Consider the following 144,179-nt stretch of genomic DNA (forward strand, 5'->3'; position numbering starts at 1 on the left):
TACTCAACCTGTATATATATAGCTATGTAGTCAATAGATATAACACTGCACAGTAAGAACTGGATGTATATCACAGGGTAATTGTACTAGAAAACCCTGACTAAATGCACTCTTTCTTAACTAACACTGTCTAAAAAGGCAGGTAGAATACTTAAGTGTCATGTAAAGTCACAGCACTGACAACCAGGCGGCTTTACACAGGAGGATTTGCCCAAGCAGTCCCAGGAACAGTGAAGCTGAGAGAAATGGCGCCCAGACACTGACAGGGAGTGAGGGAGACACAGATATGCAGCTCCAGGGCGGGAACATTTGTGAGAAATGGCACCCTGGGGCTGGGGGAGGGGCTTCAGGTCCAGTGGCGTAAGTTCGTCCCAGTCGCCCGGAGGCATGATACATTTTGGTGCCCCCCTACACATACACACACATACCATATGTAGCTATCCCGCACCCAGGGTGAACAGTAGAAGGGTGCTCAGGTACCTTTCCCAATAGTAATATAGATACACATAGAAAGTGGACGCACTCCAAGTCAGTCATTACAATAAAACAGACACCAGCATACCATTATAGTACACCTACAGTGCTCCCTCACCCACCAGGTCTCCATGGAGATGCTTTGGCGCAGCGGTGTGCCAATATAATTAGTGTTCACTGTAGTATTTTTTTTTTAGGGCAGGGTGCTGATCACGGGGAGGGCACATTTTTCATTCGTGAGGGTAAATTTTTAAGTTAAATGGGCAAACTTAGGTACATACTATAATGCTTGGTGCTCCCATTCCTATGGGCAAAACATCTAGGGGCGTTGTTTCGTGGGGAAGGGGCGTGGCCACATAATAGTGTCAATTCACATTACACCACACGGTAGTGCCCCTAATACACATTGCACCAGTTAGAACCTCCTATACACACTGCGCCAGGTAGAGGCTAGAGCACATTATACATATTGCGCCAGATAGAGCACATTATACACATTGCGCCAGATAGAGCACATTATACACATTGCGCCAGATAGAGCACATTATACACATTGCGCCAGATAGAGCACATTATACACATTGCGTCAGGTAGGGAGCACTGAGGCACATTGCACCAGGTAGAGAGCACTGAGCAACATTGCACCAGGTAGAGAGCACTGAGGCACACTGTACCAGGTAGAGAGCACTGAGGCACACTGCACCAGGTAGAGAGCACTGAGGCACACTGCACCAGGTAGAGAGCACTGAGGCACACTGCACCAGGTAGAGAGCACTGAGGCACACTGCACCAGGTAGAGAGCACTGAGGCACACTGCACCAGGTAGAGAGCACTGAGGCACACTGCACCAGGTAGAGAGCACTGAGGCACACTGCACCAGGTAGAGAGCACTGAGGCACACTGCACCAGGTAGAGAGCACTGAGGCACACTGCACCAGGTAGGGAGCACTGAGGCACACTGCACCAGGTAGGGAGCACTCAGGCACACTGCACCAGGTAGGGAGCACTCAGGCACACTGCACCAGGTAGGGAGCACTAATGGCACACTGCACCAGGTAGGGAGCACTGAGGCACACTGCACCAGGTAGAGCACTGAGGCACACTGCACCAGGTAGAGAGCACTGAGGCACACTGCACCAGGTAGAAAGCACTGAGATTAATGTTTACAGCTGCAAAATACTTACAAGGTTAATTTAGCCCAGGGGGACTCTCATGTACGTACCGGGTCCGGCGGCGCACGGCTGGATCCGGCGACGTGGCGGGGTCCGGCAGGCAGCAAACGGCGGGGCGGCAGGGCGCACAAAAACGGGCAGGGCGGGATTCAGCTGTCTAAAAAAGGGGCAGACACCTAGCGTGAACACTAGATATATATTAAAAAAAAGACAAACGCCTCATTCACTTAAACACACGTCTCACTTAAACACACACGCCTCTCACTTACATACACCTCTCACTTACACACACCTCTCACACACGTGCCTCTCACTTACACACACCTCTCACATACACACGCCTCTCACATACACATGCCTCTCACATACACATGCCTCTCACATACACATGCCTCTCACTTACATACACATGCCTCTCACTTATAGGCCCTACACACATAGCGATTTCACTGCACGATATGAACGATCTTGTTCATTAATGAACGAGATATCGTTCATATCGTGCAGTGTGGAGTCCCCAGTGATGAACGATGCGCGACCCCGCGCTCGTTCATCGCTGGGGCCATGTCGGCTGTGCATGCCGGCCAATATGGACGAGATCGTCCATATTTGCCTGCAAGTCTACGGAGCCGGGTGACGGGGGGAGTGAAGAAACTTCACTCCCCCCCCGCCGCTGGGTCGCTCGTCGGCCGTCGGGCACCTCGGCGGCGCATCGCCGAGTGTGTAGGGCCCCTTACATACACATGCCTCTCACACACACACGCATGCCTCTCACTTACATACACATGCCTCCCACTTACATACACATGCCTCTCACACACACACACACACACACACACACACACACACACACACACACACACACACGCCTCTCACTTACATACACATGCCTCCCACTTACATACACATACATGCCTCTCACACACATGCCACTCTCACACACATCACACACACACATGCCTCTTTTACTTGAATGTACAACTTTCCTTAAAAACACACACACCTCACTTAAAAACAAGCACACACAAAACACAGTACTTCCCCCCAAATACACCTCTCCCCCACCCCCCACACAGTGCCTACCTTTGGCTATCATCCAGAGCATGGAGGAGCAGAGAGTTCTGAGCTTCCCTCGGCTGGCTTACTAAGGGCCCGGGAGGAGCTGTGCTCTGGAGCTCCCCCTAGCTGCAGCCAGTGCCATCTCTCTCTACAGGAGGCAGCTTCCGTGTCATTGACACAGCTCCTCCATCTGCAATAGCAGCGCAGTCCTCAGGCTGCGGGAGACAGTGGAGGAGATGCGCCCCCTTGTGGCCAGGAGCCCGGCGGCAGCCGACTCCACTGCCTCCCACAGTTCCGCCCCTGCACACACACACACACACACACACACACACACACACACACACACACACACACACACACACGCCTCTCACTTACATACACATGCCTCCCACTTACATACACATACATGCCTCTCACACACATGCCACTCTCACACACATCACACACACACATGCCTCTTTTACTTGAATGTACAACTTTCCTTAAAAACACACACACCTCACTTAAAAACAAGCACACACAAAACACAGTACTTCCCCCCAAATACACCTCTCCCCCACCCCCCACACAGTGCCTACCTTTGGCTATCATCCAGAGCATGGAGGAGCAGAGAGTTCTGAGCTTCCCTCGGCTGGCTTACTAAGGGCCCGGGAGGAGCTGTGCTCTGGAGCTCCCCCTAGCTGCAGCCAGTGCCATCTCTCTCTACAGGAGGCAGCTTCCGTGTCATTGACACAGCTCCTCCATCTGCAATAGCAGCGCAGTCCTCAGGCTGCGGGAGACAGTGGAGGAGATGCGCCCCCTTGTGGCCAGGAGCCCGGCGGCAGCCGACTCCACTGCCTCCCACAGTTCCGCCCCTGTTCAGGTCTAAGCCTTATCCCCCTGCTGGCAAAACCACCGGGTACTGTGGGCTACTATTAAAATGGTTTAGAGAGAAAACCTGACCTGCGCCCATGCCCTGGTGATCTAGTGGGATCGCAGGGAGGCGGGGTTATAGAGGAGGCGGTGCTATGCATTCTGGGAACAGTCAAAGCTTTTCAGCCTGTTGGTGCCTCGGATCAAGATCCTACTCTACGCCCCAATGTCTATCCTTGTGGAGCCCAGTGTACCCCGCAGCAGAAATGTGACAGTTGGTCATACACCTGTGCACCTGCTGGGTGGTCTGGAAAATGTGAACACTTAGGGCCTAATTCATCTGTAGTTGCAGTTGCATGCTAAAGGCCACCTAGTATGCTAACTGCTGCTCTGCGATGCGATTGCAATCTAATAGCGATCGCATCATAAGAATCACAGCAATTGCAGCAGTTAGGGTAGACCTCTGACTGCACAGCCTGGCTGCAAAAAGGCAGGCACACCGCAGCCATGATTTCCCCTGGAACGGTTTCGTGTGACATCACGTAGCCACCACTAAAATGGTCTGGACAAGCCTGCATTGTCTGGACCGCTCCCCCCTAACACCGCTTCTCTGCCCCGCGCTACCCGCCGCTGTCAATCACAGTGCGATCACATCCCTCCAGGATACGATCACACTGTGAAAGTCCAAGCATGCGCTGTGCTTTAGATAGGGGTATTTACTTTTAAATATAATATCTTGGTAGAGTCGGTGTGCTGTTGCAAAGGGTAGGGTCAGGGCCGGCGCTACCATTAGGCAGCTTTAGGCAGCTGCCTATGAGCGCCGGCCACTAGAGGGCGGCATGCTCCCTTTAAATCCATTTAAAAAAAAATATATATTTTTCAATAATAGGTTAGCCTACGGGCGGCCGCGGCGAGGGTCTTGTACTAGCGCTCACATGCAGGGATGGATGGGCCTATGAGGTTACCCGGAAGGATCCCGGGAGGCCGACCGTACTGTGGGGCCGATTGCCGCACGTGGCTCCGCCCCCTGCATAGCGCGTCCCTCAGCACTATATCTGGCAGCCGCCAGAACCGGCCGCAGCTTGGAGGAGCTCTGTCACTGGATAGTCTGTCATCTCACGTGACAGAGCTTCTCCAGTCACCAGTAACAGTTCCCGGCAGCCCCACAGCAGTGCACGCAGGGTGAGTCTGTCTCCTCTCCTGCTCTCTCTGCAACACTCCAGTCCTGACCCCTTCTCACACACACTCCACACCCATCTGTTCCCTCCCCCACTCGCGGCACCCCCCATCCCCCACTTGTGGCACCCCTCCCCCACTCGTGGCACTCACCCTCCCCCACTCACGGCACCCCCTCCCCCACCTGCAGTATAATATGAGTAACGTTTGCATGCCTTCCAACATTTTCCACACAAAAATCGGTACACATTGGAAAAAAGGGGCGTGGTCACGGGTAAAGGGAGCGTGGTCACGCCCCATCTCCTATACTTTCAATGGAAGTTTGGAGAGCCAAAAATAGGTACAGACCATTAAAAAAAAAAGGTACTGTACCCATTAAAAAGGTACAGTTGGAGGGTATGCGTATGTTGATGTGTGCTGTAACGTGTCGCCGCTGTGTGCTGTAATGTGAGTAACGGTTGTCTCTGTGCGATGTAACGTGACGTTGCTGTACGCTGTAATGTGACGCCACTGTGCGCTGTAATGTGATGCCACTGTGCGCTGTAATGTGAGTAACGGTTGTCGCTGTGTGCTGTAACGTGCCGCTGCTGTGCGCTGTAATGTGATGCCACTGTGCGCTGTAATGTGAGTAACGGTTGTCGCTGTGTGCTGTAACATGCCGCTGCTGTGCGCTGTAATGTGATGCCACTGTGCGCTGTAATGTGCGTAACGGTTGTCGCTGTGTGCTGTAACGTGCCGCTGCTGTGCGCTGTAATGTGATGCCACTGTGCGCTGTAATGTGAGTAACAGTTGTCGCTGTGCGCTGTAATGTGACGCCGCTGTGCGCTGTAATATGAGTAACGGTTGTCGCTGTGCACTGTAATGTGACGCTGCTGTGCACTGTAATGTGAGTAACGTATGTGGATGTGCACTGTAATGTGACGCCGCTGTGTGCTCTAATGTGACACTTCTGTGCGCTGTAATGTGACGCCACTGTGTGCTGTAATGTGAGTAACGGTTGTTCCTGTGCGCTGTAATGTGAGTAACGGTTGTTCCTGTGCGCTGTAATGTGAGTAAAGTTTGTCGCTGTGCGCTTTACTGTGATGCACTGTGTTCTGTAATGTGAACAACGGACATCGCTGTGTGCTGTAATGTGATGCCGCTGTGCGCTGTAATGTGAGTAACGGTTGTCGCTGTGCGCAGTAATGTGAATAACGTATGTGGATATGCACTGTAATGTGAGTAACGGTTGTTTCTGTGCGCTCTAATGTGAAGCCTGCTGTGCGCTGTAATGTGAGTAACATTTGTCACTGTGCGCTTTAATGTGACGCCCGCTGTGCGCTGTAATGTGAGTAACGGTTGTCGCTGTGCACTTTAATGTGATGCACTGTGTTCTGTAATGTGAACAACGGACATCGCTGTGCGCTGTAATGTGATGCCGCTGTGCACTGTAATGTGATGCCGCTGTGTGCTGTAATGTGATGCCGCTGTGCGCTGTAATGTGAGTAACGGACATTGCTGTGTGCTGTAATGTGACGCCACTGTGCACTGTAATGTGACGTCACTGTGCACTGTAATATGAGCAATGCACGTCGCTGGGCGTTGTATTGTGAGTACCGGATGCTGCTGGGCGGTGTAATGTGATGACGCTGTACGCTGTAATGTGAATAACAGACGCTGCTGTGCGGTGTATTGTGAATTGGAACTATTCTGTGGCCACAACCCCATATTTTTTGCCACGCACCTTTGGTGCGCCCTGTCAATATTTTGGTTATGTGGTTACCCTGAGGCTGCAACATATGCGTTACTGGATAGGATATCCTATTCATTACAGCACAGTGAATTACAGGTCATCGGTGCAGAAGAATGCTGGCCATACACCAGGTACGAATACACAATATTGACGCGTGGATCGACCCATTGCATGTTTTGGGTGCGATTACGGGTGGTCATTCCGAGTTGTTCGCTCGTTATTTTTTTATCGCAACGGAGCGATTAGTCGCTAGTACACATGCGCAATGTCCGCACTGCGGCTGCGCCAAGTAAATTTGCTATGAAGTTAGGTATTTTACTCACGGCATTACGAGGATTTTTCTTCGTTCTAGTGATCTTAATGTGATTGATAGGAAGTGGGTGTTTCTGGGCGGAAACTGACCGTTTTATGGGTATGTGTGAAAAAACGCTGGGGTTTCTGGGAAAACGCGGGAGTGGCTGAAGAAACGGAGGAGTGTCTGGGCGAACGCTGGGTGTGTTTGTGACATCAAACAAGGAACGAAACTGACTGAACTGATCGCAATGGCAGAGTAAGTCTCGAGCTACTCAGAAAATGCTAAGAGAGGTCTAATCGCAATAATGCAAATACGTCGTTCGCAATTTTGAGAAGCTAAGATTCACTCCCAGTAGGCGGCGGCTTAGCGTGTGCAAAGCTGCTAAAAGCAGCTTGCGAGCGAACAACTCGGAATGACCTCCACGATGCGATGCGTGTCCCCGTAGTATAAACTTAATGGGATTCTTCTAGTTTACTTAAAGCAAATCACAAATGAGTACACAATTTGAATTTCCTGCATAGGTGCAGGTCTGGAGGCACATGAAAAAAAAAGTTTAAATTCTAAGGCACAGTAGCAGTGCTGCCCCCAGGGCCCTTTTGTGACAGCATTGCTCGCAACCCATATTTATGGCCCTGTGTACTGATCCCGTCTACTTTAGTGTTGGTTCCACCTACCATTGATTTGGTGTCGCCCACATGGGGCCACTTCTAGAAATTTTTCCAGGGACACTTTTAGTTCCCAATCCGCCCCTGCTTACATGCCATGCACTTCAAGGAATCATCGTGCATGGTGCCCTCCCCCTGGCCTATCAGACACTTTCCGCTTCACAAAACTCAGCAGCACTGGGACCTGGGACATCCTCCTTGTGTCCTCCTAGCCGGCAGTTCCCTGTCCCTCCCCCTTGTTGTTCCTGCAGTGGCCGATCCTGACAAGCGCAGCTATTCTACCAATTACGTGTTTCCTGTGTAGCGCTGAACATTACCCCTGCGGATGATAGGGAGCTGCTGCCCGGGCTCATCGCAGCCAGCTGCGCAGTGAGAGGTGAGCACTACTGTGTTAGTGTGTGTGACAGTGGATGACTGCTGAGTGCGAGTGTGTGTGACAGTGGGTGACTGGTTAGTGTGAGTGACTGGTGAGTGTGTGTGACAGCGGGTGACTGCTGAGTGTGAGTGTGTGTGACAGTGAGTGACTGCTGAGTGACAGTGGATGACTGCTGAGTGTGAGTGTGTGTGACAGTGGGTGACTGCTGAGTGTGAGTGTGTATGCCACTGCATCTGCCCTGGTGCTGGGACCTGATTTGAGATGTCAGTGTCCCTGCTTGGGAAGGAGCTGCAGTGGGTGATAAATGGAACTGGGGAGAGGGGCTAGGGGCTAAATAGGAGAGGTTAGTTATACCCCTTTCACACCGTCTGGGGTGGGTCGCACCAAAGAGCATGACACCCAGGGTGCGACCCGCCTCAATAACCTTTCACACCGCAGCCAGCAGCCTGGCATATTGACGTCAGCGGTGGCGCGGCGGGAGCAGTGCTTGGAGATGACATGATCTCAAAGCGCTGCCCGTACATAGAGAGTGAACAGGACAGTGAGCCAGATTGAAGACATGTTCAACCCTGCTCACGACCAGGGTTGAAATACCGGGTCGCTCGACCCGGTATTTCAACCCTTGCTCCTTTCAGACCGCAGATGAACACGGGTTATGTTCATAGGTGGCGGTCTGAAAAGGGTATTAGAGGTGCCGGAGTGTGAGAAGGAAGTAGGTAGGAAGTGAAACAAGGTGCAGGGAATGAGGGCGGTGGTGAGGGGAGCAGTAAGAAGTGCAGGGGTTGAAAGGATAGCCGGCAGTTGCAGTTGCAGGGGGTAAGTAAAGGTGACAGACGCAGGCGATCAGACGCAGCAAAGAAGAGCATGTGGGGAGTAGGAGGATTACCTAAAATGATGGGGGTGTTCAATTTATATTTCCATATTCCCACTTTGCGCATTGACAGTATGTGTATTTAGGACTGGGTGCATTTTAACATGTGTGCATTTAATGTAATATGACATAAGGTTTTCTTTTTCTGTTATTTTGCCGTTTCAGAATGATCACAAACATTATTTACACAGCCTCTAGAACGTGATCACTCCTCACATTTTGTCTTTCCTGTATATATGTATATATTTATGATGTAGTTTCTGATGCAGTCTCTTCACTCCAAAAACATCGCAGGTGGTCTAATCGCACACAAATAGGTATATCGCCCGTTCTATTGAACGGGCGATGTATGTCTGTAGTGCATCAGTGGGTGTGTACACTTGTTATGTCTGTGAAGGCACCGTTCATAGACATATTGCATCAACTCTGCAGCACAGCTGATGCTGATATATCTTGCAGATATATCGGCCTGTCTGGCTGTGTGAATGGGCGACCGTCAGGGGTTAAAGTTGGGGGGGAATGAGGTGGAACTGAGTTCCACCACCTGTAATGGCAGGGGTCCGTGTGCACCGCACACATTGCACCCATTATAGAAACGCCAATGGTTGTGTGTGTAGATATTTTTATACAATTGCACAACAAGACTAATATACCAGCAGAGGGATCTGCAGATGTATGCATCAACACGGAACAGAAAATAATAAATAAAAGTCTTTGTAACTTTTACAACTAATCAATACTGTAGCTGCCAGCTTACTTAGAGGTCGGGGGTGGGGGGAGGCTGAAGTTTTGCCTAGGGTACCAAGAAACCTTGCACCGGCCCTGGGTAGGGTGATGATGCGTGTCCTGCATGCCACCAATGCAATTTGCAGGAAAAGTGGAGGGGGAGCCCTGGGGATCCTTCCTCCCCTGTAGTCCCCTGTGTGGTCACAATGGGGACTGAAATGTGGCTGGACAATTCACATAAGAGCATTTCTGTTGCATGCTGCACCCTCTACTGGTTTGCTCTCTATTAGCCAGCATAGTCAAAGTATTGGTAGGGACTGTCATAAAAAGGGGGTGGGTGGGTGTTTACACTGGCCTCTTACCCCTAAAAGCATCCCTGTAATTAAAAGGACACCTACTGATGGTACATAGGGCCTAATTCAGACCTGATCACTGTTGCAATTTCGCATGACAGACGATTATCAAACGACTGTGCAAGCGTATGGATCGCAATGCGCAGTTGCAAGGCCAAACTGCGAAAGAATGGTGTGAAAATTTCGATCGGTAGGCTTACGCAAGTTGACAGGAAGTGGATGTTTGGGGGTGGTAACTGGCATTTTTTGGGAGTGTCAGGAAAAACGCAGGCATTACCAAGCGTTTTCTAGGAGGGTGTGAGGCGTCAGCTCCGGACCCGATCAGCCTGTTCTGATCGCACTGTAGGAGTAAGTCCTGGGCTACAGACAGACTGCAAAAATCATTAGATGGTGAGTGAGTTGCCGATGGATATGCAGATGTCCGCTGTCTGGCAAAGTTTTCGCACGGCGCATGCATGCATTCATACACTTGCATGGGGCGGGTTTTCACTCTCTATGGGCAGCGGCATGCTGATCTCACCTCTGCAAAAATGCAGAGGGGCGATCAGGTCTGAATTAGGCCCATACTGCATTGGAAGGAAATACAGGTACATGTTCTATCAGTTTTGAATACGGGACAGAGGTCCTGTTCCGCATGTTGGTTCTGTCAAATTGGTTGGTAAGTGTGCTAAACCTAAGTGAAAAATAAAGCTACCCAGTATGTATTTGCTACATGCAGAAGCAGGCAGTACAGCATTTTCCCTGTAAAAAAAATGCATTTGCATCCGCTGTTAAGTGACGGTTCTAGACGTACCTGTAGTTATTGCATCAGCCCATAGTTGCCTACCCTCCCTCATTCTGCAGGAGACTCCCTGAAATAGCAGCAATTTCCCTGACTCCCTGAATAGACCAGCAATCTCCCTGATTGCGCCTTACCCCCATTATGTAGCTGTAACATTCTTGCGGGGGAAGGGGGGGGGGAATAAATCACCGATACATACATTCAAATGGGATCATCAGTGCCATTTCCCTGCATTAGTGATAAAGCACCATGATCCCTATGGCTACATGCTTTTTAAATAAGGTTTCTCTTGGCCACTTACAGTATATGGAACCACTTGTAAAACACAAAACACAAACAAGTCCTGTAAAATAACAGTGTCTTTTCTTCAATAAGTAGATCTTACTAACTTTGGGGCTCATTCACATTTTGATGTAAGTCATTTGTATGACACGCCTCTCCGATGTAGCAGTACACGTCCGCGCTGATAGGTGTTACTTTCACATTCTCCCTGAAATACTTTTCAAAAGTAGGCAAGTATGCATCATCCTATACTGTAGAGTGTTAAAATGAATTGGGAAAGCCTTTGTAAGTAGCACAGGTTCCTTAGCTGCAGTTTTTAGCCACTTTTGAATGAGAGTGCTTGGCTGTACATCATTATCGTGGTGCCTTAATCGAGGGCCAGTGCAACATGACAGTGAATGTCCTCTCCAGAAGCAACACAAGACAGAGCTTCAGTTAATATAAAGCAGCTGACAGATTTATACAATGACTACTGTACTGTAGTTCATTTTTCATGCCTCCACCTTTCACTATCTTTCTTTATTACACTGTATCACACCACTGGGCTGCACTGAATGCCAATCACCATAATCTGCTTTAGTGTTGGTACTGATAATATTTCTGCTTAGCAGTAGCCACACACTTTCCCCACCACCAGCTACAATTGTTACCCAGTAACCTTATGCACCACCTCGAAGATTGTAATCTCATGTGGGCAGGACCATCATTACCTTCTGTATCTGCATGTTCTTTCTTTGTACCAGTTCTCCTCGATGTACAGCACTGCATAATATTTCATGCTATAATAAAATGATAATGTATTTCCTGAAGTTCCCTCACTGGGAGGATAAAATGAAGACTGCTGCTCAGCGCTTTGGTTGCCATAGCAACAAGTAATACCAGCCCAACACGAACTCAGATTAGTCTGCACCTTGTTTGTGTTACTTTACTTTAATGCTTTACATGTCAGCTCTTTGTACTACAGCATTCTAGCATTAGATAACCAAATAAAAAAGAATGATGTCTGTTTTACGAGAGGACAATAAGATGTATGTTAATTATGTATACATGCAAATGTAATTACCAACCTGAGGAATAAAGAACAGAATTCACCTTGGAGTGATAAGGTTACCCTGATCTTCATATGGACAATACAATAGAATTCTAAATCTCACCCTTGTAATTACTGGTAAAATAAATTCTCTTCTAACGTAAAGATTAATAAACTGCGAGAATTTAGTAATTTATTAGAGAGCTTTTTTTATTTTTCAAAGCTGAATCATGTAAATCTGGTTTTCAAGGCTGTAAAAGCAGAAATTTAGTCAAGATAGCTATTTTCTTTCTTTTAAGGGTTAAAGGGGGTCATTCCGAGTTGATTGTAGCTGTGCTAAATTTTGCACAGCTACGATCATCTTCCCTGACATGCGGGGTGACGCCCAGCACAGGGCTAGTCCGCCCCCCATGTCAGTTCCCCCCCCCGTACAAATACAAAAGCATCGCACAGCGGTGATGCTTTTGTGTTTCTGGAGTAACTCCCGGCCAGCGCAGCTCCTGCGTCTGGCCGGGAGTTGTTCGTCGCTGCCGCTGGCTGCAGCGGCTGCGTGAGACGTCATGCAGCCGCCACGGCCCACGCCACCAATGGTCTGACCACGCCTGCGTTGGCCGGACCGCTCCCCCTAAACGGCGGCTTGATGCCGCCGTCCAGCCCCCTTACGCCCAGCGACCGCCTCTGTCTCAGAGGCAATCACTAGGCAACAATGACTGCCATGTGCAAGCGCATTGCGGCGCATGCGCAGTTCCGACCCGATCGCTGCGCTGCTATAAACTGCAGCGAGCGTTCGGGTTGGAATGCCCCCAAAGTTACTTCCTACAGTGTCAGTCTGAGCATTAAACAACCTCTGGTATTTAACATACTGGGATCAGTACGAAATCCCGCCGGACGGGATCCCGGCGGTCGGAAAACTGACACCGTGATCCCGACTGGCACAATCCCGACAGGGGGGCAACCGCAACCCAGCCCCTTGCGGGCATGGTGCCTCGCTATGCTCGGCACACTAATTTATTCTCCCTCTATGGGTGTCGTGGACACCCACAGAGGGAGAATATGTTATGATTGTGCCGGTCGGGATCCCGGTGTCGGTAATTTCGAACGCCGGGATTCCGTCCGGCGGGATCTTGACCGCATCCCAACATATTAACTAACTGACTAGGGCCCTAATTCAGACCTGATTGTAGCAGCAAAATTTGTAAAGGTGTTTTAAATAAATCCAGTAATTGGGAAATAGTTTCATTTTAACAGAATTATGCTTCAGAGCTTTTTTTATTCATTTATTTAAAGTTTTATAGATAGCAGAATATGTAAAACCTAAGCATGAGATAGAGCTGTAGAAATAATTTTAGTGTTCCTTAAAAAATGTAAATTGAAAATGTTGTGCTTGTAAGCTCTTGAGATGCATTCTTTTATCTGCAATTTTGATTTTAAAAATGACTTGTCCAAAGGGAACCCCTTCACGGGAGGAGATTTCTAATAGTCACAGAAGCTTCATTTGTCTGTAAAAAGAAACAGTGAGTCAGTGATTTCTTTCTCCGTCTGGACTTAGATGCCCAGGAGATTCAGCCTAAGAGCATCCTGCCAATATAAGAGAGAATATTTCATGGCTTGGCTATTATACATAATTTATTGACATAAGTTATTGATGAACTGTTAGCTTTTAATGCAGCGTACTATGGGAGAATCCACAGGTAAGAAGAAATTTGGATCCTGAACAATGTGCCTTGTGATAAATCCTTATACCACTGGTAAGAAAGTTTTTCTCACACAATATACTGAATTATTTGCTACAATAAATACTATGGGGGAATAAATGAATCATGGTACAGGAACACTAACAATACTGTAAATGGTGGACACTGGACATCTGCCAATCACATTCTCATTGCCTGTTTCTCTCTATAGCAAGGGAAATCAGAATTAGGGTGACAACTCAGAATGTTTTATTTACAGAAACAGACCACAAATTTAAACATAAGAATAGTTGAAGAAACAGTAAAGATTACAGTTGACATTTACTAAACTGTTGTTTGTATGCGCCGAACCATGTAACTTACTGAAGACCAAACCACACATCTACTGTAACCGCATGGAAACTAGAATACCTCACAATGCATATGCGTTTTTTGGACCCTGATGAGATACAATCCATTTGGCAAACCGCTATAAATGAAAAGAAATAAATGATATTCTATAAGCACAAGCATGAAAGAGTACGCATCGACTGCTGGGGCATGCTAGCATTGGCAGTGTAGTTTGGCAGCAGGATGGGCACAGTTCTACTCAGCATTAGACCACTACACTCTAGGTGTCAGTGGCCAATGGTTTTTTGGGCTCCTCAGATATGAATACATCTTACGCTAAGAAGATGAATTACAATTGTTATCTGATAATGTAGACAAAAGTTGAGTTGAGGTGAGTATTATCTCTGTTTGTTATTTGTTTGCTTTCTACTTTTTATTTTTATAATAAAGTGTAAGTGTTGATTTATACAGCATGCATCAGTGGGGAATTTTCCGTTAGGCACGTGCCTAGGGGCGGCACTTGTCAGGGGGGAGGCACTTGGATGCTTGTTTAATACTGTCAGACTGAAATTTTCCAGTAACCTCAAAATATTCCACTCTACAGTACCATACGGCAACTTGAGTGGAGTGTAAATGGACAGGACTGCCCTTGTAAGCTGTCCTACTTAGTAAATATGTATACATAATTAAAAATAAAATGAAATGTCATAGTTCATGTCTTTTTTATTATTAGATTAAATTGGCAATCATCAAATGAGGGCTTATACCGAATCAATGAGAATAATAACATTAGGCAGAGGGGGGCAGTCATTACGTTTGTGCATAGGGACACCATGCATTCGCTACATTCCCCTACATTTGCTACTGGCATGCACATACATATATATATATATATATATATATATATATATATACTAGCTGTTCTACCCATTCTTCGCACAGTAGTTTCTGATTTTCATGGTTGTAAATATAGATGAGTGTTAAAATTTGGTAAATCTATAGAGATGTAAATTTGAGACGTCTTAATGTAAATTAATATTAATCCATGGTTCTTGGCGTTACCCGAGGAGCACCCGTAGCAGATACAGTAAAAAGTGACAGGACCATTTTTGTAGTTTATTAGATTCCACCCACTGGAGGTGCAATCCAAATTTTGGTCCGATTTTCCGTTTGGGTGTTATCGTTCACGCAACTCATGCCGTGCATCGGTAATGATGTCATTATGTCAACACCCTGTTCAACCCCTTAGGGGAGGTTTATTAAAATTCTGACTATGTAGTTTTCCTATTTCCCATCGGAAGAATACCTATGGTGCATCCGGAAAGTATTCACAGCCCTTCACTTTTTCCACATTTTGATATGTTGCAGCCTTATTCCAAAATGGAATTAATTTTTCCCTCAAAATTCTACACATAATACCCCATAATGACAAACTGCAAATTTATTAAAAATAAAAAACTAATAGGCCCTACACACTGGCCGACATCACTGCACGATATGAACGATCTCGTTCATGAATGAACGAGATAACGTTCATATCGTGCAGTGTAGAGGCACCAGCGATGAACGATGCGCGGCCCCGCGCTCGTTCATCACTGGTGACCCATCGGCTGTGCATGCAGGCCAATATGGACGATCTCGTCCATATTTACCTGCAGGCCTATGGAGCCGTGTGACAGGGGGAGTGATGTAACTTCACTCCCCCCGTCACTGCCCCCCCGCTGCCGGGTTGTCCGTCGGCTGTATCCGCCGTCATGCAGCTCGGCGGCGGATCGGCCAATGTGTAGGGCCCATAAGAAATCACATGTACATAAGTATTCATAGCCTTTACCATGAAGCTCAAAATTGAGCTCAGGTGCATCTTGTTTCCACTGATCATCCTTGAGATGTTCCTACAGCTTAACTGGAGTCCACCTGTGGTAAATTCAGTTGATTGGACATGATTTGGAAAGGCACACACCTGTCTATATAAGGTCCCACACTTGACAGTGTATGACTGAGCACAAACCAAGCATGAAGTCAAAGGAATTGTCTGTAGACCTCTGAGACAGGATTGTCTCGAGGCACAAATCTGGGGAAGGGTACAGGAAAATATCTGCTGCTTTGAAAGTCCCAATGAGTACAGTGGCCTCCATCATCCGTAAATGGAAGAAGTTCGGAACCACCAGGACTCTTCCTAGAGCTGGCCGGCCGTCTAAACTGAGCGATCAGGGGAGAAGGGCCCTAGTCAGGGAGGTGACCAAGAACCCGATGGTCACTTTGTCAGAACTACAGCATTCCTCTGTGGAGAGAGGAGAACCTTCCAGAAGGACAACCATCTCTGCAGCAATCCACCTATCAGGCCTGTATGGTAGAGTGGCCAGAGGGAAGCCACTCCGTAGTAAAAAGCCCATGGCAGCCCATCTGGAGTTTGCCAAAATTCACCTGAAGGACTCAGACCATGAGAAACAAAATTCTCTGGTATCATGTTTGGAGGAAACCATGCAATTCTCATCACCAGGCCAATACCATCCCTACAGTGAAGCATGGTGGTGGCAGCATCATGCTGTGGGATGTTATTCAGTGGCAGGAACTGGGAGACTAGTCAGGATAGAGGGAAAGATGAATGCAGCAATCTACAGAGACATCCTGGATGAAAACCTGCTCCAGTGCGCTCTTGACCTCAGACTGGGGTGACAGTTCATCTTTCAGCAGGACAACGACCATAAGCACACAGCCAAGATATCAAAGGAGTGGCTTCAGGACAACTCTGTAATGTCCTTGAGTGGCCCAGCCAGAGCCCAGACTTGAATCAGATTGAACATCTCTGGATAGATCTGAAAATGGCTGTGCACCGACGCTTCCCATCCATGATAATGGAGCTTGAGAGGTGCTGCAAAGAGAAATGGGCGAAAACTGCCCAAAGATAGGTGTGACAAGCTTGTGGCATCATATTCAAAATGACTTGAGGCTGTAATTGCTGCCAAAGGTGCATCAACAAAGTATTGAGCAAAGGTTGTGAATACTTATGTACATGTGATGTCTTAGTATTTTAATAGTATAAAAATCTCAAAAACAAAACAAACCATTTTTCACATTGTCATTATGGGGTATTGTGTGTAGATGGAAAAAATGAAGTGCTATGAAAACTTTCCAGATGCACTGTATGTTAAGTTTCAGCTTCCTAACATATTGGAAAGTAAGAGAATTAGTGATCTATTTACTAAACCTTGGATTAAGATAACGTAAACGTATCGGCAATCATCTCCTAGCTGTCATTTTTCAAACACAGCCTGTAACATGGCAGTTGGGGGCTGATTGGCTGGTACTTTATCTCCGTCCACTTTATCTCCATCCAAAGCTTAGTAAATACACCCTTTAGTTATGAGTCAGTGAGTGAGTGGAGTGAGTGAGTGAGTGAGTGAGTGAGTGAGTGAGAGATATGGTAAAAAGTGACAGGACCATACAGTATTTGTAGTTTATTAAATGGTACCCACTGGAGGTGCAATCCACCTTTTGATCCGATTGTCCGTTTGGGCATTATCGTTCACGCAATGCAAGCCACACATCGGTAATGCTGTCATTATGTCAACCCACTTTTCATGCCCTTATGGGAGGTTTATTAAAATTATAATTATGTAGTTTTCCTATTTCCCACTTGAAGAATACCTACGTTACATTTCAGCTTCCTAACATATTGGAAGGTAAGAGAATTAGTGATGAGCCAGTGAGTGAGTGAGTGAGTGAGAGATATGGTAAAAAGGAACAGGACCATTTTTGTAGTTTATTAAATACTACACACTGGAGGTGCAATCCAAATTTTGAGCCAATTGTCCGTTTGGGTTTTATCGTTCACGCAACGCAAGCCACGCATCGATAATAATGTAATTATGCCAACCAGGGCCATATTAACAATGGGGCAGATTGAGCTGCAGCTCCAGGCCCCCCATTGAAAATAGGCCCACAGCCCACAGCATTGAAACCCCATAACTGCCGGCATTACAATGCCTGTGTGAACAGACACACAGCAGCATGGCCACAGGGGGTGGGGTTTTGGTCAGTGGAAGAGCCATCCGGATCACAGGCAGCAAATCTGTATATTGCCTTATGCTATTGCCACTACAGCTGCTGCTGCTGATGGCAATAGGGCTGTGCAGAGGTTACAGCTGTGGCTGGAAGGATACTAAGAGAAAAAGCTGTACACTGCGTGTGTTTATGGTGATAGTACCGTTTTGTAGCTGTAGCCTCTCACTGTTGTCACTAATACTACACAGTAGCTGTCCACTCCCCTGGGACCAGCAACCAATGCTATGAGCTCCTTTCCAGGATAGTCCCTCCTATCGGGTCTCCCATAGAGATGAGCGGGTTCGGTTTCTTTGAATCCGAACCCGCACGAACTTCACTTTTTTTTCCACGGGTCCGAGCGACTCGGATCTTCCCGCCTTGCTCGGTTAACCCGAGCGCGCCCGAACGTCATCATGACGCTGTCGGATTCTCGCGAGGCTCGGATTCTATCGCGAGACTCGGATTCTATATAAGGAGCCGCGCGTCGCCGCCATTTTCACTCGTGCATTGAGATTGATAGGGAGAGGACGTGTCTGGCGTCCTCTCCATTAGAATAGAGATAGATAGATTAGATAGAGAGAGATTGTGCAGAGTCGCAGACAGAGTTAGTTTACCACAGTCAGTGACCAGTGCAGCAGCTAGTTAACTTTTATTTAATATAATATATCCGTTCACTTCTCTCTGCTATATCCGTTCTCTGCCTGAAAAAAAAAACGATACACAGCACAGTCAGTCACACAGTGTGACTCAGTCTGTGTGCACTCAGCTCAGCCCAGTGTGCTGCACAGTCATCAATGTATAAATTAAAAGCTTATAATTAATTGTGGGGGAGACTGGGGAGCACTGCAGGTTGTTAGCAGGAGCCAGGAGTACAATTATATTAATTAACAGTGCACACTTTTGCTGCAGGAGTGGTGACCAGTGCCTGACCACCAGTATAGTATTGTTGTATACTACTAATATCTCTTTAAATATCAACCAGTCTATATTAGCAGCAGACACAGTACAGTGCGGTAGTTCACGGCTGTGGCTACCTCTGTGTCGGCACACGGCAGGCAGTCCGTCCGACCAGAATTGTATTATTTATTATTATATACCTACCACCTAACCGTGGTTTTTTTTTCATTCTTTATACCGTCATAGTGTCATCCTAATTGTTACGAGTATACTACTATCTCTTTATCAACCAGTGTACAGTGCGGTAGTTCACGGCTGTGGCTACCTCTGTGTCGGCACACGGCAGGCAGTCCGTCCGACCAGAATTGTATTATTTATTATTATATACCTACCACCTAACCGTGGTTTTTTTTTCATTCTTTATACCGTCATAGTGTCATCCTAATTGTTACGAGTATACTACTATCTCTTTATCAACCAGTGTACAGTGCGGTAGTTCACGGCTGTGGCTACCTCTGTGTCGGCACACGGCAGGCAGTCCGTCCGACCAGAATTGTATTATTTATTATTATATACCTACCACCTAACCGTGGTTTTTTTTTCATTCTTTATACCGTCATAGTGTCATCCTAATTGTTACGAGTATACTACTATCTCTTTATCAACCAGTGTACAGTGCGGTAGTTCACGGCTGTGGCTACCTCTGTGTCGGCACACGGCAGGCAGTCCGTCCGACCAGAATTGTATTATTTATTATTATATACCTACCACCTAACCGTGGTTTTTTTTTCATTCTTTATACCGTCATAGTGTCATCCTAATTGTTACGAGTATACTACTATCTCTTTATCAACCAGTGTACAGTGCGGTAGTTCACGGCTGTGGCTACCTCTGTGTCGGCACACGGCAGGCAGTCCGTCCGATCAGAATTGTATTATTTATTATTATATACCTACCACCTAACCGTGGTTTTTTTTTCATTCTTTATACCGTCATAGTGTCATCCTAATTGTTACGAGTATACTACTATCTCTTTATCAACCAGTGTACAGTGCGGTAGTTCACGGCTGTGGCTACCTCTGTGTCGGCAGTCGGCAGGCAGTCCGTCCATCCATAATTGTATTATTATTATAATATATACCACCTAACCGTGGTTTTTTTTTCATTCTTTATACCGTCATAGTGTCATACTAGTTGTTACGAGTATACTACTATCTCTTTATCAACCAGTGTACAGTGCGGTAGTTCACGGCTGTGGCTACCTCTGTGTCGGCAGTCGGCAGGCAGTCCGTCCATCCATAATTGTATTATTATTATAATATATACCACCTAACCGTGGTTTTTTTTTCATTCTTTATACCGTCGTCATAGTGTCATACTAGTTGTTACGAGTATACTACTATCTCTTTATCAACCAGTGTACAGTGCGGTAGTTCACGGCTGTGGCTACCTCTGTGTCGGCAGTCGGCAGGCAGTCCGTCCATCCATAATTGTATTATTATTATAATATATACCACCTAACCGTGGTTTTTTTTTCATTCTTTATACCGTCGTCATAGTGTCATACTAGTTGTTACGAGTATACTACTATCTCTTTATCAACCAGTGTACAGTGCGGTAGTTCACGGCTGTGGCTACCTCTGTGTCGGCAGTCGGCAGGCAGTCCGTCCATCCATAATTGTATTATTATTATAATATATACCACCTAACCGTGGTTTTTTTATACCACCTAACCGTGGCAGTCCGTCCATAATTGTATACTAGTATCCAATCCATCCATCTCCATTGTTTACCTGAGGTGCCTTTTAGTTCTGCCTATAAAATATGGAGAACAAAAAAGTTGAGGTTCCAAAATTAGGGAAAGATCAAGATCCACTTCCACCTCGTGCTGAAGCTGCTGCCACTAGTCATGGCCGAGACGATGAAATGCCAGCAACGTCGTCTGCCAAGGCCGATGCCCAATGTCATAGTACAGAGCATGTCAAATCCAAAACACCAAATATCAGAAAAAAAAGGACTCCAAAACCTAAAATAAAATTGTCGGAGGAGAAGCGTAAACTTGCCAATATGCCATTTACCACACGGAGTGGCAAGGAACGGCTGAGGCCCTGGCCTATGTTCATGGCTAGTGGTTCAGCTTCACATGAGGATGGAAGCACTCAGCCTCTCGCTAGAAAACTGAAAAGACTCAAGCTGGCAAAAGCACCGCAAAGAACTGTGCGTTCTTTGAAATCCCAAATCCACAAGGAGAGTCCAATTGTGTCGTTTGCGATGCCTGACCTTCCCAACACTGGACGTGAAGAGCATGCGCCTTCCACTATTTGCATGCCCCCTGCAAGTGCTGGAAGGAGCACCCGCAGTCCAGTTCCTGATAGTCAGATTGAAGATGTCAGTGTTGAAGTACACCAGGATGAGGAGGATATGGGTGTTGCTGGCGCTGGGGAGGAAATTGACCAGGAGGATTCTGATGGTGAGGTGGTTTGTTTAAGTCAGGCACCCGGGGAGACACCTGTTGTCCGTGGGAGGAATATGGCCGTTGACATGCCAGGTGAAAATACCAAAAAAATCAGCTCTTCGGTGTGGAGGTATTTCACCAGAAATGCGGACAACAGGTGTCAAGCCGTGTGTTCCCTTTGTCAAGCTGTAATAAGTAGGGGTAAGGACGTTAACCACCTCGGAACATCCTCCCTTATACGTCACCTGCAGCGCATTCATAATAAGTCAGTGACAAGTTCAAAAACTTTGGGTGACAGCGGAAGCAGTCCACTGACCAGTAAATCCCTTCCTCTTGTAACCAAGCTCACGCAAACCACCCCACCAACTCCCTCAGTGTCAATTTCCTCCTTCCCCAGGAATGCCAATAGTCCTGCAGGCCATGTCACTGGCAAGTCTGACGAGTCCTCTCCTGCCTGGGATTCCTCCGATGCATCCTTGCGTGTAACGCCTACTGCTGCTGGCGCTGCTGTTGTTGCCGCTGGGAGTCGATGGTCATCCCAGAGGGGAAGTCGTAAGCCCACTTGTACTACTTCCAGTAAGCAATTGACTGTTCAACAGTCCTTTGCGAGGAAGATGAAATATCACAGCAGTCATCCTACTGCAAAGCGGATAACTGAGGCCTTGGCATCCTGGGTGGTGAGAAACGTGGTTCCGGTATCCATCATTACTGCAGAGCCAACTAGAGACTTGTTGGAGGTACTGTGTCCCCGGTACCAAATACCATCTAGGTTCCATTTCTCTAGGCAGGCGATACCGAAAATGTACACAGACCTCAGAAAAAGAGTCACCAGTGTCCTAAAAAATGCAGCTGTACCCAATGTCCACTTAACCACGGACATGTGGACAAGTGGAGCAGGGCAGGGTCAGGACTATATGACTGTGACAGCCCACTGGGTAGATGTATGGACTCCCGCCGCAAGAACAGCAGCGGCGGCACCAGTAGCAGCATCTCGCAAACGCCAACTCTTTCCTAGGCAGGCTACGCTTTGTATCACCGCTTTCCAGAATACGCACACAGCTGAAAACCTCTTACGGCAACTGAGGAAGATCATCGCGGAATGGCTTACCCCAATTGGACTCTCCTGTGGATTTGTGGCATCGGACAACGCCAGCAATATTGTGTGTGCATTAAATCTGGGCCAATTCCAGCACGTCCCATGTTTTGCACATACCTTGAATTTGGTGGTGCAGAATTTTTTAAAAAACGACAGGGGCGTGCAAGAGATGCTGTCGGTGGCCAGAAGAATTGCGGGACACTTTCGGCGTACAGGCACCACGTACAGAAAACTGGAGCACCACCAAAAACTACTGAACCTGCCCTGCCATCATCTGAAGCAAGAAGTGGTAACGAGGTGGAATTCAACCCTCTATATGCTTCAGAGGTTGGAGGAGCAGCAAAAGGCCATTCAAGCCTATACAATTGAGCACGATATAGTAGGTGGAATGCACCTGTCTCAAGTGCAGTGGAGAATAATTTCAACGTTGTGCAAGGTTCTGATGCCCTTTGAACTTGCCACACGTGAAGTCAGTTCAGACACTGCCAGCCTGAGTCAGGTCATTCCCCTCATCAGGCTTTTGCAGAAGAAGCTGGAGGCATTGAAGAAGGAGCTAACACGGAGCGATTCCGCTAGGCATGTGGGACTTGTGGATGCAGCCCTTAATTCGCTTAACAAGGATTCACGGGTGGTCAATCTGTTGAAATCAGAGCACTACATTTTGGCCACCGTGCTCGATCCTAGATTTAAAGCCTACCTTGGATCTCTCTTTCCGGCAGACACAGGTCTGCTGGGGTTGAAAGACCTGCTGGTGACAAAATTGTCAAGTCAAGCGGAACGCGACCTGTCAACATCTCCTCCTTCACATTCTCCCGCAACTGGGGGTGCGAGGAAAAGGCTCAGAATTCCGAGCCCACCCGCTGGCGGTGATGCAGGGCAGTCTGGAGCGACTGCTGATGCTGACATCTGGTCCGGACTGAAGGACCTGACAACGATTACGGACATGTCGTCTACTGTCACTGCATATGATTCTCTCAACATTGATAGAATGGTGGAGGATTATATGAGTGACCGCATCCAAGTAGGCACGTCACACAGTCCGTACTTATACTGGCAGGAAAAAGAGGCAATTTGGAGGCCCTTGCACAAACTGGCTTTATTCTACCTAAGTTGCCCTCCCACAAGTGTGTACTCCGAAAGAGTGTTTAGTGCCGCCGCTCACCTTGTCAGCAATCGGCGTACGAGGTTACATCCAGAAAATGTGGAGAAGATGATGTTCATTAAAATGAATTATAATCAATTCCTCCGCGGAGACATTGACCAGCAGCAATTGCCTCCACAAAGTACACAGGGAGCTGAGATGGTGGATTCCAGTGGGGACGAATTGATAATCTGTGAGGAGGGGGATGTACACGGTGATATATCGGAGGGTGAAGATGAGGTGGACATCTTGCCTCTGTAGAGCCAGTTTGTGCAAGGAGAGATTAATTGCTTCTTTTTTGGGGGGGGTCCAAACCAACCCGTCATATCAGTCACAGTCGTGTGGCAGACCCTGTCACTGAAATGATGGGTTGGTTAAAGTGTGCATGTCCTGTTTTGTTTATACAACATAAGGGTGGGTGGGAGGGCCCAAGGATAATTCCATCTTGCACCTCTTTTTTCTTTTCTTTTTCTTTGCATCATGTGCTGATTGGGGAGGGTTTTTTGGAAGGGACATCCTGCGTGACACTGCAGTGCCACTCCTAGATGGGCCCGGTGTTTGTGTCGGCCACTAGGGTCGCTAATCTTACTCACACAGCTACCTCATTGCGCCTCTTTTTTTCTTTGCGTCATGTGCTGTTTGGGGAGGGTTTTTTGGAAGGGACATCCTGCGTGACACTGCAGTGCCACTCCTAGATGTGCCCGGTGTTTGTGTCGGCCACTAGGGTCGCTAATCTTACTCACACAGTCAGCTACCTCATTGCGCCTCTTTTTTTCTTTGCGTCATGTGCTGTTTGGGGAGGGTTTTTTGGAAGGGCCATCCTGCGTGACACTGCAGTGCCACTCCTAGATGGGCCCGGTGTTTGTGTCGGCCACTAGGGTCGCTTATCTTACTCACACAGCGACCTCGGTGCAAATTTTAGGACTAAAAATAATATTGTGAGGTGTGATGTGTTCAGAATAGGCTGAAAATGAGTGTAAATTATGTTTTTTGAGGTTAATAATACTTTGGGATCAAAATTACCCCCAAATTCTATGATTTAAGCTGTTTTTTAGGGTTTTTTTAAAAAAACACCCGAATCCAAAACACACCCGAATCCGACAAAAAAAATTCGGTGAGGTTTTGCCAAAACGCGGTCGAACCCAAAACACGGCCGCGGAACCGAACCCAAAACCAAAACACAAAACCCGAAAAATTTCCGGCGCTCATCTCTAGTCTCCCATCCTCTAGTCTCCTCCCTATTCTGTGCCCACCCAGTGCTTCCTGACTTCTTCTCCCTCCACTATGTAATCTTGACTGCTTCTATAAGGTGCAGTAAGTGGATTGTGGTGGGAGATAAAGGTTAATAGCAAAAATAAATCTGTTTGTTATGTTTGTATGTACAGAAATATAAAATCCCTTCCTCTCCCACTCCATCCCATCCCACACTCTGTTGTTCAACTCCCCGGGAGTGATCAGAACCCCGACAGTCGAAATACCGATGCCGGGATCCCAACACTGCTTAGAATGCTTGGGCCAGCATCCCAACTGGGATCACAATCCCGGTGCCAACATCTGTACAGCCAGGATCCCAAATGACTAACAGCCAAACTGCCGGAAAGGTAAGCCGCGGGGGGAAGGGGGGCATTTTGGGGATGTTGGGGAGGTTAGGTTTAGGCTGTAAGGGTTAGTGTTAGGGTTAGGCTGCATGAAGGGGTGGTTAGGTTTAGGGTGCGGGAAGGGGGGGTTAAGTTTAGGCATCACCAGGGAGGGTTAGGGTCCGGGCTGGGGAGGGTTAGGTTTAGACTGAGGAACAGAAGGTGAGGGGGGCATTGGGGGATGATGATTATACTTACCTTGCCCCTGTCAGGATTCTCACCATTGGGATGCAGCGGTCGGTGTTCTGATCGCCAGCATTTCAAACCCATATTTTCACAATAGATACTATCGCATCGAGGGGGTTAAATGAGAACATTAATTATAGATGCTTTTTGTGATGAGATTTTTATGTGAATCCTGACCAAGTAGCTTGTTATTTATGTAATATTTATTGTTTATTTTTTAGGTTGTGTCATTTTGTATTAGTGACATATAGTAGGGCAGTAGATTGGGATTCGGTATGATATACCGTTGGACGAGATGCCGGCGGTCAGAATACCGACAGCAGCATCCCGAGCATCAGAATGCCTTCAGCCCCCCAGAAAGTACTGTAACCCTTCCCTAGCCCAAACCCTAACCCTAACTCTCCCTTGTGGGTGCCTAACCCTAACCCTACCTTCCCGCTGGCTAACCTAACCCTCCCCGCTGGTGCTTTTTGCTAGCCCTGCCTTCCCTGCTGCCTAACCTAACTCTCCCAGTTGCCCAGAGGCAAGATAAATAATGGTGCTCCCCCCCTATATTTAGATAAATATATGTATGCATGCATATATATGTGTGTGTGTGTGTGTGTGTGTGTGTGTGTGTGTGGAGTGTTCTGAATTTTTTTTATATGCTGTATATATACATTTCATTGTCTTTTATTTTAAATCACACATTTCTTAGCAGTCATACCTAGGATTAGAACCCATGACCTGTTACACTGACAGCAGACACCTTACTGATGGAGCTATTTGCTCCTGTATAGTAAGCATGAGAATTTTAACTATATGAAGTTATGTGTAATTGTCAGAGAAGTAACCTCATATACTTAGAATTCTCATATTTCCTATACAGGAGCAAACAGTACTTCCAGTGTAATAGGTCGTGGATTCTAATCCTGGGTATGACACTTGTAAAATATGTATCTACAGTATAATAAAAAGGGTGTGATTTGTAAGGTGCGGGGACCAGTGAGGAAGTTGGCCACTGAAGAGATAATGGCAGCTATCAATTAACTTAATTCAATGGTGTCACAGAATGGGAGGAGAGGTGCCCCCCTTCAGACCAGGAGCCCGGCGGCAGGTGACTCCGTTGCCTCCCAGAGTTACGCCTCTGTGCCTAACCCTAACCTCTCATTCTAAGTGCCTAAACCTAACCCTCCCTCCCTGGTACCTAACCATACCCTTCCCGTCCATGAACCCGAACCCTAACCCTCACAACCCTTCTAATGACTTAACCTAACCTCCCCCCAATGGCAGGACGTGATCATGCCCCTGTTGTGCGCCAACAAAAGGTTCTTTCTTTCTTGTCTCTAGCCTATTGACTATTCAGTAGTGTTCAGCGGTGCAAGTGGGTGGGTATGGCGTACCCTTAAGAATTTAGCTGTGGGTACGCCGTACAAATCGCAGACGGGCCGCCGCTCCTCGCCGCTCCCTCCCTCCCTCCCTCCACTGCTCACTGCTGCTGCTGCATGAGGGGACGATAGCGCAGCGTTCGCCTCTCCTGCCCATCAGTGTCTTCCTTCAATTCAGCGCCGCCCCCATAAGCCAATCAGAGCTCGCGGACCAGCAGCCTAGGCAGCCGGACCACGAGCTTTGAATCGCTCATGGATCGGCGCTGAATTGAAGGAAGACACCCACACCACCGCGCTCTCATCCCCTCACACACACACAGGACAGCAGCAGTGGTGAGCAGCAGGGGAAGGGGGGGAGGCATGTGTTCCTGGCACTGGGGGCATATCTGGCACTGGGGGGGACATGTGTACCTGGCACTGGGGGCATATGTGGCACCGGTGGCATATCTGGCACTGGGGGGACATGTGTATCTGGCACTGGGGGCATATCTGGCACTGGGGGGACATGTGTATCTGGCACTGGGGGCATACTGTATCTGACACTGAGGGCATATCTGGCACTGGGGGCATATCTGGCACTGGGGGTGACGTGTATCTGGCACTGCGGGGACATGTGTATCTGGCACTGCGGGGGACATGTGTATCTGACACTGGGGGCATATCTGGTACTGGGGGTGACATGTGTATCTGGCACTGTGGGCATATCTGGCACTGCAGGGACATGTGTATCTGGCACTGGGGTCATATCTGGCACTGGGAGGACATGTGTATCTGGCACTGTGGCCATATCTGGCACTGCGGGGACATGTGTATCTGGCACTGGGGGCATATCTGGCACTGGAGGCATATCTGTGGCACTGGGGGGACATGTGTATCTGGCACTGGGGGCATATCTGGCACTGGGGGACAGGTGTATCTGGCACTGTGGTCATATCTGACACTGCGGGGACATGTGTATTTGGCACTGGGGGCATATCTGGCACTGGGGGCATATCTGTGGCACTGGGGGGACATGTGTATCTGGCACTGGGGCATATCTGGCACTGGGGGGACATGTGTATCTGGCACTGTGGCCATATCTGGCATTGGGGGGACATGTGTTTCTGGCACTGGGGACATATATGACACTGGGGAGACATGTGTATCTGGCACTGGGGGCATTTCTGTATCTCGCTGTCTTTGAAAAAAATCATCTGGTATTCTGCTATCAATATTAAAGATACCCTTACGTGAATGCGAGACTGAATTTCTATGTGAGTGTCTCTCCAATTACGTGGATTCATACTGATCATCATGTTCAGTTCAAGTACATGAAGCATTTCAGGCAGACGCTTTCATTAACGTTTTAGATTGTTTTAATTTGTTAAAACATCAGCAGCGCTAGTTTGTATCTTCTTTTGTATCCGTGTAGTGTAATGTGACTAGGGGGCACTACTTTGTTATGTAACATGAATAAGGGGTACTACTGTGTAAAGTGAGTAAGGGACACTGTTATGTAGTGTAATATGAATCGGGGGCACTATGTGCAGTGTATTGTGAATAAGATTGTGCTACTGTGTGGCGTAATTTGAATTGGGGGTACTGTTGTGTGGCTATGCTCCTTCCTTGAGAGACCGCACAACAAGCAACTGCGTACAAACATGCAGCAGTGGTAGCAGACACCCAGGGCTGGCTGGCCCATTAGGCATGGTACACAGCTGTGTATGGCGCCAAGCTCTAAGACTGTCATCATGGTCTACATCACCCGTGATAACTCCAGCTACCTCTGCCATGGACTGGTCACCAACTGCTGCCGCCGTCTGCCTGTGCTTCACATCCACCTCCCAGCCCATGATAGTCAGGCTCTCCTTACAGTCACTGGTAGCACTGTGACTGCCTGTGCCTGCCTGCTGCTATGACAGATACGGGAAGCTGCCAGTCCCCACTGTACAATCTATGTGTGTCAGTGTGCCCCTGGTCCCTGTACAATGTGTGTGTGTGTGTGTGTGTGTGTGTGTGTGTGTGTGTGTGTGTGTGTGGCAGTATACCCCTAGTCCCTGTAAAATGTTTGTGTGTGTGTGTGTGTGTGTGTGTGTATACCCCTGGTCCCTGTACAATGTGTTTGTGTGTGTGTGTGTGTGTGTGTGTGTGTGTGTCAGTATGCCGCTGGTCCCTGTACAATGTCACATGTCACTATCTCCCTGTCACCCTTGTCTCAGTAACCCACTTTCTCTATCGTCCTAGTGGATGCTGGGGTTCCTGAAAGGACCATGGGGAATAGCGGCTCCGCAGGAGACAGGGCACAAAAGTAAAGCTTTCCGATCAGGTGGTGTGCACTGGCTCCTCCCCCTATGACCCTCCTCCAGACTCCAGTTAGATTTTTGTGCCCGGCCGAGAAGGGTGCAATTCTAGGTGGCTCTCCTAAAGAGCTGCTTAGAGAAAGTTTAGCTTAGGTTTTTTATTTTACAGTGAGTCCTGCTGGCAACAGGATCACTGCAACGAGGGACAGAGGGGAGAAGAAGTGAACTCACCTGCGTGCAGGATGGATTGGCTTCTTGGCTACTGGACATCAGCTCCAGAGGGACGATCACAGGTACAGCCTGGATGGTCACCGGAGCCGCGCCGCCGGCCCCCTTGCAGATGCTGAAGTAAGAAGAGGTCCAGAATCGGCGGCTGAAGACCCTTGCAGTCTTCTAAAGGTAGCGCACAGCACTGCAGCTGTGCGCCATTTTCCTCTCAGCACACTTCACACGCAGTCACTGAGGGTGCAGGGCGCTGGGGGGGGGCGCCCTGGGAGGCAAATGTAAACCTATATACTGGCTAAAAATACCTCACATATAGCCCCCAGAGGCTATATGGAGATATTTAACCCCTGCCAAACTTCACTAAAGAGCGGGAGACGAGCCCGCCGGAAAAGGGGCGGGGCCTATCTCCTCAGCACACAGCGCCATTTTCTCTCACAGAAAGGCTGGAGAGAAGGCTCCCAGGCTCTCCCCTGCACTGCACTACAGAAACAGGGTTTAAACAGAGAGGGGGGGCACTAATTGGCGATATAAATATATATATAAAGATGCTATTAGGGAGAAACACTTATATAAGGTTGTCCCTATGTAATTATAGCGTTTTTTTGGTGTGTGCTGGCAAACTCTCCCTCTGTCTCTCCAAAGGGCTAGTGGGTCCTGTCCTCTGTCAGAGCATTCCAGGTGTGTGTGCTGTGTGTCGGTACGTGTGTGTCGACATGTATGAGGACGATGTTGGAGGAGGCGGAGAAATTGCCTGTAAGGGTGATGTCACTCTCTAGGGAGTCGACACCGGAATGGATGGCTTATTTAGGGAATTACGTGAGAATGTCAACACGCTGCAAGGTCGGTTGACGACATGAGACGGCCGACAAACAATTAGTACCGGTCCAGGCGTCTCAGAAACACCGTCAGGGGTTTTTTAAAAAAAAACAAAAAAAAAAAAAAACGCCCATTTACCTCAGTCGGTCGACACAGACACAGACACGGACACTGAATCCAGTGTCGACGGTGAATAAACAAACGTATTCCTCATTAGGGCCACACGTTAAGGGCAATGAAGGAGGTGTTACATATTTCTGATACTACAAGTACCACAAAAGATGGGTATTATGTGGAAGTGAAAAAACTACCTGTAGTTTTTCCTGAATCAGATAAAATAAAATGAAGTGTGTGATGATGCGTGGGTTTACCCCGATAGCAAATATTGGCGTTATACCCTTTCCCGCCAGAAGTTAGGGCGCGTTGGGAAACACCCCTTAGGGTGGATAAGGCGCTCACACGCTTATCAAGTGGCGTTACCGTCTCCAGATACGGCCGCCCTCAAGGAGCCAGCTGATAGGCAGCTGGAAAAATATCCTAAAAAGTATATACACACATACGGTGGTTATACTGCGACCAGCGATCGCCATCAGCCTGGAGATGCAGTGCTGGGTTGGCTTGGTCGAATTCCCTGACTAAAAATATTTTATTGATATAGAGCATTTAATAGGATGCATTCTATATATATACTGTATGCGAGATGCACAGAGGGATATTTGCACTCTGGCATCAAGATAAGTGCGTTGTCCATATCTCCCAGAAGATGTCATGGACACGACAGTGGTCAGGTGATACAGATCCCATACGGCACATGGAAGTATTGCCGTATAAAGGGAAGGAGTTATTTGGGGTCGGTCCATCGGACCTGGGGGCCACGGCTACAGCTGGGAAATCCAACCTTTTTACCCCAAGTTACATCTCAGCAGAAAAAGACACTGTCTTTTCAGCCTCAATCCTTCCGTTCCCGTGTGGGCAAGCGGGCAAAAGGCCAGTCATATCTGCCCAGACATAGAGGAAAGGGAAGTAGACTGCAGCAGGCAGCCCCTTCCCAGGAAAAGAAGCCCTCCACCAGTGGGGGGGTAGTCTCAAGAGTCTCAGCGCGCAGTGGGATCACTCGCAAGTTGACCCCTAGATCGTACAAGTATTATCCCAGGGGTACAGATTGGAGAGTCGAGACATTTTTTCCTCGCAGGTTCCTGAAGCCTGCTTTACCAACGGCTCCCTCCGACAGGGAGGCAGTATTGGAAAAAAATTCACAAGCTGTATTTCCAGCAGGTGATAATCAAAGTACCCCTCCTACAACAAGGAAAAGGGTATTAGTCTTCCACACTATATTGTGGTACTGAAGCCAGAAGGCTTGGTGAGACATAGTCTAAATCTGAAATCTTTGAACACTTACATAAAAAGGTTCAAATCAAGATGGAGTCACTCAAAGCAGTGATAGAGAACCGGAAAAAAGGGGACTATATGGTGTCCCTGGACATCAAGGATTACCTCCATGTCCAAATTTGCCCTTCTCAACAAGGGTACCTCTGGTTCGTGATACAGAACTGTCAATATCAGTTTCAGACGCTGCCGTTGAATTATCCACGGCACCCCGGGCCTTTACCAAGGTAATGGCCGAAAAGATGATTCTTAAAAGAAGAAAGGCATCTTAATTATCCCTTACTTGGACGATATCCTGAAAGGGGCAAGTTTTCAGAGAACAGTTGGAGGTCGGAAAAGAACTATCTAAAGTAGTTCTACGACAGCACGAGTGGATTCTAAATATTCCAAAAATCACAGCTGTTTTCCGATGATACGTCTGCTGTTCCTAGGAATGATTCTGGGCATAGTCCAGAAAGAGGTATTTCTCCTGGAGGAGAAAGCCAGGGAGTTATCCGACCTAGTCAGAAACCTCCTAAAACCAGGCCAAGTATCAGTGCATCAATGCACAGGAGTCCTGGGAAAAATGGTCGCTTCTTACGAAGCGATTCCATTCGGCAGATCTCACGCAAAAACTTTTCAGGGGGATTTGCTGGACGAATGGTCCGGATCGCATCTTCAGATGCATCAGCGGATAACCCTGTCTCCAAGGACAAGGGTGTCTCTTCTGTGGGGGCTGCAGAGTGCTCATCTTCTAGAGGACAGCACATTCAGCATTCAGGACTGTGTTCTGGTGACCACGGATGCCAGCCTGAGAGGCTGGGGAACAGTCACACAGGGAAGAAATTTCCAAGGAAGTGTGGTCAAGTCTGGAGATTTCTCTCCACATGAATATACTGGAGCTAAGGGCAATGTACGATGCTCTGAGCCTAGGAAGAACTCTGCTTCAAAGTCAACCGGTGCTGATCCAGTAGGACATCATCATGGCAGTCGCCCACGTAAACAGACGGGGCGGCACAAGAAGCAGGAGGGCAATGACAGCAAGGATTCTTCGCTGGGCGAAAGATCATGTGATAACACTGTCAGCAGTGTTCATTCCGGGAGTGGACAACTAGGAAGATTTCCTCAGCATGAATGAATTCCACCCGGAAAAGTGGGAACTTCATCTGGAAGTTTCCACATGTTTGTAAACCGTTGGGAAAGACCAAAGGTGGTTATGATGGCGTCTCACATGAAGCGCCAGGTCTAGAGACCCTCAGGCAATAGCTGGGACGCTCTGGTAACACCGTGGGTGTACCAGTCGGTGTATGTGTTCCCTCCTCTGCCTTTCATACCCAGTGTATGGAGAATGATAGGAAGGAGAGGAGTAAGAACTATACTCGTGGCTCCGGTTTGGCCAAGAAGAACTTGGTACCCGGAACTTCAAGAGATACTAGAAAGGATCTTGATTCAGCAAGAATCATGTCTGTTCCATGACTTACCGCAGCTGCGTTGACGCCAGGGCGGGTGAACGCCGGATCCTAAGGGAAAAAGGCATTCCAGAAGAGGTCATCCCTACCCTGGTCAGAACCAGGAAGGAGGTGACCGCACAACATTATCACCGCTTAGGTGAAAATATGTTCCATGGTGTGAGGCCAGGAAGGCTCCACGGAAGAATTTCAACTAGGTTAATTCCTACATTTCCTGCAAACAGGAGTGTATATGGGTCTCAAATTGGGGTCCATTAAGGTTCAAATTTCGACCGGTCGATTTTCTTCCAGAAAGAAATTGGCTTCAGTTCCTGAAGTCCAGAAGTTGTTAAGGGAGTACTGCATATACAACCCCCTTTTGATGTCTCCAGTGGCACTGGGCGATCTCAACGTAGTTTGGGATTCCTAAAATCACATTGGTTTAAACAACTCAAATCTGTGGATTTGATATATCTCACATGGAAAGTGACCATGCTGTTGGTCCTGGCCTCGGCCAGGCGAGTGTCAGAATTGGCGGCTTTATCTCATAAAGCCATATCTGATTGTCCATTCGGACAGAGCAAAGCTGTCGACTCGTCCCCAGTTTCTCCCTAAGGTGGTGTCAGCGTTTCACCTGAACCAGCTTATTGTGGTACCTGCGGCTACTAGGGAATTGGAGGACTCCAAGTTGCTGGATGTTGTCAGGGCCTTGAAAATATAGTTTCCAGGTCGGCTGGAGTCAGGAAATCTGACTTGCTGTTTATCCTGTGTGCACCCAACAAGCTGGGTGCTCCTGCTTCTAAGCAGACTATTGCTCGTTGGATTTGTAGTACAATTCAGCTTGCACATTCTGTGGCAGGCTTGCCACAGCAAAAAATATGTAAATGCCCATTCCACAAGGAAGGTGGGCTCATCTTGGGCGGCTGCCCGAGGGGTCTCGGCATTACAACTCTGCCGAGCAGCTACGTGGTCAGGGGAGAACACGTTTGTAAAATTCTACAAATTTGATACCCTGGCAAAAGAGGACCTGGAGTTCTCTCATTCGGTGCTGCAGAGTCATCCGCACTCTCCCGCCCGTTTGGGAGCTTTGGTATAATCCCCATGGTCCTTTCAGGAACCCCAGCATCCACTAGGACGATAGAGAAAATAAGAATTTACTTACCGATAATTCTATTTCTCGGAGTCCGTAGTGGATGCTGGGCGCCCATCCCAAGTGCGGATTATCTGCAATACTTGTACATAGTTATTGCTAACTAAATCGGGTTAGTGTTATTGTGAGCCATCTTTTCAGAGGCTCCCCTGTTATCATACTGTTAACTGGGTTCAGATCACAGGTTGTACAGTGTGATTGGTGTGGCTGGTATGAGTCTTACCCGGGATTCAAAATTCCTCCCTTATTGTGTACGCTCGTCCGGGCACAGTATCTAACTGGAGTCTGGAGGAGGGTCATAGGGGGAGGAGCCAGTGCACACCACCTGATCGGAAAGCTTTACTTTTGTGCCCTGTCTCCTGCGGAGCCGCTATTCCCCATGGTCCTTTCAGGAACCCCAGCATCCACTACGGACTCCGAGAAATAGAATTATCGGTAAGTAAATTCTTATTATCTCCCTTTCACTCCTGCCTTAGTCACCCACTATCTACATGTTACCTCTGCTTCAGTCGCCCACTATCTCCCTGTCACGCCTGCCTCAGTCACCCACTATCTCCCTATGTCCCCTGCCTCAGTCACCCACTATCTACCTGTCACCCCTACCTCAGTCACCCACTATTTCCCTGTCAGCCCTGCCTCCGCAGTTACCTTCTATCTCCCTGTCACCCACTATCGCCATGTACCCTTGGTTGTACAATTGTGTGGCCACCCCTCCTTCTTGTGAGGCCACACCCCTTTTTGTGGTATGTGCTGTCCCTTTAATAAATGTATCCCTTCAAGGGAGCACTTTTTTTATTTGTTTTGGCGCCAAAATTTATATTTGCTTACCAAGCAAAATAAGTTTGGTCCAGCACTGCAGAAACTACAAATATCAACCATCTGAGACACAGGCACCATGTATTCTGCATTTGGAATTATAGTTGTAGGCACAGAAACACCCTGAAAATAGTTGTGTCATGTCTACCTTTTTGCCTTTACTCCCCGTAACCACCCCCAACCAGTACCTGATTGTCAATAAGTTTGCAAAGAAATTCTTACTGTGAGCAGCATTCCTTGAAGTGTGCATAGTATGACCTTGATGCATCTGCAAGGCCACTAATCTCTGGGCTCCGTCAATATCAGTATTGCATACTTCAGGTGCTATACATATGTAAACACTGTGTTAATTTGTTTCATTATTTACAAATCCTTTAAAATTACCTATGGGTAACTTGGCAGCTTAACACATGCAATAAGTAGATTTCTCATCTGGTTAATTAATTACTAATTATATCATGTTGCAGCTGTGCAATTTCTACATATGAAAGTACTCAAAGTACTATGTGAGGTGGACTATTAACTGCATATAAGATTATAAGTGCTTGCGTTTCAGTTGAGGATACTGTACATATGCATGTTTGCACTATACAGATTGTGGTAAATGATCATTGCTATTGTTTTTATTGTGTGCTCGTTACATGCTTTTTATACATCCTTCATGGGCTGCTGACAATCACTCTAAAATCACACAGTTGGAAACCCCCCTCCAGAAAAACTACATTTGCCCCTATCAATCCAATTAGGGCCCTCATTCCGAGTTGTTCGCTCGGTAAAAATCTTCACATCGCAGCGATTTTCCGCTTAATGCGCATGCGCAATGTCCGCACTGCGACTGCGCCAAGTAAATTTGCTATGCAGTTAGGATTTTTACTCACGGCTTTTTCATCGTTCTGGCGATCGTAATGTGATTGACAGGAAATGGGTGTTACTGGGCGGAAACAGGCCGTTTTATGGGCGTGTGGGAAAAAACGCTACCGTTTCCGGAAAAAACGCAGGAGTGGCTGGAGAAACGGAGGAGTGTCTGGGCGAACGCTGGGTGTGTTTGTGACGTCAAACCAGGAACGACAAGCACTGAAATGATCGCAGATGCCGAGTAAGTCTGGAGCTACTCAGAAACTGCTACGAGGTGTGTAATCGCAATATTGCGAATACATCGTTCGCAATTTTAAGATGCTAAGATTCACTCCCAGTAGGCGGCGGCTTAGCATGAGCAAATCTGCTAAAATCCGCTTGCGAGCGAACAACTCGGAATGAGGGCCAATGTGCAAAGGGTGCTAGTTGCTGTTACTGTGGCAATTCAAACCCCCTCGTAGCCACCAGAGCCAGCCCTAACCAATATGATGCCCTAGGCAAGATTTTGGCTGGTGCCCCCTAGCACCACCGCTAGTTCCAAATATGACTCTGCACCCCTTTCCCAGCACCATCACCCCTCACCCATAGCAGTCCTTATGTTGTTGTTCCTACCCCTATATTTTAAATAGGAACAGTTCGCACATTTGGCACACAGCCCAAAAATGGGAGTGTTTTTGCTGGCAAGAGGCATGGCCACACAATAGTAACCCCAATTCAAATTACGCCACACAGTACTACAACTTTATTCACATTATATCATGCGATAGTGTCCCTAATTCACGTTATATCACACAGTAGTACCACTTTACCTTATATACTTACTCCTCACAGTAGAGCCCCTTATTCACATTACATCACACTGATCTGCACCTTATTCACATTACACCACACCATATTGCTCTTCATTCACATTAGACCACACAGTAGTGCAACTTTATTCACATTTTATCATGCGATAGTGTCCCTAATTCACGTTATATCACACAGTAGTACCACTTTACCTTATTAATGTTACTCCTCACAGTAGTGCTCCTTATTCACTTTATACCACACCATATTGCTCTTTATTCACATTAGACCACACAGTAGTGTCCTCTCTATACATAACTGCACACAGTAGAGCACCTTATACACATAATGCCACACATTAGTAATGCCTTTCTACACATAATACCACACAGTAATGCCCCTTACACATATGACACACATTATTAATGCCCTTATACACATGACACACATAACACCCCTTACACATTCACTGCACATCATTAATGCATTTATACACATGACATGCTTAACACTATTGCACAACCAGCTCTGCTTGGATACAGATGTATCCTCATTAATCTTGCCTCAATACGCCATGCAGCAGGAGATGCCTGGCGTGAGTCAGCTGGCAGCTCTGCTAAAGTCGGGAGCCTTTTTTTTATGAAACTGCATCTTATTTGCATTGCTATGTGGCTAAGATACACAAGCAGCTTCTGCTGATTAAAATGATATGCAGCATGCCTATATTCTGTGTTTGACTGTGGCTGTATCTGCATATAAAATGCTACACACAGAATATAGACATGCCGCATATCATTTTAATCAGCAGAAGCTGCTGGTGCCCCTAGGCATACCAAATGCCCTAGGCATTTGCCTAGTTTGCCTATGCCTAGGGCCAGCTCCGGTGGCCACTCTCTGCCCAAATTTGCACATATTTGCACAAATTTGCAGGTGTGACTACCCTTTGCCATCAAAACATCATCAAATCTTTTAGGTACACTTGCACACAATTTTTGAAGGAACTCGGCAGGGAGGTTGTTCCAGATCTTCTATGGTTGTAGGCTTGCTCAATTCCTTCTGTCTTTTCATGTAATCCCAGGCAGACTCAATGTTGTTGAGTTCAGGGGCCATATCATCACTTCCTGGACTCCTTGTTAAACTTTACACTGAAGGTAGTTCTTACTGACATTGGCGGTATGTTTGGGGTCATTGTCCTGCGACAGAATGACTTTGGAGCCAATTAGATGCCTCCCTGATGGCACTGCATGATGAATAAGTACCTGCCTGTATTTCTCAGCACAGAGGACACCATTAATCCTGACCAAAAGCCTAATTCAGCATGGGTTGTAGATGTGCGAAAAATCGCAGACCTACGACCCATTACTCTAACATGTGGGGGCCATGGTAGACGGCTACCTGCCATCTATTTGATCACTGCGGCTGCATGTGATGTCACGCAGCTGCAGCGACCTGCCCCAGTAACAGTTCGGACACACCTCCATTGTCCAGACCGTGCCTCTTAAACAGAACGTCGATGCCCACAAAACGCAGTGTTGATGCCCTGTTCTCCCCCCCTCCAGGTCATAGACTGCGTTCTGAATATTGACACAGTTTTAGACCTCACACATGCGCTGATGTGCTGCAATCGCTCCATAGTGATTTCAGCAGATTAGCCTATGAGGCTAACTTAGCCTCCAAATCACCAACTCCTTCATGAAACTGTGGTGCTAGTGCCCTGCTTCTACTAATCATGCTTAAGCCCTGTGAGTGCCGCCTTACCTTCATTTGATATATCTATATATATATATATATATATATATATATATATAATATAAGTATTTCTTCACAGTAACCTTTTATAGCCAAATACCATTTAGTTGGTTTTGTAAGATGTTCCATATTTCCAATTGTGTTTATCTGTGTACCACTTTAAATGAGGGTATTTGAAAAACAGAAAGATTTTTTTTTTTTTAACGAAGTACAAACAGACACTCCACCTGGATGAGAACCACAGATAAATCTTGTCTGTAGAAAAATAAAAAGCACAAAACTGTGTTTATGAAGTATCATATCATAACTGGGCACAATAAAACACCTTTTAGTATAACGTATCAAAAAATCAATTTTCGTAATAGCTTCCTTTAACTTCATCCAAAAGGTTAATCCTCTTACTTCAAGAGGGAAATCACAAAGAGAGAGAGAGAGAGAGAGAGAGAGAGAGAGAGGAAAAAAAATATTAAACTAAACCTATGTCTGTTCACCCTCCAATAAAATGTGCATGGAAGCATTCAGAGAGAAGAGATAAAGTACATGACATTTCCTAAAGCGATCATTATAGCTGGTTAGAGAAGTGATAATACAGCAGCCGTTTATTAGCGCTGATTAAGAGCAAAACCACCAGTCACTGGTGAACTGATAGGTATAATTAAAATATGAGGGCGGATGTGCACAGAGATACCTTAATGCTTGGAGATCATACAATTGCTTCTTATAGTGAATTTGTCTACTACTTAAAGGTAACGGGTCATTTCAGTCATTTGATTTGTGCTTCCTTGTATGAAGAATTAAAATTACTTTTTTTTTTTTGTTACCTGTGAGAGTACAAGAATTAACTAAATTCTCTAGGCTACGGAACTGCTAATGTTACCAAACGAAGCTGCCCCCCCCCCCCAGGAATGAAAAGAGATGCCCACTGTTCTCATTAAAAGCTCAATCGCAATTGTGCACACATTAGCAGACTATACGCAATTATGGAGAACATCTTAGCTAAGGGTTGGTCTATGGCTACGCAGACTGGCCACAGCAGCAGCAATTTAGACACCATGCACACATACTGTATTTGCATGTACGATTACTCAGCCATCAGAAGACATGCGCCCCGAAAACAGCCATGACATGCTTGGATTTTCCCAACCACTCCCTTTAAACACTTACCTGGCATGTTCAGATCACATGCGACCGCGCCGCCCCACTGTGTCCCCCAGTTTTTGAAGAGGAGATCCGGTCTGCAGATGTGCATAATATAATGTGTAAATATTTAAAAAATACTTTTTAAACTAAATTAAATAAAATATTTGAAAAAACAATGTTATGATGGTTTTGAAGGGAATAATTGACAGTGAAGTGGTTAAACTCCCCGTTAACACCTTCAAATAACCAATTCCTGTCAATCACTCAGCGACAATGTGGTCAGTGCAAGCGGAATTGCAGTGGCACCCTCAGACAGGCACATTGTAGTCGCAGAATATGCGCAGTTTGTCGATGACTGCTACGTTGCGTGAACATTGACAATATCGTACAAACATGAAGAAAGCCCAAGGTGTGATAGCACAGACCAGCACAGAATACAATTTATTTTTTCTGTGTCAGTCTGTCGGAGTACCAGCTGCAGAAATATGTCTGGGGGAAATTAATGGGATCCGGTCAGGATCCCGGTGGTTGGGATCCTGGCAGTCAGAATACTGACGTCAGAATCCCAACACTACTCAAAATGCCAACACTGGCATCCCAAATAGTGTCACCAGCCTGGCGCCGGAATCCCGACTCCCAGAAACCCGAACGAGCATCCGTCGGGCCGCCGGAGAGGTAAGCTGTGTGGGGGGGGGGGGGGGGGGGGAGAGTTATATTTAGGCACCACCGGGGAGGGTTAGGTTTAGACTGCCAGAAGGGAGGGTTAGGGTTGGGGGCCAGTGGGGGAAGGTACTGTAAGCATCCCCTGTTGGGATTACGTTTATTCATCCCGTTTAATTTCTTTCAAATCATGACCTGATGGAAACACCTTAATGAAAAGTAACACCGAGTAACTGTAAGCCAATAGATATTTATTTCGGTTCTTAACACTATCATTAGACGGCACAATATGTAAAAAAAATTCTTAGTTGAAATTTGGAAATAATTGGTCTTCATGAAATTCCATTTAGCATTTTGCTTCCACTTACCGTAACCACACCACAGAACACAATGAATTTACACCACTGTTGTGTCTAGATTATAAATTAAGTAAAATGTGTCATTTATGACCACAGTGCAGAATAGCTATTCTGAAGAATAATGAAGAACTGGAACTTGAAGATTGTATTGCCACAAATTTGCACCTCTGCAAAAAAAGTCTGTTCTGAACCCAAATTTGATTTGCATTAAATTTCACCTAACACCATGGCTTCCAATTGCACAGTTTAGATAGATAAGTAACAGTGAAACAGGATTTGACAAGGTGTAAATTGTTTCCCTTTAATTGGATTTGCCCTGAGTTCTAAATGTGGGCATTTTGGGGGTAATTCCAAGTTGATCGCAGCAGGAATTTTGTCAGCAGTTGGGCAAAACCATGTGCACTGCAGGGGAGGCAGATATAACATGTGCAGAAAGAGTTAGATTTGGGTGGGTTATTTTATTTCTGTGCAGGGTAAATACTGGCTACTTTATTTTTACACTGCAAATTAGATTGCAGATTGAACACACCACACCCAAATCTAGCTCTCTCTGCACATGTTAAATCTGCCTCCCCTGCAGTGCACATGGTTTTGCCCAACTGCTAACAAAATTCCTGCTGCGATCAACTTGGAATTACCCCCTTTATGTGCACATTTTGATGGAATTCCCCGACTAATTAAAATCAAGCAAGATAACTTTAGTTCCATGAGGGACTAACACTTTTTCATGCAAACTTTTCAATTCTGTATGCAAATAACAGAAAAGTTTCACACATTTCAAGGGTCATGACAGAACGTGAATTGTTTTGTTTTCACAATTGAATGCAACATTTTTCATTTCTGCCTTATAAAGCCAAACAGATTCTAAATTTAATCATCTTTGCCAAATCGTTTCTTTCAGCATCCTTTTACGACATTCTATTATGAGTTTAATTCCACAAGTTAAAACAGAACTGTTTAATTAATAGAAGACAAGCATGTTAGGATGTGACCCTTTAAAAAATGTCTGAGGTTTGTCATAAGAAGCAAGCTAATTGGGTTTTGTAGCTTTTGATCTCTGCTTATGTGTGTTAATTGGACTTTTTGCAACGTGTGTGTTTCTGAAAATCATTTACTTGGTTAATGTGGTTTTTCACAGGTTTTACCACTTTGTTAAATTTATTTCTACTTTCTTTTTCTGTATTTGTGTAAGTGCAGTGGTGGGTAATACATACATTACTTTTATGCTTAGTCTGAAATGTGTTCAGATCATCAGCTTTGTGTATTTACACCTTGCCGGTAGAAAAGATATGCCTACTAATAGACATAGGTGCATGTGTGTGCAGGTCTGCTTGGGTATTTGCACAAAGAAGTAGTTAATGTATTTGGCTTACTTTGTGCTGCCACTTCCCTCCCTATCCCTTCTCCCCTGGTGCATTTAAACGTAGCAAAACTAAGGAAGTCTGTATAGGCGCAAGTGCATGTGCTACTTTTTTTGGCATTAACAGAGCGATTTCATGCAAAATGCGCTACTCAGGCTTACATACATGTTGCTCCTTATTAGGCCAAGAATGCTTTTACTGCAAGACAATGTTCTGTTTTTTCTGTTTTTTATTTTATTGCAATCAACGCTCGTTACGCCATCTGATCACATCTTACATTTAGCATACTATAGACATAAGGTGGGTACACACTTAGCGACAAATTAAACGCCGCCGCTCATTTTGACCCTTTCTGAACAACATTGTTTACTTTATCGCTAAGTGTGTTTGCTGCAGACGACCCTCGCTGCCGGCCGTGCATGCAGCTCAATTTCAACTGTCGTCTAAAAACTGCATGCACGCAGTTTGCTGCATGCAAAAACTGATTTGCAGGTATTCAGTAATCAGCCAACATATATTGAGTTTTAAGGACCACTTGCCTTACTTTAAAGGGGGGCTGTCTCACACAATCTCAATTTGCTGATTCCAACCAAAAAATTGCGTAATCAGTGACTCTGCATTTCTAACATGTAGAGTTTCCCTGATTCCCAGACGGATAGTGATCATCAATATCTGCCGGATTGATTTGGGTAGGCAGAGCCCACATTAGCCCACATTAGCCCTTAGTAAAGTCCTGCAAATAAATTCTCCACCATATTTCCTTAGGGATCCAGTCAGGATCCCGACAGTCAAAATACCGACACTGGAATCCCAAAACTGCTCAGAATGCCAGCGCCGGCATCCCGACTAGGATCACAATCCTGGCACCCGAATCCTGACTGCTGGGATCCCAAAAGAGTGTGGGGGTGTTAGGTTTAGGCTGTGGGAAGGGTGGGTTAGGGAGGCATTCAGGAAAGGTAAGTATACTTACCTTGCCTCTGTCGAGATTCCCACCATCGGGATACCATGGTCGGTATTCTGACAACCGACATCCTGACCGCCGGCATATCAAACCAATCAATGCAATTTCCAAACCAAGTGCAATTTCAGAACACACAATGGGAATGCATGTATGAGCAAAAAGCATGTTGTGCATTTGTATACTTTACAGTTAGTAAATGAATCTTAGCACCTGTAAAGATTTGTGAGCACTGGACAACAGTGGGATTTCAGACAGGACTAGAATTAACTACCACCTCCAGATTATGTTTGCACTGCTTCTACCATCAAGTGTCCCTCTACTGCTGATTATAAAAGCTGACCAGCAAGGTTCCCACTAATAGTAAATACCAGGATCCTTTTGCATTACACATGTGCTCATAGGTGTGCGCAGCACATTTTATTTGGGTGTACACCGTCGGTGAGGCATTTCTAGCACCACCTATTGATCGAAAAAGAGGGTGGAGAGCTGAATGGGTACGTAGGGTAAGTAGGACCAACTCTAACTGTGTCGATCTCAAAATGCAGAAGCTGGCATGTGAACAAGATTAACAACATGTTACTTAAAGCATGTTAACTAGATAGGTATTACAATTGTAAGCATACTAGTAACTGTAGGCAGAATCCCTCACAGCCCAGCACCTCTTACAGTAACCCACTCAGTATAATACTCCTCACCTCTTTCAGTACAGCACCCCTCTCCCTCACAGCACTGCATCCTTCATGACCCCTCTTTTTCTTCACAGCACAGCACCCCTCTCCCTCCACATACAGAACCTGCTTCAGCAACACAGAGGTCAGCAATCGGTGCTAGTGGGAAGTCAGCGGCAGGTTGGAAATCACTCAGCGCAACTACGGGCAATGTCATGGCGGGAGCTATGCTGAGACACTTTCACAGCATGGCTGAGTGACATACAGTAGAAACATAGAATTTGACGGCAGTTAAGAACCACTTGGCCTATCTAGTCTGCTCATGCACATCCACAAACTTTAATTAAAATTGTGACTTGAGGACAACGTATCCCACCACCTGCAGACACTGGATTATCTTTAAATCCCAGACTGTAATGCATATATAGTAACTACCACAGTCCTGACAGCACCACCTCTGGAGATCAGTCATAATGAAGCTGTGATGTCCTACCTTAGGGGCTAGAAGAAATAAGAATATGCAGTGGGGTTACCCAGAGAGGCCAATACAAGCACTCCCTAAGGAACCAATAACACCCACTCCAGAACACCCCCAGAGTCATGCATGCTAAACAGGTGACTGGTCTTGACTGTGGGGCTGTCATTCTCTGGGGAGACTCCCAGTGCCCATGGCTGATGGGTCTATACACCCAAAGGAGTGCACTGCATACAGTGCCCTGGCTGGGATACAGAGGTCTTCACTGCCAGCCAGATATAACAAGGGTCACACAGGGAAAGCCAAGGCCTGATTAACGGGGGGGGGGGGGGTTGAGGGGGGGTTGTCCCAGGGCACCCACACATAGAGGGCCGCCACACATAGCGGTCACTGATAATGGGGATAATGGTGGTGGTGGTGGTGGTGGTGGTGGTGGTGGTAGGGAGGGCTGTGGCTGGTGAAAGGCAGAAGAAGCAGGATACCTGGGGAGGCGCTCTCTGTAGACATGGCTACTAAGTTGCTGTCTCAACAAAGTGACTCAATCATTCAGAAGTTCAAATGATCCGAGTCACTCACAATTTGGTGTGTTGAGACAGCCTCCAGTAGCCTTTCTCAGTCAGGTGATTGGATGGCAGCACGCCTGTCTGACACCCACTGGGAGGGAGCAGTGTGATGCTGCTCAGTGTCAGGGCTGCTGTTGCTGTGCCTGACTTTCTGTGACACTGAGTAGAGACAGTGAACAACTCAGAGGAGACTCATCAGATTCATTACTGATTCATTCACTATCAGAGTTATGAGTCACTGTGCACTGACTGCCTGTGAGACAATGCACACTCAGTAGAGCTGGATCAGATTCATTACGGATTCATTCAGTGCAGCTGAATAGCTGACACATTATGAGTCACTGAGCACTGACTGCCCGTGAGACTGATGCTGACTCAGTGGAGATGGATCAAATTCATTGATTCATTCAGTGCAGATGAATAGCTGACCCACTCCCAGATGTCTGAGTTGGGTGCCGATCATTGGGTCTACCCTGTCTAGGTCGACAGTCATTAAGTCGAACACTGAAGGTCGACACATGACTAGGTCGGCATCGTCATTAGGTCAACAGTTTTTAGAGGTTTTTTTGTGTGGGGGGGCTCTTGACCTGAATTTCCATCTGGGACCACCGACAGTTGAAACGCGTTCGCTCGCCATGCTTTGGGCACGGTGTCTCGCTACGCTCGCCACAATGTTTATAACCAACTTTATGCCCACTTGGATAGAGGAGGTATGAAAAGGCACTAAACCCCCCAAAAAACCTGTGTTGACCTTTTGTGTGTCGACATTGCCCATGTCGACCAAATGACCATGTCGGTCTTGCATACCTGTCAGCCTAGTCATGTGTCGACCTTCAATCATTGTCGACCTACTCAGTGTCGACCTTCAGTGGTCAAACTAAAGACCGGATGACGTCTGAGTCACTCCCTCCACAAGTCCCAGCACTGCCAGCAATCTCTGCACTCAGTGCATGTGCACAGTCTGCAATGCATTACAAAAGAGCCATGCACTGAGACACTGTCTGAAGACACTACACTGAGCTGAGTTATGTGTCTAAACTCAGTTCAATGTATCTCTTTGCCCATATCTAGCTCTATGCCAGGCCCAGTGCTCTGCTGCTGCAGTGATCGCAGCTTCCGGACCCTCCTGAGCTGCTACTACCGCGCACGAGGTGTGGGAACAGTGTGGATCCTGCTGGCAGGGAGACACTGAGGTAAGCAATGCTGCCAGAAGTGACTGCATATAGATGTATTTAGATAGATATATAGATTGGGGCCCCCACAACTTTGTTACCCAGTGACCCCCACAGACCTCAATCCAACCCTGGTGGAAGCATGTCCTGGGCCCCAGCCAGGCACTGGCTCCCTCTGATCCAATTATCACTACTGCCCCCTGAGCATCAGCTGCTTACTGGGCTTCATGCTGGCACCCAGCCAGGAATCCCCCACCTCTCGTGACAGGTATCCGGAGCCATTCTCCAGCAACCCAGCTTCTGGCCCCCTCAGTTCTGTAGCACAGAAGCAGACAGACTGTAAACTGATAATAGCAAAAAACAAATAAGTGGACCCCTGCGCTGGATAATGTAGGCAGCACAACGATATCGACCAGTGTTATCAAAACTGGAAAGGCAACAATATACAAAAAGAGATTAGATATCTAATGCGCCCAACATTGGATATGGTATAACAAATACTTATATAGATCAGAGTTCTGATGTAGCAAGTCAACAAAGACGATACTTCTACGTCCTTCCTTTCGGTTGGAAAACCCAAGTTTTTCTTCCCCAAGACAGGTATCGTGGATGGTGGAGAAGGGAATGCAAAAAAGACAAAAAAAAAGGTCCAATGTGTAGTACAGTCTTATTCAGCAATCGCAAAGAATAGATCAAATCGGGAAAAATGGGGTCCTGTAAATTATATTCCCACTTCGTGTCAGTTTATATTAGAGGACCACCCAAGTTGACGTGATCTGTGATGTGCTCACTTTATAGCTTACATCAAACAAATGGTATAAGGCACATAAAGGTATCTTTTTCTTTCTAAATTCCTCTTCCCCAACAATTCTCAAATAATACCCAAATGGTAGGATAGTGTCAGCTTACACGTGGCTTACTTAGGCTAAGTGTAGATGTTCATATAAAGGTTTCTTTAGCTGTATTCATCCGGACAGGGTGACAATTTCATAAACTCCCATCCATAGATGTTGAATGCAGTAGAAAAACAAAAATATACAAACAAAAATGTGTAGGCAGTTCTTAACTGAAAATTATCACGTGGGGATGGAATTAATTGGTACTTCCTCCACCTGATTGAAAAAGGCTTTCTTTAAGGGTCACCACATATGTCTCGGAATAAATTGTAGCTCACTGGTAACAATGGAGCTCAGATCAGGTCTAGTGACCCAAGGATAATGATTCTTAATAGGCTTACTCTTAAGCTTACTTGTAATATCGTGGTGTCATCAGTTGTTTATAGAGTTTGGTTTTACAATGTATTTTTGTATTTTATCTTTTTATTAATAAATGTACCGTTACAAAATTGTTATACGGTGGACATTTATTTGGAGCTGTGGCTGTTCCAAGTAGGAGAGGAAAAGAAAACGCTACATGAATTTACTGACCTGTTACAAGTAAGCTTAAGAGTAAGCCTATTAAGAATCATTATCCTTGGGTCACTAGACCTGATCTGAGCTCCATTGTTACCAGTGAGCTACAATTTATTCCGACACATATGTGGTGACCCTTAAAGAAAGCCTTTTTCAATCAGGTGGAGGAAGTACCAATTAATTCCATCCCCACGTGATAATTTTCTGTTAAGAACTGCCTACACATTTTTGTTTGTATATTTTTGTTTTTCTACTGCATTCAACATCTATGGATGGGAGTTTATGAAATTGTCACCCTGTCCGGATGAATACAGCTAAAGAAACCTTTATATGAACATCTACACTTAGCCTAAGTAAGCCACGTGTAAGCTGACACTATCCTACCATTTGGGCATTATTTGAGAATTGTTGGGGAAGAGGAATTTAGAAAGAAAAAGATACCTTTATGTGCCTTATACCATTTGTTTGATGTAAGCTATAAAGTGAGCACATCACAGATCACGTCAACTTGGGTGGTCCTCTAATATAAACTGACACACGAAGTGGGAATATAATTTACAGGACCCCATTTTTCCCGATTTGATCTATTCTTTGCGATTGCTGAATAAGACTGTACTACACATTGGACCTTTTTTTTTGTCTTTTTTGCATTCCCTTCTCCACCATCCACGATACCTGTCTTGGGGAAGAAAAACTTGGGTTTTCCAACCGAAAGGAAGGACGTAGAAGTATCGTCTTTGTTGACTTGCTACATCAGAACTCTGATCTATATAAGTATTTGTTATACCATATCCAATGTTGGGCGCATTAGATATCTAATCTCTTTTTGTATATTGTTGCCTTTCCAGTTTTGATAACACTGGTCGATATCGTTGTGCTGCCTACATTATCCAGCGCAGGGGTCCACTTATTTGTTTTTTGCTATTATCTGTGTTATCTAAAGTGTACACTTGCGGCAGGATGTTAGGATATAGAGAAAAAAGAAAATTCCTTTTGGACAACATGTTCCTGACAGAAAGGAATGATGCCAGTGAACATGTTGAACCCAGTTTAGCGATTAACATGCATAGTCTAGAGAAAACACTTATAAGAGAAAGCAATATTTGGTGGGAAATTGCTACGCTAGAGAAATATATGGGAGAAAATATGATACCAAAGGGTCTAGTAATGCATAAGGAATCATCCAACCAATTTGAAACTGAAGATTTCAAAAAGGCTTGGAAAAAGATACTAGATACTTGTTCTTTCGCATTAATGGACCTAATTATAAGGGAGAGAAAAAGGACTTTAGAACAAACAGAAAATAAGATCAAAGAATTAACCATTTTAGTAGAACCTTTTAATAAAAAGGAAGAATATAAAAAAATGGAAGACATTTTAGAACAAAAGGTCAAGACGAAGGAACGAGAAATCATCCAGCGAAAACAAAGGAAATTCTTCAGAGACAAAAAATTAATAGAGGATATTAGGGAAGAAGAACACACACCAATGAGATCTAGGAGTTGTAGTTGTAGCTCAAGCAAAGTTTCTGTGGAATCAGAAATCAGGTTACGGGAACATCGAGAAACTCCTGCTCGGCGTCAACGGCAAAAAATGAAAGATACACGTATGGAAAAAAATTATCGTGTCTCAAGAACTCCCACTCGGACCACACGACAGATAAATTATAACAGATCCAACAATAGAAGTAAAAATTGGAGATATGAAAATAGTAGGAGACAGAATCCACATTATGAAAGAAATTATATACCTAAAACCTATAGAAATCGTTATGAAGAACACCATGACGAACCCCGGAGATGGAGATCGAGAGCAGACAGAAGGGAATATGCGAAAATTAACTCCAGAGATTTCATCGTAATGGATGAATACCGTGCCAATGAGAAAACAAGGTCCCCGATACCCACCAGAAATAGGTATGAGAAATTAGGACAGGAGGCTTTTTTAGGGTGGAACAGAGGGAGAATGACAAGAAGATAATACATACACATAAACATAAGAAGAGAGGAAAAAGAGGAAAAGGGATTGGAAAGAAAAATCACCCTATGAATACCCTTCCGATAATAGAATCAGAAAACATAGAATCTATCTCCAATCCCTCCACAGATGTATCCAAAGACAACAGGATTTTTAACCTCAGTTCGTACCCTTTAAAGAAAGACGAAATTACAGTGTTACAGAAAGGTTTGAAATATGCTCCGGACAATAAAATCAACAAATTCAATACTTATGTGGACCTACAGAAATTCACGAGAAATTTGACCCTGAAAAGGTTCTTTGTTACACAAAGAGAAGCTAGTTCGGAAATTAGAAACATCTTTAAACCAAAATCGACCTTTTTCCCAACACATTCAAAAGGTTGTTATGTGGAAACCTTTAACAAGCTGGTAGGGGAAGATCTGGAAAGGATTCAACCTAAAAATAAAGGACAACCTAACATTACAAGAAAGGAAAGAAAGGCATTAAGATCTTTGGAAGAAAATGAAACTATCATCATCAAACCAGCAGACAAGGGGGGCAGTATTGTCGTTATGGACAAAGAGAAGTATGAACAGGAAGCCCTTAGGCAATTAAACGATAAAACCACTTACAAAATACTAAGAGGAGATCCAAGTCTAAGAGTCCAAAAGGAAATAGAATTATTGATTAATAAATATAAATCCATGAACACCATCACCGAAAAAGAAGCGGGATATATCATTAATTAAAACCCAAGCCTCCCGGTTTTTTACCTACTTCCTAAAATCCATAAGGATGCGAACAATCCTCCAGGACGACCGATTGTTGCTGGAACGGATTCTATCACAGCTAACCTTTCGGAATTCGTCGACCATCACCTCCAACCAGAGGTAGTAGGTATAAAATCTTACCCGAAGGATACCATCAATGTATTGAATATTCTCAATACTCTAACTTGGGAGAAGGGATACCTGTTAGTAACGGCAGACGTAAGTTCCCTGTATTCTATCATCAATCATAATATGGGCATCAATGCAGTGGAATATTATCTACAGAAGACGACAATGGAGAAAACAAAAGTAGAATTTTTGAAAGAATCCATTGAATTTATCTTGAAAAACAACTTCTTCTGGTTTAAAGACCACTACTACCAGCAAATACTAGGCACCGCTATGGGCACACGTTTTGCCCCTGCCTACGCCAATATGTTTATGGGATATTGGGAAGACCAACACATTTGGAATAACAACATCTATTTAAAGAATATAAAAATGTGGAGAAGATACATTGATGATATTTTGTTTATATGGATGGGTGATGAGATAGAATTAAAGAATTTCTGTGAAATCCTAAACAAGAATACCTACAACATCAACCTCACCTTCAAAATAAGTTCTGAAGAAGTCCATTTTTTAGATCTCTGTATATACATTGAAAATAACAAAATAGAAACAAGAAATTACATCAAACCCACAGATAATAATACGTATATACCAAGAGATAGCAATCACCATCCTAGTTGGCTAAAAGGGATCCACAGAAGCCAGATACAGAGAATCAAAAGGAACTGCTCCAATAAGCAAGTATTTGAGGAACAAGCGGCGGAGATGAAAATGAGGTTTGTGGAAAAAGGGTATAAAGAAGAAGATATCCAAAAAACAGTTGAAGATTTTTCAGTTCTAGATCGTTTACCGCTTTTAGAGTATAAAAATAAAACTACCACCTCCAACAAAATAGTTCCTTTCATTACACAGTACAATAACCAACATAAGGAAATAGAAAAAGTTGTCAGAAAACATTGGCACATACTTACAAGTGATCCATTATTAAAGGAATTAATTCCGGCAAAACCACAGTTTGTATATAGAAGGGCAAAAAATATCAAATCACATCTGGTGAAAAGTGCACTCCCAGAGAAGAAAATGGGAAGAATAAAAACCATCGGGTTCCACAGATGTGGAAATTGTATCATGTGCAGAACACATAAAGGAACACCTAAGAAAGTTATTGAATTTATTTCAACAGTCACTGGGATAAAATATCCTATTAAGGAATTTATGACGTGCGACACCAAAAACTGTATTTATATGATTCAATGTAGTTGTAATTTACAATATATAGGACGTACCTCCCGATCTCTCAAAGAAAGGTGGGGAGAACACTCACGTAACATAAAAAAAAGGTTTTGATAAACATAATTTATCAAACCATTTCAAAAGTCATCATAATTGCTCTTTGGATTCTATATCCTTTGTGGTAGGGATTAAGAAAGTTATTGGAAACTGGAGGAAAAAAGATACCCAAACTTTATTAGCTCAATCAGAAATGAAATATATACATATGATGAAATCACTTATTCCGACAGGTTTAAATGCTGAGTTTGAGTTAAAATGGTTTCTCTGAAAATTCTGTCTGTTTCAATTTTCATTTTATCCATATATCTTCTTTATTTCAGTGTAATCTGTATTTTCCTTTTTTGATGCAGTATACATTACATTTTCAATAACATATGAACCATATGGTAATTTTACCCGGTGTCAAAGTTGCAAAATGACCGTCACTTCCGCAAATATGTGGAACACACTTCTGGTGTTCCATGTAATGCGGTGGAATGCACGGAAGCTGTGAAACTCTTCCATCGGCGCTTCACTTCCGGGAGTGTGACGTACATCCGCTTAACCTCCGGAGACGGGTGGAACGCACACGAACGAAGTGCGTCACCACTCTCCGGAGAGGATATCCTGATCCAGGCCCGCTCCTATTGGTAGTTCGTATATATGACACTACTACTGACCGGGTTTCCATGACAACCAGGTCGTGAATTTATTTATATAATTTATTCTACGGACACAATTTACTTGCTATTTGATTTTCAATCTTTTTTTATATTGATTTAAAGTAACAGCCTACACTTGGGCCCCCATATAACTATATATCTTTTTATGCACCAATTATGTAATTTTAATGGGCGGGCTCTCCCAGAGTTTAAATAGACTGCTCTGAGTTCCATTATCCACCCTGAGGAAGACATTACCAGTCGAAACGCGTTGGTGGAATCCTTTTCTGATACACCCAGACCAACTACCTATGGTATCCGGCAGGAAGGGTAAGCACATGAGGGCCCATTTTTTGTGTGTTGTACCCATCCAGCCGATATTTTTTCATCAGATTTTCCTAGGTTTTGTTGTGGTCATAATATCGTGGTGTCATCAGTTGTTTATAGAGTTTGGTTTTACAATGTATTTTATCTTTTTATTAATAAATGTACCGTTACAAAATTGTTATACGGTGGACATTTATTTGGAGCTGTGGCTGTTCCAAGTAGGAGAGGAAAAGAAAACGCTACATGAATTTACTGACCTGTTACAAGTAAGCTTAAGAGTAAGCCTATTAAGAATCATTATCCTTGGGTCACTAGACCTGATCTGAGCTCCATTGTTACCAGTGAGCTACAATTTATTCCGACACATATGTGGTGACCCTTAAAGAAAGCCTTTTTCAATCAGGTGGAGGAAGTACCAATTAATTCCATCCCCACGTGATAATTTTCTGTTAAGAACTGCCTACACATTTTTGTTTGTATATTTTTGTTTTTCTACTGCATTCAACATCTATGGATGGGAGTTTATGAAATTGTCACCCTGTCCGGATGAATACAGCTAAAGAAACCTTTATATGAACATCTACACTTAGCCTAAGTAAGCCACGTGTAAGCTGACACTATCCTACCATTTGGGCATTATTTGAGAATTGTTGGGGAAGAGGAATTTAGAAAGAAAAAGATACCTTTATGTGCCTTATACCATTTGTTTGATGTAAGCTATAAAGTGAGCACATCACAGATCACGTCAACTTGGGTGGTCCTCTAATATAAACTGACACACGAAGTGGGAATATAATTTACAGGACCCCATTTTTCCCGATTTGATCTATTCTTTGCGATTGCTGAATAAGACTGTACTACACATTGGACCTTTTTTTTTTGTCTTTTTTGCATTCCCTTCTCCACCATCCACGATACCTGTCTTGGGGAAGAAAAACTTGGGTTTTCCAACCGAAAGGAAGGACGTAGAAGTATCGTCTTTGTTGACTTGCTACATCAGAACTCTGATCTATATAAGTATTTGTTATACCATATCCAATGTTGGGCGCATTAGATATCTAATCTCTTTTTGTAGACTGTAAACTGATACCAACGCCGGAATCCCGACAGTCGGCAATGCCGCAAGACGGAATACCGGTGCTACAGGACTATTCCTACTCGTGGGTGTCCATGACACCCATAGAGTGGGAATAGAGCCTGTAGCAAGTGCAGTGAGCCCGCAAGGGGATTCTTTGCACTCGCCCCACTGCCGGCATAGTGGTGGCCAGGATGCCACTGTCGGTATATTGACAACCAGCATCCTGGCCACCGGTAAATCATACTGAATCCCCTAGAACACCAGCCTGACCCTCTCCAGCTTCATGATTTATTGAAAACAGTATGCTAACTGTTGTTTTCTCTTACATCCTAGAGGATACTGGGGATCCATTTAGTACAATGGTGTATAAATCAGTCCACTAGGAGCCTTGGGCACTTAAAGAATTTGATAGTGTGCACTGGCTCCTCCCTCTATGCCCCTCCCACCAGACTGAGTTTAGAAAATGTGCCCGTAGGAGCCAGTCACATTGCATGGAAGAGATTTCTGCTTTTATTTTATATGTTTGTTATTTTCAGGCAGGACTGGATGGCACCAGCCTGCCTGCTTCGTGGGACTTACGGGGGGAAAATGTCCCAACCTCTTGAAGGGTTAATGGTTCCATTCCCCACTGACAGGACACTAGCTCCTGAGGGAACTATTCGCACGCCCCACCATGGCAAGCGTACATTCCCGTAGCACGGTGCCACCCCTAACAGAGCCAGAAGATAGAAGAGTGGTGAGTACTAAGCCGGCATCCCGGTTAGCAGGTCGTCGGCCATTATGGCGGCATAAGGGTACAGAGACGTACGGCTTCTATGGGGGCGGCAGAGTCTCCAGACTTAGTACACAGTGCGAACGCACTGCTTCTGAGTTAGCAAACTGAGTCTAAGTACACTATGGGTGTTAATTTACCTCAGCCAGTATAAAAAAGTGGGAAGACTGCGCGCCATTGACGGGGTGGGGTTTCACGATGAGCGGATCCAGCAGCTCACCAGTGCCATTTTTCCTCTGCAGTGGACACAGACGCTGACTGACAGGGATGCACAACTCCCCCGGCGAGACTCCAGATTACCTCAGCGGTAACAGGGGGTCATAGCAGGGCGGGAGCACTTACTAGTGTACTAAGTCCCCAATCTGGGTACTTAATCTGCGACCCGGCTAGCTTGGCATTAGCAGTAAGGGCGCTGTGTGCTGGCTCCAGGCTATCTCTGTGTCTACGTGGAAGGGCTCTTTGTGGGTTAATTGTGCATATAACCTTTTCCTGTGTGTGTGTGCTGTTGCTGTCATAGTATGTCAGACAAAGAGTTGTTTTATGTAAGGCACAGTGGGGCAGATGTATTAACCTGGATAAGGCATAAGGAAGTGATAAACCAGTGATATGTGCAAGGTGATAAAGGCACCAGCCAATCAAATCCTAACTGTTAATTTACATATTGGAGCTGATTGGCTGGGGCCTTTTTCACCTTGCACATATCACTGGTTTATCACTTCCTTATGCCTTCTCCAGGTTAATACATCTGCCCCAGTGTTCCTCTTCTCCAGGGGTTCACTGCAGTGTACTCAGTGCAGTGTACCCTCCCAGGCTAGTGGGGCAGAGCCAGCTTGGCTGGATAACATTAGGGGAATGATTTCCAATATCTCTTCTGAATTGTCCCGCAATGAGAAAGAGACGCAATACTTAAGACAATCAATGACTGAGTTTATGAACAGAGACTCAGTACACAAACCAGCGTCTCAGCCCCCTACCATTTTTCCGCAAAAACGTCCTTTGGCTCATATCCTGCAGTCTGACTCTGATGATAACGGGTTGGACATAGAGGAGGGGTAGATGGACTCAGAGGTGGGGGAGACTACTCTGTCACAGGGAATAGAGGCTCTCATAGAAGCTATCAGAGACGTTCTGCATATCCCTGATAAGGTAACAGAGGAGACTGAGGAGTCTTATTTTAATATAAAAAATTAATTCTCAGCTACTTTTCCTGTGTCAAAGGAACTAAATACCCTATTTGAAGAACCGTGGGTTAATCCTGATAGGAAATTTCAGATCCCTAAAAGGTCGATATCATCTTTTCCCTTTCCTCCTGAGGATAGAAAAATAAATGGGAAAATCTAACAATAGTGGATGCATCAGTATCCAGGCTGTCACGGAAAATTGTATAGCCTGTCCCTTGTGCAGCCTCCCTAAAAAGACAAGGCTGATCGTAGAATTGAGAATTCCACTCAAATCTTTGTATACACGTGCCGGGGTGGCACAAAGACCCACTATAGCAGTGGCGTGCGGTGATCTCAGAGGCTGGTGAGGCACTACAGCCATAATGTCTGCCGAATCCTGCCGATGACCCCTACCGCCGCCGAGCCAATGCCCGCTACTGCCTCTGAGCCGATGCCTGCTGCTACCACCAATGGCTTACAAACTTGCCCACCCTCAACTGACCCAGCCCTCTGCCACTAATTTGCTGCCAATGCCCGCTGCCTGCCTGCTCATCATACTTGTGATTTATTGTACATTTTTATAGAAAAAAAATAAAAATTAGTGTTTGGGACTGGGAAGGGAGTGGGAGGAGGACATGAATGCAATTTTGTTGTCCAGGGCTTCCATTAACTTAATGGAGAAGGGTCTGAATGGGTTAAAAAATGTAAAAAAAATGCGTGAGGTCCCCCTTCCTAAGTATAACCAGCCTCGGGCTCCTTGAGCAGGTCCTGGTTGTTTAAATACTGGGAAAAAATTGGACAGGGGTTCCCCGTATTTAGACAACCAGCACTGGGCTCTTAGACCGGTCCTGGTTCCAAAAATACGGGGGACAAAAGATGTAGGGGTCCCCCGTATTTTTAAAACCAGCACCGGGCTCCACTAGCCAGGGACATAATGCCACAGCCGGGGTACACATTTATGTAGGTCCCTGCGGCCGTGGCATTACCCCCCCCCCCAACTAGTCACCCCTGGCCGGGGTTTCCTGGAGGAGTGGGGACCCCTTAAATCAAGGGGTCCCTCCCTCCAGGCACCCAAGGGCCAGAGGTGAAGCCAGAGCCTGTCCCCAGCACCCCTGGGCGGTGGGTGCCGGGCTGATAGCCATAAGTGTGTATAAAAAAGAATATTGTTTTTTGTCGTGAAACTACAAGGCCCAGCAAGCCTCCCCCGCTTGCTGGTACTTGGAGAACCTCAAGTACCAGCATGCAGGGAAATAACGAGCCCGCTGGTACCTGTAGTTCTACAACAAAAAAATACCCAAATAAAAACACAACACACCGTGAAAGTAAAAATTTATTAAAACACACTTACACACTCACACATACTTACCTACATCCCACGCCGGTCACGTCCACTTGTCCATGTAGAATCCAATAGGTGGTTCCTGTAAAAATTAGAGAGATATTACTTACCTACATCCCACGCCGGTCACGTCCACTTGTCCAGTAGAATCCAATAGGGCCGGTACCTGTAAAAATGCAAATTATACTTACAAACGAAGTAATCCACAGGAGGAGAGAGAGAGAGAAATAGAGAGAAATTAATGAATATTATACACTCGCTGACACGGGAGGACGTTAGCACAGACAGGGGAGAGTGCTGCTGCTAACTGGGATGATGGAGCAGGCTTCCCCAATAGTTGTGAGCCCAGTAGCTGTGCCCCGAGTAGTTGTGACCCCTGTAGCAGTGCCCCCCGTAGCAGTGCCCCGAGTAGTTGTGACCCCTGTGTTGTGCCCCCAGTCGCTGTGCCCCTTGCGGCTGTGCTCCCAGTAGTTGTGACCCTTGTAGCTGGCTTTCCAGTCCAAAAGGAACGTTATGGTGATATCTTATTCTAGCGCTTGTGGTGTATGACAGTGTTTCAAATTGCTGGTTTTTGTTTTTTCCCCTGTAGCTGTGCCCGTTGTAGCTGTGCCCCTTGTAGCAGTGCCCTGAGTAGTTGTGACCCAGTCGCTGTGGCCCCTGTAGCTTTGCCCCCAGTCGCTGTCCCCCCAGTAGTTGTGACCCCAGTCGCTGTGCCCCTTGTAGCTTTGCCCCCAATAGCTGTGCCCCCTAGCTGTGTCCCGAGTAGTTGTGACCCCTGTAGTTGTGCCCCCTGTCGCTGTGCCCCCAGTCGCTGTGCCCCCTGTAGCTTTGCCCCCAGTTGCTGTGACCCCAGTCGCTGTGCACCCTGTAGCTTTGACCCCAGTAGCTGTGCCCCTTTTGGATGTGCCCCCAGTAGCTGTGACCCCTGTAATTGTGTCCCCAGTTGATGTGCCCCTTGTAGTTGTGCCCCCAGTTGCTGTGCCCCTTGTAGTTGTGCCCCCCAGTTGCTGTGCCCCTTGTAGTTGTGCCCCTTGTAGTTGTGCCCCCAGTTGCTGTGCCCCTTGTAGCTGTGCCCCCCAGATGCAGTGCCCCCAGTTGCTGTGCCTCTTGTAGTTGTGCCCCCAGTTGCTGTGCCCCTTGTAGTTGTGCCCCCCAGTTGCTGTGCCCCTTGTAGTTGTGCCCCCTAGTTGCTGTAACCCTTGTAGTTGTGCCCCCCAGTTGCTGTGGCCCTTGTAGTTGTGCCCCCCAGTTGCTGTGGCCCTTGTAGTTGTGCCCCTTTTGCTGTGCCCCCAACACAAACACATAAAAAAACAACAACACACACACACATACTTACCGCTCCTGCAGCGCTGTCCTCCGTCTCCGTCCGCCGGCTCGTCTCTACTATGGGAGAGACGTCATGACTCATGACGTCTCTCCCACTGTAGCGCCGCTCAGACACTAGGGGTCACACAGCCCACGGCGCTCGCTGCAGCCGGGAAGGGGGCTCGCTACTGATTGGACAGCGGATCCAGCACTGGATCCGCTGGGCCAATCACATATGGGGCACTGACAGGGGTGTGAATTCATCGGGGCTGAATGCACGCCACTGTCATTGCGGCACCAGTATAGGTGCCGCTTCACCATTCATTTTCAATGGGCTTTCACAGCCCATTGCTGCGCCCCGCCCCCTGCCCGCCCCCCTACTGCCCAGACTTTTAGTGTTTGCAGCGCAAGGCACCTCTCCCGCTGCCTCCCACCTGGGGGGAATAATTATTAAAATAATAAAAAAAGATATTTATAACAGGCTGTGTTATAAATATCTTCTTTTTATTATTTTAATCATTATGACAGGGGAGGCACTGCCTCCCCTGCCTCCTCTGACTGCACGTCCCTGCACTATAGCATGTGGGTGGATTACTAAGGCCATCGCAAAATGGTCGGGTAACTTAATTGACGGGGTTAGGTACCTTGTCTAAGGGGGAGATTATTTTACTCCTGCAACATATGCAGGACTCTGCAAATTTTATGGTGAAAGCCATAAAAGAAATATGCATACTTAATGCACGCACCACTGCTATGGCAGTGTCAGCACACAGAGGCTTATGGCCACGCCAGTGGACTGCCAACACAGACTCCAGGAAAGGCGTGGAAGGCCTACCCTTTACAGGAGAGGCCTTATTTGGAGACAAACTAAACAAATGGATCTCCAAAGCTACTGCGGGTTAGTCCATGTATCTTCCTTCTGCAGCTCCCCCAGCCAGGAAGGTTTACTCAGGACCTAATCTACAGTCCTTTCGGACTGTCAAGTTTAAGGGCAAAACCAGGGGTTCTTCTACAGCCACCAGAGGCGCTAGAGGTAAACCACAAAAACCAACAACTGCAGGTTCACAGGGACAGAGCTCAAGTTCTGCTTCCTCAAAGCCTTTAGCATGTCGGTGGACCGCGATACCTGGAAGATCGGCAGGTGGAAGCTCGACTAAAAATTTTCAGTCACATCTGGACAACATCATGCCAGGATCCCTGGGTCATAAATCTTATTTCCCAGGGCTACAGACTGGAGTTTCAGGAGCTCCCACCTCACAGATTCTTCAAACCAGCCTTACCAGTTTCACAGGAAGCAAGTATAACCTTACAGGACACCATTCAAAAACTTGACTCAGGTCATTGTTCCAGTTCCACTTCATCTACAAAACAAGGGATATTATTCCAACCTGTTTGTAGTACTGAAACCTGACTGTTTGGTAAGGCCGATTTTGAACCTCAAGTCATTGAACCCATACTTACGAGTGTTCAAATTCAAAATGGAGTCTCTGAGAGCGGTGATCTCAGTTCTGGAGGAAGGGGAATTCCTAGTGTTTCTGGATATCAAGGATGCATACCTTTACATTACGATTTGGCCGCCTCATCAGGCTTATCTATGGTTTGCTCTGCAGGACTGCCACTACCAGTTCCAGGCCCTGCCATTTCGTCTCTCCACGGCACAGAGAGTGTTCACCAAGGTGATGGCAGAGATGATGTTTCTACTCCGCAAACAGGGAGTGAACATAATTCCATACCTGGATGATCTTCTGATAAAGGCACTGTCCAGGGAGCGGTTGATGGCCAGTATTCGCCTCTCAACCATACCACTCCTGGATCACAAGTGGATTCTGAACTTACCAAAATCTCACCTGGAATCGACGCAGGGGCTTTCCTTTCTGGGAATGTCACTGGACACGGAATCTCAGAGTGTTCCTTCACGTGGAGAAGGCTATGGACATCAAGTCGATGGTTCGGGCTGTTCTGTAGCCAACCTGGATCTTGGTGCATCTGTGCATTCATCTTCTGGGGAAAATGGTGGCCTCTTACAAGGCACTTCAGTATGAAAGGTTTCATGCGAGGCCTTTCCAGCTGGATCTATTGGACAAATGGTCTGGTTCACATCTTCACATGCACCAGAGAATCCGTCTGTCGCCAAGAGCCAGGATTTCCCTTCTGTGGTGGCTACAGACTTCTCACCTTGTCGAGGGTCAGAGGTTCGGGTTTCAGAATTAGATTCTGCTAACCTCGGAAGCAAGCCTCAGAGGTTGGGGAGCAGTCACCCAGGGAGTGCAGTTTCAAGGAAGATGGTCAAGTCAGGAAGTCGTCCTTCCAATAAACATTCTGGAACCCAGGGCTATCTACAATTCTCTTCTGCAGGCCTCATCTCTGCTTCAGAATCTGTCCATTCAAGTCCAGTCGGACAATGTAATGCCGTTGCGTTGTCGGCGGTCCTAATTCTGGGAGTAGACAACTGGGAAGCAGACTTCCCCAGCAGACACGACCTGCACCCGGGGGAGTAGAGCCTTCACCCAGAGGTGTTCAGGTGCTTGACACGTCGGTGGGGATATCCACAAATCAACATTATGGCCTCTCATCTCAACAAGAAACTCAACCGGTATTGTTCCAGGTCGAGAGACCCACAAGCAGTGGCGGTAGATGCTCTGACAACTACGTGGGTCTACCAGATGGTGTGTTTCCTCCACTTCCTCTGATCCCAAGAATTCTAAAAAAAATAAGAAGGGAAAAGGTTCAAGCAATACTCATTGTTCCAGACTGGTCAAGAAGGGCCTGGTACGCGGACCTTCTGTAGATGCTCCTTGAAGATCCATGGCCTCTGCCTGTTCGTGAGGATCTTCTGCAACAGGGCCCGTTAGTCTATCAGGACTTACCGTGGCTACGTTTAACAGCATGAAGGTTGAACGGCTGATCCTAGCCAGGAGAGGGATTCCTGACAAGGTCATCCCGACTATGATACAAGCCAGGAAAGGGGTAACGTCTAAACATTACCACCATATATGGAAGAAGTATGTCTCTTGGTGCGAGACCAGACAATATTCCGCGGTGGAAATTCATCTGGGACGTCTCCTGCTTTTTCTGCAGTCAGGAGTGGATGTGGGCCTACGCCTAGGTTCCATTAAAGTCCAGATTTCGGCTTTGTCTATTTTCTTTCAGAAACAATTGACTTCTCTCCCTGAGGTCCAGACGGTCTTGAATAGTGTTCTGCACATCCAGCCTTCCTTTGTGCCTCCCATGGCACCTTGGGATCTCAATTTGGTGTTGCAGTTCCTCCACTCGGACTGGTTTGAACCATTACAGGAGGTTGACGTAAAGTACCTTACATGGAAGATCGTCACACTGTTGGCCTTGGCCTCAACAAGATGTGTGTCGGAGCTAGGGGCGTTGTCTCACAAGAGTCCCTACTTAATTTTCCATGAGGACAGAACTGAACTCAGAACTCAACAGCAATTTCTACCTAAGGTGGTGTCCGCTTTTCACATCAACCAACCTATTGTGGTTCAAGCTGTGATGGACACCTCTGCTACTTCAAAGTCTTTGGATGTTGTGAGGGCTTTGAAGGTGTATGTAAAGAGAACAGCTCGTCACAGGAAATCCGACTCACTGTTCATTCTCTATGATCCAAATAAAATTGGATGTCCTGCTTCAAAGCAGTCTATTGCACACTGGATATAGCTCATGATCCAGCATGCTTATTCCACGGCAGGACTGCCGGTTCCAAAATCTGTACAGGCCCACTCTACTAGGTTGGTGGGTTCTTCTTGGGCGGCTGCCCGGGGTGTCTCGGCTTTACAGCTCTGCCGAGCAGCTACTTGGTCAGGTTCGAACACGTTCGCAAAGTTTTACAAGTTTGATACTTTGGCCTCTGAGGACCTTCAGTTTGGTCAATCAGTTTTGCAGGAACCTCAGCACTCTCCCACCCAGTTTGGGAGCTTTGGTACTTCCCCATGGTACTAAATAGATCCCCAATATCCTTTAGGAGTTAGGACATAAGACAAAATAGGATTTTAATTACCTACTGGTAAATCCTTTTATCGTAGTCCGTAGAGGATACTGGGCGCCCGCCCGGTGCTTCGGGTTTCCTGCACTGTTACTTGGTTAAGTATTCTAGTTTGTTCAGCTGTTGCTGTTCATGTTTCAAGTTTGGTTAGCATGGCTTTCCTATTGTTCTGTGTGCTGGTTCGTAATCTCACCACTATCTTTATTTATCCTCTCAAAGTATGTCCGTCTCCTCGGGCACAGTTTCCTAGACTGAGTCTGGTGGGAGGGGCATAGAGGGAGGAGCCAGCGCACACTATCAAATTCTTTAAGTGCCCAAGGCTCCTAGTGTACCTGTCTGTACCCCATCGTACTAAATGGATCCCCAGTATCCTCTACGGACTACGAGAAAAGGATTTACTGGTAGGTAATTAAAATCCCATTTTTGCATTTCACCTTTGGTTTTCAGACATCTTCAATTCAGAAGTGACAAGTCAAAATGCTTTTTAATATCATCTGTCAGCCTAGGACCTAAGCTTTTCTATTATTATTATTATTATTATTATTATTATTATCCTTTTATTTATAGGGCACCAGTAGGCATTATGCTGTGATAAGCAAACAAAATCTATAAGTACATGTGATAATTACAGGGTGAGTGAAAAATATTCCCAGATTTTAAAGTTTAATAAAAAAGGCATGGTAAATGCTATTCAAAATGTTAGTACATAATGGAAACATGCATGGAATACAGTTTATTGTCAATTAGGTTTGAATATGATATTGTCCATATGGTGGCCTTCATTCTTGATACACATTTTTAGTTGATTTTTTGAAAGTAAGCTACATCACTTGTGATTGTGAGGGGTATTGTTCATTAGGTCAACAGTAAACAGGTTGACAGTGTCTAGGTTGACCCCAAAAAGTCGACTTGCACAAGATCGACATGAGCAAAATGGTAGACACAAGCAAAATGTTGACATGAAAATGGTTGACAAATGAAAATGTCGACATGCGTTGTTTAGGTTTTTGGGCTGTCAATTTTTTACTTTTAGTACTTAGACCCCTAATTAGTGTATCGCGTTCCCTCGTATGCTGGCAAAGTGCCTGTTGCTTTTCCTAATTGTAGTCTATGTGAATGGCAAAGTACTGTATGAAAAAGTTAAACAAAATGAAAATAAATTGTGAAAAACTCATGTCAACCATATGCTGTGCCGACCTTTTGACCATGTTGACCTTTTGACCATGTTATCCTAATGCATGCTGACCAATAGTGGTCGACTGTCAACCTTTTTACTGTCGACCAAAGACCGAATACCACGGTGAGCAGAATAGCGTTTGTAGGAACATTTTAAAGGAAATCCTCACAACATGCCATTAGTTCTCCCAGTTGTGTTCATTAAGTTCCTGAACAACTATAATTTATTATTCATCGAATTGATGGAACCAAATGGCATGTTGTGAGGATATCCTTCAGAATGTTCCTGCAAACGCTGTTCTGCTAATAAGTGATGAAGCTCACTTTCAGAAACTGTCTACAAATTTTAATCACAAATAAAGGCCACCATCTGGACGATATAGTCAAAACCAATTGGAAGTAAACTGTATCCCATGTACTTTTAGATGACTATATGGCATATGTGCTAAAATTTTGAATAGCAATTACCATTCCTTTTTTGTTAACCTTTAAAATCTGGGAGTTTATTTTGACTCACCCTGTATAATACAACAGTGCAACCAAGATAATGATAAGGTGGTCTTGGGAAATATAGGATAGCGCAACTAGGGCAAGTGGAAACAGAAATCAGTAAGCCTGTACTTACAGAGAGAATGGACAGACAGGATCAGAGTAGCTTGGGGAAAATGGGAGACAAGGGTACAAGGCACACAGTTGTAAGGAATAGTGCTTGGAGGAGAGAACAAGAGGAGAAGGCATTGCCCATAAGGGCTTACAGTGTTCAAGGGAGGGTTGAAAAAGTGCATCAACTGGTGGGTGGTCAGAGGAGTGTTAAGTATGTTTCTGTGTCCTGTTTGATTGAATGAAAGGTAATAAAAATCCTTCAATATCACAAAAACATTAAACACATAAATCCATGTTGTACATTACAGCTAATTTATTTTGACACTTCAGTGTTTCAATTCTGTGTGGTGGCAGTAATAACACCTCTCCCTGAGAAACAGGGATTTCTAATTTTATTGAGAAATAATTATTACATAGTGTATATATGACTTTTTAGCCAACTTTAATCTGGTTCTACAAGCACCAGCCTGAACTGACTGTCCATCGCTGTTATTGCATGCTGGGGCTTGCAGAACTACATGTATTAGTACACCCAAGTAGGAAATGCATATGTAGCACTAAAAATATTTCTTCTGTAGTAATCAAATCCAAAATGCTTCTGTTATAATCAAATCACCATGAATGTGATCCATTTAGTCCAAGTAGGTCCTATCAGCTGTGTTTTAGTAAGCATGATGGTACTAATGGTTGGTTGTTCTTTACATGTTTGTTCTAAACCCCAACCCTCAAGTTTTCCCAGCAGGTCATGTTTTGTGGATTTCTGTCAACAGGTAGCATAAATATTGACCCAGCAAAATAGATTAACTCATTTGTGCAAGAATAAAGATATCCACAAAATATGATTTGTTAGTGGTACTAGAGGACTGGAGATGAGAACCAATGTTCTGAGAGGGAACACAAACTGTTACTGGGGTGTGAGCACCTGAAAGCATCTTTTATGTGAACCAAAAAAAAAAAATGTCATTGTTTATTTGCCACCTTCACTTCTTTCTCCAACCTCATTGACTAGTAGGATACATACACTGAGACATTCTCGCTGGTAAAAACAAACAAACATTCAAAAAAACCTTGACTGATATATCACAGACAATTAATAAAGATTATTACATCTTCACCGTTTTATAAATGGAACTGGTAACCACATGCTAATTCATCTAGTCCAGTGTGACACTGTTAAAGAACTCTTCTACTAGAATGTATTATATACAATAGCTGACAACCAAGCAACTCAAAACACAAACTTTGGGGGCCTAATTGGTAACACACATGTGGTCTAGTTGACTGTATGTTAAAAGCTGAAGAATTTTTTGTCAAAAATATTTTTCTATCCTACACTTAAAGAACACTGTCAAGGACTGACATTTTTGTAATACCTATGTAGTGTCATTCCAGAGAAAGATAAGACAGAATGATTCAGTATTAATTTCCCTCAAAAATTAATTATACCTATATAGATGACTTTAAACAGTTTGGTCAAAAAGTTCCTCCGGAGAGAATGTGTGATAAAAATGGTGCATGCATTTGAAGCTGTGTAGGCCACAAGAAGATAAAGGCAGATGGATTCTGCAGCTGCTGAAGGCCAGAGAGGGACAAAGGTAATGGGGAATCATAGAGCTATCAAAGCATGAGTGAGACACACAGCATGACAGAGCAGTCATGGATGGTGGGGTGTCAACATTCACTACCGGAGTGGAGCAAGAGTGGAATTCAATCCATGCCCCAAGCTTCTGGCCACAACAGCAGAGGCAGCAATCAACTGCCATACAGTCAAACAGACATACAGTCAACTAGACATGCAGTCAACTAGTGAACGTTCCAGCACCCTCCATTGGGTTCCTCACTGGAGAGAGCACCATATTTTCTCCTTAAGGATATTACTAAAACTGTGAGTCCAACATTCTTTTGCCTTTTGGACCACAACCTTCATAATTTACAACTTTTTCTTCTCAAATATTATTTGTTGAAGACAAGGGTTCTGGGACCACTAGCTTAACTGCAAAACTACCAAAATGCTAATTTCACACTGCTTAAAGCAGATATAAATATCTCCAAAGTCAGATACTTGCAACTGTGCGTATCCCTGGGACAGTCAAATTTAATATGCATTAAGTGTCACAGTCTCTGTAAAGGAGTCCAGGATGATTTACAGATGATCTTATAATCGATATCTTCCTCTAATCGTCTCTCCACTTTGAAATCTTCCTTTCCTTTTGGGGGTGTGGTCCTATTGTATTAAATAGTCCACACTTCAATATCCGGTTTCGTCTCCACTATGATGGGTGTATCTGTAACTCCAAGAGCAGCAGCACACAGCACAGCCTAAATATTACAGATACACCCATCATTGTGGAGACGAAACCGGATATTGGAGTTACAGATACACCCATCATAGTGGAGACGAAACCGGATATTGAAGTTACAGATACGCCCATCAGAATTCCATTTTTGGGGGGTGTGACCACCCTAGTGATTGCTGCAGCACTATTGTTTGAAGCGCTGGTTCTCTATCTTTTTCATTTCAGATATAAATATCTTGCCCTGAAACTCAATGTGTCAGTTTTTTATGTAACACAATGCAAAGCAAATCCCTGCAAGCAACATTGAGTGCCTTGATCAACAATAAACAACAAAAGGGTGAGCTCAGAACAGTTCCAAATAAATGAACAATACTAAAATAAGGCATTCCATTTCTTGCTACCCACTTAAATAAGAACATAGCACATGATTAGCGTTTAAAGGTTCAACTTCAAGAATGTAGAGTGGCTGAGAAAGCATTATTCACGATCAGCAATGAAGAAAAATCCTATATAATAAAAGGATAATGCTCTATGGGGGGATTCAAGTGTCTAGTAGAGATGTGCACTTGAAATTTTTCGGGTTTTGTGTTTTGGTTTTGGGTTCGGTTCCGCGGCCGTGTTTTGGGTTCGACCGCGTTTTGGCAAAACCTCACCGAATTTTTTTTGTCGGATTCGGGTGTGTTTTGGATTCGGGTGTTTTTTTTAAAAAACACTAAAAAACAGCTTAAATCATAGAATTTGGGGGTCATTTTGATCCCAAAGTATTATTAACCTCAAAAACCATAATTTCCACTCATTTTCAGTCTATTCTGAATACCTCACACCTCACAATATTATTTTTAGTCCTAAAATTTGCACCTAGGTCGCTGGATGACTAAGCTTAGCGACCCTAGTGGCCGACACAAACACCGTGCCCATCTAGGAGTGGCACTGCAGTGTCACGCAGGATGGCCCTTCCAAAAAACACTCCCCAAACAGCACATGACGCAAAGAAAAAAAGAGGCGCAATGAGGTAGCTGTGTGAGTAAGATAAGCGACCCTAGTGGCCGACACAAACACCGGGCCCATCTAGGAGTGGCACTGCAGTGTCACGCAGGATGGCCCTTCCAAAAAACCCTCCCCAAACAGCACATGACGCAAAGAAAAAAAGAGGCGCAATGAGGTAGCTGTGTGAGTAAGATAAGCGACCCTAGTGGCCGACACAAACACCGGGCCCATCTAGGAGTGGCACTGCAGTGTCACGCAGGATGGCCCTTCCAAAAAACACTCCCCAAACAGCACATGACGCAAAGAAAAAAAGAGGCGCAATGAGGTAGCTGTGTGAGTAAGATAAGCGACCCTAGTGGCCGACACAAACACCGTGCCCATCTAGGAGTGGCACTGCAGTGTCACGCAGGATGGCCCTTCCAAAAAACCCTCCCCAAACAGCACATGACGCAAAGAAAAAAAGAGGCGCAATGAGGTAGCTGTGTGAGTAAGATAAGCGACCCTAGTGGCCGACACAAACACCGTGCCCATCTAGGAGTGGCACTGCAGTGTCACGCAGGATGGCCCTTCCAAAAAACCCTCCCCAAACAGCACATGACGCAAAGAAAAAAAGAGGCGCAATGAGGTAGCTGTGTGAGTAAGATAAGCGACCCTAGTGGCCGACACAAACACTGTGCCCATCTAGGAGTGGCACTGCAGTGTCACGCAGGATGGCCCTTCCAAAAAACCATCCCCAAACAGCACATGACGCAAAGAAAAAAAGAGGCGCAATGAGGTAGCTGTGTGAGTAAGATAAGCGACCCTAGTGGCCGACACAAACACCGTGCCCATCTAGGAGTGGCACTGCAGTGTCACGCAGGATGGCCCTTCCAAAAAACACTCCCCAAACAGCACATGACGCAAAGAAAAAAAGAGGCGCAATGAGGTAGCTGTGTGAGTAAGATAAGCGACCCTAGTGGCCGACACAAACACCGGGCCTATCTAGGAGTGGCACTGCAGTGTCACGCAGGATGGCCCTTCCAAAAAACCCTCCCCAAACAGCACATGACGCAAAGAAAAAAAGAGGCGCAATGAGGTAGCTGTGTGAGTAAGATAAGCGACCCTAGTGGCCGACACAAACACCGGGCCCATCTAGGAGTGGCACTGCAGTGTCACGCAGGATGGCCCTTCCAAAAAACATTCCACAAACAGCACATGATGCAAAGAAAAATTAAAGAAAAAAGAGGTGCAAGATGGAATTGTCCTTGGGCCCTCCCACCCACCCTTATGTTGTATAAACAGGACATGCACACTTTAACCAACCCATCATTTCAGTGACAGGGTCTGCCACACGACTGTGACTGAAATGACGGGTTGGTTTGGACCCCCACCAAAAAAGAAGCAATTAATCTCTCCTTGCACAAACTGGCTCTACAGAGGCAAGATGTCCACCTCATCATCATCCTCCGATATATCACCGTGTACATCCCCCTCCTCACAGATTATCAATTCGTCCCCACTGGAATCCACCATCTCAGCTCCCTGTGTACTTTGTGGAGGCAATTGCTGCTGGTCAATGTCTCCACGGAGGAATTGATTATAATTCATTTTAATGAACATCATCTTCTCCACATTTTCTGGATGTAACCTCGTACGCCGATTGCTGACAAGGTGAGCGGCGGCACTAAACACTCTTTCGGAGTACACACTTGTGGGAGGGCAACTTAGGTAGAATAAAGCCAGTTTGTGCAAGGGCCTCCAAATTGCCTCTTTTTCCTGCCAGTATAAGTACGGACTGTGTGACGTGCCTACTTGGATGCGGTCACTCATATAATCCTCCACCATTCTTTCAATGGTGAGAGAATCATATGCAGTGACAGTAGACGACATGTCCGTAATCGTTGTCAGGTCCTTCAGTCCGGACCAGATGTCAGCATCAGCAGTCGCTCCAGACTGCCCTGCATCACCGCCAGCGGGTGGGCTCGGAATTCTGAGCCTTTTCCTCGCACCCCCAGTTGCGGGAGAATGTGAAGGAGGAGATGTTGACAGGTCGCATTCCGCTTGACTTGACAATTTTGTCACCAGCAGGTCTTTCAACCCCAGCAGACTTGTGTCTGTCGGAAAGAGAGATCCAAGGTAGGCTTTAAATCTAGGATCGAGCACGGTGGCCAAAATGTAGTGCTCTGATTTCAACAGATTGACCACCCGTGAATCCTTGTTAAGCGAATTAAGGGCTCCATCCACAAGTCCCACATGCCTAGCGGAATCGCTCCGTGTTAGCTCCTCCTTCAATGTCTCCAGCTTCTTCTGCAAAAGCCTGATGAGGGGAATGACCTGACTCAGGCTGGCAGTGTCTGAACTGACTTCACGTGTGGCAAGTTCAAAGGGCATCAGAACCTTGCACAACGTTGAAATCATTCTCCACTGCGCTTGAGACAGGTGCATTCCACCTCCTATATCGTGCTCAATTGTATAGGCTTGAATGGCCTTTTGCTGCTCCTCCAACCTCTGAAGCATATAGAGGGTTGAATTCCACCTCGTTACCACTTCTTGCTTCAGATGATGGCAGGGCAGGTTCAGTAGTTTTTGGTGGTGCTCCAGTCTTCTGTACGTGGTGCCTGTACGCCGAAAGTGTCCCGCAATTCTTCTGGCCACCGACAGCATCTCTTGCACGCCCCTGTCGTTTTTTTAAAAATTCTGCACCACCAAATTCAAGGTATGTGCAAAACATGGGACGTGCTGGAATTTGCCCATATTTAATGCACACACAATATTGCTGGCGTTGTCCGATGCCACAAATCCACAGGAGAGTCCAATTGGGGTAAGCCATTCCGCGATGATCTTCCTCAGTTGCCGTAAGAGGTTTTCAGCTGTGTGCGTATTCTGGAAAGCGGTGATACAAAGCGTAGCCTGCCTAGGAAAGAGTTGGCGTTTGCGAGATGCTGCTACTGGTGCCGCCGCTGCTGTTCTTGCGGCTGGAGTCCATACATCTACCCAGTGGGCTGTCACAGTCATATAGTCCTGACCCTGCCCTGCTCCACTTGTCCACATGTCCGTGGTTAAGTGGACATTGGGTACAACTGCATTTTTTAGGACACTGGTGAGTCTTTTTCTGACGTCCGTGTACATTCTCGGTATCGCCTGCCTAGAGAAGTGGAACCTAGATGGTATTTGGTAACGGGGGCACACTGCCTCAATAAATTGTCTAGGTCCCTGTGAACTAACGGCGGATACCGGACGCACGTCTAACACCAACATAGTTGTCAAGGCCTCAGTTATCCGCTTTGCAGCAGGATGACTGCTGTGATATTTCATCTTCCTCGCAAAGGACTGTTGGACAGTCAATTGCTTACTGGAAGTAGTACAAGTGGGCTTACGACTTCCCCTCTGGGATGACCATCGACTCCCAGCAGCAACAACAGCAGTGCCAGCAGCAGTAGGCGTTACACGCAAGGATGCATCGGAGGAATCCCAGGCAGGAGAGGACTCGTCAGAATTGCCAGTGACATGGCCTGCAGGACTATTGGCATTCCTGGGGAAGAAGAAAATTGACACTGAGGGAGTTGGTGGGGTGGTTTGCGTGAGCTTGGTTACAAGAGGAAGGGATTTACTGGTCAGTGGACTGCTTCCGCTGTCGCCCAAAGTTTTTGAACTTGTCACTGACTTATTATGAATGCGCTGCAGGTGACGTATAAGGGAGGATGTTCCGAGGTGGTTAACGTCCTTACCCCTACTTATTACAGCTTGACAAAGGCAACACACGGCTTGACACCTGTTGTCCGCTTTTCTGTTGAAATACCTCCACACTGAAGAGCTGATTTTTTTGGTATTTTCACCAGGCATGTCAACGGCCATATTCCTCCCACGGACAACAGGTGTCTCCCCGGGTGCCTGACTTAAACAAACCACCTCACCATCAGAATCCTCCTGGTCAATTTCCTCCCCAGCGCCAGCAACACCCATATCCTCCTCATCCTGGTGTACTTCAACACTGACATCTTCAATCTGACTATCAGGAACTGGACTGCGGGTGCTCCTTCCAGCACTTGCAGGGGGCGTGCAAATGGTGGAAGGCGCATGCTCTTCACGTCCAGTGTTCGGAAGGTCAGGCATCGCAAACGACACAATTGGACTCTCCTTGTGGATTTGGGATTTCGAAGAACGCACAGTTCTTTGCGGTGCTTTTGCCAGCTTGAGTCTTTTCAGTTTTCTAGCGAGAGGCTGAGTGCTTCCATCCTCATGTGAAGCTGAACCACTAGCCATGAACATAGGCCAGGGCCTCAGCCGTTCCTTGCCACTCCGTGTGGTAAATGGCATATTGGCAAGTTTACGCTTCTCCTCCGACAATTTTATTTTAGGTTTTGGAGTCCTTTTTTTACTGATATTTGGTGTTTTGGATTTGACATGCTCTGTACTATGACATTGGGCATCGGCCTTGGCAGACGACGTTGCTGGCATTTCATCGTCTCGGCCATGACTAGTGGCAGCAGCTTCAGCACGAGGTGGAAGTGGATCTTGATCTTTCCCTAATTTTGGAACCTCAACATTTTTGTTCTCCATATTTTAATAGGCACAACTAAAAGGCACCTCAGGTAAACAATGGAGATGGATGGATACTAGTATACTTATGGATGGACTGCCGAGTGCCGACACAGAGGTAGCTACAGCCGTGGACTACCGTACTGTGTCTGCTGCTAATATAGACTGGATGATAATGAGATGAAATCAATATATATATATGTATGTATATATAATATCACTAGTACTGCAGCCGGACAGGTAGATAATATATTTATTAGGTAATGATGACTGATGACGGACCTGCTGGACACTGTCAGCTCAGCAGCACCGCAGACTGCTACAGTAAGCTACTATACTATAGTAGTATGTACAAAGAAGAAAGAAAAAAAAAAACACGGGTAGGTGGTATACAATTATGGATGGACTGCCGAGTGCCGACACAGAGGTAGCTACAGCCGTGGACTAACGTACTGTGTCTGCTGCTAATATAGACTGGATGATTGATAATGAGATGAAATCAATATATATATATGTATGTATATATAATATCACTAGTACTGCAGCCGGACAGGTAGATAATATATTTATTAGGTAATGATGACTGATGACGGACCTGCTGGACACTGTCAGCTCAGCAGCTACTATACTATACTAGTAGTATGTACAAAGAAGAAAGAAAAAAAAAAACCACGGGTAGGTGGTATACAATTATGGATGGACTGCCGAGTGCCGACACAGAGGTAGCTACAGCCGTGGACTAACGTACTGTGTCTGCTGCTAATATAGACTGGATGATTGATAATGAGATGAAATCAATATATATATATGTATGTATATATAATATCACTAGTACTGCAGCCGGACAGGTAGATAATATATTTATTAGGTAATGATGACTGATGACGGACCTGCTGGACACTGTCAGCTCAGCAGCACCGCAGACTGCTACAGTAAGCTACTATACTATACTAGTAGTATGTACAAAGAAGAAAGAAAAAAAAAAACCACGGGTAGGTGGTATACAATTATGGATGGACTGCCGAGTGCCGACACAGAGGTAGCTACAGCCGTGGACTAACGTACTGTGTCTGCTGCTAATATAGACTGGATGATTGATAATGAGATGAAATCAATATATATATATGTATGTATATATAATATCACTAGTACTGCAGCCGGACAGGTAGATAATATATTTATTAGGTAATGATGACTGATGACGGACCTGCTGGACACTGTCAGCTCAGCAGCACCGCAGACTGCTACAGTAAGCTACTATACTCTATAGTAGTATGTACAAAGAAGAAAGAAAAAAAAAAACACGGGTAGGTGGTATACAATTATGGATGGACTGCCGAGTGCCGACACAGAGGTAGCTACAGCCGTGGACTAACGTACTGTGTCTGCTGCTAATATAGACTGGATGATTGATAATGAGATGAAATCAATATATATATATGTATGTATATATAATATCACTAGTACTGCAGCCGGACAGGTAGATAATATATTTATTAGGTAATGATGACTGATGACGGACCTGCTGGACACTGTCAGCTCAGCAGCACCGCAGACTGCTACAGTAAGCTACTATACTATAGTAGTATGTACAAAGAAGAAAGAAAAAAAAAACCACGGGTAGGTGGTATACAATTATGGATGGACTGCCGAGTGCCGACACAGAGGTAGCTACAGCCGTGGACTAACGTACTGTGTCTGCTGCTAATATAGACTGGATGATTGATAATGAGATGAAATCAATATATATATATGTATGTATATATAATATCACTAGTACTGCAGCCGGACAGGTAGATAATATATTTATTAGGTAATGATGACTGATGACGGACCTGCTGGACACTGTCAGCTCAGCAGCACCGCAGACTGCTACAGTAAGCTACTATACTATACTAGTAGTATGTACAAAGAAGAAAGAAAAAAAAAAACCACGGGTAGGTGGTATACAATTATGGATGGACTGCCGAGTGCCGACACAGAGGTAGCTACAGCCGTGGACTAACGTACTATGTCTGCTGCTAATATAGACTGGATGATTGATAATGAGATGAAATCAATATATATATATGTATGTATATATAATATCACTAGTACTGCAGCCGGACAGGTAGATAATATATTTATTAGGTAATGATGACTGATGACGGACCTGCTGGACACTGTCAGCTCAGCAGCACCGCAGACTGCTACAGTAAGCTACTATACTATACTAGTAGTATGTACAAAGAAGAAAGAAAAAAAAAAAACCACGGGTAGGTGGTATACAATTATGGATGGACTGCCGAGTGCCGACACAGAGGTAGCTACAGCCGTGGACTAACGTACTGTGTCTGCTGCTAATATAGACTGGATGATTGATAATGAGATGAAATCAATATATATATATGTATGTATATATAATATCACTAGTACTGCAGCCGGACAGGTAGATAATATATTTATTAGGTAATGATGACTGATGACGGACCTGCTGGACACTGTCAGCTCAGCAGCACCGCAGACTGCTACAGTAAGCTACTATACTCTATAGTAGTATGTACAAAGAAGAAAGAAAAAAAAAAACCACGGGTAGGTGGTATACAATTATGGATGGACTGCCGAGTGCCGACACAGAGGTAGCTACAGCCGTGGACTAACGTACTGTGTCTGCTGCTAATATAGACTGGATGATTGATAATGAGATGAAATCAATATATATATATGTATGTATATATAATATCACTAGTACTGCAGCCGGACAGGTAGATAATATATTTATTAGGTAATGATGACTGATGACGGACCTGCTGGACACTGTCAGCTCAGCAGCACCGCAGACTGCTACAGTAAGCTACTATACTATAGTAGTATGTACAAAGAAGAAAGAAAAAAAAAACCACGGGTAGGTGGTATACAATTATGGATGGACTGCCGAGTGCCGACACAGAGGTAGCTACAGCCGTGGACTAACGTACTGTGTCTGCTGCTAATATAGACTGGATGATTGATAATGAGATGAAATCAATATATATATATGTATGTATATATAATATCACTAGTACTGCAGCCGGACAGGTAGATAATATATTTATTAGGTAATGATGACTGATGACGGACCTGCTGGACACTGTCAGCTCAGCAGCACCGCAGACTGCTACAGTAAGCTACTATACTATACTAGTAGTATGTACAAAGAAGAAAGAAAAAAAAAACACCACGGGTAGGTGGTATACAATTATGGATGGACTGCCGAGTGCCGACACAGAGGTAGCTACAGCCGTGGACTAACGTACTGTGTCTGCTGCTAATATAGAGTCTAGACTGGATGATAAATTATTGATAATGAGATGAAATCAATATAATATCACTAGTACTGCAGCCGGACAGGTACTATATATATTTATTATGTAATGACTGATGACGGACCTGCTGGACACTGTCAGGTCAGCACAGCACCGCAGACTGCTACAGTAAGCTACTATAGTAGTATGTATAAAGGAGAATGAAAAAAAAAACCACGGGTAGGTGGTATACAATATTATATATATATATATATATATATATATTATATACAATTATATATATATATATATATATATATATATATATATATGGATGTGGTGTAGACCCAATTATGCGCTATATATGAGCTGCAAACCTTATGACGTACTCCCTGTTAGCTGGAGTACAAATACAGGAATACAAGAATGTGGAATGTCAAAGGGAGCTGTATACTATTCTTCCAGATTATGACCACAGAATAATAAAACAACAAATAGTTTATTCATATATTGTCTATGTACATTAAAATTTGGTGAACATAGATTAGCACATAAAAATTAAATAGTGTACATATTAAAATACAAATTCCAATTTTTTTGTTGAAGACATGATATATCAGTATATTCCATCCAATAGTATTGTATACAGGATGTCTGATGTTCTCACAACAAGATCGTACCCGACGCGTTTCGTCCCAAAGGACTTCATCAGGGGTTCATGTCCATCAATATTGGAAGAATTATGAGGAAAAGGAAACCGATTTATACGGTAATGTTGTTTCCACAAGTAAATTCAAAAAGTTAAAATCAAAACAAGATCACGCTGAGTGCTCCAGTGTTCACCATTGATCCAGCCCTCATATACGCACTGCTGTTCAGGAGAGCCTGTCACTACTCAAAGCCGGATCACTATAAATGTGTTTGTAGCTGATAGGGATCATAACAACGCAACCCCTCAGTTTGTGCGTATATGAGGGCTGAATCAATGGTGAACACTGGAGCACTCAGCGTGATCTTGTTTTGATTTTAACTTTCTGAATTTACTTGTGGAAACAACATTACCGTATAAATCGGTTTCCTTTTCCTCATAATTCTTCCAATATTGATGGACATGAACCCCTGATGAAGTCCTTTGGGACGAAACGCGTCGGGTACGATCTTGTTGTGAGAACATCAGACATCCTGTATACAATACTATTGGATGGAATATACTGATATATCATGTCTTCAACAAAAAAATTGGAATTTGTATTTTAATATGTACACTATTTAATTTTTATGTGCTAATCTATGTTCACCAAATTTTAATGTACATAGACAATATATGAATAAACTATTTGTTGTTTTATTATTCTGTGGTCATAATCTGGAAGAATAGTATACAGCTCCCTTTGACATTCCACATTCTTATATATATATATATATATATATATATATATATATATTAAACTGGTGGTGATTGATTATTAAACTGGTGGTCACTTCAGGTCACGTTGCAACTTGCAACTAGTACTCCGAGGCCTAAGCAGACAATCACAAAATATATTATTATACTGGTGGTCAGTGTGGTCACAACAATGGCAGTGTGGCACTGACTCTGGCAGCAAAAGTGTGCACTGTACGTTATATGTACTCCTGAGTCCTGCTCTCAGACTCTAACTGCTCCCCACTGTCAGTGTCTCCCCCACAAGTCAGATAATACACTTACAGTCACACTATCTATTATCTAATCTAGTATAAAATATCACTTCAGCAGCAAGTAGTATAGTAGTATACAGTATAGTAGTACTCCTCCTAATAATGCTCCCCAAAATACTGTGTCTCTCTCTTCTCTAAACGGAGAGGACGCCAGCCACGTCCTCTCCCTATGACTCTCAATGCACGTGTGAAAATGGCGGCGACGCGCGGCTCCTTATATAGAATCCGAGTCTCGCGATAGAATCCGAGCCTCGCGAGAATCCGACAGCGTGATGATGACGTTCGGGCGCACTCGGGTTAGCCGAGCAAGGCGGGAAGATCCGAGCCTGCTCGGACCCGTGTAAAAAACCTGAAGTTCGGGCGGGTTCGGATTCAGAGGAACCGAACCCGCTCATCTCTAGTGTCTAGTGCCGGTGGCCAGTAGATGGCGCCTGATGGAGCACGCACAGCCACCAGCACTGACAATACTGTTATGTTGTTCTGTCATTTTGACAGGCTGATAACTAGTAGCATATAATACTTACATCTGCCCCTCACATGGCGGCCTGGATTGCCAAGAAAACAAACATTCCTTACTTGGCTATATAGAAATATTCTACAAAAACAAGTTCCGGTTCCCTCTCAAGAGCAGGATCACAATTCTACAATTATAAGACTGCCACTGAAAAGCAATGCTTTACTAACAGTAACAAAACAGCAAACTACAAAAGCAAACACATGCAACCACAAACAACTTGGGCTCGATTCAATTCAGCACAAATTGAATAGCACCGGGAAGGAGCTCCTGGAGCTATTCAATTCAGTGCAAAGTTATGCCTGTCTAAAGGATTTCTTCTCGCACCCCTCCTGGGGTACAAGCGGAAATCCAAGGAAACTACTGACGGGAGGCTGTTTTCTGCCATAAGTCACCTAAGGGCAGGGTGTAACCTTAGGCACCTTAGTCAGAGAATGCCTGTTCTGGGGTAAAACATCATCTTTTATTAAATTTACATATTAATATCATTCTATTACAGGTTTTTCTCTAGTTTATTAGATTAATAATAAATAGCTAACAACTTTCTGCCAAAATGCATGTCTCCGTGTCGTTATTTTATAATATAAGTTGTCTGGAATTGTTCATTGTCATGAGGAAGGTACACCCTCTCAGCCAGTAGGAGGTTTAGGAGAACAGAATGACAATGTTTGGAATGGAGAGAGTTAAACCTCCTGGGCTGGGGGTGGATCAGGATAGTATGACTTTTTACAGCCAATCAGGAAAAGTCATGGGTGGTGTTAGTGGTGGAATTGGGTTGGATTTGTGTTGTTCCTTGTCTTTTAATTTTGCCTTCCCACCCTCCCACCCTTTTTTATTTTCATTATTGTTAGGGTGTTTTTGGTTTAAGGTTGTTGGCGGTTTGTTGTTCTCGTTAGCTATTTGTTGGCGGAAAAGAGCAGCAGGTTCTCGTGTTTGAGTTGTTAGTCACAGTTTTCAGTCGGTTTGGTGCTGTTTAGGTGCACTCTCCTTCGTTGACTGTTATATCTGCTGGACCGCCCTTCAGGGAGCAGCGTCATTACCCTTCAGGGTGGGTAGTCAAGGTGAAGTTCTGAGTGGATACCTATGCTTTGTGATTTTGATTGGTTTAGATTACATAACAGCGCATTGAATTGAATAGCTCCAGGAGCTCCTTCCTGGTGCTATTCAATTTGTGCTGCATTGAATCGAGCCCAGTGGGAGAAGAGTGTGAGGAACTCCAGGAAAAAAGAGGAAATTCCAGCTACTAAACTAACTATATGACACCTATGAATCCCCCCCCCCCCCCAATTATGCTAATTTGCTGCTATACATAGTAACATAGTTAATGAGGTTGAAATCAGGCTCACTATCATGTCCCTGCTGAAGAAAAGTTTTTAGGATTAATTAACAGCTATAATTCATGTACCTTCCAGTTTATCAATGTCAATTTAAAAAAAAAATGCTGTAACCTTGGATATCTTTTTTAGTTAGAAATTTATCTAATCTGTTTTTGAATGTATTTACCAAGTCCGCCATTACCACCTTCTCTGGCAGGGAGTTCCAAATCTTTATTGCCCTAACTGTGAAGAACCCTTTCCTACTTTATGTGCGGAATTTTTTCTCCTCTAGCCTCAGCGAATGCCCACGTGTCTTATACAGAGTTTTTTTATTGAACATATCCCTTGATAACTCCTTGTATTGTCCCTTTACATATTTTAAGATATTAATAATGTCTCCTCTTAGATGCATCTTTTCTAGAGTATACATATTCAACCTAGTAAATCTTTCTTCGTAATCCAGTGCCTCTAGCCATTTAATCAATTTAGTAGCTTGCCTTTGAACTCTTTCAATTTCCCAGATATCTTTTTATAATGCGGAGCCCAAAACTGAACACAATATTGCAGGTGCGGACGTACCAATGATTTGTACAGTGGCAGGATTACACTCTCGTCCCTTGCCTCAATTCCCTGTTTTATGCACGCTAGCACCTTACTTGCCTTCTTTGTTGCACTTTGACATTGTGTACTGTTATTAAGCTTATTATCTATGAGTACCCCAAGTCTTTTTCCACTAATGTTACCTCTAGATTTTCCACATTTAATGTGTAGGATGCTAGTTTATTCTTTGTCCCAAAATGCATAACTTTGCATTTTTCTATATTAAACCTCATTCTCCATTTGGATGCCCAAATTTCAAGTTTAAATAAGTCATTCTGTAGAGACTCCACATCGATTTCCGAATTAATTACTATACACAGTTTAGTATCATCAGCAAAGATTGACACTGTGCTTTCCATGCCTGTTTCTAGGTCATTAATAAATATATTGAACAATAGTGGCCCTAGTTCGGACTCTTGTGGTATTCCGCTGACTACTGTTGCCCAGCTGGAGAACATCCCATTGACCACTACTCGCTGTTCCCTGTTATCCAGCCAAATACTTATCCATGTACAAATAGTTTTTCCTAGGCCAAGCTCCATTAATTTGACACTCAGTCTCCTGTGCGCACTGTATCAAAGGATTTTGCAAAATCTAAATAGACCACATCCACAGCTTTCCCCTGGTGAAGATTGTCACTCACTTCCTCGTAGAAACTAATTAAGTCTCTCACAAACCCATGCTGGTTTATGCTAATAATTTAGCAGTCTGCAGATGGTCCTCTATGCTATCTCTTAAAATGCCTTCCAAGATATTCCCCACTATCAATGTCAAACTAACTGGTCTGTAGTTACCAGGATGATTTTTACTTCCCTTTTTAAATAATGGCACTACCTACTATACGCCAATCTTTTGGTACCATGCCTGATCGAATTGAACTATAGAGGATCAAGTATAGGGGTCTTACTGGTTGTGACTTAAGCTCCATAATAACCCTCGGATGAAGTCCATCTGGGCCCGGTGATTTATTAACCTTAATTTTGCTTAGTCTCTCCTGGACTATATCCTTACTTAAGCAATTATCTAGCCACATGTCATTAACGTCACTGTCATTATGGGCTACTCCCACCATCTGTTCTTCTCTGGTGAACACTGATGAAAAAAATGTCTTCAGTATCTCTGCTTTTATTTTGTCATCATTAATCAAGACTCCCAAGTCATCTTTTATTGGTCCTATGTTCTCCTTTCTTAACCTTTTACTGTATTTACAAGAAAAATTAGGATTGGTTTTACTCTTTATAGTGATTTGCTTTTCGTTATCTATTGTTGCTGCTCATTACTTTTTTGCATCTTTTATTGCATTCCTTGTAGTACTGGAATGACTCCACCATTCCATTAGATTTAAATGCTTTGAAAGCACGCCTCTTTTTGACCATTACTTCGTTGACCTTCTTATTAAGATACATTGGTTTGATTTTAGTACTCCTGCGTTTACTGGCCATGGGAATGAATTGCGAATGTTGCTTTCGAGCAACCCTTTTAAAGCCTCCCACATTTCCATAGTATTCTTACCATGAAACAAAACTTCCCAGTCAATGTCGTTTAGTGCACATCCCAGCATACTGAAGTTAGCTTTTCTAAAGTTAAATGTTTTGGTTGATCCCTTATAGCTATGTTTCTTGAAACTGATGTCAAATGTGATCATATAGTGATCACTGTTTCCCAAGGTCCCTCCAACTTTAGTGTTTGATATAATGTCCACATTATTGGTAATTACTAGATCTAGAATATTATTACCTCTAGTCGGGTCCTCGACTAATTGAGACAGGTAGTGATCCTTTAACGTTATTAAGAACCTGTTACCCCTAGCTTTTACACATGAATCATTACTCCAATTTATATCAGGATAATTAAAATCCCCAATCACTAGGATGTCCCCGAATCCCTCAGCTTTTTCAATTTGCTGCAAAAGTTGGTCTTCCTCTTGTATGCTAACATCCGGCTGTTTGAAGCATGTACCTATGACAATTTTTTTAGCATCAGTACTCCCATTTGAGATTTCAACCCATAGTGACTCCACGTTATCTCCTGTCACTTCATAAATAACCTCCTTTAAGTACAGTTTTAGAGATGGTTTAACATAAAGACATACACTTCCTCCCCTTTTGTTAGCTGTGTCCCTCCTGAAAAGAGTATATCCCTCCAAGTTTGCAACCCAGTCGTGAGAGTTGTCCAACAATGTTTCCGTCATACCTAAACTATCATACTAATCCTTTAATGCAAGTAATTACAATTGCCTTATTTTACTTGATAGGCTTTTTGCGTTCGCAAGCATACATTTTAGTGTACTATTTCCCTTGTCCGTTTGTTTTTTTAATGGTATACTATCATTATTTATTAATGCCTTCTCGTACTTACTCTTATCGACAGTTATTCTCCTCCTTCCCTCTCCACCCCTATCATATTTAATACAGCCCTCCTTACTAATTTCTCTGATCGATCCATCAAGTCTTACAAAACCCTTTCCCCCCACATAACTGTGTTCCCTTGTGATAAGGACATCATTTTCTTTATGTCGTAGTGCAATACCTTTGGAACTACTCTTGATAGAACCCATGTTAATATCCTTACTGGCTGCTCTTTCCCTCACCCCTTCTCCACCCCCATTTAGTTCACTACCTCCATCCTTACTATTCTCACTGCATGCCCATAGATTCTAGCTAAGCCCTCCCCCAGGCTCCTAGTTTAAAAACTCCACCAATCTTGTGACCATCCTTTCCCTCAGCACCGCAGCCCCCTCCTCATTCAGGTGCAATCCATCACGACAAAAAAGATGGCGCCTGACTGAGAAGTCCGCCCAATGTTCCAGGAACACAAACCCCTCCTTCCTACACCAGTCTCTAAGCCACACATTTACCTTCCTAATCTCCCTCAGCCTCCCTGGGCTAGTGCATAGCACAGGTAATAATTCAGAGAATATCACTTTAGATGTCCTTGCCTTTAGTTTCTGGCCCGGGAGACAACAGACTGTATGGCAATCACGGTCCCGGTAGCAGATTGTCCTGTCTGTCTTCCTGATAATTGAACCCCTACCACCACGATCTGACTAGGTATCTTGTCTTTTTTCCCATCTGTGCCGGAGGGACCACTCCTCTGGTTGCTAGAGAGAACAGTTTCCTCCAGCCCTGTCATTTCCTCACTATCATCCACCGAATCTTCATCCAATCGGGCAAACTTGTTCGGGTTTGATAGTTCAGAGATGTCGTGCCTACCCCTCTTACCCCTCTTTTTCTTCTTTCTAACCTTGACCCAGCTGGCTACCTGGTTGTCCTCATGTACCGGTGTGATCCCCTGCAACTCCTCCACCGTTCAATCTAAGCTTTGCTCTAGATTGTGAATATCTCTCAGTCTTGTAATGGTCTGCTCTAGGTCATTTACCTTTAGCCATTCGCACACAACCCGTGCAGCTATATTCACACTGGGACTGTTGCTCCAGATGCACATACATCTTGCACGACATGCACTGAGTGAAATTCCCAATCACAGCCCCACCCATTTTGTTAGAACTCTAATGCCCTGTTACCTACCAAAGCATCACAAAAATATATATATATAAATAAATAAAAATGATATAAAAAAATAAAATAAAAAAATAAAAAATACAAACTATGCAATACTGTTATACAGCCTAGCTGTGAAGAGAAACAATAAACAGCAAAACAGTCAATATAGTAACATTAATGATACTTGCATGTCCGGTGGGAATCTGGACCTTTCTGGACCTTCTAATCTGGACCTTTCTGGACCTTCTGCAACACAGCCACCCGGCAGACTCCTGCAGCAGACTTCTTACCCACAGAGCTGTAGCCATTCTCCACTGCCCTCTGTGATCAGTCAGCTCCCTTTCAGTGTCAGCCACACACACTCCCCCTTGCGCAGACTCCTTACACATGGAGCGGAGTGGCTCTCCGCTGCATGCTCTGATCACCCAGCTCTCTTCCACACACATTCCACACAGAGCGGCAGCAGGAACGGGTTCAAAGTGGTGAGGCAGCAGTGACTGCTGCCACACCACTTTGAACCCGCTCCTGCTCCGGCACAGGCGCACACTTTCCGGCACACTTTCGGCACAGAGTGGCAGCTCAGTCCCCGCAAATTGTTAATCAATGAACTTAAGGCAGCCCTAGTCTGCCCTTTTTTTTTTTTACTTTAGATAACCTCAACGCTCTTTGATCCTTAGTTAATCTCTCTGAAGTCCCTGTGTTTATGTGTCCTCAAGTTTATCTTGTGTCCTCAAGTTTACTTTGTGAAGTCACCTGACTTCACAAAAGTTTGCAACTATACCATAAACACCATTTTGGCATCTTAAGTTATGTAGTTACTTGAATTGATTATTACAACTTTGTAAAATAAACTTTTTTTAAGAATGTCCTCCATATGTTTTAATATTTTAATGGTTTAATGTTAGAACAACAAGCGAGTTCAACGGTACTAAAAAGTTATTATTAAGACTTCATTGGTAATTCCAACCACAACAATTTTATATCTTCAAGATTGATCAAAGTTTACTTTACATTTGTAAACTTGAACTGGAGAATGCCAGAAGTCGCTGCAAGGCATATGTGTATAGTTTAGCCTATTTTTTCTCTTTGAAAAGCAACAGGAAAATGATGTCCAGGTCCTGGAACGGAGATACATTGACATATTTGTCATATGCAAATGTTTCAGTCTGCTGCTACTATAAAAATGCATTAGAGCATGGGCATTGGATGGCTTCCATTGTCCTTATTTACATTTTACAATGTCAATCACATTCTGGCATGTCATTCCTGGCCGGTAAACTACAAACTAGCCAATTAGAATTCTTACCGTTGTGAGGGCTTACTACTAAACATTATAAAATCTAGTAATTCTTCCAAGAAGATGGCACAGACTATTGAGGATGAAGCGGTTTCCATAAATTCTCTTTAAATGTTATCTCTATTTTTTTCCCTTTTGTTTTGAAAAAATGTGTATATAAGCAGTCTTTACTAAAAAAAAAATATGCTGACTATCCTTTATTTATATGGCACTACAAATAGTCCCCAGCACCATAGAAAGTGTAGAAACAGTGCAAACATAACGATAAAGAAGTGGAAAGACTTATGCTGGGTACACACTAGGTGATATTTTAGATAATATCGCTCATTTTCACCCTTCCGAGCGATATTGCTTAAAATATTGCCCAGTGTTTATGCTGCAAATGATGAGCGATGCGTGGTCTCGCGCATCGTTGTCATCCCCTGCTGTCGGCTATGCATGCAGCTCAATTTGGACATATCCTCCAGAACTGCATGTACGGGCTAGCCGCGTCATGACATCACTGGACGATATTGCTAACGATATCGTCCAGTCTGTATGCACTAGATTGGCCGCCCAGGAGGGTAGGGAAAACACTAGAAGATCTCTCTCACGGAGTGAATCATCTAGTGTGTATGCATCTCTAAAGTGCAAAACATTGCAGGACATAGGATATAAGTTGTATAAACAAAGTTACATATGCAGTCTTAATATCCACAATAAGCAGCACAACTGAACTCAAAGGTTCGTGCTGCTCATGTCATGAAACTAACTGTGCAGTAAAATTACTTATTGGACCAAATTCTGTTTTAAGATAGGTGGTAATTAAATTAGGCCTAAATGAAAGTAGTATGTTTCTTTCCCAACTTACCATGATTGTCCCCTTCTCTGGACATATTTTCTAGTTGCAGTAACCTGAAATGATTTGTGTTTTTTTCTCTCTATTATTTAGCTCAGTTTACTGTAATTGAAAAAGGAGCATGAAGTGCTCTAAAATGTCCTGGTAGATGGCTGCGTTGACTCTGGACTTAATAAAGCACAGTGGACCAACACCAGCAGATGACATGGCTCCCCAAATCAACACAGACTGTGGAAACTTCACACTGGACTTCAAGCATCGTGGTATTGTGTGCCTCTCCATTCTTCCTCCATACTCTGGGAACTTGGTTTCCAAATGAGATTAAAAATTTGCTCTCATCAGAAAAGAGGACATTGAACCACTGAGTAACAGACCAGTTTTTTTTTTCTTCACAGGAAAAGGCCATTCAAAAGTGTGGGGGAGCTTCACAAGGAGTGGATTGAGGCTGGAGTTAGTGCATCAAGAGCCACCACACACAGACAGATCCTGGACATGGGCTTCAAATGTCATATTCCTCTTATCAAGCCGCTCCTGAACAACAAACAACGTCAGAAGGGTCTTACCTGGGCTAAATAAAAAAGAGAATCTAAGGGGCATTGCCTTAAGAAAGATGAGAGACATGAGACCGAACAATGCAGAAGAGCTGAAGGCCACTATTGAAGCATCCTGGTCTTCCATAACACCTCAGCAGTGCCATAGGCTGATAGAATCCATGGTACGCCGCATTGAGGCAGTAATTCATGCAAAAGGAGGCCCAAACCAAGTACTGAGTACATACTGTATGCATGATTATACTTTTCAGAGAACCGACATTTCTGTATTTAAAATCCTTTTTTATTGATTTTATGTAATATTTTAATTTTCTGAGATTTTGGATTTGGGGTTTTCTTAAGCTGCAAGCCACAATCATCAAAACTATAACAAATAAAGGCTTGAAATATCTCACTTTGCATGTAATGAGTCTATATAATATATTAGTTTCACATTTTAAGTTGAATTACTGAAATAAATGAACTTTTGCACGAAATTCTAATTTTCTGAGTTTCACCTATATGTGTACAACATACTGTATGCTTACAACTCCCAAGAGATAATAGCACATTGCAGGATTTAGTAATCAAAAGTTCACCATAACTCATAATATAATACTCACTGTCATGGTAGGTGGTAGTTTTATCTATTATCCTAAGATAAACTTTTAGAATGTGGCCAGTGAACCCAAAGGGTGATGAAAATAGGTTAACTGGTCAGGAACTCAGCTTAACATATGCATCAGAAACCAGATGAAGTCAACTGGACTGTGGATTACCATCTCATAACCCAATTTCCCATCTGCACATTAATTGTGATGTGGTCAAAATCCCAGCAGTTGGAAGATTAACAGCAAGACCCCAACAGATTTCAGAGGTAAGTACTGGGGTTGGGATGAATTCAGGATAACCATACAAATTAAGAGTTTTGTGTAAGACAGAATGATGTAATTCTTGTCAGTTAACAAGGTGGTGGGAACCAGGTCTTTTTAGTTAAGTAGATGTTATGACTACATACAGTACCTGCATTGAGATAAGCCTAGATAAAACAGAAATAGACTTCTTTCAATGACTTGAAATGAAAGGTATGTTCTTTTTCTGCCATTTCCCTGGCATATGTTTATGACTGTTATTGTATTTATTCTGTATGTATGTGTATATATATATATATATATATATATATATATATATATTAGTGATGAGCAGGTTCGGTTTCTCGGAAACCGAACCCCCCAGAACTTCACCCTTTTTACACGGGTCCGAGCCATACTCGGATTCTCCCGTATGGCTCGGGTAACCCGAGCGCGCCCGAACGTCATCATCCCGCTGTCGGATTCTCGCCAGATTCGGATTCTATATAAGCAGCCGCGCGTCACCGCCATTTTCACTCGTGCATTGGAAATGTTAGGGAGAGGACGTGGCTGGCGTCCTCTCCGTTTATGTTGAACTTGATTGTGCATTATTGCTTAATTGTGGGGAGGACTGGGGAGCAGCTGTATAATATAGGAGGAGTACAGTGCAGAGTTTTGCTGATCAGTGACCACCAGGTATCCGTTCTCTGCCTGAAAAATAACGCTCCATATCTGTGCTCAGTGTGCTGCATATATCTGTGCTCACACTGCTTAATTGTGGGGACTGGGGAGCAGCTGTATTATATAGCAGGAGTACAGTGCAGAGTTTTGCTGACAGTGACCACCAGTATACGTTGTCTGCCTGAAAAATAACGCTCCATATCTGTGCTCAGTGTGCTGCATATATATCTGTGCTCACACTGCTTAATTGTGGGGACTGGGGAGCAGCTGTATATTATATAGCAGGAGTACAGTGCAGAGTTTTGCTGACAGCGACCACCAGTATACGTTGTGTGCCTGAAAAACACTCCATATCTGTGCTCAGTGTGCTGCTTTATTGTGGGGACTGGGGACCGCCAGTATAATTAATATTATATAGGAGGAGTACAGTGCAGAGTTTTGCTGACCAGTGACCACCAGTATATAATATATAGCATTACGGTACGGAAGGTCACTGCTGTACCTACCTCTGTGTCGTCATTAAGTATACTATCCATCTACATTCTATGCCTGTGGTGCATTTTAGTTTTGCAGTTTGCTGACACAGTGACCACCAGTATACTATATATAGCAGTACGGTACGGTAGGCCACTGCTGTACCTACCTCTGTGTCGTCATTAAGTATACTATCCATCTACATTCTATACCTGTGGTGCATTTTAGTTTTACAGTTTGCTGACACAGTGACCACCAGTATACTATATATAGCAGTACGGTACGGAAGGCCACTGCTGTACCTACCTCTGTGTCATCATTAAGTGTACTATCCATCTACATTCTATACCTGTGGTGCATTTTAGTTTTGCAGTTTGCTGACACAGTGACCACCAGTATACTATATATAGCAGTACGGTACGGAAGGCCACTGCTGTACCTACCTCTGTGTCGTCATTAAGTGTACTATCCATCTACATTCTATACCTGTGGTGCATTTTAGTTTTGCAGTTTGCTGACACAGTGACCACCAGTATACTATATATAGCAGTACGGTACGGAAGGCCACTGCTGTACCTACCTCTGTGTCGTCATTAAGTGTACTATCCATCTACATTCTATACCTGTGGTGCATTTTAGTTTTGCAGTTTGCTGACACAGTGACCACCAGTAAACTATATATAGCAGTACGGTACGGAAGGCCACTGCTGTACCTACCTCTGTGTCGTCATTAAGTGTACTATCCATCTACATTCTATACCTGTGGTGCATTTTAGTTTTGCAGTTTGCTGACACAGTGACCACCAGTATACTATATATAGCAGTACGGTACGGAAGGCCACTGCTGTACCTACCTCTGTGTCGTCATTAAGTGTACTATCCATCTACATTCTATACCTGTGGTGCATTTTAGTTTTGCAGTTTGCTGACACAGTGACCACCAGTATACTATATATAGCAGTACGGTACGGAAGGCCACTGCTGTACCTACCTCTGTGTCGTCATTAAGTGTACTATCCATCTACATTCTATACCTGTGGTGCATTTTAGTTTTGCAGTTTGCTGACACAGTGACCATCAGTATACTATATATAGCAGTACGGTACGGAAGGCCACTGCTGTACCTACCTCTGTGTCGTCATTAAGTATACTATCCATCTACATTCTATACCTGTGGTGCATTTTAGTTGTGCGCAGTATATATAGTAGTAGGCCATTGCTATTGATACTGGCATATAATTCCACACATTAAAAAATGGAGAACAAAAATGTGGAGGTTAAAATAGGGAAAGATCAAGATCCACTTCCACCTCGTGCTGAAGCTGCTGCCACTAGTCATGGCTGAGACGATGAAATGCCATCAACGTCGTCTGCCAAGGCCGATGCCCAATGTCATAGTACAGAGCATGTAAAATCCAAAAAACAAAAGTTCAGTAAAATGACCCAAAAATCAAAATTAAAAGCGTCTGAGGAGAAGCGTAAACTTGCCAATATGCCATTTACGACACGGAGTGGCAAGGAATGGCTGAGGCCCTGGCCTATGTTCATGGCTAGTGGTTCAGCTTCACATGAGGATGGAAGCACTCATCCTCTCGCTAGAAAAATGAAAAGACTTAAGCTGGCAAAAGCACAGCAAAGAGCTGTGCGTTCTTCTAAATCACAAATACCCAAGGAGAGTTCAATTGTGTCGGTTGCGATGCCTGACCTTCCCAACACTGGATGGGAAGAGCATGCGCCTTCCACCATTTGCACGCCCCCTGCAAGTGCTGGAAGGAGCACCCGCAGTCCAGTTCCTGATAGTCAAATTGAAGATGTCACTGTTGAAGTACACCAGGATGAGGATATGGGTGTTGCTGGCGCTGGGGAGGAAATTGACAAGGAGGATTCTGATGGTGAGGTGGTTTGTTTAAGTCAGGCACCCGGGGAGACACCTGTTGTCCGTGGGACGAATATGGCCATTGACATGCCTGGTCAAAATACAAAAAAAATCACCTCTTCGGTGTGGAATTATTTAAACACAAATGCGGACAACAGGTGTCAAGCCGTGTGTTGCCTTTGTCAAGCTGTAATAAGTAGGGGTAAGGACGTTAACCACCTCGGAACATCCTCCCTTATACGTCACCTGCAGCGCATTCATCATAAGTCAGTGACAAGCTCAAAAACTTTGGGTGACAGCGGAAGCAGTCCACTGACCACTAAATCCCTTCCTCTTGTAACCAAGCTCGCGGAAACCACACCACCAACTCCCTCAGTGTCAATTTCCTCCTTACCCAGGAAAGCCAATAGTTCTGCAGGCCATGTCACTGGCAAGTCTGACGAGTCCTCTCCTGCCTGGGATTCCTCCGATGCATCCTTGAGTGTAACGCCTACTGCTGCTGGCGCTGCTGTTGTAGCTGCTGGGAGTCGATCGTCATCCCAGAGGGGAAGTCGGAAGACCACTTGTACTACTTCCAGTAAGCAATTGACTGTTCAACAGTTCTTTGCGAGGAAGATGAAATATCACAGCAGTTATCCTGCTGCAAAGCAGATAACTCAGGCCTTGGCAGCCTGGGCGGTGAGAAACGTGGTTCCGGTATCCACCGTTAATTCAGAGGCAACTAGAGACTTGATTGAGGTACTGTGTCCCCGGTACCAAATACCATCTAGGTTCCATTTCTCTAGGCAGGCGATACCGAAAATGTACACAGACCTCAGAAAAAGACTCACCAGTGTCCTAAAAAATGCAGTTGTACCCAGTGTCCACTTAACCACGGACATGTGGACAAGTGGAGGAGGGCAGACTCAGGACTATATGACTGTGACAGCCCACTGGGTAGATGTATTGCCTCCCGCAGCAAGAACAGCAGCGGCGGCACCAGTAGCAGCATCTCGCAAACGCCAACTTGTTCCTAGGCAGGCTACGCTTTGTATCACCGCTTTCCATAAGAGGCACACAGCTGACAACCTCTTACGGAAACTGAGGAAGATCATCGCAGAATGGCTTACCCCAATTGGACTCTCCTGCGGATTTGTGACATCGGACAACGCCAGCAATATTGTGTGCGTGCATTACATCTGGGCAAATTCCAGCACATCCCATGTTTTGCACATACATTGAATTTGGTGGTGCAGAATTATTTAAAAAACGAAAGGGGCATGCAAGAGATGCTGTTGGTGGCCCGAAGAATTGCGACCCACTTTCGGCATTCAGCCATTGCGTACAGAAGACTGGAGCACCACCAAACATTCCTGAACCTGCCCTGCCATCATCTGAAGCAAGAGGTGGTAACGAGGTGGAATTCAACCCTCTATATGCTTCAGAGGATGGAGGAGCAGCAAAAGGCCATTCAAGCCAATACATCTGGCCACGATATAGGCAAAGGAGGGGGAATGCACCTGACTCAAGCGCAGTGGAGAATGATTTCAACGTTGTGCAAGGTTCTGCAACCGTTTGAACTTGCCACACGTGAAGTCAGTTCAGACACTGCCAGCCTGAGTCAAGTCATTCCCCTCATCAGGCTTTTGCTGAAGAAGCTGGAGACATTGAAGGAGGAGCTAAAACAGAGCGACTCCGCTAGGCATGTGGGACTTGTGGATGGAGCCCTTAATTCGCTTAACCAGGATTCACGGGTGGTCAATCTGTTGAAATTAGAGCACTACATTATGGCCACCGTGCTCGATCCTAGATTTAAAACCTACGTTGTATCTCTCTTTCCGGCAGACACAAGTCTGCAGAGGTTCAAAGACCTGCTGGTGAGAAAATTGTAAAGTCAAGCGGAACGTGACCCGTCAACATCTCCTCCTTCACATTCTCCCGCAACTGGGGGTGCGAGGAAAAGGCTAAGAATTCCGAGCCCACCCGCTGGCGGTGATGCAGGGCAGTCTGGAGCGAGTGCTGACATCTGGTCCGGACTGAAGGACCTGCCAACGATTACTGACATGTCGTCTACTGTCACTGCATATGATTCTCTCACCATTGAAAGAATGGTGGATGATTATATGAGTGACCGCATCTAAGTAGGCACGTCAGACAGTCCGTACGTATACTGGCAGGAAAAAGAGGCAATTTGGAGGCCCTTGCACAAACTGGCTTTATTCTACCTAAGTTGCCCTCCCTCCAGTGTGTACTCCGAAAGAGTGTTTAGTGCAGCCGCTCACCCTGTCAGCAATCGGCGTACGAGGTTACTTCCAGAAAATGTGGAGAAGATGATGTTCATCAAAATGAATTATAATCAATTCCTCCGTGGAGACATTCACCAGCAGCAATTGCCTCCAGAAAGTAAACAGGGATCTGAGATGGTGGATTCCAATGGGGACGAATTAATAATCTGTGAGGAGGGGGATGTACACAGTGAAAGGGGTGAGGAATCGGAGGATGATGATGAGGTGGACATCTTGCCTCTGTAGAGCCAGTTTGTGCAAGGAGTGATTGATTGCTTCTTTTTTGGTGGGGGCCCAAGCCAACCAGTCATTTCAGTCACAGTCGTGTGGCAGACCCTGTCGCTGAAATGATGGGTTCCTTAAAGTGTGCATGTCCTGTTTATACAACATAAGGGTGGGTGGGAGGGCCCAAGGACAATTCCATCTTGCACCTCTTTTTTCTTTAATTTTTCTTTGCATCATGTCACGTGCTGTTTGGGGACAATTTTTTTGAAGTGCCATCCTGTCTGACACTGCAGTGCCACTCCTAGATGGGCCAGGTGTTTGTGTCGGCCACTTGTGTCGCTTAGCTTAGTCACACAGCGACCTTGGTGCGCCTCTTTTTTTCTTTGCATCATGTGCTGTTTGGGGACAATTTTTTTGAAGTGCCATCCTGCATGACACTGCAGTGCCACTCTTAGATGGGCCAGGTGTTTGTGTCGGCCACTTGTGTCGCTTAGCTTAGTCACACAGCGACCTTGGTGCGCCTCTTTTTTTCTTTGCATCATGTGCTGTTTGGGGACAATTTTTTTGAAGTGCCATCCTGCATGACACTGCAGTGCCACTCTTAGATGGGCCAGGTGTTTGTGTCGGCCACTTGTGTCGCTTAGCTTAGTCACACAGCGACCTTGGTGCACCTCTTTTTTTCTTTGCATCATGTGCTGGTTGGGGACAATTTTTTTGAAGTGCCATCCTGCCTGACACTGCAGTGCCACTCCTAGATGGGCCAGGTGTTTGTGTCGGCCACTTGGGTCGCTTAGCTTAGCCATCCAGCGACCTTGGTGCAAATTTTAGGACTAAAAATAATATTGTGAGGTGTGAGGTGTTCAGAATAAACTGGAAATGAGTGGAAATTATGGTTATTGAGGTTAATAATACTATGGGTTCAAAATGACCCCCAAATTCTATGATTTAAGCTGTTTTTTAGGGTTTTTTGAAAAAAACACCCGAATCCAAAAAACACCCGCACCCGACAAAAATTTTTCGGTGAGGTTTTGCCAAAACGCGTCCGAATCCAAAACACGGCCGCGGATCCGAATCCAAAACCAAAACACAAAACACAAAAAAAGTGCACATCACTAATATATATATATATATATATATATATATACATACACATACATACAGAATAAATATATATATATATATATACACTGCTCAAAAAAATAAAGGGAACACTAAAATAACACATCCTAGATCTGAATGAATGAAATATTCTTATTAAATACTTTTTTCTTTACATAGTTGAATGTGCTGACAACAAAATCACACAAAAATTATCAATGGAAATCAAATTTATTAACCCTTGGAGGTCTGGATTTGGAGTCACACTCAAAATTAAAGTGGAAAAACACACTACAGGATGATCCAACTTTGATGTAATGTCCTTAAAACAAGTCAAAATGAGGCTCAGTAGTGTGTGTGGCCTCCACGTGCCTGTATGACCTCTCTACAATGCCTGGGCATGCTCCTGATGAGGTGGTGGATGGTCTCCTGAGGGATCTCCTCCCAGACCTGGGCTAAAGCATCCGCCAACTCCTGGACAGTCTGTGGTGTAATGTGGCGTTGGTGGATGGAGCGAGACATGATGTCCCTGATGTGCTCAATTGGATTCAGGTCTGGGGAACGGGCGGGCCAGTCCATAGCATCAATGCCTCCATCTTGCAGGAACTGCTGACACACTCCAGCCACATGAGGTCTAGCATTGTCTTGCATTAGGAGGAACCCAGGGCCAACTGCACCAGCATATGGTCTCACAAGCGGTCTGAGGATCTCATCTCGGTACCTAATGGCAGTCAGGCTACCTCTGGCGAGCACATGGAGGGCTGAGTGGCCCCCCAAAGAAATGCCACCCCACACCATTACTGACCCACTGCCAAACCGGTCATGCTGGAGGATGTTGCAGGCAGCAGATCGTTCTCCTTGGCATCTCCAGACTCTGTCACGTCTGTCACATGTGCTCAGTGAGAACCTGCTTTCATCTGTGAAGAGCACAGGGCACCAGTGGCGAATTTGCCAATCTTGGTGTTCTCTGGCAAATGCCAAACATCCTGTACGGTGTTGGGCTGTAAGCACAACCCCCACCTGTGGACGTCGGGCCCTCATACCACCCTCATGGAGTATGTTTCTGATCGTTTGAGTAGACACATGCACATTTGTGGCTTGCTGGAGGTCATTTTGCAGGGCTCTGGCAGTGCTCCTCCTGTTCCTCCTTGCACAAAGGCGGAGGTAGCGGTCCTATTGCTGGGTTGTTGCCCTCCTACGGCCTCCTCCACGTCTCCTGATGTACTGGCCTGTCTCCTAGTAGCGGCAAAGAAAAAGACAACCTTTTTCAGTATAAGCGCCCTAATAAATAACAAAGCATATGTAACATATACGTCCCTTGTCAGTGTCGATGTGATGTTTCTTCAATTTCTTAATCGTCAGGAATTTCAATTATGATGATTCAATCTCGGCAATTTTATATAGAGACAAAAAAATGACTAGACATGCAATGTGTAGTATCATTTTGTATAGTCCTCTTTTTTCAAAACAGTCCTTGTCCCATCAGAGTGGAAGGAACACCAGAGGGAAATAGTCAATATGAGGTGCGTACCCCAAACTCACACTAAAGGAAAGTATTCGTGCACATAGAAGTTTCTTTGTATTCCTTCACCCTTTCTGTAGAGCCTTCACCAGCTAACATGCAAGGAGATGCATACCTAAACTCATTTAGAGATAGAGATGAATCAAGTGCATAAAGGTATCTTTTTTCCTCTATATTTACAGCAATTATGGTGCGTACCACACTCACGAGAAATGAAGCAAAGATATTCCTATCTGGGTTTCTTTTTTGCATCCACACCCGTCTCGGACTTGAGGGACAAATGTGTGATTTGATGTTCTCAGCAGTTGTTATGTGAAAACAGAAAGCGGATAAACAAGCAATGTTTAGTATCGTTATATATGACACTCTTTGTTGTTTGAGACTATCCTTATCCCATCATAATGGAAGAAGAAATAGGTAGAGATCTATACAAAGTGCGTACCCCAACTCACACTCAAGCTAAGTATTTGTGCATGTAAAGGTTTCGTTTTACTTCTTCACCCTCTCCGTGTGACCTTCACCAAATAGTATGCAATAAGGAGCATACCTAAACTCACTTAAATATATGAATGAGTCAAGTACATAAAGGTATCTTTTTACTCTATTGTTGTAGCAAAAAGGTGCGTACCACACTCACAAGAGAGAAAGTGGAAATATTCACATATGGGTTTCTTTTGGATCCACACCGTCTCAAACTCAGGAACCAGGCATATATTTTAATGGTCCCAAAACAGAAAAAAGGGATGTGCCACTCAATCCATATCTTTTTAAAGGTTTATTATACACAAAATTCCCATAGTTGGGATGTATATGAAAAATACAGACAGAGAAAATCAACAAACATCCATACAAAAAAATACCGACAAGTTACTTCTGTAAAAATCATAAAAAGCATGATCTGCACCAATACAAAGGTCCGGACTGCATAAAGTGCAGATGATAATATAAAAATACCTCAAACATTGTCTTTTAGAGTTGAAAGAGGTTTCACAGTGCCCAGCGGTTGTCGACACGTTTCGGCTCAACGGTAGCCTTCCTCAAGACATGTGGGCACTGTGTAACCCCATGCTATTTAACTGGGCACTGACCAATAAGGAATTTGGGATAGTGACCTCACACTCAGGGTATTAATTGTTAAATCTAATAAATAAAATGTAAAATATTTAATATAAAATTAAAAAGTACTTTCAAAACACTAGATATATTGCTTGATAGCTAAAATTTGATGTTTAATTCAGTGAGTTCTATTTTATCAACAGGATCAGCTGACAGGAAGTAAAGATATTCTATTACCATGTGGAGTCTGCGCTTGCATAGAGCCTTCCTCCACACAACTGTGATAGGTGTAGATGGTTCCCCATACTAACTCATCCTCACACAAAGGGAAGTATAAGCAAGCTGCGCTGCCTGGATCTCATTGCAGCGCCAGCTTGCATTTCAAAGCCGGCTACCGGAAGCGGAACCTTGTCAGTGTCGCGATTTGCGTTCCACTGCGGGGTTCGTGCGTTCCACCCCATACTTCCGTATTATTTCACTCACCCCGTTGTGATCGGCGGAGATTATCTCTGGCCAAGGGAAAAAAATTACTGGGGTACCTACTGCTATCATGTGAGGAGCTGCCGAAACAACCCCACACACATGTACATGAGACCCAATACGCGGGTTCATATGTGTCACATATTAATGTATCTTAGGCATTGTACTTATATACTATATTGTTTATTACATCTTATGTATATGTAACTCCTTTAATTTCTTTCTGATCCATGGGTTCAACAACTGTCATTTGCACGTGATTTTTTAAGAGCGTATATAGATTTTTGTAAATTCTTCCCCTGTACATATGACTGATTCTGGTACACTATCTGCAATGTATGGGGTTGTTTCGGCAGCTCTGAGTGTGAGGTCACTTCCCACACTCCTTATTGGTCAGTGCCCAGTTAAATAGCATGGGGTTACACAGTGCCCACATGTCTTGAGGAAGGCTACCGTTGAGCCGAAACGCGTCGACAACCGCTGGGCACTGTGAAACCTCTTTCAACTCTAAAAGACAATGTTTGAGGTATTTTTATATTATCATCTGCACTTTATGTAGTCCGGACCTTTGTATTGGTGCAGATCATGCTTTTTATGTATTTTTAAAGAAGTAACTTGTCTGTATTTTTTTGTATGGATGTTTGTCGATTTTCTCTGTCTGTATTTTTCATATACATCCCAACTATGGGAATTTTGTGTATAATAAACCTTTAAAAAGATACGGATTGAGTGGCACATACCTTTTTTCTGTTTTGGGGCCATTAAAATATATGCCTGGTTCCTGAGTTTGAGACGGTGTGGATCCAAAAGAAACCCATATGTGAATATTTCCACTTTCTCTCTTGTGAGTGTGGTACGCACCTTTTTGCTACAACAATAGAGTAAAAAGATACCTTTATGTACTTGACTCATTCATATATTTAAGTGAGTTTAGGTATGCTCCTTATTGCATACTATTTGGTGAAGGTCACACGGAGAGGGTGAAGAAGTAAAACGAAACCTTTACATGCACAAATACTTACCTTGAGTGTGAGTTGGGGTACGCACTTTGTATAGATCTCTGTTAGGGTCTCCTGCCCTGTGCTGCCACGTCGTCATGGCAACCGGGAGACAAGTGCTAGCGGAGTAACCTGATCGCAGCTGATACTCCGGTTCGGGTCTTTTGCTGTGCAGTGGTTACAGGCTCTTTGCACGGCAGGGGATCCGGTGCTGGTTTTTGTGCTCACAGTCTGTGAGGTCTGAGTGGGGCGTGGACAGCACCTGCTTTATAAGGCCTCTTCTCAGGTTAAGCAGATGCTGCTGAATCTTTGTTGGTTAGTCAGTTCCTGAAAGTTAGCCAGTACTGTGTAGCTTTGTATTTGTTGTTGCTTACTGCAAATAGGCCTGGGGATTTGGTACTACACTCTGCCAATCCAGACCTAGCAGTAAGACTGGAGTCAGTCGTTTAACCTGCTGGGGTTCTTTTGCTACTCTGTGAACTTAGCAGGTTTGCGGCTGTATTCTCAGACTGCCTGCCTAAATCCTGTCTCACTGTGCAAGGTGTTCAGGTATTCAGTTTAGTGGCAGTAAGATGAACCTGTGCACTGCAAGTGAGGATTAGGATTGTGGAGACTCTCCTTGTGTCTATCATTCCATCTCTGATCAAGGAGTTTACTGCCACACCCGTTGGTAACCCTTTAAGGTTTTGCTGTTGCCCTTAGCAACAGCATTTCGGGTTCTCTACGTATTAAAACACAACATCTTGCTTTTTTTCATCTGAGCATTCCTAATAATAGGGAGACACCCAGTTTCTTAGCCTCTGGGCTTCTCTGTTCACTTTGTGTTTATTTTGTTACCCTATCACCTTCTGTGTACGTAATGTCATATTCCCCAGTCTGTCTGTGAGTTCATTTGTTTTGCATCCCTATCCGTTCAGACACCAGTACATTCCTGCAGGCACTGGTGTGCATAACAGTTCAGACACCAGTACATTCCTGCAGGCACTGGTGTGCATAACAGTTCAGACACCAGTACATTCCTGCAGGCACTGGTGTGCATAACATATTCAGCAGCCTAATACTCCTGTTGAAATTTTGTGGGAATATGGAGCATACCCCTCAAAATACGTTGCAACAGGTGGTCGATCAGGTGCAGGTCCTGACTCGACAATTTAATGATTTGTCCATTAAAATGCACACCTCCCAGGCCGCTGGCGGAACTCCCGCAGCAGCAGCACCTTCAGGGGTTAAGGAGCCGAAAGTAAATCTCCCGGATCGTTTTTCTGGAGATCGCTCGCAGTTCTTTTGTTTCAAGGAGAGCTGCAAGCTGTACTTCCGGCTTAGGCCTCAGTCTTCAGGGTCGGAGATTCAGCGGGTGGGCATAGTGATTTCCTTGCTACAAGGAGAACCACAGGTCTGGGCATATGGGTTGCAGCCTGACTGTCCGTCGCTTAAAAGTGTTGATGCTTTTTTTACGGCACTGGGCATGTTGTATGATGACCCTGACAAGACGGCCTCAGCCTAGGCTCAGATTTCGATCCTTAAGCAAGGGCGAAGGCCAGTTGAGGTTTACTGTACGGAGTTTCGGAGGTTGGCCCATGATACCCAGTGGAATGACCCAGCCCTGAGACACCAGTACCGAAGAGGTCTTTCTAACCAGATAAAAGACCAACTGGTACAATATCCCTTGCCTGATAGCTTGGATCAGCTCATGCAGTTATCCATCCGGGTGGATAGACGGCTGCGAGAGTGTAGGCTTGAAAGGGAGACCGAGGTTTCCTTCTTTCCCAAGGGAACCTCAGACTCTGAGGAATTTTCCGAGGAGCCTATGCAGATTGGGGCTACCCGCCTCTCCTCGCGTGAGAAGACGCGGAGGAGACAGCAGGGGTTGTGTTTGTACTGTGGGAATAAAGGTCATGTGGTAGTATCATGCCCAGAAAAGCCGGAAAACTTCAGGGCCTGAGGGTGATGGGAAATATCCTGTCAGGCCAGAAGTCAGAATTTCCCAAGAAGACTTTTATCATTCCGGTGACCTTGAAGATCCTCGGTCAAACTGTCAAGACTGAGGCCTTTGTGGACAGTGGGGCCGACGGGGTTTTTATGGACCGCCAATTCGCCCTGAAACACTCTGTTCCCTTAGTACCCTTGGCATCGGAAATTGAGATTTGTGGGTTAAACGGGGAACCATTATCCCAAGGTAAAATTACCTCTTGCACTAGCCAGATTTCTTTGTTTATTGGAGCCACACACTCTGAAAAATTGTCCTTTTATGTGACTGTCTGTACTTTTGCCCCATTGGTGTTGGGGTTACCCTGGTTAAGGGCCCACAATCCTCAATTTGACTGGGTCTCTGGGGAGATTCTTAGTTGGGGTACTGATTGTTTCAGGAGTTGCTTGAGCCTTCCAGTCAGGCTCTCGCAGCTAAGTTTGCCAGGATTGCCAGGGTGTTATGCAGATTTTGCGGACGTGTTCTCCAAAAAAGTTGCAGAGGTACTACCTCCCCATCGCCCCTATGACTGTGCCATTGATTTGTTGCCAAATGCTAAGCTTCCCAAGAGCAGGTTGTACTCCCTGTCACGTCCTGAGACTCAGGCTATGGCAGAGTACATTCAGGAGAACTTGGCTAAGGGATTTATCAGACCTTCACAGTCTCCAGTTGGGTCGGGGTTCTTCTTCGTGGGTAAAAAGGACGGTTCGTTGCGACCCTGCATCGACTTCAGGGAATTGAACCGTATCACGATTAAACACTCATACCCACTGCCTCTCATTTCGGTCTTGTTTGACCAGCTTCGTACTGCCACCATTTTTTCTAAGATTGACCTACAATCTAATCCGAATAAGAGAGGGGGATGAATGGAAGACTGCCTTTAATACCCACTCAGGGCATTATGAATATTTGGTGATGCCTTTTGGGCTCTGTAATGCCCCGGCAGTCTTCCAGGATTTCATGAACGATGTACTCAGGGAATATTTGGATAGATTCTTAGTTGTATACTTAGATGACATCCTAATCTTCTCCCATTCCCTGGAGGAACATCGGAAGCATGTACGCTTAGTCCTCCAGAAACTCAGAGACCACCGGCTTGGGGCGAAGCTGGAGAAGTGCGAATTTGAAGTTCAGCAAATCGCATTTCTAGGATATATTATCTCCCCAGAAGGTTTCCAAATGGAGGGTTCCAAGGTACAGGCAGTCCTGGATTGGGTGCAGCCCACTAGTTTGAAAGCGCTTCAGCGTTTCCTGGGCTTTGCGAATTTTTATAGACGATTTATCGCTGGATTTTCGTCTATAGTGGCGCCCTTGGTGGCACTCACTAAGAAAGGGGCGGATGTTGCTCACTGGTCTTGTGAGGCTAAAGCGGCTTTTGCCCGTCTCAAAACGGCATTTGTCTCGGCCAAGGTGCTGCGACACCCAGATCCAGAGCGTCCTTTTGTGGTGGAGGTGGATGCCTCTGAGATGGGTATTGGGGCAGTGCTCTCTCAGATGGGAGTGTCTGATAATCGCCTTCATCCCTGTGCTTACTTTTCCCGTAAATTTTCGCCTGCCGAGATGAATTATGACGTGGGTAACCGGGAATTGTTGGCTATTAAGGATGCACTCGAGGAGTGGAGACACTGGCTTGAGGGGGCTAAGTTTGTGGTCTCAATTCTCACCGACCATAAGAATCTGGCATATTTAGAGTCAGCGAAGCGTCTTAATGCCAGGCAGGCACGATGGGCTTTGTTTTTTGCTCGCTTTAATTTTTTGATAACATATCGCCCTGGGTCAAAAAACATCAAGGCTGATGCGCTCTCGCGGAGTTTTGCTCCAATCCAGGAGACCACCGAGGAGCCGTTGCCCATTGTGTCCCCATCATGTATTAAAGTGGGCATTACCCAGGACCTCTTGTCATTAGTCCTTAGAGCACAGGAGCAGGCTCCTCCAGACCTTCCGGTAGGTCTTTTGTTTGTGCCTCCTAGGTTAAGACAGCGAGTGTACCTGGAATTCCATGCCAAGAAGTCGGCAGGTCACCCGGGTATTGCCAGAACTCGGGAGTTGCTATCTAGGGCGGTGTGGTGGCCCTCGGTGGCTAAGGATGTGGATCAGTGGGTTCGGGCATGTGACATCTGTGCCCGAAATAAGACTCCTAGAGGGGTTCCTGTTGGCCCATTACATCCACTCTCTATCCCATCTAAGCCATGGACCCACATTTCAATGGATTTTGTGGTGGACTTGCCCAAATCCTCGGGGATGACAGCCATCTGGGTTGTCGTTGACAGGTTTTCGAAGATGGCGCACTTCGTTCCACTGGTTGGGCTGCCATCGGCCAGATGCCTGTCTGAATTATTTATGCTGCATTTTGTGCGTCTCCACGGGTTGCCACTTGATGTGGTCTCTGACCGCGGATCCCAGTTTGTGGCCAAATTCTGGAGGGCATTTTGTTCCGATCTCCAGATTTCTGTCAGCTTGTCGTCAGGCTACCACCCGCAGTCTAATGGGCAGACTGAAAGGGTGAACCAGTCCTTGGAGCAGTTCCTCAGGTGTTATGTCTCCAAGTGTCAGACTGACTGGGTTGCTCATCTGTCCATGGCGGAGTTTGCCTATAACAACGCGGCTCACTCTGCTACAGGGATCTCTCCCTTCCTTTGTGTGTATGGGCATCATCCTAAGGCCAATTCTTTTGACCCCCTGGACTCCACACCTGGTGGTTCCTCTGTGGTTTCTGTCCTTAGAGGTATTTGGAGGAAAGTGAAGAAAGCCCTTGTGTCTGTGTCATTAGTGACCAAAAGGGTTTTTGATAAGCGGAAAAGACCCTGCAGCTTCAAATTAGGAGACTTCGTCTGGTTGTCTACCAAGAATTTGAAGTTGAGACAGCCATCTCATAAGTTAGGCCCCCGGTTCATCGGCCCTTATAAGATCACCAGGGTAATCAATCCGGTGGCATTTCAGTTAGACCTGCCCCGTTCTTTGGGTATCAATAAAACATTTCATTGTTCCCTTTTAAAACGGGCGATTAGTAATCCTTCTTCCAGTGGAAGACCTTCTCCTCTTCTGATACGTGGCCAGAGGGAGTTTGTTGTTGAAAGGATTCTTGACTCCAAGATGGTTCGGGGTCGGCTGTCATTTTTGGTGCACTGGAAGGGGTATGGCCCGGAGGAGCGGTCGTGGGTGCGCAGTTGTGATCTTCATGCCCCCAGACTGGTACGCTCTTTCTTCTCGCAGTTCCCCGATAAACCCGGTGGTAGGGGTTCTTTGACCCCTCGTCAGAGGGGGGGTACTGTTAGGGTCTCCTGCCTTGTGCTGCCACGTCGTCATGGCAACCGGGAGACAAGTGCTAGCGGAGTAACCTGATCGCAGCTGATACTCCGGTTCGGGTCTTTTGCTGTGCAGTGGTTACAGGCTCTGTGCACGGCAGGGGATCCGGTGCTGGTTTTTGTGCTCACAGTCTGTGAGGTCTGAGTGGGGCGTGGACAGCACCTGCTTTATAAGGCCTCTTCTCAGGTTAAGCAGATGCTGCTGAATCTTTGTTGGTTAGTCAGTTCCTGAAAGTTAGCCAGTACTGTGTAGCTTTGTATTTGTTGTTGCTTACTGCAAATAGGCCTGGGGATTTGGTACTACACTCTGCCAATCCAGACCTAGCAGTAAGACTGGAGTCAGTCGTTTAACCTGCTGGGGTTCTTTTGCTACTCTGTGAACTTAGCAGGTTTGCGGCTGTATTCTCAGACTGCCTGCCTAAATCCTGTCTCACTGTGCAAGGTGTTCAGGTATTCAGTTTAGTGGCAGTAAGTTGAACCTGTGCACTGCAAGTGAGGATTAGGATTGTGGAGACTCTCCTTGTGTCTATCATTCCTTCTCTGACCAAGGAGTTTACTGCCACACCCGTTGGTAACCCTTTAGGGTTTTGCTGTTGCCCTTAGCAACTTAGTTTTGCTGTTGCTAAGGGCAACAGCAAAACTTTAGGGTTTTGCTGTTGCCCTTAGCAACAGCATTTCGGTTTCTCTACGTACGTACACAACATCTTGCTTTTTTTCATCTGAGCATTCCTAATAATAGGGAGACACCCAGTTTCTTAGCCTCTGGGCTTCTCTGTTCACTTTGTGTTTATTTTGTTACCCTATCACCTTCTGTGTACGTAATGTCATATTCCCCAGTCTGTCTGTGAGTTCATTTGTTTTGCATCCCTATCCGTTCAGACACCAGTACATTCCTGCAGGCACTGGTGTGCATAACAGTTCAGACACCAGTACATTCCTGCAGGCACTGGTGTGCATAACAGTTCAGACACCAGTACATTCCTGCAGGCACTGGTGTGCATAACAATCTCTATCTATTTCTTCTTCCATTATGATGGGATAAGGATAGTCTCAAACAACAAAGAGTGTCATATATAACGATACCACACATTGCTTGTTTATCCGCTTTCTGTTTTCACATAACAACTGCTGAGAACATCAAATCACACATTTGTCCCTCAAGTCCGAGACGGGTGTGGACGCAAAAATGAAACCCAGATAGAAATATCTTTGCTTCATTTCTCGTGAGTGTGGTATGCACCATAATTGCTGTAAATATAGAGGAAAAAAGATACCTTTATGCACTTGATTCATCTCTATCTCTAAGTGAGTTTAGGTATGCATCTCCTTGCATGTTAGCTGGTGAAGGCTCTACAGAAAGGGTGAAGGAATACAAAGAAACTTCTATGTGCACGAATACTTTCCTTTAGTGTGAGTTTGGGGTACGCACCTCATATAGACTTTTTCCCTCTGGTGTTCCTTCCACTCTGATGGGACAAGGACTGTTTTGAAAAAAGAGGACTATACAAAATGATACTACACATTGCATGTCTAGTCATTTTTTTGTCTCTACATAAAATTGCCGAGATTGAATCATCATAATTGAAATTCCTGACGATTAAGAAATTGAAGAAACATCACATCGACACTGACAAGGGACATATATGTTACATATGCTTTGTTATTTATTAGAGATGAGCGGGTTCGGTTCCTCGGAATCCGAACCCGCCCGAACTTCAGCTTTTTTTACACGGATCCGAGCGACTCGGATCTTCCCGCCTTGCTCGGTTAACCCGAGCGCGCCCGAACGTCATCATGACGCTGTCGGATTCTCGCGAGGCTCGGATTCTATCGCGAGACTCGGATTCTATATAAGGAGCCGCGCGTCGCCGCCATTTTCACACGTGCATTGAGATTGATAGGGAGAGGACGTGGCTGGCGTCCTCTCCATTTAGATTATAAGAGAGAGAGATTTACTGGAGCTTAGGACTAGGAGGAGTACTGTAGAAGTGTAGAGAGTGCAGAGAGTTTACTAGTGAGTGACCACCAGACAGTGCAGTTTATTTAATATATCCGTTCTCTGCCTGAAAAAAGCGATACACACAGTGACTCAGTCACATACCATATCTGTGTGCACTGCTCAGGCTCAGCCCAGTGTGCTGCATCATCTATATATATTATATATCTGTCTGACTGCTCAGCTCACACAGCTTATAATTGTGGGGGAGACTGGGGAGCACTGCAGTGCCAGTTATAGGTTATAGCAGGAGCCAGGAGTACATAATATTATATAGTGAGTGACCACCAGACAGTGCAGTTTATTTAATATATCCGTTCTCTGCCTGAAAAAAGCGATACACACAGTGACTCAGTCACATACCATATCTGTGTGCACTGCTCAGGCTCAGCCCAGTGTGCTGCATCATCTATATATATTATATATCTGTCTGACTGCTCAGCTCACACAGCTTATAATTGTGGGGGAGACTGGGGAGCACTGCAGTGCCAGTTATAGGTTATAGCAGGAGCCAGGAGTACATAATATTATATTAAAATTAAACAGTGCACACTTTTGCTGCAGGAGTGCCACTGCCAGTGTGACTGACCAGTGACCTGACCACACTGACCACCAGTATAGTTAGTAGTATACTTATATTGTGATTGCCTGAAAAAGTTAAACACTCGTCGTGTGACTTCACTTGTGTGTTGTTGTTTTTTTTATTCTATAAAAATAATACTCATTCTGCTGACAGACAGTGTCCAGCAGGTCCGTCATTATATAATATATAATATATACCTGTCCGGCTGCAGTAGTGATATATATATATTTTTTATATCATTTATCATCCAGTCGCAGCAGACACAGTACGGTAGTTCACGGCTGTGGCTACCTCTGTGTCTGCACTCGGCAGGCAGTCCGTCCATAATTGTATACCACCTAACCGTGGTTTTTTTTTCTTCTTTATACATACATACTACTACGACATCTCTTTATCAACCAGTCTATATTAGCAGCAGACACAGTACAGTACGGTAGTTCACGGCTGTGGCTACCTCTGTGTCTGCACTCGGCAGGCAGTCCGTCCATAATTGTATACCACCTAACCGTGGTTTTTTTTTCTTTCTTCTTTATACATACATAGTTACATAGACATCTCTTTATCAACCAGTCTATATTAGCAGCAGACACAGTACAGTACGGTAGTTCACGGCTGTGGCTACCTCTGTGTCTGCACTCGGCAGGCAGTCCGTCCATAATTGTATACCACCTAACCGTGGTTTTTTTTTCTTTCTTCTTTATACATACATAGTTACATAGACATCTCTTTATCAACCAGTCTATATTAGCAGCAGACACAGTACAGTACGGTAGTTCACGGCTGTGGCTACCTCTGTGTCTGCACTCGGCAGGCAGTCCGTCCATAATTGTATACCACCTAACCGTGGTTTTTTTTTCTTTCTTCTTTATACATACATAGTTACATAGACATCTCTTTATCAACCAGTCTATATTAGCAGCAGACACAGTACAGTACGGTAGTTCACGGCTGTGGCTACCTCTGTGTCTGCACTCGGCAGGCAGTCCGTCCATAATTGTATACCACCTAACCGTGGTTTTTTTTTCTTTCTTCTTTATACATACATAGTTACATAGACATCTCTTTATCAACCAGTCTATATTAGCAGCAGACACAGTACAGTACGGTAGTTCACGGCTGTGGCTACCTCTGTGTCTGCACTCGGCAGGCAGTCCGTCCATAATTGTATACCACCTAACCGTGGTTTTTTTTTCTTTCTTCTTTATACATACATACTACTACGACATCTCTTTATCAACCAGTCTATATTATTAGCAGCAGACACAGTACAGTACGGTAGTTCACGGCTGTGGCTACCTCTGTGTCTGCACTCGGCAGGCAGTCCGTCCATAATTGTATACCACCTAACCGTGGTTTTTTTTTCTTTCTTCTTTATACATACATAGTTACATAGACATCTCTTTATCAACCAGTCTATATTAGCAGCAGACACAGTACAGTACGGTAGTTCACGGCTGTGGCTACCTCTGTGTCTGCACTCGGCAGGCAGTCCATAATTGTATACTAGTATCCATCTCCATTGTTTACCTGAGGTGCCTTTTAGTTGTGCCTATTAAAATATGGAGAACAAAAATGTTGAGGTTCCAAAATTAGGGAAAGATCAAGATCCACTTCCACCTCGTGCTGAAGCTGCTGCCACTAGTCATGGCCGAGACGATGAAATGCCAGCAACGTCGTCTGCCAAGGCCGATGCCCAATGTCATAGTACAGAGCATGTCAAATCCAAAACACCAAATATCAGAAAAAAAGGACTCCAAAACCTAAACTAAAATTGTCGGAGGAGAAGCGTAAACTTGCCAATATGCCATTTACGACACGGAGTGGCAAGGAACGGCTGAGGCCCTGGCCTATGTTCATGGCTAGTGGTTCAGCTTCACATGAGGATGGAAGCACTCAGCCTCTCGCTAGAAAAATGAAAAGACTCAAGCTGGCAAAAGCAGCACAGCAAAGAACTGTGCATTCTTCGAAATCCCAAATCCACAAGGAGAGTCCAATTGTGTCGGTTGCGATGCCTGACCTTCCCAACACTGGACGTGAAGAGCATGCGCCTTCCACCATTTGCACGCCCCCTGCAAGTGCTGGAAGGAGCACCCGCAGTCCAGTTCCTGATAGTCAGATTGAAGATGTCAGTGTTGAAGTACACCAGGATGAGGAGGATATGGGTGTTGCTGGCGCTGGGGAGGAAATTGACCAGGAGGATTCTGATGGTGAGGTGGTTTGTTTAAGTCAGGCACCCGGGGAGACACCTGTTGTCCGTGGGAGGAATATGGCCGTTGACATGCCAGGTGAAAATACAAAAAAAATCAGCTCTTCGGTGTGGAGGTATTTCACCAGAAATGCGGACAACAGGTGTCAAGCCGTGTGTTCCCTTTGTCAAGCTGTAATAAGTAGGGGTAAGGACGTTAACCACCTCGGAACATCCTCCCTTATACGTCACCTGCAGCGCATTCATAATAAGTCAGTGACAAGTTCAAAAACTTTGGGTGGCAGCGGAAGCAGTCCACTGACCAGTAAATCCCTTCCTCTTGTAACCAAGCTCACGCAAACCACCCCACCAACTCCCTCAGTGTCAATTTCCTCCTTCCCCAGGAATTCCAATAGTCCTGCAGGCCATGTCACTGGCAATTCTGACGATTCCTCTCCTGCCTGGGATTCCTCCGATGCATCCTTGCGTGTAACGCCTACTGCTGCTGGCGCTGCTGTTGTTGCTGCTGGGAGTCGATGGTCATCCCAGAGGGGAAGTCGTAAGCCCACTTGTACTACTTCCAGTAAGCAATTGACTGTTCAACAGTCCTTTGCGAGGAAGATGAAATATCACAGCAGTCATCCTGCTGCAAAGCGGATAACTGAGGCCTTGACAACTATGTTGGTGTTAGACGTGCGTCCGGTATCCGCCGTTAGTTCACAGGGAACTAGACAATTTATTGAGGCAGTGTGCCCCCGTTACCAAATACCATCTAGGTTCCACTTCTCTAGGCAGGCGATACCGAGAATGTACACGGACGTCAGAAAAAGACTCACCAGTGTCCTAAAAAATGCAGTTGTACCCAATGTCCACTTAACCACGGACATGTGGACAAGTGGAGCAGGGCAGGGTCAGGACTATATGACTGTGACAGCCCACTGGGTAGATGTATGGACTCCCGCCGCAAGAACAGCAGCGGCGGCACCAGTAGCAGCATCTCGCAAATGCCAACTCTTTCCTAGGCAGGCTACGCTTTGTATCACCGCTTTCCAGAATACGCACACAGCTGAAAACCTCTTACGGCAACTGAGGAAGATCATCGCGGAATGGCTTACCCCAATTGGACTCTCCTGTGGATTTGTGGCATCGGACAACGCCAGCAATATTGTGTGTGCATTAAATATGGGCAAATTCCAGCACGTCCCATGTTTTGCACATACCTTGAATTTGGTGGTGCAGAATTTTTTAAAAAACGACAGGGGCGTGCAAGAGATGCTGTCGGTGGCCAGAAGAATTGCGGGACACTTTCGGCGTACAGGCACCACGTACAGAAGACTGGAGCACCACCAAAAACTACTGAACCTGCCCTGCCATCATCTGAAGCAAGAAGTGGTAACGAGGTGGAATTCAACCCTCTATATGCTTCAGAGGTTGGAGGAGCAGCAAAAGGCCATTCAAGCCTATACAATTGAGCACGATATAGCAGGTGGAATGCACCTGTCTCAAGCGCAGTGGAGAATGATTTCAACGTTGTGCAAGGTTCTGATGCCCTTTGAACTTGCCACACGTGAAGTCAGTTCAGACACTGCCAGCCTGAGTCAGGTCATTCCCCTCATCAGGCTTTTGCAGAAGAAGCTGGAGACATTGAAGGAGGAGCTAACACGGAGCGATTCCGCTTGGCATGTGGGACTTGTGGATGGAGCCCTTAATTCGCTTAACAAGGATTCACGGGTGGTCAATCTGTTGAAATCAGAGCACTACATTTTGGCCACCGTGCTCGATCCTAGATTTAAAGCCTACCTTGGATCTCTCTTTCCGGCAGACACAAGTCTGCTGGGGTTGAAAGACCTGCTGGTGACAAAATTGTCAAGTCAAGCGGAACGCGACCTGTCAACATCTCCTCCTTCACATTCTCCCGCAACTGGGGGTGCGAGGAAAAGGCTCAGAATTCCGAGCCCACCCGCTGGCGGTGATGCAGGGCAGTCTGGAGCGACTGCTGATGCTGACATCTGGTCCGGACTGAAGGACCTGACAACGATTACGGACATGTCGTCTACTGTCACTGCATATGATTCTCTCAACATTGATAGAATGGTGGAGGATTATATGAGTGACCGCATCCAAGTAGGCACGTCACACAGTCCGTACTTATACTGGCAGGAAAAAGAGGCAATTTGGAGGCCCTTGCACAAACTGGCTTTATTCTACCTAAGTTGCCCTCCCACAAGTGTGTACTCCGAAAGAGTGTTTAGTGCCGCCGCTCACCTTGTCAGCAATCGGCGTACGAGGTTACATCCAGAAAATGTGGAGAAGATGATGTTCATTAAAATGAATTATAATCAATTCCTCCGCGGAGACATTGACCAGCAGCAATTGCCTCCACAAAGTACACAGGGAGCTGAGATGGTGGATTCCAGTGGGGACGAATTGATAATCTGTGAGGAGGGGGATGTACACGGTGATATATCGGAGGGTGATGATGAGGTGGACATCTTGCCTCTGTAGAGCCAGTTTGTGCAAGGAGAGATTAATTGCTTCTTTTTTGGGGGGGGTCCAAACCAACCCGTCATATCAGTCACAGTCGTGTGGCAGACCCTGTCACTGAAATGATGGGTTGGTTAAAGTGTGCATGTCCTGTTTTGTTTATACAACATAAGGGTGGGTGGGAGGGCCCAAGGACAATTCCATCTTGCACCTCTTTTTTCTTTTCTTTTTCTTTGCATCATGTGCTGATTGGGGAGGGTTTTTTGGAAGGGACATCCTGCGTGACACTGCAGTGCCACTCCTAAATGGGCCCGGTGTTTGTGTCGGCCACTAGGGTCGCTAATCTTACTCACACAGTCAGCTACCTCATTGCGCCTCTTTTTTTCTTTGCGTCATGTGCTGTTTGGGGAGGGTTTTTTGGAAGGGACATCCTGCGTGACACTGCAGTGCCACTCCTAGATGGGCCCGGTGTTTGTGTCGGCCACTAGGGTCGCTAATCTTACTCACACAGCTACCTCATTGCGCCTCTTTTTTTCTTTGCGTCATGTGCTGTTTGGGGAGGGTTTTTTGGAAGGGCCATCCTGCGTGACACTGCAGTGCCACTCCTAGATGGGCCCGGTGTTTGTGTCGGCCACTAGGGTCGCTAATCTTACTCACACAGCTACCTCATTGCGCCTCTTTTTTTCTTTGCGTCATGTGCTGTTTGGGGAGGGTTTTTTGGAAGGGCCATCCTGCGTGACACTGCAGTGCCACTCCTAGATGGGCCCAGTGTTTGTGTCGGCCACTAGGGTCGCTAATCTTACTCACACAGCTACCTCATTGCGCCTCTTTTTTTCTTTGCGTCATGTGCTGTTTGGGGAGGGTTTTTTGGAAGGGACATCCTGCGTGACACTGCAGTGCCACTCCTAGATGGGCCCGGTGTTTGTGTCGGCCACTAGGGTCGCTTATCTTACTCACACAGCGACTTCGGTGCAAATTTTAGGACTAAAAATAATATTGTGAGGTGTGAGGTATTCAGAATAGACTGAAAATGAGTGTAAATTATGGTTTTTGAGGTTAATAATACTTTGGGATCAAAATGACCCCCAAATTCTATGATTTAAGCTGTTTTTTAGTGTTTTTTGAAAAAAACACCCGAATCCAAAACACACCCGAATCCGACAAAAAAAATTCGGTGAGGTTTTGCCAAAACGCGTTCGAACCCAAAACACGGCCGCGGAACCGAACCCAAAACCAAAACACAAAACCCGAAAAATTTCAGGCGCTCATCTCTATTATTTATTAGGGCACTTATACTGAAAAAGGTTGTCTTTTTTCTTTGCCATTTCTATTTTAGTGTGGTGTGGTGACATCCTGTTAGACAATCATTACCAGTTAAAGCTGCCTTGCGCACATTTTGAGTTCCCCATTCTCTTGCTGCCATTGTGTCTCCTGGTAGCGCCTCTATGCTCTGGACACTACGCTGACAGACACAGCAAACCTTCTTGCCACAGCTCGCATTGATGTGCCATCCTGGATGAACTGCACTACCTGAGCCACTTGTGTGGGTTGTAGACTCCGTCTCATGCTACCACTAGAGTGAAAGCACCGCCAGCTTTCAGAAGTGACCAAAACATCAGCCAGAAAGCATAGGAGCTGAGAAGTGGTCTGTGGTCACCACCTGCAGAACAACTCCTTTATTGGGGGTGTCTTGCTAATTGCCTGTAATTTCCACCTGTTGTCTATTCCATTTGCACAACAGCATTTGAAATTGATTGTCAATCAGTGTTGCTTCCTAAGTGGACAGTTTGATTTCACAGAAGTGTGATTGACTTGGAGTTACATTGTGTTGTTTAAGTGTTCCCTTTATTTTTTTGAGCAGTGTATGTATGTATATATATATATATATATATATATATATATATATATATATAATTATTATTTTGTTTGTTTTATGTAAAACACTGTACCGTTTTCTACAATTTAATGTGTTTGTCCTTGTTTCTCTTCACAAAGCCTTGTATTGCTTGTATGTGTTTAACCCTTTCAATGCTAGTGGTAAAATAGAATTGCTTGTCTGTACGCACAATTTACTGTAATGCTTTAAAAGTGTGTATTCCCAGGTTGAATGTTAAGGTGTGATATGTTAATCTTTTGAATGCTATTAAATAAAGTATAAACCTTCTGGCTACCAGAAAGTATAGTGTGGGCCAGTATGTATTTATTGTGCAGCAAAGTTTCAGGGTCCTATTGGCGTAGTAGTATAGGTGGTAGCCATGATTGATTTGTATATTGATGCAAGAGAATAGGATTGGAAGATTATTCAGATTGTCACCAAAATAATATGTGAGTGCAAGACTGAGTGCTGAAATCCTGTTTAGCCTTCTCCATAAGATTCAAGTCAGTAATGCAGTAAGTGTGGTTTGTGACAAAAATACTGTATACTTGTGTGTTGGCAACTTAGTGATACACATAAGTATACACAACTCCAACACTGAAAAACTAAATATTGAATTAGTCCAGAAAACTAAAAAAAAAAAAAACTGCATTAGAGACATTTTTTTCATAAACACAAAACTAATGAACCATAGGATATTAAGAAAGGGACAGCAAAATGTTCATTTATTTCTGCACATTTCCATTAAGAACAACTATTATATAGCAGAAATGACCCAAGAGAGAGCGCTTATGAGAATATCAAAACAGTTTTTTTCGATTAGAAAGCAAAATTATCCTCAATGCACAATTTTAATATTTCAATGTATTTATCTCCTATATTATTTAACAATTTTACACTGTCATTTATATTATTTTTGTGCTACATGCTAGGCTAATGCTGAGGAACTTATTAAACCAAAATGTGATGTTTTTAATAATTAATTGCTCTATCAATTCTTTTTTTGCGGTACGTTGAACAATCTAAAAGTATACAGAGGATTTTACATATTTGATGATATTCAGCAGGTGCTATTCTTACAATTTTAGTTTTACATATCACCTGTCATTTTAATGCTGAATGTTTTCCCCTCTTTGCCATGCTATGCATCTAGCATGCAGAAGTAATAACGTTATGCAGAACAATCCATGAACAAGATTTTTATTCCTCTATGCTGGTATATTACAACTACAAGAGGTGCTAAGGTGTATGAAAGCTGCTGAAATGAGACTCTATAAACATAAGAGATGAGCGGAGAACCGGACCCACCTAAACTGCGCTATCCAAGCTGGGATCCGAGTCAGGCTCGGGGTTTCCCACCTGACTCGGATTCCAAAACAAGGAAAACCGTCATCCTCCCGTTGTCGGATTCTCACAGGTATTGGATACTATAAAGGTGCCTGGTGACCGCACCACATTCACTTTGGCTGTGGAGCATGTATTGAAGGACGTGTCATGCAATGTCCGTCCAGGGGTGCTGTGTTGTCCATCCAGGGGTGCTACTTGTACTCTCTCCATCCATAAAGGGATGATGTGCCTTCCAGTGATACTCTCTCCATCCATAAAGGGGTGCTGTGTCCTCCAGGAGTACTCTCTCCATCCATAAAGGATTGCTGTGTCCTCCAGAGGTGCTCTGTCAATTTAGAGGTGCTCTGCGCCTGTTTAAACAAAAGAAAAGCTAAATACAGTTGTGCTCATAAGTTTACATACACTAGCAGAATTTGTGATTTTCTGGCCATTTGTCAGATAATATGAATGATAACTCACAAACTTTTCTTTCACTCATGGTTAGTGGTTGGGTGAAGCCATTTATTGTCAAACAACTGTGTTTACTCTTTTTAAATCATAATGACAACAGAAACTACCCAAATGACCCTGATCAAAAGTTTACATACCCCAGTTCTTAATACCGTGTATTGCCCCCTTTAACATCAATGACAGCTTGAAGTCTTTTGTGGTAGTTGTGGATGAGGCTCTTTATTTTCTCAGATTGTAGAGCTGCCCATTCTTCTTGGCAAAAAGCCTCCAGTTCCTGTAAATTCTTGGGCTGTCTTGCATGAACTGCACGTTTGAGATCTCCCCAGAGTGGCTCAATGATATTGAGGTCAGGAGACTGAGATGGCCACTCCAGAACCTTCACTTTATTCTGCTGTAGCCAATGACATGTCGACTTGGCCTTGTGTTTTGGATCATTGTCATGTTGGAACGTCCAAGTATGTCCCATGTGCAGCTTCCGGGCTGATGAGTGCAAATTTTCCTCCAGTATTTTCTGATAACATGCTGCATTCATCTTGCCATCAATTTTGACCAAGTTTCCAGGGCTTTTGTAGCTAACACATCCCCAAAACATCAGCGATCCACCTCCGTGTTTCACAGTAGGAATGGTGTACCTTTCATCATAGGCCTTGTTGGCTCCTCTCCAAATGTAACGTTTATGGTTGTGGCCAAAAAGTTCAATTTTGGTCTCATCACTCCAAATTACTTTGTTCCAGAAGTTTTGAGGCTTGTCTCTGTGCTATTTGGAGTATTGTAAGCGGGATGCTTTGTGGCATTTGCATAGTAATGGCTTTCTTCTGGCGACTCGACCATGCAGCCCATTTTTCTTCAAATGCCTCCTTATTTTGCATCTTGAAACAACCGCACCACAGTCCTGTATTTCAGCTGAAGTTATTTGTGGATTTTTCTTTGCATCCCGAACAATTTTCCTGGCAGTTGTGGCTGAAATTTTTGTTGGTCTACCTGACCGTGATTTGGTATCCACAGAATCCCTCATTTTCCACTTCTTAATTTGAGTTTGAACACTGCTGATTGGCATTCTCAATTGCTTGGATATCTTTTTATATCCCTTTCCTGTTTTATACAGTTCAATTACCTTTTCCCGCAGATCCTTTGACAATTCTTTTGCTTTCCCCATGACTCAGAATCCAGACACGTCAGTGCAGCACTGGATGAAAGATGCAAGGGTCTTTCAGGAGTCCAGAAACTCACTGACCTTTTATACACACACACTGATCACAAGCAAACAGATCACAGGTGAGGATGGTTACCTTTAGTGGCCATTCAAACCCGTTTGTGTCAACTTGTGTGCATGTTATCAGGCCAAAATCTCCAGGGTATGTAAACTTTTGATCAGGGTCATTTGGGTAGTTTCTGTTGTAATTATGATTTAAAAAGAGTAAACACAGTTGTTTGACAATAAATGGCTTCACCCAACCACTAACCATGAGTGAAAGAAAAGTTTGTGAGTTATCATTCATATTATCTGACAAATGGCCAGAAAATCACAAATTCTGCAAGGGTATGTAAACTAATGAGCACAACTGTATATAGTTTAAATATATTTATATATATTGCTGTAATGCCCGACACTCCTGGTCCTACAGGTAACCAGCCTGGGTGCCCTCCGCATTGGGTAAGTGTACTGAACAAGAAAAACGGTGTCACTCCAGGGCTTGAATGGTGATAAATCAAGAAGTCTCTACACTAGTATACCCCACACAGAGGGGTTACTAGCGACTAGAGTATTCTTACAAGAAGAGAACATGAGAGTTGTGGATGTGGACCTATTTATGCATCTCCTGTATTTGACTCTACACAGAAACTACTTTCTATTTGACGGGAAGTATTTCTTACAACAAAACGGATTTGCGATGGGCAGCAGCGTAGCGCTGGCGTACGCTAATGTCTTTATGTTCAAGGAAGAAAGAAGATTATTCTTCGAGAATAGAGACATAGCCCAACACATCCTGTTATACTTTCGTTTCATAGACGACGTGTTTATGATGTGGACAGGAGGAGCAGAATTGTTTAAAAAAGTGATGGATGATATCAACTTGAAAGCAACCTGTATCAAGTTCACGTATCAGAATGATACTAGGACCATGAACTACCTTGATGTCACAGTGACAATCACGAACAACCAAATATCCACAACTGTATATACTAAACCAACAGATAAAAATACACTACTGAGGGTGGATAGCCACCATCCTAAGTCCCTCATTAATGGTCTTCCAAGGTCACAGCTAATGAGAACAGCAAGAATACATAGTGACCAGGATACCTTGGAAACGGAACTAAATAAAGTAGTGGAGAGGTTCATAGAACGGAGTTACGACCCAGTGAGGCTACAAGCACAAAAAAAGAGAGGTCCTTTTCCTGGAGAGGAGTTCCTTATTGATGAAAGTGAAAAGAGACTCGAAAGATGTGCTAGCATGGACAAGCAAGTTTAGCACCTCAAGCCCTGTAGTCCAAAGAGCTACTAAGGCCTTGTGGCCCATATTGTCAAGCGATGAGAAACTGAAATGCTTTCAATCAAAAAGACCTATGTGTATTTTCACAAGAGGAAGAAACATTAAAGACATTATAGTCCACTCAGACATCACAGGATTTGAAGCTACGTACCCGTGAACTTTCTTACAAAAGCACCAGGATGTTACAGGTGCTTGGGGTGCACTACAGGCAAGTCTATGGTGGTAGGACCGACGTTCAAACACCCTAAAAAAGAACAATGTTATAATATCCGCAACATACTGACCTGCACTACGACCCACGTAGTGTATCTCATCATATGCCCATGTGGGCTAGGCTACGTGGGAAAAACTATCAGGAATATGAGACAAAGGATGGCATTGCATCGATCCGCTATAACAGCAGCAATCAAGAGTGGAAAATCAGACCAACCAGTGGCCCAACACTTTGTGGACAAACACCATCCGCTCAGTGCGTTAAAACACAATTATAGATCACGTCCCTAGCAGCCTGAGAGGAGGTGACAGGAATGGAAAGCTGCTAAAGATGGAGGCCCGGTGGATATTTAAACTGGAGACGATACAACCAAATGGCATTAACGAACAGATCTTGTGGAATTCGCTGGGCAAGAACTGAGCCCTGAGAAGACTTCTAGGATTTATTTAACTTAGTGCGATGTTGGTCCAGGGTCCCCCGCAGTGGTGAATAGAAGGTGGAGGGTAAGACATCACCTTCCCCTTCTCCCCACACCTCTTGAACCCCCCCTCTACCCCCTCCATCCACTCCCCCCTCCCCCCCCCCCCCTTCCCTCCCTCCCCTCCCCATTCCACCACCCCTCCTTCCCTAGTGGAACTAGCTGGGACGGATATAGGTATTATATAGGATTTAATCTATTATAGAAAATCCTTATAATGTGTGCTTATATACCATTGCTGATATTGTATATATCCAGACCGGGTCAGTATGAGTAGAGGTACAGGGGTGTACATTGGAAGGGAGGGGTTGGAGACCAGGTATTAGATGATACAACTATATTAGATGTAATGTTTAGAGTAATGACTACTAATGTTAAATGTACCTGTATCCATACGTATTAACATAATAGGCACAGCAGCACTTTATATAGGCACGTTTATGATGTATAACACATACAGTCACTATGTATTTGCACTTTGTAGACCCCGGCGCACAAGCGCATTGGAAAGCGGCCTGGTTGCCTAGGCGACCGAGCCGGAGACCAAGCGTGATGTACTGGCAGTGGGAATCCGGAAGAGGGCAGGCGACGCGAGTAGCACGTCACTCGTAAGGCGCCGGAAACCCCCCGGCTCCCAGAGCGGCAGACAGGTTGGGTGATGCTCCTCCCTACACGTGGTGGTCACTGGCTTTAAAGGTAAGAGGGTAGTTTTGTAGTTATTCACACCTTGACAAAGGGTCTGCGGGCCCCGAAACGTTGGACATGTGATTTTGTTTTGAATACACTTCTTGATTTATCACCATTCAAGTCCTGGAGTGACGCCGTTTTTCTTGTTCAGTATATATATATATATATATATATATGTGTAAAAACAAAGATTAATACTGCGCCACGTGTGATATACCAGATATGTTGTAAAAAAGGCAAACTTATATGACACTCCCCTATGCTGCTAATGGGGCGTCAGCTGAATCCCTCAATACATACAGGGGTGGTGATTCCCTGAAAAAAATTTAGGAAAAGGGGGAATGAGGGATGTATAGCGACCACGGTGTCTATTGATAAAGTATAAAATTGCCAATTATAATAAAAATTATTTATTTAACATAAAAGTTGTACATAAAAGAGACACATAAAAATGGGACAACAATACGTACACAACTGAACTAAAAGCACTTAAATGAACATAAAAAACGAAGTCTTATGAGACGAAACGCGTTGGGAAAACCTGTACCTACCTCATCTAAGATAAGGAAAATCTCTTTTACTTGTTTTTATTGTAGTTTTATATGTTCAGTGCAGGAATCATTATAAAGGAGAGCCGGATCTCTGGGACTGTATGTATATATATATATATATATATATATATATAAATATAATTTTTTTGGGGTGATATACCCCAGCATACTATACTATTATTTTTTTGTGACACTGCCGGTCAGACCACAGTATATAAACATAAAGCTAAATATCTAGTAAAATATATTATTTTTTGGGGGTGATATACCCGAGTGTGCTATACTATTGTTTTTCTGTGACACTGCTGGTCGGACCGCAGTATATCATACATGTGTTGTGTGACACTGTAGGTGAAAGTAAACTGCAGTGTTAGATTATTACTGTATTTCTTACTCATACATTTATTGTGTGACACTCTAGGTGAAAGTAAACTGCATTGTTCGATTATTATTTCTGACTCATACACATATCGTGTGACACTGTAGGTGAAAGAAAACAGCAGTGTTTGATTATTATTTATGACTCATACACATATTGTGACCCTGTAGGTGGTATTTTTTTTCGTGCAAATTGTGGTGTGTGCTGTACCCCATTTCATTCTTGTTTGTTGAAAGATATGGAGGACAAACAATTGAGAGGAAAGCAGGAAGCACATACTAGTGCTGCAGGTTCTGCACACCCAAGTCATAATGACACAAGTCCGTCAACGTCATCTACTAAGTTAAATGTCCAAGAGCATAGGGGTATATCAATTAGGGTCGAAAACTGCTGTCGAGAAGACGGCAGTTTTCAACTTTTAAGGTCGAATCGTGATTCGACCTATTCAATCCCAGCAGTTTTTATTCGACAAGTCGTGGAATTCGACTTGTCGAATAGTATGTGAATCGGCGATATAGCTGCCGATTCACGTACTTTTGAGTGAAACGGGGCCAAATCCTGTTTAGTTTCCGACCATCTCAGTCCGACATAAAAAAATGTCGGACTGAGATGTGGGACCCAGAGGAGGAGAGGGGGCTGAGCCACGGGGAGATGGGGGGGAGCCGCGGGCAGATAGGGGAGAGCAGCTCTACAGCACAGTGCTGCAGCAGGATGTCTCACAGCCGCGCCGCTCACAGCAGCTTCCACCCGGCTCCAGCAAGTGAGGTCACGCTTGCTGGAGCCGGGTGGACACTGCTGTGAGGTCTGGTGGCTGTGAGACATTCTTCTGCAGCGCTGCTGTAACGCTGCTCTCCTCCGTCTGCCCGCGGCTGTCCCCGATGGTCTCCCCCCTCTCCTCTCTCTCCGGTCCCTCATCTCAATTCAACTTTTTTAAAGTCGAATTGAGATGAGATTGAATAGGGGTTGTCGGATACATTCCGACAAATGCATGTCAGAATGGATCCGACCCTAAATGAATATACCCCATAGAGGGCTTAAGTCTGGGAATGTAAAATCAAAGAAGCAATTTAATTTTACAGTGATAAAGAAAACAACATCAAAAGGAAAGTCAGCTAAGTGGTGGTTCTTCGTATGTCAATGAGGTATCTTCTTCTACCTCTCATGATGCTTCAAGAACATTCCACTCAGAATCTAGAACCGGTGTCAAAAAAATGAAAACCACTAAGGCTGTAGAACAAACTGTGCATTCAGGACCGTAACATATTCCTGGGGGATGTTTAGGAGTGTTCCATGTTAGCTATGTTTAAGTCTGACATTTCTCACACTGTCCTCATAGTGAAGCCTCTTTCACCTCCTTCCACCATTTCTGCCCCATCTGCACATGTGTGAGCAGTACAAGTAAAGATGGTGATGAGGACATAATTGAGGATGCTTGTGTGGAAGTGGGACAGGATGAGGGGGATATGTGTGTATTACTACTATCTGACACTGAAGATGAGGATGTTGATGATGTTGTTTGTGTAAGTCAGCCACCAGTGGCTGCAGTTCTTGCCCGTAATAATAAGAAAGCCACTGTTATGCCTGGGCATAAGCCCAAAAAAGCCATCTCTTGGGTGTGGGATGTCAGGGCCGAGTGTTTTTGTGAATCTGTTAACCCTGGACCAACCAAATGTGTAGGTGCTGGGGTATGATGAAAGCAGGGAGGACGAAGAAAGTTCAGTTTCATATATTTATTAAAGGCAACAATTCCAGTAAGGAGTTAAATGACAAATTATTAATCACCATATACCTGTATATACTGACGTATAATGATAAGCAGGAACAGTCATAAAAATGCATTGAAGAAATGTTCATATAACAGAGTTTTTAAACAGGCTTGTGAATGAATGACAGATTGTCCAAATGAAGCAATGATTGGTGCCAAACTGTAAGGAGTGTTAACTGGATATTGCAGACATAAATTAATAACTGTAGTGACTTGTACTGAAGCTTAAAGATTAAACTGGAAGGCTGTGAATAATTGTCATTTATTGCAGCAACAATGAAAATACAATACTGAATGGAATACTTGCAATTGGTGAAGATAACACAGCACTGTGAAACTGCAGCAGATGACAATGGTGATGAATGGGTTAAGCTGAGAGCTGATTAAACGAGTACCTGAGTTTAGAAGAATCTTCCAAAGGCTGTGTGATTGAAGCAGGCAGACAGGTTAACCTCTCACAAGACTCTGAAAATCTAGTTGTTGCCCCTGGGAGAGTGATTGACTGACAGCACAGCAGGAAGCTGGTGGATCTTTTGCAGTGAAGGCTGCAGGCAGACCTCTGGGAGCGGAGGCGATATCTGGACCACTAAAATCACACAGAAATCTACGGAGAGAGCACAGAGCTAGGGCATAGAGTAGATACAACAAAGCACTGGCTCAGAGTAACATAATCCCAGCCTACATAAAGGCAGCACAAGCACGGGATTGGCTACCACTTACCCACAGGTGTTTCACAAGTGCTCTCAGGTGCTCATTTGGTCTCCAACATGGCCGCCTCCTATACTGCAGACACACAGCGGTGCCTTTGGCCATTTGGTCCCCGCACTCCCGGCTCCCAGATTATTTTTACCCAAATCCTGACAATGTTTGTGAAGGCATCTTCTCCATTTGTGAGGCCAACATTAGTAAAGGTAGGGACGTTAGCCATCTAGGCACCTCCTCCATGTTACGTCATTTACTGTGAGTTCATGAAATTTATTTTACAATAAATTATAATGTAATTAACACCCTCATCATCAACCTCCTCATTAGTGATCAGAAGTAGTCCTTCCAAAAAACTTGTTTTGCCAGGATCCAAACAAACCAAGCACTTCATCCACTAAAAAGTCAGTCCCTGTCACAGAAGTGCTTGGTTTGCTAAATTGTGCATGTCCTTTTTAATATCCATCATACTGGGGGGAGACTAAAGGATAACTCCATCTTGTACCACTTTTCTTTTTTAGCCACTGCTGTGTGGCAATGTTTCATAGATGTGCTATAAACTGCTGCATGTTTGTGCCGCTGCTCTGTTGATAAGTAACCAGCCAGCTCCCTGCAGCCTTTGGCCAAAAATGGATGAAAACAATATTGTGAATTGTGAGGTGGTCAAAATTGACTGGAAATTACTGGAAATTAATGTTATTGAGGTTAATAATACTATAGGTACAAAAAAAGGACCCAAATTATGTGATTTTAGCTGTTTTATGTCTTTTTGGAAAACTAAATCCAAAACCAAAACTAAAGCTCACAAGGGCGGTTTTGGCAGAACTACATACAGATCCAAAAAAGGATACAAGAAGGAGATACAGATCCAACACCAAAACCAAAACACGGGAGTCGGCGCACATCTCTAATATAAATTATTATTTCCACAAAAGGCAGGTAGCCAATATAATTAATATTATGGACAATTCAAAGAAGCAGTGATAAAAAGCCACAGTGAAAATGTCCAAAAAAGAATAGGCATTTTTCCGTAATAGAATATTATCTAAAATAATTCTAGAATATTTATCAAACTTACATAGCTTCTAGAAATATTGTTGCTGAATTGTACTAGATGCTTAGAGCACATATGAATATATTGTCACATGGCTTGTCTGTTGGCTAATTCAAAATGTCTGTTTGTCTTTTTTGTAGTATCAGATTGTAACTCTATCAGCCTGTGTATGTTGTCATCTTCCAACCACATTGATAATAGGTTGTAATGGGTTGGGTATGCGTGACCGGCGGCCACATAACTACATCCCATTGTAATAAAGCTGTAAGGGATATGGACGCTTGATTTGAGAGTTGAATGGCTGGATCACATTTGATATAGTCAGTGGCGTCACTGGTACGTTTGACACCCGGAGTGGTAAATAGAGATTCCTGAACTGGTCTCACAGAAGGGGGTGTGGCCTCTCGAAACAACCTTTTTTTTCATCACTTGGGGGGCATGCGCAGCATTTCCAGAGATTCTGGGCAGTCCTCTGAGACTCTCTCTGCACTGACGGCTTCTTCTCAGTGATAGGAACCAAGCACTGCATGACAATGTTACAGTGCAGCACCCAGCTCCAGGTCACTGAGGAGATATCAGCATTTTGGTGTTCCCCACTCAGAGGATGGCACCGGGGTGCAATCCATACCCAAAACGCATACCCTAAGCGATGTCTCTGGATCCACCCACATGTATTGCTAAATTGAACAGTGATCCTGTAACTTGACTCTATGGTAGAGTGCAAATATTGCCCTCTTCATGGCCAACTTTATACAACCATGAAGTGGGTACTGTATGTGGGGGGTATTTTCAAGCAATCAGCCCACTGTGCATAATAGTTAAATGAAAAATAAAAAACCTATAAGAAATAGATATTTCTGCTGTCTGCGACATTATATTTCTTTGTCAATATAAAAACAATTATATTGGGTTGATATGTTGGGTCACTTGCGGTTTATGATGTTATACAAAACTCTATCCTTCCAAAGGCTTTTTCTCCTTGATCCTTTCATCTTGCTGACTTTCACTTAAATTGCTCTGGCTATTGTTTATATAAAAGGCTGCTAAGGCCGAACAACATCTTAATAGTATTCATCAAGTGTGTCATTGATAGATGATCCTAAGTTAGGGAGGCAGGCAAGCCGTGTCCACATAACAGAGAAGCCAAGCCGCTTAAGTCTGTGTACTCACTCCCTGTCATGTTTCATTTTTTTAGGTCTCTTTAATGTAGAAAGCACACTACAAATTGTATTTTCTGTTTTACTGGCACAGGCTTCTCTTCTTAATTATAAGCTGCTTTAGAATGAGTCATCTTCGGCTGCAGTAAACAAGTGACCTTTTGCGTAAACTCAGTGGATTTCTCTAAATATACTCATTATAAATATAAAGCTAAACACATACTGTATAATAAACTTTCTGAGCATAAGAAGCAAAAAATAGAAATGTTTTATAGTTTTGCTGCATCAGTTACACCAGATAAATGTAATGGCCTGAATCCGATGGAACTGGGGAGCATGGGTAATTTAACAGATAATTCTTGAAAGATCTTGCACATAGACATTGTGGTATGGTACTCTCAAATCCGAGCTTTCTATGAAACTCTAAAGTATTCTTTTTTTCCCTCTCAATACATCGTTGATTAATTTAAATTTACTAGACCAATCCTTCTTATTTCTGCTGAGATATACAGTTTCAAACATCTGTTTCATTAAAATGGAATTATATTGAATAAGAAAATGTAAAAAAAAATGTTTATATTTTAAATTGTTTTGCTTGTATAGAAGGACTGTATGTAACTGCCATGTTATAATCTCTCACATTGGCAAATGACAAAGTATCAATATAGTGCAGGCATATACAGATGTGTCCTCATACATCTACTGTCTATACGTCATATGGTGAGATGCGTTTTTCTTAAAATTTGCATGTTATTTGCAATGCAAATGAAGAGAAACACCACTCATAGTGGTCTAGAGATGCTGGGCTGTGACTTAAACCACACAGGAATTAGTTTTAAACATGTACAATGGCCCTCAATCCAAGTTGATCGCACGGTAGCAGTTTTTTGCAGCCGTGCGATCAGATAGTCGCCGCCTATGGGGGAGTGTATTTTAGCTTAGCAAGTGTGCGAACGCTTGTGCAGGGGAGCTGTGCAAAAAGTTTTTGTGCAGTTTCTGTGTAGCTCTGAACTTACTCAGCCACTGCGATCACTTCAGCCTGTCAGGTCCCGGAATTGATGTCAGACACCCATCCTGCAAACGCCTGGACACACCTACGTTTTCCACGGCACTCCCAGAAAACGGTCAGTTGCCACCCAGAAACGCCTTCCTGTTGTCAATCACCTTGCGATTGCCGCTATGATCACGTTCTTCATAAGATTCCACGCTGCACAGCATTTCCCGTCACCGGGCAGCGACGCGCCTGCGCATTGCGGTCGTGGCGCATGTGCAGTTCAGACCCGATCGCACCACTGCGAACAACTGCAGCATGCGATCGGGTCGGAATGACCCCCAAAGTCACAGATGAAGCACAGCAAAACTTGTGTGTGACCGCTGCATGATCAGTGCATTTCTTACACAGAGTCAGACTCAGTTGCACACAGGTATTCAAATGTTGCACATCAAACTGATCATTGCAATCTAGCACAGTACTGTTGGCACTCCCAGTTTTATTTATGTGACTATGTGACTAAGATGCACATTTTGAGTGAGAAAGCTGCTCAGCGTGGCCGATACACCTGGGACCTGGTACACCGAGAGTGGCTAATCGGATTGACTAAAGACATGGGGCCAGATGTAATGTGGTGCACGTTTATTCAAATGTGCAAGTTTGGCGCTAAACTAGCAGATTTTGCAAACTCGACCAATGTCATAGGGTGCAGGAACATGCAAAATTGTATGTTTCCTGCAATCCCAAAACTCTTAATGGCAAAACTCACCTTCAGATGTTTTGCCATCACAAATATACAACTCGGGCAATGTAATAGGATGCGGGTTTACAAGAGTGTAACACGCTAATTTTCAGGTACGGAGGTGTGCTTGAACTTTTGTGGCTGATAATTCCTTTTTTGGATATACCACCACTGCAGGCATACCGTGACAGAGAGGCAAGCGGCTTAACTCCCCTTTTAAGTAGACACAGATCCACATGTTAAAGCAGTCTAACACAATTTTATTATCCTTGGCAGGGGTGTAGCGAGGGTGGCTCCAGTGGAGCGCGAGCTCCTGGCGCCGGAAAAGTTAGAGGACGCACCGCTGCCTGCCCCCTCTCTCTACCTGCTAAACCACGGGCCATTGTACAGGCAGCCGCAGAGCAGGAGGAGGAGAAGCAGAGGGGGCAAACAGTGACTTGGACTCTGAGTCTAGGTAGGGAACAGGGCAGGAGACACTGACAGCCGGCACATGCCGCAGCTCTGCCCGCCCTCTTTATGTGTCTCAATATCTGCTTGTAGCTGTGAAGCAGGGTTACTTCTATCCTGCTACACCACTCTCTGCCCCTGCTGCTGCATCACCTCTTTCTGCCCCAGCAACTCTCTGTCCCAACTGCTGCAGCAGCACCTCTTTCTGCCCCAGCTGCTGCAGCACCTCTTTCTAGCCCAGCTGCTGCAGCACCTCTCTCTGACCTGGCTGTCTTAGCACCCCTCTCTGCCCTGGCTGCAACAGCACCTCTCTCTAAATTAATGCTGCAGCACCTCTCCCTGCCCCAGCTGCTGCTACAGCACCTCTCTCTGCATTAGTAGCTGCAGAGTAACATGTATTGTTGTACTGTATGGCATAAAGAGTATAAGCGGCTCCACTGTGGCGAAAAGTGTATAAGGGGTACTACTGTGTGGTGTTATGTGAATAACACAATACTGTGCAGTGTAATGTGAATAACAGACAATTCTGTGCAGTGTAATGTGAGTTTGTACTATTCTTTGGCCACACCCCTTCCTCATGAAGCCATGCCCCTATATTTTTGTTGCGCGCCTTTGTTGCGCAGTGTCCCTATTTTAAACATGGGGGCGTCCAAAGAAAACTTTCACCCTGAGCTCCACAAGGTCTAAAACTGGCCCTGTCACCGATTTAGTATTTTTAAATATTTTTTCTTTTCAAATGTAACATGCACCCAATTCAGTACAGGGAAGGGGGCGCCGAAACATACTTTTGTTTCGGGCACCATGGCACCTAGCTACACCTATGCTTGCCGCTCTCTTCCTATTTAAGCCCCTCAGGGCACTACACACCTCCTCCCCCTCTTGAGTCTTTTGATGGTGACTGGGTGACGGGGCCCAAGCAACAGCCCTCTGCTGGGCCACTCTGCTCTACATCCAGGGGAGGGGACCCAATGACATACTGAGGATTTTCCCCAGTCCAGAAGGGTGACACACATATTTTCAGTGGTGCCAACCCTACCTGTCATGGCTGCTGGGGTCAACTAAAGTTCATCCAATATACAGTTGTAGGATGTGAGGGATGCTTTGACTCTATGGGCAATTAATCAAGGATCCCCTAGCCAAGAAAAAAAAAAGTAAGTGGGGGTATTACTAGAGTAACCTCTATTAACCATGCGGTCTGCAGTAGACCGCCAGTTACCACATACAGACTTCAGTAGGGATTTTTTCCCCCATTAAAGTCTATGGGCCCTGCTTGATTAGCACGTGAGGAGCACATAGCCAAACAGCAGAGTGCTCTGATGTGGCGCTCCCTGATTGGCAGGCGGGTCTCCAAGTGACACAATTCATGTGGTGGCCCGGCATTTGGGAAAAGGTGATCCATATGTGTACACATAGATCCCATTATATGCGCTGGTTTGGGTTACTGCAGGGTTTTTCTTTAACCTCTGGATGCCTACATGGACCCAAGAGGACTGATCTACACCGGATATAGTTGAATATGTTTTTTTTTTTTACAGGTACCCTATGGATTTTTACTGGACAAGGTGACCGAATCACTTCGTGGGATGGTAGGTAAGTATATGTAAGTGTGAGTGTACAAGTATGTTTTATTAAAGTTATAATGTGTAAGGTGTCTGTGTCCTGTCTTTATTTTAATATTTATTTTACAGGTACCAGTGGGCCCTTTAATGCCCCGCATGCTGGTACTTTTGGTTTTCCAAGTGCGGGGAGGCTTGCTGGGACCTGTAGTTATACATGTAAAAGGCAATATTTATTATTAATTTTACAGTTGGGCTATCAGCCTGGCATTCACAGTCCAGTAATGCCGGGGACAACCCTGGGATTCAGCCCTGGGCCTTGGGTGCCTGGATGGGGAGGGGGGGGGGGGGGGGAGAGCCAAACCTAGACTTTTTGGTGCCCTGGGCCAGAGAGATAATTGGCACTCCCCCCCTTAATTTTTCCAATAGGCACATAAGGCGCGTGCCTCGCTAGGAAGGAGCATGAATAAATTGATCCCAAAAAAAGCCAATGCTATTATGCCCCTTCCCACACACTATGTATACCACATTGATGCACTTAACTTGAGAGCTCACTGTTATTCAGTTATTATACCCTTTATTAAATAACACATTCCAATATACTTCCATGTCCAGGATTCAAACATATAATCAGGTGTATTCCAGTCAAACACCCTAGTCCAGAGGTTCTCAAATGTGGTACTCAAGGCCAGGGCCGTTTCTTGGGGCGAGTGTGCCGTGCAATTGCACGGGGCGCCCGCCGCAGCACTGACTGTGGCTCTCTGCTCCCCCCTCCACCCTCTCCCCGAGTACCCAGCTCGGGGGATGGAGTTTCGCGGAATGACGCGGTTGCGTCGTGATGTCACGACATCACCGCATCATTCCGCGAAACTCTGCCCCCCCGAGCGGAGTACTGAGGAAGAGGGGGAGCCAAGCTACGGCGAGGGAGAGGCAGCCAGCACGAGGAGCGACTGGTGAGGTGGGCCGAAGAGCGGGAATCGCCTCTCGAAGTATTCTCTTTCTTTCTTTCTTTATTTCTTTCTTTCTCTGTAAAATGGGGTCACCTGCCATAATGTGTAAAAAGGGGACACTTGCCTGCCGTAATGTGTAAAAAGGGGACACTTGCCTGCCGTAATGTGTAAAAAGGGGACACTTGCCTGCCGTATTGTGTAAAAAGGGGACACTTGCCTGTCGTAATGTGTAAAAAGGGGACTCTTGCCTGCCGTAATGTATAAAATGGGGACTCTTGCCTGCCGTAATGTGTAAAATGGGGACTCTTGCCTGCCGTAATGTATAAAATGGGGACTCTTGCCTGCCATAATGTGTAAAAAGGAGACACTTGCCTGCCGTAATGTGTAAAAAGGGGACACTTGCCTGCCGTATTGTGTAAAAAGGGGACACTTGCCTGCTGTGATGTGGAAAATGGGGACTCTTGTCTGCCGTGATATGGAAAATGAGGACTCTGCCTGCCGTAATGTGGGGAATTAATGTATCAAGGGCATTGCGGTGTGTGGCATAATATGGTGCAGGGGGCATTACTGTGTGGGGCTTAATATGGTAGAAATTTTTTCCCTATGGTGGGCGTGATCTGTTGGTGCAGGGTCAAAAACTGGGGTGTGAGGTAGTCTTTTCAGATGAGGCCACGTCCATTAAAATGAGGCTACGGCCATTACAATGAGGCCACGCCCCCTTGCCGGGAGCGCGCGCATCTGCGGCGCATGCAAGGTTTTTTTTTTTATCTAGGGGGGGCGCTTTTTTTTTAAAATGTCATTGGGGGCGGGGGGGGGGGGGCGCATTTTTAAATCTCGCACTGGGAGCCAAATTGGCTAGAAACAGCCCTGCTCAAGGCACCCCAACAGTCCAGGTTTTAAGTATATCCATGCTTGGAGACAGGTGACTTACTTAGAACCGCAGTCAATTTGATTTTGTGTCGAACTATGAATATACCTAAAACCTGGACAGTTGGGGTGCCTTGAGGACCGCATTTAAGAACCTCTGCCCTACTCATTGAGCTATTTGATCCTGCATAAAAACTATAACATACAACTTTTACTTTGTAAAAATAAATAAAAAAATCATTGCAATTGAGCAGATCTATGTAGTGTGAGCCAATCCCTTGCAGCCACACACTACATAGATCTGCTCAGCTGCAATTCTGAGAATTTTTTTCACAAAGTATAGGCTAAGCTTCAAAAAGTTAGAAATGTGTAGCCTAAAACTCTCTAGCTTTCTATGCAACGGCAGATAGCTCAATGAATAGAGTGTCTGCCTGTTCAGACCCCGGGTATGTCAACATCTTGAAATGTAATAAAGGGCAGTGTGGCTGACTAAAAAAGAGCTATCAAGCTAAGTTCCTAATTGTTGTATAGGTATTAGCGAAGGAAGGGGCAGTGAGGAGATGCTGGTCTTCAAAAAGCGGGAAGCTGCAAATTAAAGTAATTAAAACAGATCATTTAATATTATCAGCAGCGCCCCTACCTTGCAGCGCTATGTGTGGTGGCACAGGTGGCACACTCCGTACATACCTAGTTACGGCCCTGACTGGGGGGTCCCTACTTCCCCAGGGAACCCCAGGGCAGGGATGACTAGTTGGGGGTGTTGATGCTGCGGCTGCAGGGACCAATATAATGTATCCCCCTGCTGTGGCATTACCTGGCTAGTGGAGCCCAGTGCTGGTTCCAAAAAAATGGGGGACCCATACGTATTTTTGGACCGGTCCAAGTATACGGGGGACCCATACCTATTTTTGGACCGGTCCAAGACCCCGCTGCTCACTGTTAAAATACGGGGGACCCTTAGTAATTTCTTTTTCTGTATTTTGGCAACCAGGACTGTCTCAAAGAGCCAGGGCTGGTTATGCTTTGGGAACGGGAAGGGTGGGTGGGTGGGTGGTGGTGGTGGTGGGGGGGGGGGGGGGTGCTGCACGTCTTCTATTTTTTTTAACTTTTTTTTATCTTGCCTGCCGTCTGTGTGTGTGTGTGTGTGTGTGTGTGTGCGCGCGCGTGTGTGGAGCTGCCATAATGGTATTTATTAATACCCACCCCCACTGCCCAAACTTTGACAATTAAAAAAAAAACTGGTTTGTGCACCAATTGATGCCCCATTCCCATTGTAGCTCCACCCACATAATCCACAGCTCCATCCCCAGAAGGGCCCTGCCTATTTTATCAGACCTGGGCCCCACTATTTCTTATGGCAGCGCTGTTCGTGGCCATCAGGCTGCACATGATTGCTGCTTTAAAAAAAAACCAGTCAGACACACACAATGTCCCGCACCTCCAGCAACTCTGAAAAGCTATCCTTTTTCGGGCTTGTTAGATGCCCAAATAATGTCATCCGCATAGAAAACTCTCCTATATCTTCTGCTTTATAGCATAATTAAATAGTAGTGTTACTTAATTCTGCCTTTAACATAAGGAAACAGCCACTGACCCATGTTTGAAGGTCAGAATTACTTTGGTAAATTGTCCCACAGTCACAGCAGGATTGTGTTTACATATTGGCCCTCATTCCGAGTTGATCGCTCGCTAGCTGCTTTTAGCAGCAGTGCACACGCTAGGCCGCCGCCATCTGGGAGTGTATCCTAGCATAGCAGAAGTGCAAACGAAATATTAGCAGAATTGCTCGAAAATCTTTTCCTGCAGTTTCTGAGTAGCTCCAGACCTACTCCTAGATTGCAATCACATCAGTCTGTTTAGTTCCTGGTTTGACGTCACAAACACGCCCTGCGTTCGGCCAGCCACTCCCCCGTTTCTCCAGCCACTCCTGTGTTTTTGTCAGGCACGCCTGCGTTTTTTAGCACAATCCCTGAAAACGCTGAGTTGCCGCCCAGAAACACCCACTTACTGTCAATCAAACAACGAACACTCGAGCGTCTGAAAAGCGTCGCTCGAGCTTGTGTAAAACTACTAAGTTCTGTGTGAAAGTACTTAGCGCATGCGCATAAATGCCATTTTTTCACCTGATCGCTGTGCTGCGAAAATCGGCAGCGAGCGATCAACTCGCAATGAGGGCCATTGTTCTGGCACTATTATGTGATAAGGCAATGAAGAATGTATATAGGTGTCGGTAGCTGAATTGGGGTTGGATTGCGGTTCTCACAATCATTACCATTTTATATTAGTATTATGTGTCCAGAGATAAGAAACACAATATACATACATCGGATAACTAATCCCCACTTACCACTCAGCAACATTAATACCGTATGGCAGTCCGTGTAGATGTCCATCCAATAAACTGTAATTAATGACATTTAAAGTACAGTACATCCTTTACAACGTTGGCCAGCATTCAGGGAACTGACGCACCAGGGACAATAATCCAAAGAGCTAACTGGATGTGGGAAATTTACCAAGAGTGGACTCACAGTTTTACAATACCATTAACAATATATCTGAGCACGACTACTTCTGATTTTGGGAAACCAGTACAGCCTCTCAGCAATGCGTTTCTATTATCCTTTACAACTGGTAAGCAAATTTCTGTATCAATATTTAATTTAATGGTTATTTTGAGAACAGAAATATATTATACAAGGGGCTCTATTCAGCATATATTTTCGGGCAACATAAATGCGTTTGTTTTTTTTTGCTCAAAGATAATCTCTGTTCAGCATTAAACCTAGTAAGGAAAAACAGTTGCAGTAACACGCTGTTCCTATGAAGTTCTAGATGGCTTTGTTTTTTAAAGTCAGAAAACAAAACCTTCTATTTTTTGTTCTGCACATGCTCGGTCATGCACTTACATAACAACTTTGAAGACTAGCGGCAAGTGTACAGTATGGGGAAGCACTTGATATACCGACTGTCAGGATCCCAGTGCTCTGCATACCGGACCCGGTATCCCGACCGCCGGGATACCGACAACTATTCTCCCACTTGGGGTATCCACGACACCCCTGGAGGGAGAGTAAATAGTGTGGCGCATGTAGCGCACCACCATGCCCGCAGTGTGGCGAGCACAGCAAGCCCACAAGTGGCTCTTTTGCGCTTGTCCTGCTGCTGGCATTCCGGTAGTGGGGATCCCGATGCCAGTATGCTGGGTGCCGGGATCCTGAGCGCCAGTATATAGTAGTATACCCGTACAGTATGTCCAGCTTCTAAACCCAAAAGTGTCTAAATTGATTAAAATTAAAATGTGTACATTGGCTTTATTTTAGTCTCTCTCTCTCTGTATATATATATATATATATATATATATATATATATACCAATAGAGGAATGGGCGCCCTTGGGTTGTTTTTCCACCCAATATTCAATGAGACAAAACAACAGTCTCCCTGAGATATTTACTCCTAATTCATGAGCATAAAAATCACATTAACATGTTCCATATAAAATGTATTAAAACATAAAAGCAACGATACAAAATGGTATAGTATCCCTTCTTGCAGATGACACCAAATAGTACAGAGGACCAGTTGAATAAACTTTAATAGATTCCTCCTTCTCCTTATGACAATTCGGAGATTGATGTTATGAACAGATAATCCGACGCGTTTCGTCTTACTCTAAGACTTCATCAGGGGTACGTCTCTAGTGCTTGGTTAGTACTGCTAGAGTATCAATGAAATGGCAATTATGTATTCAGGATACTTGAAAAACACCCACACACCGGTGGGGTACACAGATGAAAGTTAGATTAAGCCTTATGGTTAAATGCTTGAATAACAAGTTCAAATGCACAGGCCTGAACGCAAGTTCATATAGATATGTGACCTTATGGTTCAAAGATTTGGATAACACGATCAAATACACAGGTCTACCACAATTTCATATACGTGTGTAACCCTCCAGTAGCTACAATAGCATTGTGACTCAACGCATATGCTCATAATTCTCTATACGATATATGGCATTGTATTGTTCATTAATACTGTGTGATAATATGTATGACATCCCTTAGCCATTTCTGTATCTGTGCTTATGTGCTTTAATTCACTGTTTACCCTGTTGCTATGGTGATGGGTTCTCTAACATTCACCGTTTGACGCTTTTTCTTAGTGCGTCATGACGTTACTTCCGCTGTACGTTCGACGGGTGAGCAGTCCCACCGCGGCGTCTGGCACTTCACATGGTGATCTTCCCTATTTAAGGTATGTTGTTTGATATTTATCTGTATATCCTGACGAAAATACCGCATTAAAAAGGGCATTGAAACGTTGCATCTTACTATTACTCTGGTATTGAAATCATTGGAGTGCCGCACTGTCCTTGCTGCTTGTCAACCTATTTGTGAGGGCACCCAGTGTATCATGATCTCTAAGTGGTTGTGCCGGACCCCTGCCTTTGCTTATACACGATTTCTGGAACTCTGGATTTCTGGCCAGGGCACCCCTGAATTCTCATCTCAGGTATCATATCTGTGTGTTTTTATCCATGGGATTTTATATGTAGTTATCTTTTTGTCTAAATCTGCACAGTTTTTGCACATGTAGTTGCACATTACTTTGCACTTTACCTACATGGCTGAGACAGACTCTGACCAACAGCCTAGTGGCCATACTTTTATTTCTTATCCGATTGGTGACATATATTCGTATTCTGAAGCAGTAGCAGATGCCATTCTAGTTACTGGTGGGCTAATTGAGCAAGCTGAAGCCTTACCCTTAGATGATGTATATCGGGAATTACTGAGGTTGAAGAGGCGTGAAATTGATTACTACTACCATGCATTATCCCTAAGCGACTACCATAGAGCGAAAAAAATCCCTAGGGGCCTGTGTGTCCGCAATGGCCCTACAATTGGGAAGCATGATCCTGCGTTTTGCAGAAAGGGGATTTCCATAACCAACAAATGCTCTTTTGATCTCATGTTGTTGATCATTGAGTTTTCCACTAAGGAGGTCGCTAATATTAAGGAGAAGATTGATGCATTTGAAACGGTTCACAAGCCTAGCCTCATTGATGACACCAGTACTGAATGGTATACTAAATTGAATACTCAATTACAGACATACAAACGGGACTTAATTAAATTTAAAAAGACCAAACAATCTAAAGTTGATTCTGACTATGAACACAATACGGTATACCAATGGACTTATCCAGCTAGGGGTCCTGATTACCGTAAACCATTCTTTAGACGGAATAGAAGACCGGGTGACCGACATAAGGATTCTTCCATTGACTTCAATTCGTCAGCAAGTGACAGTGACAGATATGGCTCTCAAGGTAGAAATCGTGGGCAGCCTGACCCTTTAGAGGTGACCACGCGGGCACAGTATACCCGCGATACCGAAAATACACCAGATGGGGAGGTCAAAGCAAAAGGCAGGGGTCGTGGATGAAAGAAACAGACTTCCAACAAAACTTAATTGTCAATTTGTCCTCCTATGATTTGTCCAAAACTGAGATTGACGTCTTAGCGAGAGGTTTGTCATTTGTACCAACTTCTAGGTTCAACCCACTGGATTGGAATATTGAACAGTACAAATTGCATCATCAGCTAAAGTTGAAAGAGTTTTATGGTAAACGCACTTTACCTATTAATAATTCTTCTCAAGAAGTAACATCTATTCCTCCACAGTTAGCTAAGCTCGTGTCCTAAATCCTCGTTTGAGCCCCAACCATTTAACCCGTCTATTAAAACCTTCATGCGTCTTCTGAATGAAGAAGTCAAGTCGACTACAACTTCTTCACCCACGTGTCGACATAATTTAACTTTGGCTGAACAACAAGCATTGGACAACTTGGCGAATAATAAAGCTTTGATTTTTCGCCCAGCAGATAAGGGGGGTGCCCTGGTGATCCAGGACTTGGATAAATACAAACTACAGGTGGCACTCCACTTGAATGATAATTCTACTTACCGTTTATTACCGCAGGATCCTTCGGGCATCTTTAAAACAGAACTGTTGTCGATTCTTAAAGAAGCTTTGGATAATGGAACTATTACTGATGCATTGAGTAAAGCACTCTTTCCAGCATTCCCTTTGGTTCCTCTATTTTATACCACCCCTAAGATTCATAAGTCTATTACTGACCCCCCGGGCAGACCTATTATTGCTGCCGGGGTGGGTTGTCACAGCCAGCCTCTGTGTATGTTGATAGCATACTACAACCATACATTAGGGAACACCCGAGATACTTATTAGATACTACATCATTGCTAGTTAACTTTTGGCCCTTCCCAAATTGGATCCTGATGTGATAATGTTTACTATTGATGTCACAAATTTATACACTGTTATACCTCATGATATAGGCCTAGCTGTAGTGGGGCGGTTTTTGAATGGCCAGACATCGTATAGTGGCCCTGATGTTACATTTGTGATTAATTTGCTTAATTTCATCCTGACAAAAAATGTCTTTCTTTACAATGGTTTATTTTATTTACAGTTGGTTGGTTGTGCTATGGGGGTGGCGGTGGCCCCCTCATATGCTAATATTTTCATGTTCGATGTTGAACAATCTGTATTTTTTTCTGATGAATCGATTGCAAATAGGATTATTTTTTTCTGCCGCTACATTGATGATCTGTTGATCTTTTGGAAAGGTGATAGTAATGATTTAATTAATCATATTAATTTGCATAACTTAGGCCCCAGTCCGGTAAAGTTCACTTTTTCCTTTAGTTCTACAGAAATCCATTATTTAGAAGTTGCCATATGTTTACATGAGGGATGCATCTCAACTAATCTTTACTCGAAGCCTACGGACCGCAACAATTTACTTGTTCCTAGCAGTTGTCACCCTAGATCTTTAATTGCAGGGCTGCCTTATTCACAATTCATCCGAGTTAGACGTATTACTTCAGACACTAAACAAGCTGAATGCCAAATCGATACCTTGTTGCAGAAATTCTTAGAACGAGGATATGACCTTGATCAACTATTACATACCAAATCTAAAGTTTTGAGTATGGATAGACTGTCATTGTTGAAGCCTAAATCCAGTGACAATAAAAAGGTTCTCCCTCTGGTTACACAATTTACTACATCTAGTGCCCCTATTAACAAAATTTCTAAAAAAACTCTGGCCGATTGTTACATCGGATCCTGATTGTAATTTGTCCAATACTAACCTTATGGCTTACTACAAACGTGGACGTAATATCCGTGACATTTTAGTCAAAGCGGATATTTCAGAACCTACTCCTAGTATTTATAGGGGTAAATTAGGATGCATACGTTGCACTTGTGTCACGTGTAAATTCCTAATCCCTGGTGATACCTTTCACCATCTGCATACTGGTAAAGTTTTACATATCAGACATAGACTTACGTGTAACTCTAAATTCACTGTTTATCAAATTATTTGCCCGTGTAGCCTGTCCTATATAGGGAAAACCGAACGCCCTTTCAAAGAACGCATGGCTGCCCACCGGTCAGCCATTAAGGCTGCGTTGATCTCTGGTAATAGCGATCAGCCTGTTGCAAGGCATTTCGCATCAGCAGCTCATAATTTGACCACCCTCAAGTATAGGATGATTGACCATGTGCCACAGTCCCTACGTGGTGGTAATCGTGGCCTTAAACTGCTTCAATGTGAGGCGCGCTGGATTTTTTTGTTTGGGCACCTTAGCACCTGGGGGCCTAAATGAACATTCCGGTATTGGCATCCTGGTTAATAATGGTTGAGATACCCATGTTGATTACTAGTGCTGCATTATGCACTTAGTTGCTTGTTCAGATTATATTCTTATATGATTATCATTTTTTGCTTAAGGTTATTATGTTTACATATGCTCACAATTCTCTATACGATATATGGCATTGTATTGTTCATTAATACTGTGTTATAATATGTATGACATCCCTTAGCCATTTCTGTATCTGTGCTTATGTGCTTTAATTCACTGTTTACCCTGTTGCTATGGTGATGGGTTCTCTAACATTCACCGTCTGACGCTTTTTCTTAGTGCGTCATGACTTTACTTCCGCTGTGCGTCCGACGGGTGAGCGGTCCCGCCGCGGCGTCTGACGCTTCACATGGCGATCTTCCCTATTTAAGGTATGTTGTTTGATATTTATCTGTATATCCTGACGAAAATGCAGCATTAAAAAGGGCATTGAAACGTTGCATCTTACTATTACTCTGGTATTGAAATCATTGGAGTGCCGCACCGTCCTTGCTGCTTGTCAATCTATTTGTGAGGGCACCCAGTGTATCATCGTCTCTAAGTGGCTGTGCCGGACCCCTGCCTTTGCTTATATATATAAATAGAAAATTTAGCACTCACCAAAGCAAGCTCACCTATCCTCACAACATCAATAAATAAATGATGGTGGTTTAGTTAGTGAATTGGACAATGCACAGAAGCCTGCAAACCACTCGCCAACATACCCCACCTTCATGCAGGTCCTACACTATCACAGAGTCTTCAAAATTAAAACCTGGCAACTGTATCACACACAATATAACTGCAAATATGCCTACTTGGTTTAATGTGCACCTGCCACACACCTTATGGCTTTTAAAGGTACACTAGTCACCTGACACTGGCTGATAAATTACTAAGGAACAGCTGACACAGGTTTAGGATAATTGAGTTTGTATAGAGGTGCATGAAAAAAGCTTGTGGCCACAGTTAATAAGAGCTTCCGTGCATTGGCCAATTCACTAACTAAACCCCCATAATTTATTTATTGATATTGTGAAGATAAGTGAGCTTGCTTTGGTGAGTGCTGAATTTTCTGTTTGTATATATTTAAGTAGGTGGCCATGGCTACATGCACCCCACCCTATGAGTGGTGAGTGCAGACACATCACCCGCTTCTGGGGTGGCGAGTGCTGTGGTTTCATATTTGTTGGTATATATATATATATATATATATATATACTAGGTGATTCATTGCGCGCCCTACGGGCGCTCTTCACCATCTTAAGGGGCTACGCCCCCTTAACCCTTGTACGCCCTTGTGGTGTGTAATATTTGTATTATATAGAGTATTACCTCCAATCATGATTGTGTGAATGGTTAAATATTGCACGGACAAAGGGCGTTGTCAGGAATCGGTGTTCAGCTGCGTCTCACTTACCAGCGCGCTGGTGTGCAGGCCTCTGGAGGTCATGGCCCCAGTTGCGGCTGCATGGATGCGCTGACTGCGAGCGTCATCTCCTGTGTCTCTGAGTACCCCTGAGTCTGGTCCTGTGTGTGTATTCCGCTGTGTGCCGGCATCCGGCCTGTATGGACGCTGCCATGACATCTGCAATCAGCTGATCCCGGCATCCAATCCAGCGCTGTGCTTCCAGCCAGAGTTCAGTGACCAATCACTGCAGAGCAAGGGGTATAAGTTCCAGTCCGTGGCTCACTCACATCGCCTCGGACAACGAGTCACATACCGTGTGCCTAGTTCTCCTGGTTCCTGTGTTCCTGTTTCCAGTGTTCCCCCGTGGTTATCTTCATTGTTCCAGTTACCATTTCTACAGCTCTCCTGTTACTCCGAACTCCAGCTACATCCAGCCACAAACTCATCAGCAGTAAGAGACTCTCCTCAGGTGTTCATTTCATTACCTTACCTGTGCACTTCGTTATCAGCATACCATCTGTGCATCTCAGCAGTTATACCAACTATTTGCTTAGAGACTGTCTCCTGCTTAAGCCTAGTGTGGCTATATGGACTTGTGCTATATAGAGACTGTGTGTTTCTCAAATATACCGGAGTTCTGCTTTTCCAACAGTTATCAGTTTATCTCATCTTGTGTTATACAGAGACTGTGTGCTTTCAAGTACTATTGGAGTTCTGTTTATATCACCTGCATTCAGTATCAAGTTGTTTTACATGTTACGGCAAGAGACTTTCAGTTGTTTGGATTCAGTTACCTATCATTGTTTTCTACATTGCCGGTTTTCAGTTTATTCAGTGTTATACCATCTGCTCTGTGCTAATAAACATCAGCGCATTTGCGCAGGACTTTTATATTGCCTCCACGCTTTGTACATCGCACCAACACTGACCCACTAGCGCTCCCGCCGGGGACAGACAACACCAGGGACCTGACAGTTTGTCCGAGGCCCATGGACCCGGACAGTGGTCAGAGTGTGGGGTCCGGGACACTACAAGGTTTAGTGTCACGACTGGATGGTCAAGAGGCTGCGCAGCAGCAGATTATACAATTTCTGCAAGAAATGTAATTTTGTTTAGATACTCTGCAACAATCATTTCCAACTTCAGCTCCTCCAGTGTCCTCTTCAGTTTCTGCTCCTGTTCCTAGTTCCTCAGTTTCTAGCGCTCCAGTTGCTTCTGTTCCAATGTCTTGCATTCATCTTCCTACACCAAGTAAATTTGATGGTAATCCTAAAATGTGTCGTGGATTTCTGAATCACTGCGAAGTCCACTTTGAATTGCAACCACAGAACTTTCCAACACCCAGAGCAAAGGTTGCATATATTGTTTCTCTTTTAGCTGGCTCTGCTCTGAACTGGGTCTCTCCGCTGTGGGAGCGAGCAGACGCATTGCTAAATAACTATACAGAGTTTGTTGCCGCATTCCAACGCATCTTTGACGAACCTGGACGTACGACCTCTGCTTCTTCAGACCTCCTTCAGATCCGCCAGGGAACACGTACTGTGGGTCAGTACGTTATTCAGTTCCAGACATTGCCATCAGAGGTGAAGTGGAACAACCAGGCATTGGTTGCCGCCTTCTGGCATGGTCTGTCTGACCACATAAAGGATGAGTTGACTACTCGAGACTTACCAGAGCAACTGGAAGCCCTAATCTCCCTATATATCAAGTTGGATCTACGTTTACGCAAGCGAGCCTGTGAACGCTCCCGAGGTGATCTTCACAAGCACCGAGTTATGCCTCCTGTACAGTCTCTACCTATTACTGCTGATGAACCCATGCAGGTAAACAAGTTTGTTTAACACCTGAGGAGTGGTCCAGAAGATTAAAGGAAAGACTGTGTCACTATTGTGCTGCTGCTGGTCATCTGATTGGTTCCTGCCCTGCTCAGTCGGGAAACGCCAGGTCCTAACTTGTAAAGGGGGAATCAAGTTAGGGACCTTGAATAAAGCTCCTTCATCTCAAGATCTTATATTGCCTGTCACTTTGGAAATGCCAGATGGACTCCAGTCTCTGTCCGCTTTAGTGGATTGTGAGGCTGCTGGGAATTTTATCACACCAGCTGCAGTGGATAGACTTCATCTCCCAGTGTCAAAGCTGTCTCGTCCAGTTTATCTCACTGCCGTGGATGGAAGCCGTATTGCTGAAGGTTCCATCATTCAGCAAACCAAGCCGGTAGTTCTGGGAGTAGGCTTCCTGCATTCCGAGCTCATTGAATTCCTGGTCATACCAAAAGCTACCTATGAGATTGTACTGTGTATGCCTTGGCTCCAATTGCACAATCCGCAATTTGACTGGTCTACATTACAGTTAACGGCATGGAGTTCCTCCTGTTTTCATTCATGTCTAGCTCAAGTATTTCCAATAAAATCTACAAGTGTAAAACCTCAGTCGGGCCTTCCGGAGGCCTATCAGGAATTCACTGACGTCTTCAGTGAGAAAGCTGCGGATGCCTTGCCTCCCCACTGAGAGTGGGATTGTCCCATCGATTTGGTTCCAGGGAGCAAGCCACCTAGAGGGCGTACATACCCTCTTTCAGTTCCAGAGACCCAAGCAATGAGCGAATATATAAAGGAAAATTTACAGAAGGGGTTTATCCGTCCATCCTCTTCCCCGGCCGATGCGGGATTCTTCTTCGTTAAGAAGAAAGATGGAGGACTATGCCCCTGTATCGATTATCGGGTTTAAATGACATCATGATTAAAAATAGCTACCCGTTACCTCTTATCACAGAGTTGTTCGACAGAGTTAGAGGTGCTTCCATCTTCACGAAACTGGATCTTCGTGGGGCTTACAAGCTTATCAGGATTCGAAGTGGTGATGAGTGGAAAACCGCCTTCAATACTCGTGATGGCCACTATGAATATCTAGTGATGCCCTTCGGTTTAAGTAATGACCCGGCTGTGTTTCAAAACTTTGTCAACGAAGTGTTCAGAGATCTCCTGTATAAGTGTGTGGTAGTTTACCTCGATGACATCTTGATATTCTCCTGTGATTTAGTTTCTCATCGCCAACAGGTAAAAGAGGTTCTTCGACGTCTTCGACAGAATCATCTGTATGGCAAACTGTCTAAATGTACGTTTGAAGCTTCTTCAATATCTTTCCTGGGATACATCATTTCCGGAACAGACCTTCAAATGGACCCAGCTAAATTAGAAGCTATAGGGAATTGGTCTCTTCCAACAACACTCAAGTCAGTCCAACATTTTATTGGCTTCGCTAATTACTACAGAAAGTTTATTAAGGGCTTTTCCACATTAATAGCTCCAATTACCTGCCTTACTCAGAAAGGGGGAAATCCTTCCCAATGGTCTGACGAAGCGCTGTCTGCTTTTCATAAAATAAAACAGGCTTTTATTTTAGCTCCTGTGTTACAACAGCCAGATGTCAATAAGGCATTCATTTTGGAAGTAGATGCCTCAATGGTTGGCGTGGGCGCAGTCCTGTCCCAGGTGGGTGTTGATGGTAAGATTCACCCTTGTGGGTTTTTCTCTCGTAGATTCTTGCCCGCTGAAATTAACTATACCATCGGTGACCAGGAGCTGTTGGCAATCAAATTGGCCCTTAAAGAATGGAGGTATCTGCTGGAGGGTGCGAGATTGCCTATTACCATCTATTCTATACAGATCACAAGAACCTCCTCTACTTGAAGGCAGCGCAGTGCCTGAATCCTCGGCAAGCAAGGTGGGCCCTATTCTTTTCTCGTTTTGACTTTAAGTTAATGTTTAGACCTGGCTCACAAAATGTTAAGGCAGATGCATTGTCTCGCTCTATGAGCTCAAATGAGGAATCATCAGAACAAGCTGCTCGACCAGTACTAAATCCTGTGGTATTTGCAGCTACAGGGGTGTCTCAAGTTCCACCTCCAGGCAAGATGTTTGTCTCTCCTGAGCTTCGTCCAAACCTTCTGTCCTGGGCTCATACGTCCAAATTTACTGGTCACCCTGGAGTCCTAAAGACTTTCAAGTTCCTATCTCAAACTTATTGGTGGCCTCATATGAAAGTAGATATTCAAGAATTTATAGCTTCATGTCCCAAATGTGCTCAGCATAAAGTTCCTCGTCAGGCTCCCGCGGGCCAATTGCTACCAAATTCCATTCCCAGGCGCCCCTGGTCTCATTTATCGATGGATTTTATTTCAGATCTTCCTCCCTCCAAAGGGTATGATACCGTCTGGGTAGTGGTCGATAGGTTTTCAAAAATGGCACATTTCATTCCACTCATGGGGTTACCCTCTGCTCCAAAGTTGGCACAGTTATTTCTTCGTGAAATTTTTAGGTTACATGGACTTCCAACAGAAATCATATCTGACCGAGGTGTGCAGTTTGTGGCAAAGTTTTGGAGGGCTCTGTATTCTGCGCTGCAAGTTAAACTTAAATTCTCTACGGCCTATCACCCTCAAACAAATGGGCAGACAGAGAGGGTAAATCAAGAGCTTGAGACCTATTTGAGACTGTATATTTCCTCTTCACAGGATGACTGGGTAGATTTATTGCCTTTGGCGGAGTTTGCTCATAATTTCCGTTATCATACTTCTACAGATACTACTCCTTTTTTCGCAGTTTATGGTCAGCATCCTAGAGTACCGGATTTCCAAGATTTACCCGTCATAGATGTGCCTGCGGCTGCTTCTGCTCTTCAGCGGTTCTCTCAAATTTGGAAGAAGATTAATTAATCTCTTAAAAAAGTTTCTCAACGGTATAAAATGTTTGCTGATCGAAAGAGACGAGCAGTCCCTAGTTTAAAGCCGGGCGACAAAGTCTGGTTATCTACCCGAAATCTCCATCTCAGAGTTCCTTCAATGAAATTTGCTCCACGGTTTATTGGGCCATTTCCAGTAGAAAGTCTTATTAATCCGGTGTCTTATAAGTCAAAACTGCCTTCTTATTTGAAAGTTCCCAACTCATTCCATTTTTCTCTCTTCAGAAATTCTCAATCGTTTTCAGAGAATGCTTCCAGCAGCTCCAAAGGTACAAACTCATCGGGGCGTGGAATACGAGGTGGAAAAGATCTTGGACTCTCGACATCGCTATGGTCATTTGCAATACCTGATTGACTGGTCTGGATATGGTCCTGAAGAGAGGAGTTGGATCAACACCGCGGATGTGCATGCTCCACAGTTGGTACAAGCCTTCCACAGACTCTTCCCTGCCAAGCCTCATGGGTGTTCGGTGCCCACCCATAAAGGAGGGGGTACTGTCAGGAATCGGCGTTCAGCTGCGTCTCACTTACCAGCGCGCTGGTGTGCAGGCCTCCGGAGGTCATGGCCCCAGTTGTGGCTGCATGGATGCGCTGACCGTGAGTGTCATCTCCTGTGTCGCTGAGTACCCCTGAGTCTGGTCCTGTGTGTGTATTCCGCTGTGTGCCGGCATCCGGCCTGTATGGACGCTGCCATGACATCTGCAATCAGCTGATCCTAGCATCCAATCCAGCGCTGTGCTTCCAGCCAGAGTTCAGTGACCAATCACTGCAGAGCAAGGGGTATAAGTTCCAGTCCATGGCTCACTCACATCGCCTCGGACAACGAGTCACATACCGTGTGCCTAGTTCTCCTGGTTCCTGTGTTCCTGTTTCCAGTGTTCCCCCGTGGTTATCTTCATTGTTCCAGTTACCATTTCTACAGCTCTCCTGTTACTCCGGACTCCAGCTACATCCAGCCACAAACTCATCAGCAGTAAGAGACTCTCCTCAGGTGTTCATTTCATTACCTTACCTGTGCACTTCGTTATCAGCATACCATCTGTGCATCTCAGCAGTTATACCAACTATTTCAGGCATTCCCAACCGCTGTCCTCAAGGCACACCAACAGTGCAGGTTTTAGTGATATCCAGGCTTCAGCAAAGATGGTTAAATCAAAATAACTGAGGTACTAATTAAGTCACCTGTGTTCAAGCCTGGATATCACTAAAACCAGGACTGTTAGTGTGCCTTGAGGACCGTGGTTGGGAAACACTGAACTATTTGCTTAGAGACTGTCTTCTGCTTAAGCCTAGTGTGGCTATATGGACTTGTGCTATATAGACACTGTTTGTTTCTCAAATATACTGGAGTTCTGCTTTTCCAACAGTTATCAGTTTATCTCATCTTGTGTTATACAGAGACTGTGTGCTTTCAAGTACTATTGGAGTTCTGTTTATATCACCTGCATTCAGTATCAAGTTGTTTTAAATTTTACTGCAAGAGACTTTCAGTTGTTTGGATTCAGTTACCTATCATTGTTTTCTACATTGCCGGTTTTCAGTTTATTCAGTGTTATACCATCTGCTCTGTGCTAATAAACATCAGCGCATATGCGCAGGACTTTTATATTGCCTCCACGTTTTGTACATCGCACCAACACTGACCCACTAGCGCTCCCGCCGGGGACAGACAAAACCAGGGACCTGACAGGTGTTCAATGGTTAAGTGGTCGTAGCCCCTTGAAATGGCGTGAACAGTGCACACAGGGCCTGATGAATCACTTAGAAGGTGCTGTGGTTGGGGGAGTGGCTGGTGTGGGGGAGATGCTGATGGGAGAGGTGGTCTGGGGGTGCCGCGGATGGGGGAGGGGTGATTGTGGGTGTACTTTGGGTGGGGGAGGGACTGGTGTGGTGGTGACATGGGTGGGGGAGGGGCTGGTATGTGGGTGCCGCGGGTAGGGGCCTGGAGCCACTGCGGGTCGGGGAGTAGCGGTTGCGGGGGTGCCATGGGTGGTGGAGGGGTGGGTGCGGGGTGCTGTGGATGGGGGAGGGGGTCCAGAGCCACCATGGGTGGTGGAGGAAGGGTGTGGGTAGGGGTGCCGTGGATGGGGCCCGGTGGTACTGCGAGTGGGGCAGGGTCAGGTAATGCTTATCCTGCTTCTTCTCCTGGAAGCAGCTAAGCTGCTGTCCTCCCTTTGGCAGTGGCTCTCCCGGAGACTCGCACAGCCACCAAGCAGCCAGTCACTATTGTTAGCGCCGGTTTCCGCATTACAGGGAAGAAGATGCACTCAATAAGTTACAGCTCCCAGCAGGCCTTAGCGCCGGAATGCAGGGAGGGCTATGAAAGCCTTCTGCTGCGCCGCTTTTATACACATCTATGCTGGTGGCCACAGCAGCTTTTGTTCCACCTGCGCCGCGGCTAGGAAGTGGGGATTGTTGATGCCGGAGGGGGCAGATGGACTGGCAGCAGGACATAGGACGCTGCAATAAAAGTTTCCCCCCCCCCCCTATCTACAGCGCAGAGACTTGTCGCAGATGGAGTGACATACCCTCCAACTGTACTTTTTTGGCAGGTACAGTGCCTTTTTTATGGTCTGTACTGATTTTTGGCTCTCCAAACTTCCATTGAAAGTATAGAAAAAGGGGCATGGCCACGCCATTTTACCCATGGCCACACTACCCTTTTCGGATTTGTACCTATTTTTATGTGTAAATTGTTGGAGGGTATGTTGCTGCAGATGCACCATCAGCCCATTGTTAATCCTGC

This window comes from Pseudophryne corroboree, chromosome 3 (genome assembly GCF_028390025.1).
Source record: "Pseudophryne corroboree isolate aPseCor3 chromosome 3, aPseCor3.hap2, whole genome shotgun sequence".
NCBI classification, from domain to species: domain Eukaryota; kingdom Metazoa; phylum Chordata; class Amphibia; order Anura; family Myobatrachidae; genus Pseudophryne; species Pseudophryne corroboree.